The sequence below is a fragment of the Tenrec ecaudatus genome, chromosome 10, assembly GCF_050624435.1.
Source record: "Tenrec ecaudatus isolate mTenEca1 chromosome 10, mTenEca1.hap1, whole genome shotgun sequence".
Taxonomy (NCBI): domain Eukaryota; kingdom Metazoa; phylum Chordata; class Mammalia; order Afrosoricida; family Tenrecidae; genus Tenrec; species Tenrec ecaudatus.
Window position 1 is genome coordinate 76,499,790 of NC_134539.1, and position 143,570 is coordinate 76,643,359.

The 143,570-nt window shown below is 49.7% G+C and overlaps 1 protein-coding gene and 1 pseudogene across 3 annotated transcripts; one reads left to right on the forward strand and one right to left on the reverse strand.

Moving 5' to 3' along the window:
- Positions 1-21,901: 21,901 nt before the first annotated feature.
- Positions 21,902-74,949, reverse strand: FUBP3 (far upstream element binding protein 3). 3 transcript variants are annotated; one of them, XM_075560629.1, is made up of 19 exons: positions 74,772-74,949; positions 59,695-59,800; positions 48,405-48,435; positions 45,691-45,740; positions 45,301-45,372; positions 43,989-44,046; positions 41,715-41,877; positions 38,838-38,936; positions 36,733-36,837; positions 36,281-36,383; positions 35,854-35,954; positions 32,546-32,690; positions 29,122-29,282; positions 28,398-28,471; positions 28,089-28,169; positions 27,875-27,951; positions 25,504-25,575; positions 24,148-24,275; positions 21,902-23,248 (listed from the first exon to the last, which is right to left on the reverse strand). In XM_075560629.1, exons 1-19 carry the CDS (start codon positions 74,853-74,855, stop codon positions 23,240-23,242), a joined length of 1,719 nt encoding a protein of 572 aa, XP_075416744.1. In that variant the 5' UTR covers positions 74,856-74,949; the 3' UTR covers positions 21,902-23,239. The 3 variants fall into 3 exon arrangements, with proteins under 3 accessions (XP_075416744.1, XP_075416743.1, XP_075416745.1); XM_075560628.1 differs by having other exon boundaries at positions 48,405-48,438; positions 74,772-74,948; XM_075560630.1 differs by lacking the exon at positions 25,504-25,575 and having other exon boundaries at positions 48,405-48,438; positions 74,772-74,948.
- Positions 74,950-86,098: 11,149 nt separating this feature from the next.
- Positions 86,099-89,015, forward strand: LOC142458564 (CDK-activating kinase assembly factor MAT1 pseudogene; annotated as a pseudogene).
- The last annotated feature ends 54,555 nt before the right edge of the window (positions 89,016-143,570 follow it).

Sequence of the window (143,570 nt, forward strand, 5' to 3'; positions counted from 1 at the left end):
CTGGCAAGGCTCACTTCCTGCAAGACAACCCTGAGGAGAAACCACTTGGACCTACCCCAATGCAGCCCTGGGTGCTGGAGCAGCCGTGTGGAGACCCCTGCCAGCGCTGAAATGCTTACACGTTCACTGATTCAGTTTTCCTTCTGCAGTCACCATCATAGTGTGTGTTTTGTGAGATGGAGGAGGATTTTGTGGATTGGTGTCGGGCATATGGGTTAATGTTGGACTTGTGGGCTTGGGCAGCATTGGGTTGGGATGTTTTCTTGATGTACACTTAATCTTTATATAAAACTCTCTCTTATACATGCGTTTCTGTGGATTTGTTTCTCTAAAGTACCCAGATTAACACAGCCGCTCTGAGCAGGAAATGTCTTCTTGAGGCTTGGTGGACCAGGATGCAGTTCTCTCTCTCTCTCTCTCTCTCTCTCTCTCTCTCTGTCTCTCTCTCTCTGTCTCTCTCTCCCTCTTTGTTTGCTCCCTGAGCTATCTCCTCAGTGCTGTGCTCTGTAGTGCATTTTTCTGGGGAGGGGGTCAACGTAGCTGGGATGGGGCCGGCCCTGCAGTCCTCTCTGTTAGTTCGCTGCTTCATTCACTGTTTGAACTCCTGTCTCCATCTTCTACCACAGTCTGAGCCTCCAGGCATGGCTGTCCCCGCCCCGGGACCCCATGCCCTTCCCAGAGCACCTTCCTGTTGCTCTGGCCCTAACCCCAAACCTTCAGCAGCACCAAGGACAACGTGATGATGGCTCGGGCTTCTGAGGGTGTCTTCTGCTTGGCTCCCTGTGGACTCTGGTCAAGCACGCACACAGGTGACTTTATTGGCGAGTCCCAGCACGTCTGTGCCCATCGTGCTTCACAGCCGGGCCACTGCCGCGCTGCCAGGCTAACAAAGACTCTTTCCTCTCTGCTGGCACCAGTGCGCTGCTCTTTTTCCCTCCCAGAGCATAAGGCCCCTGAGGGCTGTAACTTCTTAGCACTGTGTCCCCATGCCATGCTCAGAATGACAGAGGTGTTTGACCAGGCATGTGGGTTCTCCTGGAGGAGATTCCTCTTTACCCATCCCCACCACTCCTCTGCTGTCTGTCCAGTCTCAGATGCCAGGTAATCAGGAAAGCCAATATCTTCGGGGGCCTGTTTTATCAGTGAGATCACAATGCATCTCCAAACACCCAGTCAGTCACCTGGTGTGCTTAGCCCAGCACCTTCCAGACACCCCAGACTCTTTGGGTCATTCATAGCTCGTCATCGGGGCCTGCGAGGGTCACGATTGCTCCTCTCTCCTAGGGCTGGAAGCCAATAGCGATCTCATCAGCTCGAGGCGTGCCTGGGAAAAGGCATTCAACATCTTCAAGTGGCTCCTTTGGAATTGTAGAGCAGAGGTGCTGCTCCTGTGTGAAATTGCTGTCTCCAAATCCAGGGTGAGGCGCCCCGGTGGCACAGTGCAGTCAGTGTTGGACTGCTAATGGAAAGCTCAGCGGTTCAAACCCACTGGCCACACCAAGGGAGAAAGATGAGGCTGTCTGCTCCCACAGAGTCTTTGGAAACCCTACGGAGCAGATGTACTCCTGGAGGAGAACTGTCGGTCAGAACTGAATCGATGGTGGTGGGCTTGGGCAGGGGGCTTGGATTTAGGTTGGCATTCCCCTAAAAATCCAAATCCAAACTTACTGTCCATTCTGACTCACGGCAACTCTCTAGAACAGAGAAGAACTGCCCCTGTGGGCTTCCAAGACTGTAACTCTTGACAGGAGTAGAAAGCCTCATCTTTCTCCCCTGGAGCGGCTGGTGGTATCAAACTGCTGACCGTGAGGTGAGCAGCCCACTTTGTAAGGTGCTGCAGCAGCAGGGCTCATGGAAGACCATATGTCTGTCTCATGACAGAAACAACCAGTCCCGCTCCTTCTCAGCTCACTCCTGCCTACAATATAAACTTGTTTGTTTCCTCTTTGAAGACTTGCTGCTTACCTTATCTAGATCGTGCGCATCCCATAGTCCAATGATGAATGTGTGTCTGCAGCGGTCTCTTCGCATTGTGAGTTGTGTCATAGCATCACATGAAGGTCTTTTCTCCACCCTTGTCATTCGGATGGCCTGCATGTGACTCCAACGTGGGTTGCTCATCTGTTATACTTTACGTTTTCACCGGCCAGTGTTTTCAGAAGTGAAATGCCACATTCTCCTTCCTAGTGTGCGTTCGTCTGGAAGTCCTGCTAGAACCTGCCCTCAACAGATGACCTCCTGTATATGGAATACATTGTGCCTGGCGTCGCAGCAGCGCACGAGCCACCAGCCTAGCAAATTGATAGAAAAGGGGTCTCTACTGTGGCTATTAGGTTGGGACGGCCAGATTGAAGAACAATATCTCAACATCTAGCCTGAAGTACAGTGCCGCCAGTGATGTGCTAATGTTCATACATCCTCGAGGAAAACCAGTTAATGATCCAATTTTACCAACCACGAGCGCCAACGATGGAAATTCTTACCATTGACTGCAGTCTGCAGTTGACCAAACCTGCCATCAAGATGCACCGATCATTGCTGGTTACTGGACCCTGAAAGTTGGAAACGAAGAAGGAAGATCAATACTTGGAAACCATGACCTTGGTGATAAAATGACACTGGAGATCTCACGCCAGGATTTTGCAAGACCAACAATGTACTGGTTGTAAGGATCTTTTGCCAAAATGCAAATGGCAACTCCACACGTGGACCTCACCAGATGGAATACACAGGAATCACATCGACTCCAGCCTAGGAGAGACCCACCAACCACCCGCTACCACGGAGTCAACGGGGGCAGAAAGAGAGGACTCTTCCTTAGGGGTTTGCAGGCTGTGGGAAAGGCGCCATCATTCTTCTGCAGAATGGCTGGTTTGTTTAAATGCTCAACCCTCTGGTTAGCCATCTAGCACCTCATCTGCAGAGCCACCGGGCCTTCTGGAAGCGTTGATAGAGAAATTCAGTAACACCAGGCAGAACAAGGGCAGCGGCCGACTGCGAGCAACCCATCATTTGTTCTTATGGACATCCCAGTGGAGGCTGAAAAAAAGCCCATGGAAATCAAGCCCATGAAAGCCAAAGTGTGCTCCTCTCTGGCCTCGAACCAGTGTGCGGTGAGGTGGCCAAACACACCAAGAAGGTCGGGATCATGGGCAAATATGGGTCCCTTTACTGTGCCTCCCTCAGGAAAATGGCGAAGAACACTGAAATCCGCCAGCATGCCAAATGCACTTGCTCCTTCTGCGGCAACACCAACATGAAGAGCCGCGCTGTGGGCATCCGGCAGTGTGGTGCCTGCAGGAGGACAGGAGCTGGTGGGGCCTGGACCTGCACAACCACCTCTGCTGTCACAGGTAAGTCCGCCATCAGAAGACCGAAGGAATTGAAAGACCAGTGAAGCTCCACTACCTGAAACCTCTCTGGCTTGTAATAAATGGGTTGATTTATGTTTAAAAAAAAAAGAAAGAAAGCCAAAGTATGACCTTAAGTATATCACATCTGAATTTAGGGATGGGTTCAAGTATAGGCTTGATGTATCCACACTAGTGACCAAAGACCAGACGAGTCATGTGATGAGTTCAAGGACATCATACACGAAGAGGGCAAAAACGTCATTAAAAAAAAAAACACACATCAACAACCAAAAAACCAGGAAAGAAAGAAAAGGCTAAGATGGATATCAGAAGGGACTATGAAATTGCTCTGAAATATACAATAGCTAAAGCAAAGGGAAGAAATGAAATAAAAGAGCTGAATCAATTACAAAGAGTGGCTCAAGAAGATAAAGTAGTAGACTAAAATGTGCAAAGGAAGAGCATGTTTGCTATCCCTCAAGCTGAAAGAACGGGGAAAAAATCCAAGCCTTGAGTTGTTATACTACAAGATTCCATAGACAAAATATTGAACGATGCTGAAGCATTGAAAGAAGGTAGAAGGAGTACACAGAATCACTGTACCCAAAAGAATTGGTCAATGTTCAATCCTTTCTCGAGGGAGCAAATGATCAAGAATTGAACCGAAGGAAGTAAAAAGTCCAAGCTCCATTGAAGGCGTTGGCAAAAAAAAAACAAACCAACAAAAAAACGAAACAAAACCAAGGCTCTAGGAATTTCAACAAACAGATGCAACGCTAAAAGCATTCACTAGTCCATGCCAAGAAACTTAGAGGACTGGCCAGCCGACGGGAAGAGATCCCTATTTGTGCCATGCCAAAAAGAAGTCATCCAACAGATTGCAGGAATTATTGGACGGTACGATTAATACTGCACACCAGTAAGTTTTTTCTGAAGATCACGTTTAACTGGTTGCAGCAGTACAGGAAACTGCCAGGCACTCCAGCCCGATTCCGAAAACACGGAATAAGGCATATCATTGTTGATGCCACATGGTGAAGGCAGGGAATACCAGAGAGAAGAGCGCTTCTTTGACTCTGCAAAGGCATCTGTGTGGATCCTAAAGCAAGTATGGCGAACATTACAAAGAATGAGAACTCCAGAGCACTTCATTGTGCTCCCGTGGATCTGGAACATAGGCCAAGAGGCAGTCATTTGACCGGAGCAAGGAAATACTGCGTACATCAGAGTCTAGAAAGCTGCGTGTCAGGGTTGCTCCTTCCACCACATTCCGTCAATCTATATGCTGAGCAAATCCTCCAAGGTGCTGGGCGATATGAAGAAGAACGTGGTAGTAGGATTGGCGGGAGATTCATTAAAAGCCTTCGATATGCAGATGCCACAATCTTGGTTGCTAAAAGTGAGGAGGACTTGAAGTTCTTGCTGATGAAGATCAAAGACTTCTACAGCCTTCAGAATGCGTTACACCCAACGTAAAGAGAGAACAATCTTCACAACCAAACCAATGGGCAGCATTATGACAAACGGCCAACGTAATGAACTTGTTGAGGTGTTTCTTGTACTTGAACCCACAATCAACTCTTGTGGGAGCAGCAGTAAAAAAAATCGCAGGATGTGGGTCCAGCCACGGTGGAAAGCAAGATGGCGACACCTCAAACACCTGGGAACAGAAATTCCATAAGATCCAGCAGTCCCCCTACTGGGCTAGAGGCTGAAGAACTAAGAGTCATAACTCCATGAACATGTGCACCCTCAAGTTCGGTGTAGCGCTCTTCCCAATAGCAAGGAGGTGGAAATGTTTACATTGAATTTATATTCAATACCATTTGTATTGAATGCCCATTAGTAAAAGAACGGGTAAGACAACGCTGGCACACACACATAATGGAATACTACACGCCCTTGAAAAACAGTGACGAAACCACTAGGCACTTCATGATATGAATGGATCCAGAGAACACCGTGCTGAGTGAAAAGACTCCATCAGAGAAGGACAAGCATATGAGGCCACCATTAGAAGCTCTGCCATTGTGTTGTGTTAAGCAGGGTTCTCGAGAGGAACAAAACCAGGACACTTAAGATTATATAAATATGAGCATAGGTTCACACAGCGAGAAGGAATATGACAGCTAATTAGTCCACACAGCAGCACAGAGGGCTCAGTTCAACTCACTTTCATGTAACAGTTAATATACTGGAAGCCCTTCGGCTCGTGGGCTGCAGGTCCGAGGTTAAGGAAGCAGACAGCAGAGTCTTCTCTCAGACAAGGCAGACAGAGTCTGTCCACAGGGAGCAGACAGGAGGGTGGTTCAGCAACAGTCTGTAGCTTGGGAGCTCAGCAAGGCTGATAGAATCTGGAACTCGCCTGGTGACAGAATCCACCAGCCTCAAGCTCAAGCACTGTAAGCACTACCATTGTGGTGAAGCAGGTCTCAGAAGCAGGTCTCAAAGGAGCCTCAATCTCTAGCAGCATGATTCAAGAGCTGGTTTGGCTCACAGGTAGTGTAGCTCACAGGTTGAAGCAGAGAACTAGCAGAGAAGCAGCATGCTGGTCTGATCACCAGGGAGCAAGAGACAGGCTGGGCCTTGTAGAGTCATTTATCTCCTTGCCCTCCAATCAAGTTGGGACCTGATAAACTCCACCCCCATGTTCCTATTGGCCTAGTTGGCATGATAAACCTAACCATCATAGACATCTTCCCAGTGACTTGGAGCCCTCACTGCCCCCACTGGCTTGTGATCTCCCTGCTCCCTGCTTCACCTTACCTCGCCATCAACCTGCCGTTACATATTATGGAAATCAGCACAGTGGCAGGGGGATTTGTAGCAATCACAGGGGTGGAGAGTGAATATTATCTTGTAGTGAACAAGGAAGGAGAACTCTACGCAAAGACAATATGCAATGAAGATTGCACCTTTAAAGAATTCACGGTGGAAAAGCATTACAACACATATGTATCAGCTACATGGACGCGCAGAGGAGGAGAAATGTTTGTTGCACTGAATCAAAGGAGGCCCAAGTCAAAGGGAAAACAACCACAACCACAACAGCAGAAAAGGAATAAGGAGTGGCCCACTTTCTGCCTATGGTAACAACCTAATTGTCTACGGCAGAGAAGAAGCCAGTTCCAACAGGGGGATTTCTTTAAATAGGCTGTTTGCTTCTCCCTTTTAGAAGCAACCAAGAAAGGCTTGGAAAAACCACTGAAAAATTGATCAAGCCAGACTCGTGCATTTAGTTTATTTTTAGAGCTGGCATGGAAGAAAGGTTTGAAAAATATAATACAAAAAAATCAGATTTAGTAACTAAAATGTGTAAAAAAACTGTAAGACTGGTTGTACAATGATGGTGTAAGTAATAGTAATGTTTTTTCTTTCAATTAATTTACCCTTCAGAGTACATTAGATTTGCTTATAGGTAGGATAATGATTATTTAAATCTCCCTATCTGCTTATAACATGGCTGCTGTAACAATAGGAAAGCATGTGTAAGGTGACCTTATGCAAGATTTCTGAGACCTGGAGGTGCTGGAAGGATTTGTCAGAGGATCAAGTCATCACTGACTATAGAAGATGAGCAGTATTTGAATTGTTTGCACACAAAAAATAATAATCCACAGAAATGATCAAAAGTGGAATATTCTAAAACATTTTATTATGAAATCGAATTGTATAATTTTTAAAAGAAGTATAGGAGTAAAATGTGCTCATGTTACTCAAATGGAAAGAGTATTGCTAAAAGGATCTTCTGAAATTTTGTATATAAAATAGCAATAATGATACTGTACTTCATCTCACTTGCCACAAAAATGATACTTTATGAACCCTAAAAGTAAAATTCAGAAGTCTCCAAGTTTTGTCCAAGTAACATAATCTATCTTTTGTATAATTTATATTTGAGATGCTAGCTTTTAATAATGTTCTTCCCACAAATAATCATATCCCCCATCCCACCCTACCACAATGTGGTTATAGCATTCAACTCTATTTTAAGTTGTATTTGAACTTATTCTTTTGTTATTTAAGTTTATGCTGTTTTAGAAAGAAATTATCTTTAGAAACTAAGTGAAAATTATATTAAAAATGAGAGTGTTATTCATACCAAAGAGAAACAGGCTTTGGAGACTGTGGAGGGAGGGAGGACGGAGGAGGGGAGAGACATGAACAGATTATATGGAGGTGGGGGGGGTTGTTTACTTTGCTGTAAACCACAAGAGGGAGATTAGTCGAGGAAGGGGAGATGGACAAGCTTGGTGGAGTGTGGATTGGGAATTTAAACTGTTGAATAAGGAGTTGATGATTCAAAATGTAACCCCCGTCCTAATTTATAAGAACAACTCCCCGCCCCCCAAAACAAAACAAAACAAAACAAAAACCAGATGGTGTATTGCATTGGGCAAATCTACTGCAGAGGGCTTCATAAAAATGTTAAAAAGTCAACCTGTCACTTTGAGAAGCAAGGTTTACCTGACCCCAAACAGGGCATTCTCAAATAGCCTTGTACGCACTGGAACGCTGGGTACGTCTGAATTGGGGTGTGGGTGGGAACACGGAGTACACGGTGGACGGCCAGAGCGCACACGCCTGTCTGAGAAGGTGCAACTTCATCGTCCGCACTTGGCACTGATCACGCGGAGGAAGGAAATCATGCAGGGTGAAAAGAAGCAGGCCCTCAGGAGACAGATGAGCCCAGGTGTGCAGCCGTGGCCTCAAACCCTGTAGCGGTGGGGAAGATGGGCAGGACTAGACTGGCTTTTGTCCCACTCACTGTACAGGGGGTGGTCAGGAACGGTAACCGGCTTTATGGCGCCAACCAACAACAGCAAGGCATTAAAGCTCTTTAGGACCTAGCCAAGGTCAAGACCCCTTAGGACATACACCCGGCTGTTCTCAGTGGGTTCTGACTCTCGGCTACCCCAGTGTGTCCCAGTGGAGCTGGGCTTCGTGGGGTTTCCAAGGGCTCGACACAGACAGCTAGGTCTTTCTTTCAACCTCTCAGGTAGCAGTTGAACACAGGCACTAATGGCTTGCCTCCCAAAGGGCTCCCCAGCACAGAGTCAGTGTTGTTAGAGGCCGTGGGGCTGATTCTGACTCCTAGCAGCCCCGTGTGGCAGAGAGAATGACCTTGCAGGATGCTTAAGGCTCTCACCTTTCCTGGGGCAGTGGTTCTGCTCTTGGAGGCTAACCAAAGGGTCAGTGGTTCGAACCCAGCAGCGACTCCCCTTCCGGGGAGAAAGATGTGGCATTCTGTTCCTCTGAAGTTTCCACCTGGGAAACCCCATGGGGCAGTTGGACGCTATCCTCTGGAATCACCGTGAGGCTGAATAGCAATGGGTTTAAAGAGAAACCAACCTCATAGGAGAAGATTACCAGGTTGGTCTCTTGTGGAGACACACACACACACACACACACACACACACACACACACACACACACACACACTGGCGTGTGCTTCTCTCCAGAAATCACAAGGTTTCCACGGAGAAGATCCCAGACAGATCCCCTCGTGTGCGTGGCTCTGGCACAGCGAGGGGAAGAGTAATCACCGCAGGACCTTCTCGACAAGGCCCATTCTTCAGGGCAAAGACTTGACTGGACTGCATTCATCCTGAGAGAAGAGCATCCCTCCCGGCCTAGTCCCCTGTAGCCTTGACCTTCTGTCTCAATTAAGGTTAAAAAGAAATCATAGTCAACTGCATTTGCAGTTGGAGTGCTGCCTGGGGGAAGGGAGTGGGGAGCGAGCTGCCGAGAAAAGTTTGTAAAAGTTCCCCCTCCATCCCCCCGCCCCAGTGTGGACACAGGCCTCCTGAAAGAAGGGCATTTACCTAAGAGTCTTGAGTGCTCCCTTCCCGCACACCTTCTCACCACACCCACAGGGCTCCACGGTGACGGTGTCTTAGTGGCAAAACAGCTACAAGACACCAAATGTCCCCAAGGGGGAATCCTTAAGGACACCCAAAGTCAAGAGGGAGGACAGGGAAAAATGGACACTACAAGAATTCGGAGCTTCTGGACCCTGTAGCCAAAGCAAACAGTACATAGAGCTCAAGTCCTAGTCAAATGAACATATTGGGTGGGGGTGTGGGGTGGGGTGGGGGCAGGGGGTGGGGTGGGGGCAGGGGGAGCTTTTAAAAATCCAAGGAAAAATTCCATTCTCTTTGACGTCTATTTCCCACGGGCTACTTGAAGCCCCTCTCATAAACCCTCGCACTAAAGGCATACTGACTTCAGTTGCTCTGACCTGACACCGTCTGGCCAGCTGTTAGCAACAGAATGACAAGGCCGGTCAAAAGGGAAGGGGCAAAACCCAACAATGAGAATCTGCCGAGAAAAAGCAAGAGTCAGAACCAGACTCAGAGACGACCTCGATGTCGGGGCAATCAGAGGACTTGAAAAGAACTGAGGTTCGTATGGAGAGAGAGAACTCCAGAGAGGAAGAGGGCCAGTGGCTTGGGTTGATTCCAGGCCTGCAATAGGCTCCCTGCCCCTGTGAGGACGGCCCGGGACCAGGCAATGCTTGTCTGCTACGCACGGGCTGCTCTGACTTGGAGCCTGGTCAATGCCATCTAAGAACAGCCACACATGATGAATATTCCAAGCACTGGAGCAGGAAGAGCAGATAACACGTCCGAACAGAGGGTAAACTACGGAGAGAGGGAGGCCCTAAGACAAAAAGGGAAATAAAACATTAGAAATGAAAACACAACAAGACATCAAGAATGCCTTTGATGGGTTCATCGATAGACGGGTCAGCGCTAAGGGATCAGGGAGCCATGTTAAACAAAGAAGGAGAGAAAAAGAGGAAACAGAACATTCGAGAACTGTGAGGCATTTTCAAAGGTATATTCCAGAAGGAGCAGAAGCAGAGAAGGGAGCAGAATAAATATTTTAAACGTTAATGGCTGAGGACCTTCCCAAGCACAGATCTAAGAAGGAACACCAAGTAGGATAAACACCGGAAAACAAAAACCACCACCAACAGTAATAACAAGCAAAACAAAACATCGCCTAGGCGTGTCATACTGAAACTGTAAAAGGGAAAGAAAGCAGACAACTGGCATTTAAGTCGTAATAGATGGATAAGTTCATCTTTACATTCATTCCATGCTATAAAGCCAGAGAACCAGTGCTAACAAGGAGGCTGTTCTGCTGATGACAGATTCAAAAGAGGAGTTTTGAGGTTTACCATGAGCCTCCGTGTGTTAATCTGGGTACTTTAGAGAAACAAATCCACAGAAACTCATGTATAAGAGAGAGTTTTATATAAAGAGTAAGTGCACGCCAAGAAAACATCCCACCCAGTGCTCCCCAAGCCCCCAAGTCCAACACCAATCCACAAAGTCCTCCTCCATCTTACAAAACTCACGCAATGACACCGACTGCAGGAGGAAAGCCGAATCAGTGAATGTGTAAGCATCTCAGTGCTGGCAGGGGTCTCCACACGGCTGCTCCAGCACCCAGGGCTGCATCAGGGTAGGTCCATGTGGCTTCTCCTCGGGGATGTCTTGCAGGAAGTGAGCCTTGCCAGCTGAAGCAGGAACTGGCTAAGGCAGGTATACCCTGATCCGACCATCAGAAAGCAAGAGACCCGCGAACTGGAAAGGCGAGGCTCACTGAGCCATTTATCCGTTGGCCCTTCAATTAACCCCACATGAGTTTATCAGCCAGGTTGGCACAATAAACTAACTACCTCACTCAGCAGCCAAGTTGTTCATTAATTGATTAAACAAAATAAAACAACACAGAAACAAGCAGTTATCAATCATAACAGTTTTTGAACTGGTTCCTTATTACCTTAGACACTGTTTGTGATGGCTAAGGCTGTGTGTTAACTTGGCTGGCCAGTGATTCTCAGTAGTTCGGCACTTGTGTAAAGACGTAGTCATCCTTCATAATGAGAGCTGATATAATGTAATTAGCCTTCATGATTAAATCAGATGTGAGCAGCCAATTAGTTGAAAAAGAGTGTCTTTGGAGGTATGGCCTGTATCCACTATAGACGGATGTTCTGGAAAGTTCTCTGGCTGTTTACTAATTTTGGGTCCTGCACCTTGCTTGCTGTTACCTGACCTCCGGCTCATGGACTTGAACCTGTCTCTCTTGGGGGATATGTTAGCCCCCACAGCCTGTCATCCAGAAGCCTGCCCTCTAGCCTGCCCATCTTGACTCACAGCTATGTGAGTCGGGGGCTCCAGCCTGACATCTGACCCACAGGCTTGTGACCCATGAACCATTTCCTTGAGATCGTCAATCAATCAACCTCTCTCCTTATCTATATCAAAAGTACATCTACATCTATGTCTACACACACACACACACACACACACACACAAGTCTCACTGGTTTTGTTTCTCTAGACAGCCCCGTCAAAGACACAGTTCAATAAAACTGACTCAGAAAACTCTAAGGGAAAGCATAGGAGGAGCTGTGTCTTTCAAAGTTCCCTTGCTAACACACGAACGGCCACCAACAGGTCCTACTACACGGCAGGCTAATGTGTTTCACTGGCAAACAATTCTGCTCCTTGGAAACAACGATGGGGAGACTTCATCCCACGTACTTTGGGAATGTAACCAGGAGAGAGCTGGGTAAAGTAGACGGGCAGTGAAAGAAAGGGCGACCCTCGCCAAGACGAGCTGGGACAGTGGTGGCCACAAGGGCTCACAGGTCACAAGAGTTATGCCGACGGCCCAGGGCTGGGCGGCGTCCATGCCGTGTGCACAGTGCTCTGAGTTGGACCCGCCTTGATGGGACCTGCCAGTGGCACCCTGGCACCGCGCGCTCCTGAGGGTGACACACGGCTTTGCACGGCCCCTGTGGACTGAGCACAGTCTCTTGAATGTAAGAGGTGCTGAAGCAACACTGTGGGGTGTGACCGCCCAGTGACCACGGGCCAAGGGAACACAATCTGTCCCACAGCTGAGCATGGAACTGGGGCGCTGAGACACAAACTTGGTTGGGTGTGCTTTTGCCGAAGCAGATGTTTGAAGTCCTGAATTTTAGTAAAAGACTAGTGCAGAGTTAAAGTACTCCTCATCCGGGAGGTAGGTGTGCTCAGCGACGACCTCCCTGCACAGAACTGAGCGAAGCTCGTGGCACTAGCTGATGCGTTGTGTGGGGGCCTCTGATGACTTAAACCATGACACACAGCTTCCTTTCGGCCATCATTCAGTGACCCACCCGTCCAAATGACGGCCACCAAGGGACAAGAGGAGGGGCCCCCTGACCCACGTTCTCCAGGCCCTGCAGGAAGCATGCGTGGTTCCGCTGGCCACGTACGTGCCAATCTACAAGAAAGGTGACATCGTGGACAATAAGAGCATGGCATCATGTAGAAGGGGATGCCGCACAAACGCCACCACGGCAAAATCAGCCGCGCCTACACCGTGGCCCAGCAGGCCGTTGGCATCATTGTTGTGAACGAGCAAGTTAAGGGCAAGATCCTCGCCCAGAGAAGGACCGCGCGTGGCAGGATTTAGAGCTCTCCAAGGTCCCGGACAGCTCAGGACGAGCGGAAGAATGGCAGCGGGGGAGCAGGAGGCCACGGGAAAGCTGAAGCGCCAGCCTGACCCCCACTCCAAAGCGAGGCCCACTTTGTGGGGACCCATGGGAAGGAGCCCGAGCTGCTGGACCCCATCCCCTCAGGGTTCAGGGTCTAGTCTGTGTGAGCTAAAGCTGTCCCGGGCTGGGGGTAAAAAGATATATGTGTGTGTGTGTGTGTGTGTATCTATGCACACAACCACATATATGTATGTGTGTGGTAGTTTTATAATTGTCCATTTGAGAGGATTAAGAGTGAAGAGGTGGAGTCTAGTCTGTCAATCGGATCATAGCCAAAGAGGCTTCTGTGTGGGCATGGCCTTTTCCTGAGAATTCTGGGAAATCTGGGATTTTCCTCCTTGGAGGTGGAAGACTGCTCACACCCTGGGAGAGAGAACAGCTGACAAGACACATGGACCCACCCTGAAGCAGAGAGCCCTGCCAGCGCTGAGATGTTTCCAATACCACTGGATCCAAAGACTTTCGACCCACTGGCCTGTGATCTTCTACATTTGGCATCATTGCATGTGTTTTGTGAATCTGAAGAGGACTTTATAGATTGGTATCGGAAATATGGGCTCATATTGGACTTATGGACTTGATCTGGACTGGGCTGGGATGTTTTCTCAATGTTCAATTGCTCTTGTATATAAATTTGTTTCTTATACGCATGTGTGTGTCCATGGATTTGTTTCTCTAGTCTACCCAGACTAACACAATGTGTGTATGTGTGTATGTATGTATATATGGCATACAAATTTAGAGACCAATTATTTTCATGAATATAGGCTCAAAAATCCCACCCAAATATCAGCTAATCAAGCCAAGGATATCTAAAATGGGGAGCAAAGACACGATGACCAAATGAGGCTTAGTCTAGGAATGCCAGACTGGTTGAAAATGTGAAAATCCATCCGTTTCGAGCAGAACAAGGGACTCTGGCATGGTAGACAGCCAGGAAGGCTGTGTGTGTCCGGGTTACACCCTTTCACCGCGTTCAGTCAAGCTGCAGGCTGAGCGAACGCCTCCAGGAGGAAGAAGGGGTCCTTGGGATCAGAGGGAGCCTTGCGAACAACCCGCTGCGATACCCGGATGGCACGACCTTGGGGCTAGCAGTGACAAGGACTTGCAGCTCGTACCACTGACGCAGAGCGAAGACCACGCCTTCAGTATGGATTTCACATTGAAAATAAAATGCTCCTAATCGGACCGGTAGACAGCAGCAGGATCAATGAAGGACGTACGAACGTCGTCAAGGATCGCATTTTACTTGGATCCACAGTCAAGGCCCATGGAAACAGCAGCCATGAGTTGAACGTTGCATTGCGCTGTGCAGATGGGGTGCAAAAGACCTCTGAAGTGGGTTGAAAGCAGCGGTTCTCAACCTGTGGGTCGTGACCCCTTGGAGGGTGGGGGTGGGGTGTTGAAAGACCCTTTCACAGGGGTCGCCCAGTTCATCACAATAGCAAAATGACAGTCATGAAGCAGCAACGACAATAATATTACGGTTGGGGGTCTGCATGAAAGGGTGGCGGCCTCAGGAAGGCTGAGAGCCGCTGACTAAAAGGCAAAGATGTCACTCTGAGGACTAAGATGCCCCGGACTCAAGCCATGGTGCTTCCAGTGGGCTGGTATGCATGCCAAAGAACAGGCCAATGAATAGGGAAGCCGGGGGAAGAATCGATGTTGGTGAAGGATGCTGAAGATGCCGTGGACGACTGGGAAAAGGCACAAGTGTGTCTTGGGAGAAGTGCAGCCAGAATGAGCCCTAGAAGTGAAGCTGGCGAGGCCTCACCGCTCTTCTCTGGACAGACTGCCAGGAAGGATTTGTCCCCGCAGAAGGACATCCCATCTGCTGTCGCAACGACACACCACACTCAGCAACGCTCCAGAGGATTTCTGAAATGACATTTTACAGAAACAGTCTCATCTTTCTTCTTCGGAACAGCTGTTGGGTTTGAACCACAAACCTTGCGGTCACATGTTTGGTAAAACTGAACGTCAATGAAAAAGAGGAAGATGCTCAAGGAGATGGATTGACACAAGATCTGCAAACAGTGGTCTCAAACCCAGCAAAGATCGTGAGCCTGGAGCGGACCTCGCAATGCTTCATCCCAGTCTACTAGCATTGTTACGAGTCAGGCGGATTCGAGGGCGCCTCACTAACAAATGGGTTAGAGAAAAGGCATTTGAAAAACTCAACAGCTTTCATGATAGAAACTCATTCCTGGTAAATTAGAAATAGAAGAGCACTCCCTTTATCTGAAAAAATAGTGTGTAAACCAACTTACATCAAGCACGATAAATGGTGAGTTATTGAAAGTGTTCCCTCCGTGACAGGAGACAAGACAGGGATGCTCGTCTGGTTACCATTGTACGGGCGGCCTTGAGCAGTGCAGTGGGCAATAAAAAGAAACAAGCGGTGTGTGGATTGAAGAGGAAAGCATAAAAGCAACTTTATTTGTAAATGACATGATTGTGACTATGGAGAATCCAAAAGAATCTACAATTAGAATTAACCAGTGGCTTTAGTAGGATCCTTGGAATCAAGGGGCTATTGGTGCTGTGATCAAGCAAGCGCCCAGCTGCTAGCCAAAAGGCGTTTGAACCCACCAACTCATTCTCGGGAGGAAGACATGAGCCAGTTATCATCTCAGAAACCCACGGGAACCGTTCTACGCTGGCCTATAGGGTCGTTATGGAGCTAGAATTGAGCTGACAACAGTGGGCTTTACTGGAATCAAGGTCAGTATATAAAAACTAATCCCACTTCTGTAGCTAGCAAAAGACATGCAAATCTAAAAATACCATTTTCAGAAACAGCAAGGCACAGAAACTCAGGGATAAACGGAATGGAAGACGTGTAAGCCCGCCATGCAGAAAACCAGTCAGATTAACGAGAGAAATCAAAGGGCCAAGCAAACGAAGGGAAATTTTAATATCCTGGAACATTCACTATTGTCAGGCTGTCAACTCTTTACACAGTGAGCTGGACATTAAATGCAATCTCAGAGCTCCAGCAATGATATGCTCAAGTTCATGCGCGTGTGTGTGCGTGTGTGTGTCTGTCTGTCTGCTTGTGCGCATGGGAAGGGAAGGATAAGGGGTTCTAAAGCTTGTATGGAAATCTAAATGGCTTAGGATCGCCAAGGCAGTTTTGAAGGAAAGCAAAGCTGAAGGACGTACAATGACCAAGACGTACAATAAAGACCCACTGATTATAGAGTGTTGTCCCATTGGTACAAAAATAAACACATTAAAATGAAAATGCAGCATATGACGGTAAGATGAACAGTATCACTACAGAACCATAGAACCCTTTATCGAGCCAAATGATCCAAAAGGTGAAGCAATTGTTTCTCAGCATGTCCTCCTCCCAGGCCCTCACTTCTGACGGTGGGATTTCCATCTCTTAAACTTGTTAAACCCTGAAGAATTCTGTGCTCTACGGTTGACACCGGGTCAAAGCAGCACTTTGGGAAGCCTCAAAAGTCTCAAGCCATAATCGGTTTTTAAAGGTGTTCTTTGAGGCTTGGGAAGAAAGAGCCTCAAGGGGCAAAAACCAAGGTTGTAGGGTGAATGGAGGGAGGTTTGCCAATGATGCTCTCAATGGACAGCCCTTCTGTTCTTGAAGAATGAGCGCGTGCAGTGGGGTGGAAGCAGATTCCTCGGTGCGACATTCCTGGACATTTTCTCACGAATTTTCTTCAATTTTCCTAAAACTTCATCATCAGCTCCTGCGGTTGTCTTGTGTCCTTCAAGAAACTCTCAAGATGACACCCCTTCGGGATTCAAAACAACAGCCACCATAACAGCCTGAGTTGACCTCTCTGCTCAGCAGATCCCCTTAAAAGCTACTGGTTTTGAGTGGACCTGGTGGTGCTTACACAATACCATGTCAACTTAATAAAAGAATGAAGGGGTGGAGTCTAGCTTGCCAATCGGATCACAGCCTGATGACCCCTCCCTGTGGGCGTGGCCTTCTCATGAGTATTCTGGGAACTTCTTCTCTTCCCCCCTGGAGGCAGGACACGCTCCCTCTCTACTTCACATTCCTGTTGACAAGCCACATGGCCACGCAGATGGCAGCCAGAGCCCTGGAGATAAATTCACTGCCATGGGATCCACAGGACTTTCCACCCACCAGCCTGGGATCTTCCTGCATTTTGCATCATCGCATGTGCTGTGTGAGTCTGGAGAGGAAGTCATGGGCTAATATCAGACTTATGAAGGACTTGATCTGGACTGGGTTGGGATGTTTTATAGATGCATAATTACTTCTTGATATAAAATTCTCTCTTGTGCATATATGAGTGTCAATGAATTTGTTTCTGTAGTCTACCCTTAATGTTTGGAATGTAATCAAAATAGGTTAAATGTGGTGCACTAAAACATATTTCCCCTATTTGCTCAAGTAGATTTAATACATTTTATTGAAATGTAAACCAAGCCACTGGAACCAGTTGGGCAACCAATTTTGTGTGATCCCATCCCAAGGAAGAGAAACTGAGGTGGAGAAAAGTGATCTCTTAGTCATGCAAACTGGAACTAAAAGCCAAGTCACTAGCTTGTTCTCTCCCCTTGGCTGTGAGGAGACCAGGTTGGTAAATCACCTTTGAAGCACCTACTTCAACAGGTGACCTCACCCAGTCTTTATTGCCCTTTTTCTTTTAAAAGCAGCTGCAACCCAGAAGAAGCTTGCTACTCTCCAGTGACTGCCACGTACGTGCATTTCTGAGAACTGGTGTGAACTTGACAGCGAGGCTGGCAGTGAGGGAGAGTGGAGTCTGCTTGGTGGTCAAGGCACAAGCTTCCCGGGGACATAGCGACGAGAGACTGCCGCAAGAGGGTGGGTTCAGTATACGTTTTCGTTGCCAACACCGTCATTCGAAGCGCATCGATTCTTCTCCAGTGGTCCTAATTCACGGTCCAGCTCTCACCTGCATAGGAGGCCACTGAAAAGAGGATGGCTTGAGTCAGGTGCGCCTCAGTCCTCAAAGCGTCACCTTTGCCTTGGTGGCAAAAGGTCTTTGCAGCCGACTGGCCCTGTGTAATGCACCGTTTGAGTCGTGACTGCCGCCTCCATGGGCATTGATTGTGGAAGGAAGTACAATACAATCCTTGCCAGCGTCACTCTGTCCCCCGCTGAGCCTGCTGTTGTTCCCGGTTCAGTTGGGAGGACTTTGCTTTAGTTTGAGGTGAAATCCATACCGGAGGCGTGGTCTTCGCTCTGCGTCAGTGGTACGAGCTGCAAGTCCTCGTCACGGCTAGCCCCAAGGTCGTGCCATCCGGGTATCGCGGCGGGTTGTTCGCGAGGCTCCCTCTGATCCCGAGGACCCCTTCTTCCTCCTGGAGGCGTTCGCTCAGCCTGCAGCTTGACTGAACGCGGTGAAAGGGTGTAACCCGGACACACACAGCCTTCCTGGCTGTCTACCATGCCAGAGTCCCTTGTTCTGCTCAAAGGACTGCCTCTTAGCCGATGTACGGGCCCACTAGAGCACACTGAAAGGTTCTGGAGTTCCCATTTGTTGGAATCCACAGCCAGGCACATTCAGAGTTCATGAGACACAGCGTTCATCTTGGTGCTCTCCAAGATCCGGGTGACATCAAGCCACGATATGCCTCGTTCCATGTTTCCTTCCGAACCGGGCTCGGATTTCTGGCAGTCCGTGCACGACTGCAACCATTTAAAATGATCTTCAGCCAGACTTTGCTTGTGCGTGACAGTAATGATATTACTTGATAGAAAATTGCATCCTGTTGTTGTTACTTTTCTACAGCCGGGAACAAATATGGATCTCTTCCCGTTGGTTGGCCAGCTGTTCTTTCCCAAAGTTCTTGGCATGGAGGAGTGAGTGCTGCCAGTCTTGCGTCTGGTTGTTGAGACTTCTCAGTGGGTGCTCCCTCCATTCCTGAAGCCTGCATTCCATCCATGCCTTCAGTGCGGTTTGGACTTCCTCCTTCAATCCCATCAGTTCTTGATCAAATGCTTGAACATCGGTCACTTCTTTGGGGGGTGGTGACTGGCTATTCCTTCCACCTCCTCTTGCGGCTTCCTGCGCCCTTCACTGTGACGGAGTAGGAAAAGCGACCATGGCACTCAGAAGGCCTAGGTTCCATGATTGCGGCTAACGCCATTGCTTACGTGATCACTACACACAAGGGGCAGGTAGATGTAGTGGCCACACGGTAGACCAGAAAGCCAGGGCCCACCATGTGCATTTGCCTTAGGCCACACTGCAGCTGAGGGTGGAGAGAGGATTCAAAGGCAAGTTTGAGCTTACAAACAGGAATACTTTACACTCTTGTCTTAGGTAGGGTGAGAAACAAGGGTACCTTTTCAGGTTCCTGTTTCTGCCCATGGGAGAGACCAAGAGGGCAAGTGTTGTCCTCAGACTAATGTTTGAGCCCTGGCTCTGCCGCTTAGCTACCTGGTGTGACTGGGAGGATCGCTGGGTTCCTGGAGGAGGAGTTGATGCAGTGAAGAAAAGGCGCACTCAGAGCCTGGCACTCAGTGGGGGCTGACCACTGACCTGCGGTACCATTTCTCCACGGCGTCAACTGCCTCCCTTGGCGGTGGCTACACTTTCACTAGATGGTGACCTTTCTGCGGGCAGTGGTCATGCTCTCCTGGTTGCCACAGATGGAGACTGGCCCCAGGTCTTTGTGCCAATAGGGGCTGGCCACTCAGCCTACCTCAGCCCTCACTGGTAAAATGGGCGACCGAGTCCTGTCACCTCCCTGGGTGTGAAGACCATCGAAGGAGAAGTCCGGAAGGGTCCGAATTCCCTTGGTAGATGCTATCAAAACCCCCTGCCCCAGACAAAGGGCAGCAAAGATGCCCATCGCTTCAAGTTTGATGAGGGTTTGTCCTTCTGTCCCTGTCTACCCCACACAAGGCACAGAGCCGGGGGCCAGGAAGCCCTGTGGAATTGAGTGTCAAGCCACTTTCTGGCCATTAATCTCTAAGAGTCTATCAGGACTATTTGCATTAGGCCATCTTCAGAAGCCCCAGCTGGTCCCCGGTGGACCACAAGTGGGGCTTGGGAAATGGCAGTGCTGACCGTAGCCAGCTGGAAGCTCAAGCCCTGTGGTGTCCAAACACCCTCTTGGACCAGACTCTTCAACATGCCAATTGTGCCCCAGCCAACCCTCCTCTGGGGCTATGGGTCATCTGTGGATGGCCACCACTTGAGAGGGCAAGTGGGAAGCAGCACCCCCTGATGGTTGTGGAGTCCAGGGGTATCAAGATCAGGGTGCTTTAACTAGAGAAGGCCCTTCCTACGACCCCAAGTCTTAAGGTGGGGTTGGGCAAAGCTCAGCAGAGGCTAAGTGTGCATGTGTGGCAGAGGGTGGGGGCAGGGTAAGCATTCGAGAGGCAGCAGGCACTGCCCCGCCTGTCGCCTCCCACACACAGACCGTCCTCGGTGATGACCACGCAGCTTTCTTAATGGAGCAAATCGCTGAACTTGGTACATTTCAAGCACTTTAGCCTTCCAGGACACCAGACTGCTGATGAAAAGCCATCTTCCACGGGCGCCATCTTAATGAGGCCAAATTTCATATGCTTGCAAACTTGCCCCCCTGCCTCCTCCTGGACCGCCCCCCCCTCAATAAAAGGTTGCATCAGAAGGAGAGAGATTTCCATAATTTATAGTATGGGCATTTCACTGGGGACAAGCGTTAATCTGTACTTACCGATACATTTAAGAAAATGCATCCTCCCGCAAGCCGGTACCATTTATGACTCTTGGCACAAACCGCAATGCTCAGTCTTCAATTAGGGGACACCTTAGGACTCATTATCACACAATCGCTCCCTGTGAACCATGCCAAATGCTGTTTTGGCACAGAGCTTGGAAGATGAATTAGAAGGAAGTCTTCTCTGTAATGCCCTCTCCCCAATTCCCACTCCCATCATCAGCGTTTATGCCCTCCTCTTGGTCGGCTCCCTCCCCAGCCCCCTCTTTCCAAGTGGCTTTTACTATTCAATTTCTCAATGTCAAACTCGATTCTCTAGAGGTGTAGTTAAAGATGCCACAGCTCCTTGTTGTCTTCCGGCTCTCAACAGGCAGAGGCAGGGCTGCAGATGGGCTGCTCCCCACACCCCTTTTTTTCCGGCCTAAAGGAACCACAGATGCTGTCCCCTCACCCCACCCCCCCTCTCAAAGCTTGTGGTAGGGCATTCAACAAGGGAACCAGAATGGGGGTGCAGGGGCGCGTGCACACACACACGAAGTGGGAGCCAGGAGGCTGGTCCTAAAGAGGGCGGAACCAGAACCATGCACAGAAATTATGAGATGACTTGGTGTGTGGCATTACCAGCTGAGAGCGGAAGTGACACAGTGTGGTCACGCCAGTTGCGTCAGTCAATGGGCTGTGAGGTCAGTGGCTGAAGGCTGAGCTTTCTTAATCCAGAGAGAACTCGACCTGCAATTGTGGGACCTACCAGAGCTTACACCTACGGGTGAGGACATCCTTTGTCTTGAGTGAAAACAACAAACCCAAACACTGCCCTCTCCAGCTCTCCGGGCCACAAGCTGCCCCTGCATGGTGGGTGACAAGGTGCACGGGAAGGGAGCAGGGTACTGGGCAACGACAACTGGTGATACCCAGTCCAGACCGTTTTGCCAAGATCTTCGTTTCTTGGGTGGGGGTGGGTGGTAGGAGTGTGAAGGAAGAGGGGCGCTGTGCTGAGTGAGCCACAGAAAAGGGTGCTCCTGCATCTGCAGCGGCTCTGTGCACGTGAGCCAGGAACGCTTGTCCTGAGTTCCCTGCGTCCCTCCACTCTGAGAGATGCTTAGCTGTGACAGGTAAGTGCTTTAGAACCGGGCTACGTTATAGAAACTATTCAATGAGCCTGACGAAGGAGCTAGAGGTCCAGGCAGCGCACTGACTCGGCGCGGTGGCGCAGTCCAAGTCAAGTGGCTCCGGGCTGCGAGAACGCGCTCCCCTGTCATCTCAGGGCAGTGGAAGGAACAAGCGTAGGCAAAAGTACAGACTACAAATACTTGGCCCACAAGAGGTCTTGTGGAGATTTTATTATATCGAGTGTAAAATAAATTGTCAGTCAAATAAAAAGAACACTTTTTTTTAAAAACATCATGCAGAACATCGTCCAAATGCCTTTTTTTTAATAGTTAGACATTTCAAGCATTATACAGAAAATCAGGAGAGAAAACCAGACACTGTAACTTCAGTACATTTCAAACGGAATGTCTCTCAGGTCAATTGAAAATGCAAGAAAAAATAGCTTCAATTCCGTTTTTTTTTCCTTTAAAAATACATGTTATCTGTACAAGATACACTACAGTAAACATTGAAAATCATAGTATCCCTTTTATTAAATCAAAATTATTTCATCCATACTGTGGTTAATACTAGATTTATTTATTCATCTAGTTAATTTGACAAATATTAAGAAAATATTTAAAAGAAAAAAGCAAAAAACACCTTGGAATTAAAAAATAGTTACTACGTTTTTATACGGTTTAATGTTCCACAGTGTTTGTTAAAAGTTATATCGAATTTCTTTTTAATATTAAAAATAACAGTATTTATATTTCTGAGATAATAGAGAGAAGTTTTTTGTTTTGTTTTTAAAACAAGCTTGGAGGTCTTAGATACACAATTGCAACGGGTGATGGAGACATGGAAAAAAATGTATGCTAAAAACATGAACACATTTTTATATTACGCCTCTTGAACTCTAGAAATTATACAAACCCTATAAAATGCCCCTCCCAATTCCTGTTGGACAGCAATACAATTATCTGTCTCAATTCACATAATTAATTACAATACATAATAGTTCAGTTTTTAAAAAAATGCAATAAAACCAGACAGCCAAGATACAAGAAATTAGAAGGAAAACATTTAATGAATTTACACATTTAAGAATATTTAAATACTGTTTAAATTTTTTTTAAAAAGGATTTGTTACATACCACCTAAGACTTCCAAGCCACTTTCTGTTGCAACAGAAAACAAAAACCAAAACTGTAAATAAAGACACGTCCAAAAAACCCCAAGCAAAACAAAACCACCATGTTGAAATGTCACTGCTCCGAGATACGTTCTGGTGCCTGAATCTGCACAGGTTTTGCTCCAAAAGGAATCCCGGAGCTCACACACATTTGAAATAGCCACAAAAGTGATGAAAACAAAAATTATCAGCAATTTTAGTAACTAATTTTTCCCGATTTTTAGAAAAATTCTGTTAATCTAAATATAGTGTTTCACAGAACAAAGGTTCTTCATCAAAAGGTTTGCAAATCTAAAAACCTCTGTTACAAATAGGTTTTCTTTCACAATGATTCAGGGGGAGCTGCCAGGAGGCCCGCGCTCTACTGCTCCTGTGAACAAAGTGCAGGGAGAGAAGTCAGTGTGCGGTGGCAACTCTCGGGTGCCCGTTGGTGGGAGGTGACAGGTCAGCCTCGCCCCCTCTGGCTCCACGACAAGCACCGACCCACACAGACATGCCGTTGATGTCTGAGCACCTTGCCCCGGGGCTTGTGTCATGGGATCCCGACCAGACAAAATCTCTCACGAGCACGGGGCCCCGAGCTCCTCATTCTCTGGGGAGACGTGTGCGAGCGGCACCGCCGGCCCCCATGGGTCTCCAGCACAGACTGTCCGAGTGACAGATATCCAAGCAGCCCCTCAGGCCCTGGACCGGGGTTGCATCAGGGCCCTCTGCAAGCCGCCGACCAGGTGCCTGTTTCCTGCTGGTACCGAGCACACCTTGCTTTCTGGTTGTTACTGGCAAGCTTCTGGGTTTATGTGGGGACAACGCAGACGTGGCTCTGCTCAACAGGTAGAGGGTGTGAACTCACCCCTGTCCTGCTGCTAGCCAGGGCAAAGGCGACAGCCTGGCCACCACACTCTCAAGGAAGGGTGGTGGTGGTGATGTGTGCGTGTCCACACCCCCCTGCGCTCTCTCTGCAGTCCCTCTAAACATCACCTGGGGTCCGACTGAGCCACTCGTCTGGGGTCCTAATTTATAGCCAGAAAAACCAAGACCCAGACGTCTACTTAGTCTTCTGGGAGCATCCAGGGGATGCCAAACCCATTTCCTCTCCCACTCGGGCCCAACTGTCCCTCGTGAGACTGCAGCAGTGCTAGAGCAGCGCCGGGCCTGGGCTTCCCCTCCGTCTTCCAGAGCTCAGGTCAGAATAACCCAGAGGCCCCAGAGAAGGGCCCTTGGTGAGGGGTGATCTGGATGTAGTTGGAGTGTTGGGAATGGGCTACAGACCTGGCTGTGGGCCTGGGCTTGCCCTAGTGTCTGCCCGTAGAAAGCAACCTGCTGCCGGTAATACTCCGCCCACGCCATTGTGTAGTCCGGTGGGGAGCTGGTCTGCGGAGCAGCACCGGCTGCGTGACCTGATTGACAAAGAAAGAAACACAGGTTAGCAGAGGCAGGGATGAAAGTGTGGAGGGGCGAAGGACACCGTCCGTCCGTCCGATTGGCAGGACCCTTCCCAAAGGGTTCTGGGTACCTGGAAGATAATGGCACTGGTGAGGCAGATGACAATGGGCCCTGGGCTCTTTGGCACTGCAAAAGTGCCGTTGTGCCTGCCACTCGATCCCTGCTACGGCCCTAGGAAAACGGCCCATTCCTCGGTCACATAGCTGCATCTGCCTGCCTGTGCCCGCCAGCTCCCAGTGCTGCTGCCGATGGAGAACGGAGAAAGAAGGGGGACTCCTAGCCTGCCTGGGTGTGTGCCTGCCTGGGTGCAGGCCGAAAGCGCACATCCACCCGTATCGAGAGACTCTGGAGAGCATGAAATAAAGGGAGGCCCAGGCGAGGCTGGAACCTGGATCTGGGAGGTAGGGACGGTGAGCATCTGGCCCGCCCCCCACAGGGCCCCTCCTGTTGGCCGGCTGCCCAGCTCGGGATCCTGCCCAGCAAACAATATACTCCAACAAGCCATCTCTTTCGAGACTCTGAGTACGCTGGGTTTGGTTTTTGAACAGAAAGAGTAAAATCAAGTACTGATTCTAAATCATCCATCAGTTATTTTTCTATGAGACGGCGGAGGTCACCCTGTCCCACCCCCTTGCCTTTCCTCCAAGACCGGGTTAGTTTATGAAATCAAACAAATACCGAAGAAGCAAAACCACACAGCCAGCGCCTACTCTGACCACAGGTCTGTCCCTCCACTGTCTCCTTCCCCCATCACCGCTCTGAGACGGCCACCAAGAGTCTGGGCGGAACGTAACAAACCAGCCAATCGGACACCAGGAGCCCTCAGCCCTGGCCAGGGCCACACAGGCAGCATGCTGCTCGGAAGAGGAACCAGCTGGGTGAACTCCGATGCACGCTGGCTGCCACCCACCTGTTAGGTCTGAGGATCTAATGGGGTGAGAGCGGAGGGGAGACCCAGAGGGCAAGCTTGGCCAGGCGGTGTATATGCAGCCCCGGTGGCCAGCAATACACTTGGCTTCTCTGACAGAAGGTGGGCAGGGAGGAGAGGGAGACAAAGTGAGGTCCTGAGATCAGGTCACCAAGGTTAAAAAAAGAGGGGGAACAGGACAGACAAGGCAAATCTACAGGAGCGAGGAGACCCTGTTTCTGGGGAGCTGCTTGTTAGCGAGGCCCGGCACTCACTCTGTTTTTTGTAATAGTCTTCCCAGGCCTTGCTGTAGTCAGGCTGGCTGCTCTGCGGCTGGCTCTGCTGGCCTGTGCGAAGAACACAAAAGCAGTCAGGCCTTCCCGGCTTCCTCACAGCCACAGCCTCAGCCCCAGCCCGGTGTGGCCTCGCCCTGCCTCCAGTGCTGACCTTCCACACGCTGTCCCAGGCAGGCCCTGTGGCCTGGGAAGGGAGCAGCAGGCTGCCTCAGAGAAGGGGACACCGCAAGACTCACAAAGAGGTCTCCACCAGGCAGAGGATGATGGGGTGGGGGAAGGCTGCCAGGAAGATCCTGGGAGAGCCCCGCCAGGCTGGGGCTGAGGCTGGGGCTAGGCAGCCTGGCTGCCGCTGTCTAGAAGGAGGCTTTCCAATGGGAAACAGGGCTTAGACCCCGTTGCATGCTGGCCTCTCTGTCCCAAGGCTGTGGGATCTCCCTGGACAAGCAAAACTGTTGGAGGCTGCTGGGAGCCGGCAATGAAACAGTGAAAGAAGACAGGATCAAGAGCATGGCCAGCCCGACTGTGACGGGGCCCCAAGCCTTTCTGGGGGGGTGGGAGGGAGAAGAGGATGGGGAGGGCTTCTCCAGGCCTTCTCTTCCTGGAGGCGTCCAGGCGCATTCTCTAGGGTGCGTGGCTTGAGGTGGGAGAGATCGGGGTTGGAGTGGGGTTTCATCCCGTGTGGGGGCCCCAAGCAGTAAGAGAGGGTTGAGAGATTTGACCGTAACAAGAAGTCAGGAGCGCTGTCTGCAGGTCAGGGCCCATAAGAAGCCCCTCACTGCCCTTTCTTCCATTAGCATTCTACCAACAGCACATGCCACTGCAGATGCTGGCCAACAAGTTTTCCCTGCGAGCTAATTTACTGAAGACCCAGAGGGCACCTGTTACACTTATATGCATGAGTGGGGGTGGAGTTGGGTACGCAACAGGGGAGAAAACACCCTGTGTCCACCCCAAAAACCCTACCCTATTGTGGCCCGGCATGAGGGACGGGGCAGTCAAACTTCCAGCTGACACAGAGGGCCATGGAGGGGCAAGCAAACAGGACTTTTCTGCCCCTCACGAACCAAGTCCAACACTGCGAACCATGCTGAGATCAGCCAACCGTGCTGACGGAGCTGTCCCCGGCCTGCTGTGCTGCTGCCAGCTCCTCCTATCTGCCCGGGACCTCTCACCCAGGGCCCTGCCAACCACACTCCTAGAGCGCAGCTCCCCTAAGGGGCGAAGGAGATGGGCGTGGCCCCTGACCTCAACAGAGGCACCTGTCCCTCCCTGCTGGTGCAGGGCTCCTCCCAGGCCTTCCTCTGTCCTGGCCCAATTGGGGCAGATGTGACGGACCCTGGCCACCTCAATCTTTGGGGCGCTCCTTTAAATTGGCACCCTCCCTGTGAGGGACTGAGACAGAGGTGCAGAGGGAGGAAGGAGGCGATGGCGGAAGCAGAGTGAGCGTGGGCTGCGCTTCAAGCCGTGCCCAGCACAGCGTCCCGGTGGAAACTAAGCAGGAGCTCTCGAACTCTCTCCGACGGCTGCAAGCCTGCACAGCTCTTAAGTGACCGGTGCGCGTGACAAGAGAAAAACAACTGTGTGATGTCAGAGCCCGAAGACACTTTAGGAGCAAAACCCAATCCTTCGTTTCACAGCTGGCCAATCTGGAGTCCAGAGAATGGGTGGAGCTGCCTGAGGCTGGAAGTCCAGCTGCCAGACAGCCCAAGCCTTCTGACAGCTGTGGCCTGGGCACAGACTGGGGAACCCAGGATCGTACTTCTGCTCAAGGACAGAGTGGTCAGACCCTGGGGACCTGGGAGAAGTGAGCCTGAGTGCTTGGTCCTATAGCCCACGCGATCCGTCAACAGTTATTGCTATAGATGGTGGGAGTGGGGTTCCTCAACACCAGCAGGCTGGGGTGGCAGGTGGGTTGGCCGGCCCTGTCCAGCCAGGCTACCTAACCACTTTCCTTGTGAGCAGTGCACCAGCCAGGAAAAGCCCCCTTCTGAGTGCGAGCAGGGAGGTCTGGGGAGCAGAGCATGCTGGGGTAGAGCGGGGCTGTCGGATCCTCAGTCCGGCCCAGTGGCTTCTCACCCACCCGTAAAGAGCACAATGGCAGCAGCCCAGAGCCCAGCGAGGCAGGGGTCCTGGGATGCTGGGAAAGATCGGAGAGCCACTTCTCTCTAGCCGTCCTCGGCTCCTCCAGGGTCAGGCTGCCTGCTCCAGCGGCATCATGGGGGGGACTTCCCGACAGCTCGGGGAGGGGATCCTGGACCTGTCAGCCAAGGACGACGGGCCTTTCGGGTCCCTCCCCCAGGCCTCTGCGGGACTGGGCTTTTCTGTTAGGAAGCACGCGCAGGTCACTTACTTGGGAGCTGCTGTGCGGGCTGCGGCCACGTCTGGTAGGCGCTGCCCCAGCCCTGGGTCAGGAAGGCCGGAGGCCCACTGTGGATGAGAGAGCCACATCATTCCAGCCTGGGTCCCGGCCACTCCTCTCCCTCACCTGGCCCACCCCCACCCCATCTCTAGTGGCCCGTGTGTCCACGCACAGGAACGATATGCAGAGGGCCGCAGACACGTACCTCACCGGGGTGCTATGGGGGTTCCCGTTCACTTTAGCAGCAATGTTTGGGAAGCACCCTGAGCTCCTGGGAGGAAAGGTGCTATAAGAGGAGAAACACCAATTACAAAAACAAACGAAAGGCCCGAGAAGAAGAAACAGTCACCCCTAGAGCTTCACGGTGGCCAGCTGAAACCCCCTGCCCTCCAGGAGGGCTTGCGGCTCCTGATGAGACAGGGCTGGGCCATCCTCGGGAGCCATGCTCTCGTGGCCGCCGGGAGCCAGGCAGGGGAGGTGGTGACTTCTTCCAGCCACGGCCGGGGAGACTCACTTCTGATGAGGAGCAGTAGGTGGCTGGCTGAAGGGGCTCTGTCCAAAGGCTCCTGGGGCCCCCAGGCTGGTACCCTGTGAGGGACACAGAGAAAAGTCTCCTTTCCTGTTGGCTGGGCCCGGGCCCTCTCCCTCTGGTCAGGTGCACCCCGAGGTAAAGCTGAGCTTTTGGGGAACGGAGTCCAGTGACAATGAGTTGATGGCACTCACACTAGCCTTCCATCCCCTGGCGCAGCTCCTCACCCAGGAGAGAGCAACAGCACCACACCGCCCTGTGGGACTCTCTGTCAATGTGAGTGGGCCCAGGGCTCTTCCTGCCATTTTACGGCCCCTCTGAGGTGAGCAGTGGCCAATTAGTCCTCCATCAACACTCCCTTTATCTGCTTTGAGGTGCCTGAAACTAAAGCCAGAATCGTGAAAGCTGCCTTAGGGCCTGGCTGCGAGGGCAACGCCACCAAGAGGCCAGGGCAATGCTCCCTTCGCTCATCTAAGCCTCAAGGGGACACAGCTCTGCAGCCTCAGCCTTGGAGGGTTCTGCCAGGAAGCTTCCTTCCTGGCTTTCGGGGCTGGCCCAGCCAACCGTGGGACCTCGACCTTTCCCTTCTGAGAGGTAAGGGGGCACAGGTGGATGAAAAGGCACAGGAGGCAGGACTCTGGGGGAACTGGTACCTTGGCCATCCAAAAGAACAGCCAGCTATCAGAGGAGGGGAGAGGCCCCTACATACCCCAACTTTCTCATCGATGAGCTGCCTCGCCACCTCAATCTGCTGAGGGACGCCCCTGATGGTGAATATCCGCAGGTTGGGGTCCGTGTTGGGAGGGGGGTTCCGCTGCAGCTCCACGTGGGCCCCTGACTGCTGGTTTATATTTTTGATGTTTTCACCTCCTGCGGCAGATAAACACAGGGCATGGGAAGTGGCAAGTGCGACATACTCTAGAGTGCTCCTCCTTAGCTGAGGAGGGAGGGGCCGTCTGTGCGCTACCTGGGTTCAGATAGCCGGCCAGAGGCGCTAGAATGGAGGCCTGGAGGCCTGTGCCCCTGAGGAAAGGAGGCTACCCTAGCACCTGGCTGAGGATCTGGACAAGTTGGTAGAAGCCAGCTTACGGTGGCTCATCCCCTATCCTAGGCTCTCCATGGTGGCAGCACAAGGAGATTTTTTTGTTGGCTCGGCTCCTGCAGGGTACAATGGGGTTCTCTAGCCCCACCGCACCTCAGCTTTACCCCGTCTACCCTCAGGCCCAAACAATGCCCTTACCATCCCACCCTGCCACTTCTCAGCCCCAGCCTGGGAGTGGGGTGGGGGCAGGGACAAGCAGAGTCAGCCAGAGGGTGGGGGTCACCAAGGCCTGGCTGGACAGGCTAATGAAAATGTAGCTGGACTCTGACAACCTGTGAGAGTCCCAGCCTCTTAATGAAATCTGCCTAACAAAAGAGCCACCAGAGGAACAATGGTTTGATTCTTCTTGTGTAATTTCACAGAATTTACAGAGCAGTCTCCCTCAGCTGGGGAGGGGCAGGAGGAAGAGCCTGGGCTGGAGGAAAACTTAGAGCACAGAGCCCTGCACACCCCAAGACAAAGCAGGGTATCGGCAGCTCTCTGTGTCCCTCGCTGGCCCCCCAAAGTCAGCACAAGTTTAAGACACTGGCCATTTAATTTCACTATTCATTCACCATCCACCCTTCCCTCCCCGCTCTGGGTGAGAAGCACCATCAGGTGAGTAAGGAAGGAAGGGGGCAGCAAGGTGGCACATGATGCTTTTTATATGAGCCTCTGGGAAGGCAGGGACAACAGGAAGGCAGCAAGGGGCCTGGTTCAGACACCTTCCAGTGGGCAGCGACCAGGAGACTCTCCCAGGTGTCGTGTAGGACACTGGCTGGCTCAGGGTAGGTTGGTTTAGTTCGGAAGGCTTGTCAGTATAAAACCAAACAAATGAGCAAACAACCAACCACACAATCTCCCACACTCCTGCTTGAGTGCAGAAAAGCCCCCCTGTCCCCGTCATTCCAGACCCCGCAGTACCACATCTCTTGCAACACTGCCTTGCCTCCTGGTCCTGCTGCAACACCCCCCCCCTCCCCCCCCCCCCCCCCCCCCCCGCCAGGGAACAGTGAGGAGCTGGGCTCCTGGGTGGGAGTGCGCTGGAGGGCAGCGACCAGCAAAGACTAAATGAATGGAGACCAGCTCTATTCACACTCAGCCAACCACCATTCGGCTCCAAGGTACTGACCTGGAGGAGAGCTAACAGGGTGGTGTGTCTGCGGCTGAGAACACAGGCCAGTCAAGCCCCCAGGCCCTCCCCAGCAGCCCCAGTTCCCTTTCCCTGGGCCTTGTGAGCATGCTCAAGGAGGAGGCAGGCCCACAGAACGGCATGGGGCCGGAAGGAGTTAATTTAAGTTCATCTTCCTTCAGAATGCAGTCACCAGCTTGGCACATGGTGGCTGTCTATAGACTCATTCAGCAGCCTGCTCTATTCTTTCACCTGATGGGGGGCAGGAGCCACCCACCAGTGGCCTCCGGCTGGACGTGAAATCGTAAAGCAATTAATCAAACCCACTAAAAGGCCTGGCTGACAAGAGCAGGGCTGGCTACACTATCTGTCAATATTGCTGTGTTTATCATGGAAATCCAGCCGGGGCCTGCGGAGGGTGCCGAGGCCGTCTGGGCAGGCCGAAGCCACAGCCAAGCCCAGCCCGAAGACAGGGGAAGCAGGGCCTGGCTTGGCACAGGCTCCCCTCCCCCACTTCAGCCTCACCCAGGCACCTTTCCCAAGAGGAAGATATAGAGCATGCCTGGAGATCCCAACCCCCACCCCACTCAACAAACTTCTGGTCTTTGGCGTCTGCCACCAGCAGACTGCTCAGGACAGACACCACCCCTCTCCGCCCCCTCCCCAACCCCTCTGTCCCTTTCCTCTCAGTGCTCGTTCCGGCCATGAAGGGCCGATTCTGAGATCGTGAAGATTTTACCCGCCACAAGGATGGGCACAGTGATGGCCGCAAGGCCCAGCCAGTGTCTACGGAAGTCTCCCACCCAACAAAAATCTCAGGGACAAAATAAGGGAGCCTAGACCACCTGGTTCTCACGTAGCGATTTAAACTCAGGGTAGTCAAGTTGCCACAGTCCTCAGCAGGTCACTGTATCCGAACCATCCACTGCACCTGGTGCTGCGTTGACAAACACACACATGCCCCCCCTTTCTCAACCGCCTGCCCAAGAGGTGAATAACCCCAAAGGGCACACAGGCAGGCGTGCAACGGCCTGGCCAGCTCCTTCAGTTTAGGTCAGGCGGGGCAGCACTACGTCTCTCCCGCTGGTACAGGTGCTTCTGCCTGGAACACGGCCATGTTTGGTGAGCGGCTCTGGGGAGAAGCCTCTCTGGCCACCATATGTTGTCAAGCACACAATGAAGGCACACGCAAAACAAAACCACAGCCCACGGCGGCTCCCGCGGCCAGCAAGGCGCCTTCTGGGGAGGCCTTTGATATTGCACGGAGAAGCTGAGCCCCACCAGCCATGGCCAGGCCTCAAGGCTGACCTAGCAGCATCACTGTCACAGTCTAAAGCTCTCTCCCCCTTGCTTTCTCCCGGACCAAGGACTGGAAGGAGCGACACTGGCCATTACGGGGGGGCTTTTACCTAACGTGCTCTAGAGTGCTGGGAAGCGGCGAGCAAATCCACACTTTCGTCCCTCGCTGGGTGTCTGTCCCCACGTACATGTGCCGAAGGGGCAAATATCCTTTTCACGGGCATGTGTGTCAATAAGACCCAAGACCCCTGAGCCAGCGAGGCAGAGAAAGAACCTGCTGCTCAGAAGGAGTCTTCACTGAGGACATGTTCCCAGGGGCTCCGTTCAGTTATGGGAGTGGGTGAATTAGGGATTTATTGATCAGCAAATATTCAGCGGCCCCTCACTAGGGGCAGGGCAACTCTTCAACGCGAGATGCTGCAACAGGCAGCGGCTTGCACCGAGTGTGCGTTTGTGTAAAAAGACAACGAAGCATTCCCTTTGTCCCCCTCAGAACAGGTCAGATCCAGGTCTTAGAAAAGACCCACACAGAACTCGGTTCTGGAGGTACACGTGACCTATGTCCTCCAGATGAAAGAACTGGAAGGGAAAACCAAGCCCCCCTACTGCACTCCCCCTTACCTTTGCCTATGACGAGTCCACACTTATCTGCCGGCACAGAGTATGTGATCTCCTGCACGCCACCAGGGGTTCCCAGGCTCCAGTCGCCTCGGCCACCGCGGCCTCTTCCTCTGGCGACCGCGAGGCCACCAAAGCCATCTCTTTCCTGCAAAGGAAGCACGGCTCTTGTGACCATTTCTGCCACAACTCCCGGCACTCCCTTTCTTCCTCCAGGAGAGTGAGTGATAGAACGCAGCCACTACTGTCCTCTAGAAGCCAGGAAGCCAGGCACCGCTCCGCACTTCGGACTCTGATGGGCTGTCACGGGCAGAAGGCACGCAAAGCCCAGGCACGTGGAGGATGCACACAGCTACACAGCCAGCACGCACATCCCACGAAACCAGTCAGCTGGCTAGAAAACCCCCCACCGCCCTTGCCCCTGAGCTCTAGTCCCAGACCCTAACCTGCAGGCACCCAGAGGCCGAGGGCATTCTTTCTGGGGGCTCTGATGTGCAGGGTCAGAGCCGGCCACCAGAGGCTACCGAGCCGCACATGTCAAGGTGACACATGTGGCTGGTTGAGTGGTGTTACTCCTGGTCCTCCCTGCCACCTGACCAGGTTATTGTGAATAAGATGAAAGGTTGTTTTTTTTTAACGTTTTATTAGGGGCTCATATAACTCTTATCACAATCCATACATACATCAATTGTATAAAGCACATCTGTACATTCTTTGCCCTCATCATTTTCAAAGCATTTGCTCTCCACTTAAGCCCTTTGCATCAAGTCCTCTTTTTCCCCTCCCTCCCCACTCCCTCATGAACCCTTAATAATTTATAAATTATTTTGTCATATCTTGCCCTGTCCGATGTCTCCCCTTCACCCTTTTCTGTTGTCCGTCCCCCAGGGAGGTGGTCACATGTAGCTCCTTGTAATCGGTTCCCTCTTTCCAACCCACTCTCCCTCTACCCTCCCAGTATCGCCCCTCACACCCCTGGTCCTGAAGGTATCATTTGCCCTGAATTCCCTGTGCCTCCAGCTCCTATCTGCACCAGTGTACATCCTCTGCTCTATCCAGACTTGCAAGGCAGAATTCGGATCATGATAGTGGGGATGGGGAGGGGGAAGGAAGCATTTAGGAACTGGAGGAAAGCTGTATTCTTCATTGGTGCTACATTGCACCCTGACTGACACATCTCCTCCCCTAGACCCTTCTGCAAGGGGATCTCCAGTGGCCGACAAATGGGCTTTGGGTCTCCACTCTGCACTTCCCCCACTCAGTCACTATGGTAAGATTTTTTTTTCTGATGATGCCTTATACCTGATCCCTTCAACACCTTGAGATCGCACAGGCTGGTGTGCTTCTTCCATGTGGGCTTTTGTTACTTCTGAGCTAGATGGCCGCTTGTTTACCTTCAAGCCTTTAAGACCCCAGACGCTATACCTTTTGATAGCTGGGCACCATCAGCTTCCTTTGCCACATTTGCTTATGCATCTGTTTGTCCTCAGCGATCGTATCATGGAGGTGTGCACCCAATGATATGATTTTTTTTCTTTGATGCCTGATAACAGATCCTTTCGGAACCTCGTGATCACACAGGCTGGTGTGTTCTTCCATGTGGGCTTTGTTGCTTCTGAGCTAGAGGGACGCTTGTTTATCTTCAAGTCTTTAAGACCCCAGACGCTATAGCTTTTGATAGGCGGGCATCATCAGCTTTCTTCACCACATTTGCTTATTCACCTGCTTTGTCTTCAGGAGGGTGAGCATCACAGAATGCCAATTTAATAGAAGAAAGTGTTCTTGCATTGAGGGAGTACTTGAGTGGAGGCCCAATGTCCTTCCGCCACTAAAGGTTGTTTTTATAAAGAACAATACTAGCTGTTTTATTGCTAAGAAAATGCAGGAATGTATATAAAAAAGGGGCCTCAAAAAGTTAGCTCAGAAAAGAGGAGGCAAGGAAATGAGTCCGGCTCTTTGGCTCATGATCTGGGGACTGGAGCAGTCCCCCTGGTCGCTTGGGTGGCACCGAGTGAGCCTGAATCCAAGGCCTCAGAGAGGACGATTCCGTTAATGCGGAGAGGGGAACGCTCAGCCCAGCCTATGCCTGCCCTTTGTGTCCACTCTGGTGCTGTCGCATGTAGACCTTTTTAATCACTGAGGGCAAATCTAGACGTGTTGAGGGTTCCTTCACAGTTCACCCCAGTGAAGAACCCCCTGGCAGAACCTGCTCATGCTGATTAAGAAACTCTGTTATCCAGAGTCTCAGCCAGGAGAGAGAACTTGGGACCTTTTCCCTGCCCCCTGCTTTCCTAAGACACGAGGGAATCTCAGGGGTGTTAAGTTAAAATGCACACACACACACACACACACACACAGCCAAGTTTCAGGTCTGTCACAGATCCTCTGGGACAATATTCTCCCCCGACATCTTGGATTCTTTATTGTTCTACAGTTCTTAACATGTCAACAGCTACACAGATGTTAGGACATTTCTGTTTCCCAAGCGTGTCAAATCATTAACATTTCTTGGAAGGCTAGTTAAAATTCAAGCCCTCGATGTTGTGTTAGTAAGCACTGGCAGGCGGCTCTCGGGGATCCTGTACCGAGCACTGTTCAGGTACACAACCCTCAGAGGGGTCCAAAGGCCACAGAGCAAAGGGAAATCTGGACAATTTCCCCTCCCCATCACCAGTCTCGCTGCTCCAGTCTTTCCTCAGCCTGCACCTGAGGGACCGCCGCCACCATGGTTCATCAGAATGACTCTTAGGGGAGGCAGGCTGAGTTTGGGGTGTTCATACCAGGAGATACTGACATCACAAAATTCACACCTGCCCACGCTGGGCACAGAGAGAAAGCCACATCTGGGGATGGTTTAAGGTGTGGAGTGCCCTGGCGTTCTCCCCTCCACCGCACAGGCGAGCTGTCCTCTCGCCGAGTGTCACGTTATGTAAGTCCCTTGGGTTTCTGAAACTTGGCAACCTGCCTATTTCCCATAATGGCTTAGAGCAGTGGTTCTCAACTTTCCTAATGCTGTGGCCCTTTAATACAGTTCCTCATGTGGTGGCGACCACCCCAAACATAAAATTAGTTTCGTTGCTACTTTATAACTGTCATTTTGCTACTGATATGAATTGGGGGACCCCTGTGAAAGGGTCGTTTGGCCCCCAAAGGGGTCGTGACCCATAGGTTGAGACCCGCTGGCTTAGGTGCTCAGAAATCTTCTATCTGGGAGTGAAAAAGGCATGATGGTGATGAACCAGGCAGAGATGAAGGCCGCAGAGAGGCAGGTGTGGAGCCGGTGTTGGCTATAAACCTGGAGGCAGACCCACCTGGGCTGTGAGGATGAGCTCGTTGATGACGTGCGCTGCGTGCTGACACCGGTCTGGAGGCCCCATGACTTGTGCGGCTCTTTCTGGACTAATCCCATCGTCTGCAGAATAGGGTGTGAGGGGGGTTTAGGAAAGGCCGACTAACAGGAAAACAGGTCAAGTTGCTTTGCAATCAATGCTCTTATCAGCGTCACAAGCTGAACCACCTCCAGTGTGGCTTTGCCGACAGGGAAACCAACCAGTGGCTATATCTCTTTGAAACTACACGTCGACCTACATTTCTTAAACAGAAAAGGTTTAGGAAAGGAAACAAGATTTTAAAACGGCCAGAAGTCGAGCTGCGGCTGTGACTGTGGCCAGTACGCAAACCCACACCGGGCACGACCCTCCACACAGCAAAGGGATTTTGAACATCACCAAAACCCACCTGGCTTGAACTGAATCCGCACACCAGCATCGTTCTGTATTTTTTTGATCATTTCTCCATTTCTTCCTATTACAATGCCAACAGCAAACCTAGGCACAGATACCTAGGCCCAGAGAAAGGGAACCTCATTAGAGCGCTCACACAGGTGAGATTTTTATCTCACTTCACATCACCAACAAAACTGATTTCCAAATGTGATCCTATCACAACACAGGCCCCAGGAGACCCCAGTGAGCATGGCTCCTGCCCGGGCTCCCCTTACTAGAGGTCAACTCTGTCCTGGACCCAGCAGCCACTGCCCCAGTGCGTCCTTACAATCATCCGGGGAGGTGGCGCAGGCTTGCGGGTTTGAAGCAGGTGAAAGAGTTAAACAGCGTACTCTAGGTTCAGAGCGAACCTAAGTGTGACCTACACCTTTCCGAGCTTCTCGGCACCCTGCTGTTAAAGCATACCTCTATACTGCCTCCTCCCATCCGGGAGCTGAAGTCATTGCGAACGCCCCGAAAGTCAGCTTGGTCTTTTTCTCGAATGATCTCTAGTACCATTTCTCTAGCTTGCTGCATAAACAGAAAACAAAAGGCATTAAGAAAACAAGCATCAAACAAAAAACAAGATAACAAGCACCCTGAAACAGGCATGATACCAGGCAAAATTCCAGTAACACTTTCTATTTGGGTTTAAAGATCCAATTATGGAACATTCACCTGCTCTAACCTATTAGACTGCGGTACACGGGTGGCAAGGAATACATATACTGAATCTTACATGCAGTGTCCTTGTTCAAAAATTGTTCAGACAGCTAAGGGCCCACCCTTCTTTAAGTGACAGTTGGGCCAAACACACTGTGCTGGTCATATTTTGACTAGCAGGACTCATCTAGGACTCGTGCAGTTTCAGGGCAGAGCAGGGTTCCAGCCCACAAGGCGGCGGAGCTGAGCACAGGGAGGGAAGGCTGATGCCATCGAATTCCAAGCCCAGCCTTGTCTGTCAGGAGGTGGGGCAGACCCTTGGATACCACAATGATTTGCATGAAGGACCTGCAAGGTCTCTAGCGGAGCTCCCTGCACTTCCCACCCTCCGGAATGTACATTCGGAATTGAGTGAAGGTTTACAGAGCCGATCAGTTTTCCATTCAGCATCTCACCAACCTTGTGGGTCATGTCACTGACTGCAGTCCCCACAATGTTACATTGCTCACCTCACTTCCTTCCTGTGTCCATTCTTTACTGTTTTCAATCCTTCTGAACTTTGTCCTTCTAGGTAAACGTTGCCCTCTAGAGCTCAAATGCTTTGTGACTCTAAGGTGTGTATATTTCCCTGGTGTTACTGGTTTTCGTAGAGATCTATTGTTGGGCTAGAAATCAAGCCATGGGAGGGAGTTCATTTCCAGAACTGAAGAGGGACGAAGAGCCGTTGTCTCAGGGGTTCCACAGGCTCCATCTGACCACTAGACCTGGTGGCTCTGGTTTCTGGCCCAGCTTTTCTCCTCATCTACTCAGGGCCTTCTAACATGCCCCTTTCAGAACAGCTAGGGATCATCTACTCAGGGCCTTCTAACATGCCCCTTTCAGAACACCTAGGGATCAACTACTCAGGGCCTTCTACCATGCCCCTTTCAGAACAGCTAGGGAAGCAGCCGCTTCCTCTGTCGAAGCGTTGTGGAGACTGATTCTCCTGTGGGCCATCAGTCCACTGGGCTAATTGTAGAAATGATTGTTATCATGGCTCTTTGGTCCACTTTAAAGTCATTGTTTTACCTGTGGACCTTGATAAAACAAAAACAAACAGTGGAAGTCCCATCAATTTGTTTACCTAATGCCAGGGCTGAGAAGTGGGAAATATTTTGCCCTTGATCAATAATCTTCACTGGACCAAACCCCAGGGCTCTCAAAGAGGATCAGCTGTCAATGACAGACTGGCTTACCTCGGTGCCCCATCCTGAGTGGCTCTGAAGGCAGGATGGCAGGGCAGACATGTCATCACAGACATGGTAGAGAGTGCATGCATCTCTCACTGGGAACAGAGCCCACTCACGTTCCTGCTAACAAGACCCAGCTGGAACCAGTGCAGGTGACTTCAAACTAAGCACCTTACTGCTCCCAGCAAGTGGGGCTTCCTTTTCCAGCAGGAAACTTAGGACACAACACACACACTACAAGGCACACACAGGCCTTGCGTGGCTCTGACACCGCTGCTTCCTTTGGACCCCAGAAGAAAGTCCTATAAAAACGGGCCACTGGACGAGTGACAGACAAGCACAAAGAAGTCCACAAGAGCCAGCACCCCAGCTCAACAAATCTGAAACTGCACAAGCAAGCTGCGGTGAGGACGGAAATGTGCTCGTGAACCACCCGAGACAAGAGCCACTACCTGCACGTGGCTACTGAGCACCTGAAATATGGGCCCTTGCAAACAAGGGCCTGCATTTCAATGCATTGGCTCCTGCATTCCTTTGATCATCAGAGCTGCTTTGGGAAACTCATGTCTTAAACAGAAACATTTCTGAGTTTTCTGATCACTGGAGTGGGCCACTGCTGGAATCCCCGTTCTCTCCTACCTGGACTTTAAATGGGTCTCCAGTGATGCGGAGGGGCTTGTCTGCTCCCGTGGGCAAGGGGCCATCCTGGATCATGACCATTTTCACACCGGCCCGCTCCTGTGGGGGAACACACACCAACACCGTCTTCACTGTTACAAAGCAGTGGGCAGAGGAAGGCACCAGGAACTGGGCCAGCTCAGGTAATGGCCACAAAAGACCCACTTTCCACCCACCGTAAAACACTGACCCCCGGACCTGGACAGAGCTCGACTCTTGTCAGTGGCAGGCATCGTGGCCAAGAACTCCCAAGAGTGAAGATTAACACCACACCCCAAACGATCCTCTCACTTTCCTCTGGTTTACAGAGTATCTACTAGGAACACCCTGGCTTTAGGAACTACCAGGTGTAACCCGAGGAGCAGGCTGGCATGGCCATGAGGGGGGCACTGCCATCTTGCCACTCCTCACCCAAGCAGGGATCGGAGAGCAAGCTGCCGAGGGTGTAGAGCTAAACAATGGTGGCCCGGAATCTGGATTCGGGAGATGTGAAGAGCTTAGACAGGACCCCATGATGCCTTCCACACTCTGGGAACGCGCTTGTGAGAACACCTGGCAGGCCAAGCTGGCACCCTGTATGGGAACTTCAAAGTCAGAAAAGTCCTGCGTTTACAACTGACCTGGCAGCAAAAGTAACAGAATGCATGCACGCAGGGCTCTGTCTCGCTCTTCTCTCATCTCTCATGTTCAACCTGTTTCCAAACCAAGCTCACTGCCACGGAGCTGACTGCAACTCAGAGGGACCCTACAGGATAGAGTGGAACTGCCCCTGTGGCCTTCTGAGACTGTCCCTCTTTGCAGAGAGCCATATGTTTAGCTATGGGAATACAAGGGGGTCACACCCCTAACACCAACCTATGTAGTAAAATTGAAAAAAAAAAAAAAACAGCAACAAGCAAACAAAAAAACCACAAAAACTAAAATCTTATCACCTTCAAAGTAGTCTCCATTACACTCGATACATTTGTCAAATCTACAATTCCACTCTTGGAAACGTTTATTCAAACCAATCTTTTGGACGGCTAACAGCACTGCCCTCATTTTTTTCTTCACCTCTTCTACGTCATCCAATCGCAGTCCTTTTGTGTCACTCTTCATTTGCAGAAACAAAAAGAAACGGATGGAGCAAGGGCAGATGAGTAAGGTGCGTGGGGCGAGAAGCATGCTGGCTTTTGTCAAAGAGTGGCACACTGAGAGGGCTGCGTGAGGAGGTGCACTGTCGTGGCAAAACCAGTCTCCTGTCTGCCACCCACCAGGCTTTTTTGTCGCACACTGTGACTCAATCTGTTCAGAATCTCTAAATAGAAAGCTTGATTAACAGTGTGACCCACTGGAATGAACTCCAAATGCATGATCCCCCTCACATTAAAAAAACCCAAATGCGCATCATCTTCATCTTTGGGTGAGGTGATGATGGCGTCTTCCACGGGCTTGACTGATGTTTGGTTTTGGGGTTGGAAGAATAGCACCAAGTCTCGTCACCAGTAATGACCTTGGGGAAAAAGTCTGGGTGACTTCAGAGCTGTTCTTTCGAAGCACGGCACGTTTCCACTCGATGCTGTTTTTCCTGGTCGGTCAGACCCAAGGCACACATTTTGCAGCGACCCTTCTCATTCCCAAACCTTCTGTTAAAATCCACTGAATGGACTCTACGACAGTCCAGATAACCCCCCATCTCTTCAATGGCCCCTAGTTGGTCTTTGAGCACAAGTACATGGATTTTGTCAACACTTTCATCTGGGAAGTTGATATCCAGAAGGAGGTTTGTCATCAATCGACACTTTACCTTGAAACAAGAAAACCACTCATAATGCTTGAGTTTCCCCCATAGCGCTGTCCTTGTGAGCTGGGTTCAACATCACAACAGTTCTGCGGCAGTTTTCCCAAGCAGGAAACAAAATTCACAGCTGCACGCTGTTCTCTTAAATTGGTCATCACAAAAAAATGAGGTTCAAGCAAAAGTGCTTTTAGGAAAACATTCACTGTGACCAGAGAGAGCCTTCCCAGGCAATGCCACTGGGTGCACTAACTCAGAGTGAGTGGCTGGATGCTCGCCTGGCAGGGGAGAAACGTGTACCACGAGAGCTCCGTGCAGCGGGGTTTTACAGTTTTAGGGGGTACCCACCCCTATGTATTAGATGGCAGGGCGCACCTGGGGCCTTGTTAAATTCTGCCCCAGGTGTCTGAGCTGGATCATTTGGGAGCTAGTTCCACTAGCACTGAGTGCTTTTGGCGAGTTTATAAAGCCAGACTGTGGGAGGGCTGCCACTCCCATTCTTCTAGCCTTAACGCTGGCACGGCTCCCCTCTCACAGTGAAGGCTGAGGAACTTTCGGAGAGAAGTTAAATTATTTAAGATTACACTGCTAATGAGGGGCACTTGACTTGGGACACTGTGCTTTTATGAGATGCCGTCACTGGATGGTGTATACTCATGTGGCACCAAAGCAATCCCAGTAGCTTCCTGGCTCATAGGTACGTCTGAATGGTAGTCAGCATGAAGCCTGACTGTCCCTGCTGATGTGGGACCCCCTTGGCTGAGGTTCTGAGAGGGCGCGTGTGCACCATTGGGTGCACCATCAGCTTGCTGGGGAAGGTGAGAGTTTGGAGAGACCTTCAAACCTACCCGAGGAGGAGGAGGAGGAGGAGGAGGAGGAGGAGGAGGAGGAAGATCCCTTTGTGGGCAGCTGCTCTGTGGTCAAGGCCTGCTGCCACCGTGGGTCACTTGGTAGGTGGCCATAGACTCCCAGCCTCAGAAACCCAAAGGAACAGTCTGGCTCTAGTCAGTGGGGTTGCTGAAGGGTGACGTTTTGCTCGGCTCTGGTCCAGGCTCACATACCTGCAACTGCTTTATTGTTTCCCCTCCTTTGCCGATGACCAGCCCCACTTTAGATGCCGGGATGAGAATCTCCTGGATTGTGCTGTTGCCATCGATGTCATTATGAAAGCCGGGGCCGTTCCGACAGCGGTCCACAATCTGCCCCAGAAGCCGTTTGGCTTGTCTTTGGGAGGGAAAAGAACCACAAGAAGAGCAACATTAACGGACTGGCCTGGGGAGCACGACAGGGAAACTGCGCCGGGACAACTCGAGGAGTCAAGGCAGCCCTCCATCCAGCGCCAGCTCCTTCCCTGTGACCTGGGAGGTCTCTTTGCCATCCACCACGCCACTACGAGGCTGGGACTTAAAAGCAAAGCACACCGAAACACCGACATTCCACCAGGCCAGCTTGTCTGAGTGGGGCTTAGGGTTTGGACTCGTTCCGCTAACGTGTGCTGTTTGCCACGAGCTGGTTCACTCCTCTGAGGCCCAGCCCACCTATGCGACCTCCGAGGGCTGACCCTCTGCTCCCCCACGGGGTCCCCGCAACACGTGTTTGTTAGGTAGGGACAAGAGAGAGCACTGAGAGTGGAAGAAAGAAAGCAAGGGTTAGTAGTCGTCATCTGAACTCAGACATGTCTTCTCTCCAGCCAACCCACACTGCCCTGTCATGTTGAAGGCTAAGCTCCGGACCACCAGTTTGGTTTAAAGGGCTGGGCGAAGGAGGTGGCAGTGCTCAGAGGAAGCAGTCTACTTTGGGCCAGCAAATTCAGGACCCTGTATTTTAGAGGGAATGTGATTTCCAACTGGCTTGTGTGGTGTTGACTTATTTTCGGGGAGAGGGTCGGGGGGCCGGGGGCCGGACAGCAGTGTTGCCAGGGTGCGATCCAGCCTGCCAACATCATCTGTCGGCCAGTTTCCTTTTCTGCACCAGAATCTTCCCTGGCTGTTACTTGCTGTATTTATTCTTCCCGTGACCACACACAATCTATGCTGTTTCCCCTTTAATAGGGGTGCCCTCAGCCCCTAAGCAGGGTGGCTGTGTGGCTCACAGAAACAGGGGTTCCTTGAGTCCAAAGCCTCAACAGGAACAGGAAGCAGGAGTGGTTAGAGTACAGAGAGGAAAAAGAGCAGGAGGAGAAAGACGTTGCCCTCTGTAGTCCTGCGCCTTTGTGTACAGACTCAGCCGCGGGCCTCTTCTCAGTTACAGCAGCTTTTTAATATTTTGCTTGTGTACGAGATTAACCTGTGTTGGAAGAAAAATGCCTCGACCCTAGCAAGAACCATCCAGCTTGCCCTATAATGCACACCTGCCAGGGATGTTTATTCTGGTTCACTGCTTGCAATGTTACAGCAGAAAAAGAGAATTTAAACTCAACTGGACTCCCTGCGAAATGGAAACAATAAAACAGCCCTACCAATTGAGCCAGACATAATCTTAGCCCCTCTGTCCCTAAACGCGCCACCACTCAGGAGACTAGACAAGGAAAGCCAGCAGACTGAGTTAGTACACGCCGGTGCCCAGGGCTTCGTGGACCTGCGAGGCCTGCCTCCGGTCCACGACGGAGGTGCGTGCCCCAGGGTGGGCAGGCAACGCCAGTCTCACGGCTGCTGCAGGGTCCTCCAAAGTCCAGGCACTTGGGAGGAGGCAAGAGGCACGCAGAAGCCACGGAGTCTGGTTCTCAAATTTGGAAGGAGCGAGGTCCAGGCACAAACCCTGATGTCAGGACAAAGAGCGGCTTCCAGAGCCCGGGGGCAGGCTTTCCAATCCAACCTGCTCAGCTCCAGAAGGGGCTCACAAGAAAGAAGGGGCAGTTGATTCCCGTAGGGTAGATGGCCACTCGGGACCCTGGTTCATGAAGCAGATATAGTAACTGCTGATACGAAGGTAAGCACAGGCTTATGAGTGTGTACTTACTAATGTGCAGCGAACAGGTTCACAGGTTTTCAAGCCAAAGCTGTTCACTGCAGATTAGTAAGCAAGCACAAGTAAGTTGCTGCTTACCTTGCTTGGCGGGTAACCCGCCCCTGAGTAGATGTTACGACAGCTGTGGGAAATTAGGCAGGGCTTGGGGGAGGAAGAAAAAAAAGCGATAGCCTTTGTATGCTTAAGGTAACACAAAAACTCCCCTGGCGAGGCCACCTCCCCATCTCCTCCAAGGTGAGCGCCGGCCTCTGTGCTCCTGGCTGTGGCGTAGGTCCACAGTGTCTCATGGCAGCGCTGCCCTGCCACTTCTCCCCACTGGGGGGAGGGGGAGGAAGAGTGAAAGGAGAAAGTAAATAAAATAAACTTACTCAATACTTTCTGGGGTTCCGGTAAGTACACAGGGCCTCTCTGGAATCCCAGAGCTCTCTATAAGAAGAATCAAGAAGATGAGGTGTGTTGGTGGGCCTCAGGCCACCGTGTGTCTCGGCCTCTGTGGGCACACTGCCCTCTCGGTGGCTGGGTTCTGAACCGGGCCCACAGAGGCCCAGGCTCCCAGAAAAAAGGCCATTTGCTTGCGTTTGTGGAGAGGCTCTTAAGCTGGGACCGCCACCCTGGACTCTCAAAGTAGAAACAAGGCCAACCGGGGAGGCAGGGAGAACCAGCAGAGGTTTGGGAGTTGGTGGGCCCTGACAAACCTGCCTTAGCAGCCTTTCTGACTCACTCAATCTTTGTTAGATTCACTTCACCTGGCTCTTGTTACTTTCTCCATTTGTAGGTGGGTTTAATGTCCATTTGTTTGCAAATGGCTCAAAGGCATACTGGTACAGAATTTCCTGACATGTGCAGTCGGGTTATTACCAGTTCCGGCAGTGATAGCCCAAGAGATCTGTGACATCTATGCAGAACCGGCTCTGGACCATTTTGCAAGAGTGGAAGAACCTCAAGTTCCAACACCCTCAAAGGTGCTCTTATAATTCTTCCTCCAAAAAATGGGGGTGGGGTGGCGTTTACTAGCTAATAGGAATTACTGCCTTTAAGACACGATAGTGTCTTTTTATATGTCAAACCACTTCTGTAGTCAAATGTTCTCCAGACACCTTCCTCTACCAGAGAAAGAGGCAGAAATGCAAATTAGGTGATAAAACTTTAAATAAATTGAAATTATTGTTCTTTAATCCGTTTTCTTTTCACATAGCCTGGTCCAAACAGATCCAGCTGGGAAAAGCCCTATGTATGTGTAGTTGGTGCTAAGTCAGCCGAAACCCCTCCAGCTGGCCCCTTTCCACAAAGGGAAAGGCTGACCTATCCCAGGGGAGCCTGTGTGCAGTCCCCGGTGGACACCCCCAAGGCCCCCACAGGGTTCCAGCAGACACTACTCTTTCTGTGCAACATTCTGGTGCAGAAAAAAGAGGTCCTAGCACAGAGGACCTGGGGGAGGGCTGTGCCTGGTCGTGGAACTGTGAGCGCACCTGCCTCGTTTCTGGGCCTGAGCCTGCACTGGCGTGCCTGGTTCTCACCTGGGAATCCAGCCCCGGGCGCGCAAGGAAAACATCGACTGCATATACTTACCCAAGCCCCTCAACTGCTAAGCAACAAGCAAAGAAAGGCTTTACATCTGGAAAATGTTGCAAAATCCAGATTTCGACCAAACCCAAGATGTATGAAAAAAGAAGCCCTTACCTGAGGCAATCTGAATTTTGCAACCAGATTCTGCTTGAATCCGTGATATCTGCTCACCTCCCCTGCCGATGACTGAAACAAATGGAGCCAGGTCAGAGAGTGAACCCTCGCCCCGTCCCCACGCCGGCACATATAAACCACACTGGCCTCGGCGAGCCCATCTCAACTCTTTGGGTCTTAGAGTGAAAGAAATTTTATGCAAAACAGCAGCACCGTAAGGTACTCTGGCTAAAATGGGTCCAGGGTCTCCTTCAGCGTGCTGCAGCTTAGTGCTTGGGGCTCTTGGGAACAAGGTGGAAGGGCATTCTATCCCAGGCAACCCTCAGATGAGATGAACACAAAGGATAAAACAGATGGGGGGGGGGGGGAACAGATAATGTGGATACTCACTAAATCCAACCATCTTGTCAGGCACTTTGAACTCTTCTGTTATTACGGCCCTAAAAACAGAGAATATTGGGGAGGGAGATAAATTTGCAGCCATTTTAGGTCCCCACATTTCCCACTTAATAATGTTGGAAGTTAAAGGCTTAAAACCAATGCCAATTTGGCTCATCTAGAAGAGAGTGTCAGGTAGTGAATCCTTTGGTTCATCAGGTTTGGAAAGATCCACCTCTTCTACTTCCTCTAGCTTGTCCTTACAAGATCAACTCTAGTGGCAATTGTTTTCCAGACAGCCAGTCTTAACACTGCTTACGTTATACCTTGTTCCAGAACAAACGAGTCAGAGTGACTCTATATAGGGTCTCTAAGGCGGTAAACCTTTCATCTTTCTCCCATGGATTTGAACTTTTGGGTTAGCAGTTCAATGTTTACCTGACAGGACCACCAGGGTGTTAAGCCGAAAAGAAACCAAAAGCACTGCCATCAAGTTGAAGGTGATTATGATGCATAGCGACCCTTCAGGACAGCGTAAAACATACCCAGGTGTGTTTCTGAGACAAAATCTCTAGGGGGGAGCAGGCAGCTTTTTCTTTTTCCTGAGGAGTGGCTGGGGGTTTTGAACCGCTCGCTTTTTGGTTAGCAGCCCCAGCTTGTAACCCATTATGCCGCCAGAGCTCCTGATACCACGGTGTTCGGCCCGCTCTAATGAATGGGCCTTCAGAGCCCGGGCCCTTCAAAGACTCTCTTGGGGAGAGTCTAGATTTGGATTATGGTGCTCTCTACTAGATGAAGCGATTCAGCTTCTCTTCTCAACTCCCTGCTTCCCTGTCTTTCTGGACTCCTCCTAATTTGTCTACCTTTGAAAGACGAGACACTCCGAACGGAACCACTATCCAATGGGGGCCTAATCAGTGTTGACCAGGAGAGTAATCCCCTCACTTACGCTGCAAGGAACTCCTGTAAATGCTGGCCCTCCACTGTGTGCTGCTGCTGCAGCTTGCTTTAAACAACCACCGGACTGACTACTGCCTCTCAAACCAGCCTTCCAATCTCCCATACAGTGCACTGTGGACAATATCCAATTTGCCCAACACTCCAGAAAGCAATTAAATCTAAACATTTACCTTGGGAGGAAGCAAAATGCAAGTAGTTTAAAAAAAAAAGAAGAAGAAAAGAGAAAAGCAGGCATTTTAAACCTCTCTCTCACACAGCTGGATTTTTACCCATCACGGAAAGGGTTGAACAAAGCGCATGTTTTAAGGAAGGGGCAGCATTTAGAAGACACGCAACAGCATAAATAGCACTTGCCGCGGTGTCATTTTGACGGGAGCGCACAGACGCGTCCCTGTGTGCAGTTTACATCCTCTGGCTCCTGGATGTGACGGGATTCTTGCTCACCCTTGAGATACCCACGCTCCCTCTAAAGTCACGGAGCATCAAGTGTCCTAATCAGTCACAGGCGACACCAGCCCCCTGTCTCAGACAGTCTATCAGACACTGGGGATAGCACCTTCTCCTGCTGACAGGAAATAATACTCTGGGATGAGGTGCTCTGTGAGGTTGTTGCTCACGTCACTTGGAGGCCAAGCTGCCAACTGGCACAGAATCTGACCAAGGGCTTTACTAGAAGGGGCCTGGGCAGCTCCCGGGCCTTGGGAACAATTTCATCAGGCTCCCTTTGAGGAAGAAACTACCCAGATGAATGGTTTTGGCTTCACGGAAGACGGGGCACAGTATAGATGTAGGGTTAAAACGCACCTAAGGCACAAAGTCTAGGCATTTTGGAAAGGCAAATCCCAACTAATTATAGCCTTAGGATGATACTTAGAATAGCCTCAAGCTCAAATTATTTTAACTCATTAAGTGACCTCCCCCACCCCACCCCCACCACCCCGGCCAAAAAAAAAAAGAAGAAGCGAAAGAGAAGAAAACGACCACCAACAAAGACCTTTTGGCTAATGAATACTTGGGGAGATTTCTAGACACCCTCTCCCCTAACTGTAACACAGAACACATGTAGCTAAGAGCTACATGTCACAGTAAGGAGACCTCATCCACCACGGACAGAAGCTCTGGCACAAACAGTCGCCTGCATCCTTTTGGAAGAACAACACTGTGATCGTACATTTCCTATGTTACAGAATTTCTAAAACTCAGAGGTCTTTCTAGCTCCTTAAATCTCCAATGTTTAACACCAGGCTGCCAGGGAGCACGGAGACAAGGGTAGACTCAATTGGAGACTTTCCCAGGGCATGACCGGATCACTACAGCGGGGTGGGGGTGGGGAGACCTGGGCTGCTGGCCTCCCAGCCATGGCCCTGTGTGCCTAACGCCTTGGAAAAGGATGACAACGCAGATACTGCTGGGCTGCTTCATTTGCCACCAATGAAGAACCAAGTGTTCACAAGACACTAACTGGAAAGTCATAAACCAGGAAGGGCAATTCCATAGTCTCTCCTTTAAAAATAAATGGAGGTTGGGAGAAGGCACAACCCCAACCTTCCCAGCCTGTCCTAAGTTTACATATAGTAATGGCAGGTTTTTAATACCGAGCTCCTACTGCCTGGGAAAGGACTAGCAAACACCGTGAGTCTTACAGGAAAAAAGCCTATGGCTTTCCACCCGCTCAACCTCTGACTTTGTAACACTCTAGTACAGATGGTGGATCAATAAACAATTAGAAATGATCAATAAATAATAAAACATAACCCACTGCTTACCTTTGATGTACCAAGGCCCCTAACTGGTTACCTACTGTGGCAAAGAGAAAGAGAAAAGAAAAATCAAAGCATTAGTACGGATAAACTAACTTCACTCTTATACGAGTTCTTACCACTTTTTTTGGGGGGGGGGGGGGAAGAGACAGAAAGAAAGCAAACAGTAATTTAGGCTCAGTGGCTGAAATGAATGCATTATATGATATGAAACAGGAGGGGACATCTTGATCAGCACAGTCTCTAACCCAGTGTCCAGCTGAACGCAGGATAAGAAATTGATCTGTGTGTCCACATGCTGGGCGGCCTGGGAGAAAATCCTGCTTGCCTAAATCCTCCAACTTCCCACCTCCCTCCGCTGGCCAGCCAGACTCACTGGGAGGACAGAGAGGGTTCCTTCTTTCTCTTTTCAAAAACAAATGAGAAGATTGAACCTCCTCAGATGCATTGTTAAGGACAGCTCCCAGGCAGCTGTAGTCCCTAAGAACGTGCCCATATGCTCCACCAGCCCTGGGGGAGACCTGTCCCCCAGCGTAAGTACCTTAAGGAGAGACTCTGGGGTCCTCTTAACCCACCCACCACAGCAGTCTGTGTGCAGTGACCGCTAAGAACAAGTGGCAGGCTTTCAAGCCCATTTCACGGGAAAGATGGCGCCCACCAGCTCTCTATTCTTAACACCAACTCCGTCATCACGCTCCCTCAAAGCCCTGTAGTGGGGTCTTCTGTTTCAATTTCCCCACTTTCCACTGTTGCTAAGAGCGGCTCCTTCACCAGCCACCAGTAGGAATGGTCTCTTTCGGAAAATGCGGCCCAGGAGAGAGAGTCGCAGACAAAGAAAAATACAAACTCAACCCGGACCAGGGAAATAAATGAGCCTTAAAAATGCACCAAAGCGCCTTCACAAATAGGTCTTTGCGGCAAGTTATAAGGAGATTTGAGGTTAAAGTGGAAACCAACGGCATCAACTTCAAGACAAGGAGCCGGTGTGTGATACAAGTACACTTCATCTCACCGCGGCTCCCGAGACTGCGTGTTTTTGTCCCCACACAACCAGACGGGTCATGGCAATCCCGCTTTCAGAAAGCCCACGGACGTAGCTTTTCCAACAGCAGGGGCTCACTTTGCGTGTCTGAGTCACACGTTGAGAAACCTCATAATACAAGTTTTTTCAAACGTTTTTGTAGTGCTACTAAGTGCACACGCAAGACTATAGTGCAGTGTGAACATAACTTCTATCTGCACCCAGAAACCAAATACGCATGTCACTCGCTTTACCGCGGCAGTCACAGAAGCCACAAGAGCTGCCAACACAGGGTTTCCAATGGTTATTTCTTTCCATTTGAACTTAATCTTGTCCTTCTCTGGCTCTGAACGGACAAAGGAAAAGGAGAACTGATGCCGGCATGACAAGCATACAAAGCCCGGGGTCAATACCATCTCTCTAGGATCAATAATGGTCTGCAGCCCAAACATCGACACCGCATTCTATCAATCTGCTATTTTATTAATCTTGTTTTCTATTGACTCTTAAAATTGGCTTTGCATGTCTAGTGTGAATATGACTAACACTCTTGCTTAGGGAGTGTTCATGACTTCTTCTTGTTGTTCATGACTTCTCTTCCACAAGAAAACCGGACAATGAGCAGCTGAGGAAAGAAATCCTTGATCTATCCCCCAGACCATCATGGACATGAGCATACAGTCCCCCCTCTAAAGCAGAGGTATGGAAAAATGACACTCAGAGAGCACGTCAAGGGCAGAGGGGCCTTTTGTTTGGTTAGATGGTCCTCGAGGGAGTGAACTTAGCTTTCCTGAGTACGGTCCGCATCTCTCAGAGAGGACCAAGAACCCGTGGAAGACAGAAGAGACAGTGCAGAGAAATCCAGGGAGAGGTCCTCACCCTCAGAGAGGGCAATTGTGGCTGGGTTGGCTCCTGGCCCACTGCCCTGTTTGTTAAGAGATGTGAAAAGGCTGCTCATCTCCCACCCAGTCCAGTCTCACTCAGTCAGCAAAGCCCTGGGCAGAATAAACAAATAAAGGCAACCCTATTACATAGAATGTTATGGGAGTTACAAGGTCATGCAGAGGGCCTCTGTTCAAAGACCTGTGGGCAATCTCTGCTCGCCACCAAAAAGGAAATGCCTTTGGCTGGCAAAGCAGGTGTCACAGGTGCTGCACGGCAGTGTCACCGCAGACAGCCAGCTGCTTTGCTGACAAGTGGGGGTGCTTGCAAGACTCAGAAATGAAAGTGCAGGCGCCATCATCCCCCCACACCCAGCCCAAGTTCTGAGGGTGAAGTCACATTCCAGTCCAGATGCGCCTCTTGGAACTGGTGGGAGAAAGCACCCCAGGGCTGCATCAAATGGCTGACACCCAGCCCGGATGACCGGAAGTTTCTTTCCCTTCGGAAGCCATTTTCATTTGGGGCCCAAAATGCAGCCAGCAGTGAGATGGGGCGCACACAGTTCTGCACAGCAAACTGGTAACATTCAACTCCAGGGACAGGGCCTCCTCCTCAGCCTCGAGCCTGGAGAGGGGTCAAACGAGGGAGGTCACGGGACACCGATCAAGTTCCATTCATGCGAACTATAGTCATTTTACGGTAAAACAGGACGATGCTGAATACCGCCAGCCCTATTTCCCATGCTGGGTGACAATACTTCAACGGGCCTCCAGAGTTCACCTTCGCGGACTCCTAACCCGTGGGAGTGCACTAGCACGGAACAATGGAGTTCTCATGTCACTTCATTACTTTGCACACGGTAGAGTAGGAAGCTGCCTGGGTTAGGGAAGAATCAGCTTCCCATATATATAAAAGATCACCCTACAATCTATGAAATTCCTTCTGAGGAGCCATACCTGCCAATTTCAATAATAGGCTTCTGTTTTTAGGAAAAGAAAAAAAAAAACCAAGAAAGAAAAAGGAAGGTAACAGACACATTTTCTTTCTGCCAGTGAGGAAAGACATGTCTTCAGTTTTCTTCCCCCCCAAAATGCTAACAAAGTATCACTAGAAAACACACCACGCTGTGGAACACCATCCGTTTTAATAGTGACACTGCTCCCCACCGCCGCCTAACATGCAACAGCACCAACTACCCCCCCCCCGCCCCCCGCAGCCCCAGTGCAGGTGGCATCAACCCAGAACCTGGGCCGTAGGTGTCACTGTGGATAGCGGCCGCAGTTTTACAAGACCGACAAAAACAAACACATAACCGACCCTTCCTCTTTGGACCCAGGCAACAGTTCTCCCCTCGGCTCCTCTCTTAAATCCAGTCTCTTTGGACACTCACCGATGTCTTTCCAAGCCCCGGCTAAGGACCGTAATACTGAGTTACAGAGATTTCTCATTTTCAAAGTCTTTCTTCCAGAAATGGCACAAAAGCTTCCAGTATTCCACAGAAGGTAGCAACGCTCACCTCATGGAAACAAAATGCTGATAAACTAGAGATGGACTTGAAAGGCTCTTGGTAAATAATCTGTCACTAATTTTACAATTATATTTCCAATATACTGGTATATATATTATATATGCATGTTTTAAAGTTTGAGTCTATTCAAATTGATCTTAACAATGTCACTCTCAATTATAGCTCAACATGCCTTTGCATGGACAAGAGCAATACTAGCTCGCTGATGCCGTAACGGCATGAACTCTCTTAGGCGGCAGGTGCAGCAACCCGTGCATCAGTTTCCTGGGGTGACAGGTGCAATTACATCTGAGGCTTCAGAGAGCCTGTACCCAGGTAGACCCCATACTCACTCACCTTCCTAAGAGTATAATTCTTTTGGTCATGCACCCCGCAAATCAGTGCCTTCCAGACGCTGAGAGTGGTACCAGGCTCTGGAGACACGACGCCGACTAAGGTAGTGTCCTCAAGGAACGTGGTGGGAAGCAGGAAAAACAGAAAGCTAAGCTAACTTACCATATATACTTGCCTATATGCCGACCCTCAGCCAAGGCACCCCACTTTACCACAAAAACTACATTAAAAATGTGCGGAAAAACTCGGCTTATTCACGAGTATATAGTCTCCAGGGATGGGGATGGGCCAAGAATCCCCACCTAGACCCCTTCTCCATTGAAATGCCTATCCAAGGCCTAAAGCCAGGAGTACTCCCGAGAACAGGCTAGGGCAGCACTTCCCAACCTGTGCGTCGCCCCTTTGGGCGTCCAACGACCCTTTCACAGGGGTCGCCTGATTCCTAACAGTAGCAGAATGCCAGTGATGAAGTAGCAATGGAAATAACTGTACGGCTGGGGGCTCCCCACCACACGAGGAGCTGCATGAAAGGGCCGTGCGTGCATTAGGAAGGCTGAGAACCGCTGTCTAGGAGAAGCACACACACTAATGTACTCCATGCTATGACTCTCATTTTGTCTGCGGATCATGAAGGCAGCTGCAGGGTCATGATCAGCTTTGTTCAGCAATCCAATGGAGAAAACAGGGGCACCACATAGCAGGACGATATATTTCACAGAATTTTAAAATTTCAGCACATTTACGTTATTTGTGTACTAGGGCCAATGGAAAGAGAAACTTTTGGAGCAGTATGAGATATTTTTTAAAATTTTCATGAGATGCTCATGAGGTAAAGTGCTTCTTGTCTCCAATTTCTAACTGAGGAAAAGATGTTTGGAGGCTCAGCGGGTTAAAGAACCTGCCCTAAATCACACATCAAACCAGGGCAGAGCGGGGAGGCCAACCCTGACCTGCCAGACTTCACGGTGTTCCGTTTTCCGTCCACGACACTTTCCTGGTATGAGAGTCCGAGCCAGGGCTCCAGTCTGCCTTCCGCCTCAGGTCTGGCACCTTGGCCAGGCATTCATTTACTTCTCCAGACTCCTCTCCTCGTGGATAGGTGAGGAGGGGCTTGGGTCAGAGGTCCCTTCTAGCTGTGGTCTTTTCTTATCTGACCCAGAGACTCCTCCAGCCGCCACGCCTAACTGCTCCAGGGACTCCATCTGAGAAACGTTTTCTCGATGGAACCCTACAGTCCAGAGCTTTTGGGGTCTCCTCTTTCTTTTTTTTGCACTCAGCCCAGCTCCTCGGAGCCTCATCTGGGGCCGTGTGCATCTTTATTGCCAGGTATATGTCTGTGGTTTGGCTGGACCGTCTAAGCACGCTCTTGCTGGTAAATGGATGGAAAGGCCATTTCTTTGGGGGTATTATGAAGAAAAGTACTCCAGCAACTCGCAGCAGGGTTGCATGCAAACCAAAGCTTCATTTCTTTGGGATACAAGCCCAGGAGTCTACGGGTGAGGAGAACCCAGTTTCAGAGGAAACTACCCAATTGCTTTCTGGGTGACAGGTCATCAAGATTTTTCTTTAAAGTGCCTCGGGGCACTCAGATCCCAGAGTAGGAAGCTGCTTTGGTGCCTAAATTCCCTAAAAGAACTTTGAAAAACTCTAATTCTCTTTTACTGGACATTGAATTTCTCCCGCAGAGGTTTAGTAGTTTCAAAGAATATAATAAATTATACTTTCCCAGGGAGAAAGTCTTAATTTCCTCTTTTTTTCAACTCACATGTATGTGCTTTATGTGCATTCCCGTGACTGCCACCTCACTTCTGAATTAAAGTCCCAGGGCGGATGAAGATGGGGACAGAGGAAGGGAGGCAGAGCTTTTGCCATGAGGTATCTGGGTAAAATGAGACCCTGTTTCCCTGCACCTTTCCGAAAGCTCTCTGATGCTCTGCTCCCTCGGGACTCTGCATCCCCCGCACTGCCGTGACTCAAAAGGCGCCCGCCACAGACCCGCTGCTCGGACAGAGGTGCTTTAGGGCAGAGACTTCCTATGGGGGCTGAAGAGCTGGAAAGGAATCCCTCAAGCCTCCAACCCCTGTCTCGAAGACCCCAATTTACTTGTCTACGCTGTAAAAGATAGCTCTGGGGAATAGAGTTATGCATGACCTTCACCCTGCAGCATCCTTCCCAGAAGGAGGGGAAGTAGCAATGATTATCCCTTTACAGAGCTGAGATGGGTGTTGCAGGCCTGAGGCGCTATGGCCAAAGGCAGTGGTCTAGACACTCAGGCCCACCATCCAAGGCAAGAATCTTAGCACTCATCACGCTCTACCTCCACTGGTACCTCTCCGTCCTTGAAAGCAGGTGCTTTTTCAGTTAGCCTGCCCACTCACTCCCATTTCCACCTTCCCACCTTTTCTTTGCTCTGTGCTGTATGGAAAAGGGACTGCGTCGATCAACCTTCCTAATGCCACACGTGCCCTTGAATACAGTTCCTCATGTTGTGGTGACCCCAACCATAAAATTATTTTCATTGCTACTTCATAACTGTCATTTTGCTACTGTGATGAATCAGGCAACCCCTGTGAAAAGGTCGTTGGACCCCCCCCCAAAGGGGTCGCGACCCACAGGTTGAGAACAGCTGCCGTAGATAGTCTATTCTTGTCTTCCATTCAAATACTCCATTTGACAGTACGCTCAAGAAGTCTTCCTCCACTCTACAGGAAAAGCTTCAAGCTCAGCCCAGATGAAAAAGTGTGGCACTGTACAATGGACAAGGGGAAAGATGGGGCGCTCAGCTCCCATAAAGAGTGACAGCCTTGGAAACCCACAGGGTAGTTCTGCCCTGTCCCATCGGGTCACCACCACACACAACAACCCAAGACTGTTTTCAAGGTCCCTTGTCCTGCCCTCCCGCAGCTCCCCGTCACACAGCGCAGTGCTTACGTCAACTTCCGGGCTCGTGCTGCTCCCTCCACAGCAGAGAGGAGCCTCAAGACCGAGCAGGGCCTGCCCGGGCCAATCACAAACAGCTCAAGGGGACCCGGTTCCTTTACCATCGCCAGGGTCCAGAGCGGAGGGCGGGAGAAGCCATTTACCCTACTGCACTAGACACAGAGGGCAAGGTGAGAAGGGACTTGGCAATCTGAGCACCAGCTCTCGATTACACATGGAGTCACTTGTTTTTTATGGCAGTTGGGGCAACGAGAACTCGCACGAGGCAGATGAAAGGAAATTAGGGCTATGTCGGGCACTCTCTGAACGAAGACTGACAGCGTGGCACAGTTTATCACTGGGAGAGACTGATCGGACCAGGGGTTAGCAAACTGGACCGCCTGAGGGCCGACAACCCGTTTTTGTAAACAAAGCCCTACTGGAGCATGGCCAGGCCTATTCACGTACATGTTCCTGTCTGTGCTATGGGTGGGACAGAGACCACCCAATGGCCAACAAACCTAAAATGCTTTTGGATCTTCTGAAAGTTTGCCAACTAGAGTTTAATTCAATTGGAATGCATATTTCTAAATAACTTAATCAGTTAATCAGACTCTCTGAAGTTTAAGACTTCCTTTAAAAAAATTCTCTCTCTATAGGCCAACTGTAGGGTGTCAAGGGGGAGGACGTACACGTGGAGACATCAAGCCTTCGCTATAGCAGCCTCACTTTACTGTACTTTGAGTTACTGTGCTTCTCAGATAGTGTAGGTTTCTTTTTATGTAACAAATTGAAGGTCTGGAGTGGCCTGTATGGAGCAGGCCTTATCAGTGCACAGTTTGAAGATTATGCACTTATTTTGTGTGTTGCTCAGCATTTTGGTCATTCTCTCAATATTAGGTTCTTTCACAGCATGCTACTGCCCGCTTAATAGAGTACAGTGCAAACGTTCATATGTACCAGGAAACAAAAAAAACCCATGGGACGGACTTTGTTCCAATCCTGGCTTTATTTACTGTGACCATCTGGAACTGAAACCGTCCTGTCTCCCAGCTAGGACTATGTATCAGGGAATGCAGGGAAATAAAGACCCGGCCTCCTATGTGACCACGGCGTGTACAATCTCGGGACACCATGCCATACTCTAGATAAGTAGAGTCACAAAGGTGACGGTGCCCCCGAGATGAAAAGACCTGCTGTAGAGGTTCAGAGGGGAATGTGCCCTACTATCTGCTGGTGAGGTGGTGTGAGGGAAAGGGGAAGGGCGGGGAAGGAGAAGAAAAGAGGCGTCATGGCAAGAGTGGCATCCGAGCTGGAGACTAAAGACGACGAGGAATGTACTGATGAGGAGCAACAGAAGTCAGGAGGTTGTCAACAGACCTGCAGCCTGAGCAGGAGCTGGCCAGGTAACGCTAGGGAGGGATGTGCTTCGGGCTGAGTAGAGAGAAACAACAGATGATGAGGTGGCTACTGGGGAGTACAGAACGAGGGGGAGCAAGTGAGGCCGGCGGGCAGGCTAGGGAGGTCCAGACTGACTGCCCTGGTTAACCAAAAGATGCTAAAGTCGTATGGGAGAATGGCTGCACTGAAGTTCCTGCCATCACAAGGGAAAAGGTGCCATGACCAAGCGAGACCAGTGGGGAGACCCCTCGGATGGTAGCGTGCCAAAGGTACAGTCAGCTCAAAGACGCTTAGAAAGCAGGGGTGTTGAGACTAAAAATGTTACTATTTAAAATGACCTGATCTGAAGTGGCTAAGATTGTCAAACAAGTGTTCTGCTCAGATAAGGACACAGCAGTAGGTTTTAAAAAACAAACCAAAATGGCCCCAAACCACCACCACCACCACCAAATGAATTAAAAAGATCCTTTGCGCAATGTTCTCCACACAACTTTGGGAGCGGTGCCTGGGACATTCGGAGCTCATCCGCGGCCATCGAAGGTGGAACTATTGGTGTCTCCCTGTGCAGAGGAAAGAGTGACGAACACTGAAAACACTGGTAGTCCCCTGAACTAATGGGCCAGGCAAACGTCGGTCTCCACCACCCTGACACCAGAACAAGGAGGGTGCTCAGCTACCACCAACGGCTCGGAAAGGGCTCCTGGATAGAGCAGGAAGAAAATGTGGACCGATGATCAGAACGGGGAGAGACCAGGTTTACTGGTTGCACAGAAGCTGGTGGACACCCAAGACTGTAGCCTTTGGTCAATTTCAGGTCTAGAACTGAACTCACTCCCATGGCTCCATTTTTACCCAAATGGCAGGCCTAGAAGGCGACCAGTAACACTAATAGTGCACAGATAAGACTTGCTCAATAGTGTGTGTTACATGCAGAAAAATGAACTGGAAAGATCCTGGAACTGCCCTCGAACTTGCTGAAGCCCCATTGTTAAAGACATATATGACAGGAGATCCATTCCAAATCACAGAGATTCATTCTTCGGTCCTTTCTACAATTAAACCAAAAAACCCAAACCCACGGCCACTGAGCTAATTCTGACTTATCATGACCCCCGTAAGGCAAAGTAGTACCGCCCATGGAACATCTGAGGCTGTAATCTTTAGGGAAGCAGATTGCCACATCTTCTTCCTGCAGAGCAGCTGGTGGGTTTGAACCACTGACCTTTTGGTTAGAAGCTGAGCACCAGGCCTCCTTTGCCTCTATAAGCAGATTTAACATTTAAAAGCAGTGGTTCTCAACCTTCCTAATGCCGTGACCCCTTAATATAGTTCCTCAGGTGGTGGTGACCCCTCAACCATAAAATTATTTTCCTTGCTGCTTCATAACTAATTTCGCTACTGCTATGAACCGGGAGACCCCTGTGAAAGAGTCATTGGACATCCCCCCCCCCCAAGGGGTTGCGACCCACAGGTTGAGAACCACTGTTTGAAAGGGAGGAAAAGAGGACACGTGTAGTTTCTGTTTATAAGAACTTCGCTCCCCAAAGGCAGACATGTACACACTATGGATAACAAAAAAAGAGCTGGAGCGTCAAGTGTTTCTGAGTAACACTGAATTTACTGGTGACTCACTGGGTGATCCTGGCTAGTCAGCTGTATTTTACTGCTCCCCAATTCTCTTTCTCAGTCAGTTGACTTTCACTAATTCCCTCCAAAGGTGTGTACAAAACACTCACAGAAGAAAAACCTGCAACATGCCTGTGGGTTCATCTGCAAATATCCAAAGAGGGCACATTTACAGACTTGATCACTTTGTGTACAAGTCTTAGCACACGCTTGGGAGTTGTGAAATGTATTGATCTAGATTTCTGGAAACAGTGGGCCAGAGAGACACATGGTTCATTAATGAGATATGTGCTCCTCGCCAGGCAGCATGTTTTTATTTTCACACAATCTGTTACTGCCTGAGAAAGTGGAAAGGTTCCTTACTCTGCAGTATAGTATTCTCTTCACAACGGCAAAAATTCACAAAATGTGATCAGTGACTCTTGGTTCAAGAAAAGGTTAGCACAAGTCAAAAGCAAAAAGATCAAAGGGAATCATTTTGGAGCTGCAGATTAAATTGTCACCTCAGTTCTAATAGCCCTGGGGTGGATTTTCTATGTGACCATAAATAGATTTTTGAACAGACAACAAAACTTTCACCTCCAAAGGAGATGTCTCTTTAAAATTTGTCCCAGTGCAAGGCTATACAATTCTTCCTAATAGGTTGACAGCTAAAAACAACGGGGAGACCTTCTCTTTCCAAATCCTCAAGGCAACAAGTCACACCAAATGAATTTTTGTGTACATAAAACGCACCTACTTTTCTTGGAAAAGGAGATCATACAAAATATATTACACCTCCTTGCCCCAACTGAAGACTCCGCAAAATGCTGTACCTGCTTGAGCGTGACCATAGTTCAGCATCAAGAGATGACACCAACCCCTGAATGCATGCACATCGGTGCATATGCACTCTGCTGTATCCAGAAGCCCTTGTAGAGCCATAGCTTGCAGGACCCCTAGCAAGGTAAAGGAAGCTCTTGGCTCTCTGCAGAAACACATAAGACACTAATTATCAAAGTAGGCTGGTGAGGGCACTTCCAAGTGGTAGCAATTCTTTTTAGGAGTGGGGTAGGGTGTAAAAACAAGCCGACAATGCATGCATGAATGAAAACAAACAAACAAACATGCTTTTAGAAAGAGCTGTTCATAAATGGGTACGGTGGGAAAAATAAACCCCCAAAACGGACATACTGACTACAGAACAGTCCCTGCCCGTCTCCCTTTCTCTAAGGCCAAGGCGTGGCTGTGGCTTCTGGAAAGCTGCGCACCAATGCCTAGCTTTCTTTGGAGTTCCGCTCCCCTGTTGGTACCCGCAGAACGGAAGCAAATCAAGCAGCAGGCTTTGAATCTGTTCAGTTACATCACAGCTGAGGCTCCGGGGCCAGGGCTTTCACCTTAGGGTCCGCCTAAGAAGACCCTGTGTTATCGAGGCAAAGAGGGACTCAAATGCCTGTGAATTGCTGAGAAAAATCAGCCTAAATATTTCCTCTCAACCACTCAAGTGTGACTTTTGCGAGAGCAGTTTAGGAAATGGCTGACACAGACTCACACTTAGCCGGCAGCTTCACTATCATCCAAAGGCCAAGATATTCACAGCGACTCACCTCCATCATCCAAGGGCCGTTTGGGTGCTCCGTATCCGTACACCGAGGGGTCCACTAGGGGAGTGGAATTATTCAAGTGAGGAATTGAATCAATCTTAGCAGCAATCTACAGAGAGAATCAGAGTTTAGAAATCAGTAACAAATCTGGCCTGTATCTGAAGGGAGAGACAAGTGGCCTCTTTGAAAGGTTGTTAGCCCATCTCTCCCTGGACCAAGAGCAATATAAGGCAATGGCATGGTAGGGCAAATGCTTTTCACTGCTAAGTGACTTTCCCTTGGGGCTTACTGAGTCTTTGGAAACAAAGTAACTGAAGAAGCATGCCTGCTACACGCATATCAGTATTTGAAGTCATCATTTAAAATACAGATATGCCACATTTTAAGAAAAAGGCTGGACAATAATGTGAAGAATTTTGTTCAAAACATTTATCTCAGGGTTCTCGTACGAAGCAAAAATGCCCATTCAACTAGCGGCAATATCACAAAGCAATGATATAGTCTAGAGATACATAACAAGAAGCTGCTCATGAGAATATCTGAACAGCAGGGGCATGTCATCTATCCATGTCATTTCAGAAGGATTCTTGCAATGAAAAATGAGCTAACCTCTGAGAACATTCCAACTTGAAAAATTTATTATCAGAAAACAGAACGCAGCTATTGAAAAATTTCCCGGAAACAAACGCTGTGTCTATGGGTGAACTTCAAAAGAACTCCTTATCTACTTTGTTCTCCAAGGAAATTAAATCTGATCGCTAGAATACATCAGCTCTTTCAATAAGCAAAAGAATGTTTACAGGCTGACGCCGAGTACCTTACATTTCACAAGCAGAGGTGGGTTGAGGACACTTAGCACAGCTGTCCCACACAGCAAAGTCTTCAGTTAAAGTTCTCCCGGGTTAGTCAATCTGAAGGGGTCTTAAAGTCTGAGACCTTCTGGGGCCAACAGAGATAAATTGCCTAAAGCAAGTAAAGACCGTTTGGATCCTGGAAAATGATGCCTGGATTTAAGCAACAGGCATCTTTGGGCAGGTCCTGCACTTTCTGTACTAGTTCTACGTTGCTGAGCACGTCGCTTTCCTCTGTGCACATGACCCCAGGGTAGACTATCGCTTGCTTCGTAGTTTTGGAGAGGATAACAGGTCTTATGAAGCTGAGCTTTGGATGCCAGAAAGCACTACACAAGTAGCAGCCCTAGGAAATGGGGCTACCATGTTGAACAAGAAAGCCCTTGCTCTGCCGAACATCTGGTAGTAAGTTAATCAACGTGATCATTTCAGCGGGCGATAAGCATTTGCTCTGCGGCCAAAAGGAGCTCACGTGTTCAGGAAAAGAGAGCAGCTTGGACAGAGGCGTAGGAAGCCAGCATGGGGGGGGGGGGGCACAGCTTGGAATAAAGCCAATGTTTTTAGAGTAGAAGAAACCAGATGTGTATCAAGAGACAGACAGACAAAAGCCAGTTCAGTGTGGGCTTGTCACCAGGAGACCCTAGTAAAGGGCTAGACACAGGAAGGATGATGGGAAGTTGCTAGAATGTCAGTTTGCAGTTTCAAAGATTCCCCTAGGCAGGGAAGTGATTGCCCTTAGTAGGCACAGAGGGTCTATTTGAGATGATGCAAAATCATTGGAAACAGTGCTGGAGGCTGCGCAACACTGAGAATCTGTGTATGCACGGCACATTCTGTCATATATGTGACCACTATGCATTAAAAACCTTTTTTTTAAAACAAAGAAAAAGCCCTTTTCCTGATATAAGAAAAATGGGCTTTGAGGAGGGAACTGGTAAGACGAACAGTTGCGAGAAACGGCTGCTGTCCTGACCAGAGGTTGGCAAACTACGGCAGAAGCCCCGTGCTCGGTAAGTCTGACTGGAACCCAGTCATTTGCGCGTCCTGTCGATGGCCGCCACAGCATTACCACAGCAAAACGGAGTCGGGCCAGAGGTGAGGTGAACCACCAAGACCGTAGACACGGGCACACGAGATAGTATTATCAGGGCTCCAGTTCATACACGTACCAGTTCATTCCCAACAAAATGGACTTAACCATGTCGCTGCGACCAGCAGGTGGCTGCAGGCAAGGTCTCTCAGTAACGCATATGCCTGAGTCTCATTAGGGGGCCCCTTAAAATTAAATGACAGAAAAACACAAAAAGGTCTGAGCAAAGCAGTGGCTTTGTCGTTAGGTGCCACTGAGTCGGTTCCGACCCACAGTCACTGCCGCACAATGACCCTCTGCACAGTCCACACCATCCTTACAGCTGGTCCTACATCTGGGTTCACTGCTGCTGCTCCAGGGTCAGTCCATCTCACCGAGGGCCTTCCTCTTTATTGCTGCCCCTGCACTTCACCAAACACAATGTCCTTCTCCACAGACTGGTTTCTCTTGACAACATGTCCGAAGTATGTGAGATGCAGTCTTGCTATCCTGGCCTCTAACTTAAGAGCACTCTGGCTGTACTTCTTCCAAGACAGATCTGTTTGTCCTTTTAGCAGTCCATAGTACTTTCAAGTAGTCTTCCCCAGAACAACTCAAATGCACTGACTCTTCTTCAGTCTCCCTTATTCAATGTCCAACGTTCACATGGCTATGAGGCAACTGAAAAACAAGGCTTGAGTCAGGTGCACCTTAGTCCTCAAAGCAACATCCTTGCTTTCCAATACTCTAAAGAGGTCTTGTGCAGATTCACCTAATGCAACACATATTTTGATCTGGACTGCTGCTTCCATGAGCACTGACAGGACCCAAGCAATACAAAAATCCCAGACAACTTCAATCTTTTCTCCATTTATCACGGTGCTATCTATTGGTCCCGTCACGAGGATTTCGGTTTTCTTGAGTAGTAATCCATATGGAGAGCTGCCGTCCTTGATCTTCCTCAGCAAGCACTTCAAGTCCTCCTCCCGTTCAGCCAGCAAGGTGTGTCCTCTGCACATCACAAGCAGTTGAAGCCTCTGCCAATCTTGATGCCACATTCTGCTTTATAATCTAGCTTTTCTGATGACCTGCTCATCACACAGATTGAACAAGTATGGTGAGAGGATACAACCGTGATACACACATCCCGAGTTTTAGACCAGGCAGCATGCCCTTGTTCTGTTTCTAGAATTGTCTCTTGATCTATGTACAAGTGCCATATAAGTACAATGACACATTCTGGAATTCTGATTCTTCCCAAAGTTATCCACAGTTTATTAAGGGGCCCACAGAGTCAAGTGACTTGGCACAATCATAAAACACGAGCAAACAGCTTTGCTCTGAGTCCAGGGATATCACTGTCAATGTCAGGTGGAGCTTGACTCGAAGCAGAGGGGAATGCTGGGCCAGTTAGATTCAAAGCAGGGAAGTCATTCAGGTCTTAGCCCCTGTTTGGGGATTCCCAGGGGAAATTGTGGTAGATTCTCTTTAAGGACACAAGACATTCAAAGGGGCTTTAAGAAAATGGAAAAGTGAGACAAGAGACAAGTGGACAGGGATCGTTTCCCACCACGACAATGCATCTCCTCATTCTTTGAGGGCAGAAAGGGTTATCCCACTAGACTTTGGTTGGGAAACCTTTCTCCATTCACCGGACAGCCCTGATCTTGCCCCTTCAGAGTTCTTTTTGTTCCCCAAACTCCAAACTCAATACACTGTTTAGGCCTTGCTAAGTAGCATTCCACTATCAATTTGCAATCATGCGGCTCCATATTGTATTGAACCCCCTGGTGGAGGCTGGTTACATACTTAAGCTGTAACCAGTACACCAGCTGGGAACGCCGTGGGTTGACAGGGAAGGAAACTACAGTGGCTTGTGTCCCAGGAAGACTTGCTCATCTACCCCAGTAAAAGGCTGCTTGGGGGTTTTCAAGATCACTGGGCTGGTAAGAGTACCCCAGGGGTTTTTTGATAATCACTGAGTTCTTCAATTGTGTTCAGATTCAGCTCTCTGCAAGGGGCATTCGCCCAGTTCTCTTCTGAAGAGGCTGCTCAGCTTCCGATGGCTTCTCCTTCCTTCCAAAGTAGCTACAATGTTACTCCAGAATCCTTGGCCTTCCTTACCATTTAGATAGTGTGTATCTTTTGCTGTTGGGGGATCCCCCCCTACCCCCAATCCCATGCATAACTAAATCAATACCCATTCTTCTAAAATGTGACTGTTAAGTGTTCAGATTTGTTCCTAATTCTTGCTTGCTGCGGTTATTTGCAGTTTGGGAACTTTTCATGAGAGTAGCAGTTTGGAACAGGTGCAGCTTCCAAGTCAGGCCCGCTGCATGGGAATCCTGAGAGTTACACCATTACAAGATCAATTACATTGTAACTTATATTTGGGTTACACTGTAACTTATAATTACAGCATACTGGAAAGAGACAATATACTCCGTTATTCATATAAACACAACCTTGTTCTAAGAAATGATTACAAATGTACAAGATCACCAGAGCTCAATTTTACCAAGTGCTTTTTGTTGTTGGGGACGGACGGATGTCAAGGAAGCCCCCAATCCAAGGCAACCCCAGGCCCTTTCAAAACGTTATCTCATGATCCTTCCTGGGGATTGTCTAGGACAGCGGTTCTCAACCTCCCTAATGCCGCAACCCTTTAATACAGTTCCTCATGCTGGGGTGATCCCCAACCATATCATTATTTTTGCTGCTACTTAACTGTAATTTTGTTGTTATGAATTGTCATGTAAATATCTGATATGCAGGATTTTCATTGCTACAAATTGAACCTAATTAAAGCATAGAGATTAATGACAAACCAGTATGTCATTGTATATTGTGAAATGTTTATTTCTAATTACAAATAAATGAAATGTTGTCTCGAAGCATGGGTAACAGTCATCAGGCCAGGTACTCATATGTGGGCATATCTGCAAGTGGGCAGACCTGCCTGGAGATGGACAGAGGAGCGGTGTCTCGGTTCCTAAGACCATCAGAAATAAGTGTTTTCTGATGGTCTTAAGCGACCCCTGTGAAAAGGTCGTAGGACACCCAAAGGGGTTGTGACCCACCTGTTGAGAACCGCTGGTCTAGGAGGTTAAGCATTATTGTTTCCATTTGAATACAAGCAAAACTGACTGACCTGCCCAAACATAAACCATACTTAAGCTACTAGTCTACGCTCTTAACCACTACACACAAGACCTCCCTTTCTTCCACCTGGTCTTTTCTTAAATTTCCTTCCCAAGGACTGGATTTCCAGTGTACAAAGCTCCAACCAACCATCCCTCATATCTTGGCTGAGAATCCGGAACAGCCACGGCTGCAGAAGAAGCCGGCAGAGCCCTCAGTTAGCAACGGCACGTGGCAGAAGGTAAGAAAGTCTGTCTGGGCAGCCAGGGCATTCCAAGAAGACCAAGGCCACTGCCCTTATCTGCATGCACCACCTCCAGGAGAGGCTGTACCAATATGCTCTGCCATGAGTCACTTTTCCCACCCACCCTTTTTTGAGGGGGAAGGGCAAGAGGAGAAGGGGTTATCTCACTACCTGGACTATTTTCAGCACAGCGATAGATAGAAAGGAAGTCAATGTCATAGACACTTAACTTCCCCTAGTAGTAGCTAGTGCCCCTGGGGGGAGGGCAGCACTGGACTAGCAGTCCATCAAAAAAATCTGGCTTTCCAGTGAGTCCTTTAAGGGTGTGACCTTGGGCACCTGTACAATGTGGAGGCCAATTAACTGTTTTCTAGAGATTTGTAACACAATGACTTGGGTAAGTACATGTATGAACATACCTACTTATGTACCCCTGATGCATGAAAAGGTTTCTAGTTATGATAATGGTTTCATTATCTTTAAAAAATATTAAATAAACAGTGTATTGGGGCCCCACCAAAATGGCAAAAATCAGAAAGGTGCTACATTGAAGTTCAAAATTACAGTAAGAAATTATTCTCAGGGTTCAATTTCAGGAGTATTTTCTGACAACAGGTTTCAGCACCAGTTATAAATTAGAATACTACACTGTGAATATTTCCATGATGCCTTACTTATTAGTTACTTCGTACAAAATAGAGATAGGAGAGACCAACTGAATGCCGAGTCAACCACATACTGTGTCCTACCACTGCCAATTCTCACAGATCTAGCAAGCAGCGGGATACAACTCACATCCCCATCCAGGGAGCAAGATTCAAACTTGCTTACTCAGCACCTCCATCCTACTGTGACCAGAGTGGAACTGCCTGGACCTTGGAGAATACATGGGGGGGACAGGCAGTCTCTTCACCCCCAACTCCAAGGCAGGAGTAAACAGTATGTATCTCAGAGGGCAGTCTGTGGAACCATAGTGTGTGGGGGGGGGTGGGGGGGGTGTTGTTGTGCACCGGGGAAGTGGAGCGAAGCCCCAGCTCTGCATTCTACTAGTTCCTACTGCATCCTACAGTACAGACAGCAGTCTAGAAGATTCACTGACCGTGCCCTTAGTCTCCACAATGACCTTATGAAGTTGCTACTATTCTCATTACATTCTGTGGAAGTTGAAGCCAGTTTGCATGGAACTGTATCCATGGGTATAAGGGGTTAAGAAGTGCAAACTACCCAGAACAATGCTGGGCACACAGTAAGGAACAAAAAAATGCTTGCTAGTACTTAAAACTCTTTTACTGATGGATAATTATAACAATAATAATAATATATACAAGTCCATCAATTACAAGTTTATAGCTTGGTTATGTCAGGTAAGCATTGGACTTATAGCCTTGAGGTTGGCAGTTCAAACACACCAGACACTCCAAGGGAGAAAGATAGGGCTGGCTGCTTCTGTAAAGATTTAAGGTCTCCAACACCCTACCTACCCTAGGGCTGCTATGAATCAGAATTGACTTGATCGTTAGCAATGGTTTTATTTTGGTTTCCTCAACATATCAAAGGAGAAACAGCTCCCTAAAAATCTATTTCATGTCCCCTTCAACCACTACCATCTACTTCTCCAGAAGAATAGTCTCCCAATGTCTACGATTAGTTTTTGTTACAAAAGTTATTACTACTACCAAACATCTCCATTTTACAAATGACAAAACAGAGACTCAGGAGAGTTAAATAACTTGCCCAAAGTCACCAAGGTAATAAATGATAATAAGGAGAACTGGGATTCCTGCCCTCGGACCCTGAAGTCTGTCTCTAACCACTTCACTCTAGCACACCCTGGGGACTTTGTGACCCCAGGGAACATACTGGTCTATCAAAGTGCTTGCCCAGCACATGGGCTCCATGAATGGCAGCTATTGTTGTCATTAAGCGATGAGGCCCCTGCTTATCCTGCCCTATTTACTGGCCTTAAGGAAACAAGTGATTTTGAATGACAATCAAGCATGATGACAACTTTTCTCAGTAGCTTTCTCTGACATGCATCCCACTCACATTTGGACAGAATCAAACCCACCCACACTTGTTTGCAAAGCCCTTTATATGCTGCCTCTAAATGGCACGACTTAACAAGGCCATTATTAGGTCACTGTCTCCCTGCTATGAAGAGTGGCCTCCCCTAGGACAAACAGTCACAACCTGGGAGCTCTAGAGCAGTGGTTCTCAATCTTCCTAATGCCGCCACCCTGTAATACACTTCCTCATGTTGTGGTGACCCCCAACCATAAAATTAATTGTTACTTCATCACGGTCATTTTGCTACTGCTATGAATCGGGCGACCCCTGTGAAAGGGTTGTTCGAGCCCCAAGGGGGTCAAGACCCACAGGTTGAGAACCGCTGCTCTAGAGTGAAGCTTCCTCCAGAATTCATCAATTTCCTGACATCATCTAGCTGCAGAACGTCTAGATCACCTGTATCTGAATCATGGCTCTGACACGCCCACGGGCAAGGCAACATATCAGTTTGCTCTTCTACGTTCCACCTAATTTTCACTAGCAACCTTTGAATGTTGTGCTCGAGTTCTGGTGCAGTGACCTCAAACCACAGTATCTCTGCTTTAAAACCAAGTTCTTTTGAAAAGTGCCGAAGGGATGGGTTCAGGAACTACTGAATGTATTAGCTAGTGTGTGCCCCGGGAGAGGAGCCCCAGTGGCACAGTGGGTTATGTGTTGGGCGACTAACTGCAAGGTCAGCAGTTAAAACCACCAGATGCTCCTTAAGAAAAAGATGAGGTCTTCCACTCCCACAAAGATCTATGTGTGATCCAAGGATTGTCAACAAAATCCAAATCCAGAACAGGGAAAGGCATCAGAGCTTAAATTCTGAACATTCAGTTTCCACAGTAACAGTGGAAGCTTAAAGTTTATTTGCAGGGTCTACACACAGACTAAGCCTTCAGTGAATCCCTTGTAAGTAGAGACCGGGATGTAAACAGCTTGGCTACAGACAGAGAGCATGATGAAGGTGATTATGACAGAGGCACTTAGGCTAAAACGTAACACCTTATCAACGTGATCATTTCCTTCAGTTTTTAATATTTTCAGCTTTCTTTTTGAGATTTTTTTCTGGTTGTCATTTTTGTTTATTGTTTTATTATGCATGATTTTCTGTGTATAAAATCTAGGACAGTAACTGAATTAATAATTACCTAGGGCATGGCAAGGGGGGGTGGTTGAGGGAGAGTACAAGAAAGAAAAAGTCCCAACTATCATGATCCGAATTCTACCTTGCAAGTCTGGATAGAGCAGAGGATGTACACTGGTGCAGATAGGAGCTGAAGGCACAGGGAATCCAGGGCAGATGATACCTTCAGGATCAGGGATGTGAGGGGCGATACTGGGAGGGTAGAGGGAGAGTGGGGTTGAAAAGAGGGAACCGAGTACAAGGATCTACATGTGACCTCCTCCCTGGGGGACAGACAACAGAAAAGGGGGTGAAGGGAGACGTCAGACAGGGCAAGATATGACAAAATAATAATTTATAAATTATCAAGGATTCATGAGGGAGGGGGGAGTGGGGAGGGAGGGGAAAAAAAGAGGACCTGATGCAAAGGGCTTAAGGGGAGAGCAAATGCTTTGAAAATGATGAGGGCAAAGAATGTACAGATGTGCTTTATACAATTGATATATGTATGGATTGTGATGAGTTGTATGAGTCCCTAATAAAATGTTTTAAAAATAAATAAAAAGAAAAATTTAAAAAAAGAAAGAAAATGTTCTGAAATAGATTGTGATGATTACATAACTCTTCTTAATATGAATGGGCTAATTAAATTGTGTAAGTGAATTAAATGCCAATAAGATTAAACACACACACACACACACACACACATGCACATACACACACGATTTGCAGTCTCAGAAACCCACTGGGGCAGTTCTACTCTGTCCTATAGTGTCACCATGAGCAGGAATCACCTGGATGACAGTAAACTTTGTTTTTTGGTGCCTCTGGGAAAACAGCTATATTTCCCTTTGGCTCAAAGTTTTCAAACATGCAATGTCTTAATTGTGAGATTCTAATTTCATGATGAGATGAGCCAGCTGTAACCTTGTCTTATCTATCTTTGCGTTGGCCCAGTATCTAGCAAAAGAAGCCATGGACTCAGCAGATCCTCAAATGAAGATAGGTAATCTGAATGAAATCACTACTTCCATTAACAGTATTAACTCTTGCAAATGATTTACCACCTGGCACTACAATGAAACTGTAATTCATGTCTCCAAGAGACGCTACTGGCCATACTCTGTCAAGTGTCTCTATCCCAAACTCTGGATGCACAATATTGTGAAGAGGGAGCATTCTAAGGCAAAGTAGCACAAGAAAAGGATTGCACAGAAAAACTGGGGCCAGGAGAGGAGCAGCTCACATGTCTCAGTGAGCAGAAAGGACAGAGGAGACTTGCCTCAGAGTGTTTCCAAGGCTGTAAATCTTTCTGGGAGCAGAATGCCACATCTTTCTCCCCAAGAGCAGCTGGTAGGTTTGAACTTACAACCACTCAGACAGCTGTGAATCGGAACTGTTGTCACTGAGTGGGTAGGGAAGGTCGCAGTGGCTACTCAATTGAAAAATTAGAAAGTAGAACCACCAAAATAATCCTATCAACGCCTTTCCCTGATATACCGAGACGGAAGCTTTGACTGTGAAGTGCTGACCTTACAGTTAGCAGCCCGTCACATCACCACCGGGCCACCAGAGTCCCTATGAAGTGATATAACCTCGGGTTATTTGCACGTGTGCACACACGCGGCTTCTGAAAAGTGCTGAAGACACCAACTCACTTAATCACCTGTAGAAAAATGGACTCTTGGCAGGATGGCGGGCTCCATGTGGGCTGCCACCTGCAAGGTGCTCTTCTGGAGATGAAGTTTCCTGCTTCCATAAAGATGTGCAGTCTTGGACACCTACGGGGCAGTTCTACTCTGTCCTACAGGGCTGCTGGAGTTAGAATCAACTCGATGGCAGTGGGTTTGGAGAAAGAGGAGCGTAGCCCAAGGTCAGGCAGCTACTTGCAGGGAGTTCAGATCTCCCAATTCTCCACCCAGAATGTTTTCCATTAGAAATCACAAATAAAAACTGCAGACACTGGGCTCACAACTTGGAAAAGGACTCAGTAATAGAAAGCTGTCCACTAAGCACTGCAACGGGCAGTGTGAAACAGCAGCAAGAATGAAGGCACAGCGGAATCTCATTGTAGCACGTGCACACTATGTGGTGGTGCAGCTGCAGCTCAGCTCCTGCCAGGGTGATTGTCGGGCAGACCTTGGCAGCAGTGCGGCCCCATGCTCTTTTCAGAGGTGCTAGAGCTTGATTTTTACATGGAATCACTCTGATTTCCAAATGTTGGTACTGTGGTGCTCAAACAACACGGCTGCCTGCAGGCCCACTGTGCCCCATCCTCCAGCCTTGCAGCTACAAAGTAACCGGGGCTGAAGAAACCGAAGTTTGATAATCCACCTAGGCTTCCAGATTTTAAAAGACAGAAACTGGGAAAAGCCTCCAAGGCATTCAGGGGCTTGCAGTGTCCATTTACCAGCTAGCTCAATGCCAGGCGTGGAGTTCCAGGCTTCCATAAATGTGGGCGCTGAGCCACCCTTTCACTGAGGTCCCACCAAAGCAGTGACACAGGCAAAGCCTGTGGATTCCCTGGAGGCACTGGGTTTCCTCGGCATTTGAGAAAGCTAAGGTGAGCGTGGCGCCTGCAGGAGTTAACCCCTCTATCATCGCTGACACGATAGGCAGTCAACCAGTGGGCAAGCACGTCTTCTGCGTAGCACCACTGATACCTACTGAGCAATTAGCATACTGGTCTCTGCCAGGAGTTAGATACCTCAGCTATAAAGTGAGCAAAGGCCTCTCACAATGAGTAAAGAGTGAAATGGCCAACAAATGGGGGTTACACCCCACTCCCCTGCCCCAGCATCTTCTGGAAGACCATGAACTTCTGTGGCACCACATTAATCCCCCAAAGATGTCAGTAAAGAATAGCTTCCAGGCCTAAAATCAGTCAAAAGGTTACCTTTTATGGCTCTACAATGGACAACAATCTTGCTCACAATTAACTGGACAAAGGGCCACCACAATGCCCAACTGCAGGAAGTACCATTTACTTTGTAGTGGAGACTCCTCTGGAGTGAGTTGTGCAATGCAGAGGCAGTGACCGGGACAGGATCAAAACAGGAGCTTACAAGTCATAAAAAGCATCAGCAATTTGGCAAGAGAGCCTCTGCTATTTAGGAGACGACCAGCAGACAGCTGGTCTCTCATGGCAGGATGCTGGGAATCTGTGATGCACTGTGCGATCAGACCCTGCTAACATGCAAGTGTGTGTCCTCGATGAGGGCTTTCCTGGAACATTTCTATATTTAGAAAGAGGACAATAAAATAAATCTGCATCTATAATACTATAAATTTGCCTCCATCATCTCCTCACTGCTGTAGCCTAAACAATCAACGAGGAGAGAGGTGCAGAATGTAGTCAAGGAATAAGGTGATCTAGCCTGTGCTGGAGTCTACATCCTGCCTGAATTGGGAAGCTGTCCTCTCTAAGCAATTAAGAAGATCTGCTTTGTGCTAACCTGCCAATGCCTTGGGAGTACGAAACATGTTACTACCCAAGTTCAAGGAAACCAAATCAGAAGACAGTTCCAAACATGTGTACTACTCGTACTTGCCTACAGCGTGTATATAAATTCCCCACCTGTGCCAAACATATGAATGAACTGGGGTTCACACTGTTACAGAAAAAAGTTAATTTTCTGTGATATCTTCAGATTGTTTTTTTGGACCGATGAACATCATGTTCATAATGAACTACAGTAACAATGGGTTCATTTTGTCCCAAAGAATCCAAAGGCTTTATGTGGTTTCAAGAAGCCAGAAGGAAAGCTGGGTGGATTAGGTGGTAGACGCTACACCTTCAATTTAGTACAAACTATAGGTTCAAATCCTAGCAGGGTCAACTCACATTCTATTTTGCTCCACTAGATAAGCAAGCACAAAATACCTTCCAGTTCTTAGATAAGGCAACCTTGAAGATTAAGTGCCCTGTGTGACAAGCACGGGAGGAGCTTCGCAAATACTAGCTTAGTGATAGCACCCAGAGCTCTGCAGTCAGTTGACTAAAATAGACTCAACAAAAACCAAACTCTTCCATCTATCTAGTCAATGTCAACTCAGTAACCTGTAGGTCCAGGTCCAACTGCCGGGTGAGTAGCTGAGGCTGTAACTCTTTACGGAAGTAGAAAGTCCCATCTCTTCGAACTGTTGATGTTACACACAGCCCAACCCTGCCTTTTATTCCCACTTTTACTGGGAGGGGACTTTTTTTTAATCCCGACAGCTGTGTATGCAGTGGAGCAGCAGAACCACTACCATCCAGCTGTCTGTTATAAACGATGCTTCCACGTACACTTTGCTAGAAGCACCCTAAGGAGTCCTAGTGGCGTAGTGGATTGTGTGTTGGGCTGCTACCTACCCTGGAAGTTAGCAGTTTGAAACCACCAGCTGTTTCACAGGAGAAATAAAGAAGCTTTTACTCCTGAAAAGTTAGCCTCGGGAACTCACAAGAGCAGCTCCCCGCAGCCCTACAGGGTCACTATGAGTTTGAATGACCTCGATGGCAGAGTTTGGTTTGGGTGGTCGAGTGGATTACGTGTTGGGCGGCTAACTGCAAGGTCAGCAGTTTGAGCCCTCCAGTGTTCTGTGGGAGAAAGATGTGCAGTCTTAGGAACCCAAAGGGCACAACTCCACTGTCCTAGATAGTTGCCATGAGACTCCGTGGCAGTGGGGGGAGGGAGTGAATGTGTTGAGTTTTTGGGTTTCTTTTTTTTTTTTGGTATAGCACACATTATATATTTCTAAAATTTCATTTTGGCCAATGCAAATCTTTACAATAAGCCTAAGCGTATCCAGAAATCTCGCTGATGCTTTGTCTTTAAACGACTATGATGTCTACGGCGACAGTATTGACCTCCAGCAGTAAACATTCGGAAGCAATGCACCGATGGCACTGTCTGCATCGGGCGCCAGTCAGTGGTGCATTTCAGAGCTGGGAACGCTTCCGTGAGGTTCAAGGTGGGGGTGAACACCACTGCTGCAGCACTCCTCGGTGAGGCGGCACTGGGCAGAGGCGCTCCCTTGCTCCTGAGTAGGCTGTCCAATACAAGCTCAACCACTGGCTCAAGAAGCGTGGAGAAGGCTTCCTAATGGGTCAAAATCCATTACATGTTCAACTACAGGCTTTCTGCAAAGGAGAAAGAAGAAGTTCTCTGCTCCCGAGAAGATCTACAGCCTTGGACACCCTATAGAGGGTTGCAATGAGCTGGAATCGCGTCCACAGCAGTGGGTTCAGGCTTTCTGCCAACTGAGGTCAATGACACCAATTCTTCCAGGACACAGAAGGCCCAACAGGGGGATCGCCACTCATCAGCGCATGTGAAAGCCATTTCATGTTAGTAGCCAAGGAGAAACAAGGTCCAGGGCCTATGCCAACTAGCAGAGCGGTGGAAGGGGTGCTGGAAGGCAGGATCACTGATTATAGTCACTGGTTGGCTCTGGCATCTTACTAGATGAATAATACTGCACTGGTTGGGAGTTAGACGTTAAGTAACAAAGCATCAGATTAAAAAAAAAACTGGGTGGCATGGTAAATTCTGGGGCTCTGCCATCATGCCTATAGGAACATCCGCATTTGGAAGCAAAGTCAGTATCTGAGAAAGCCAGGGGCCTCTCCCTTGGAAAACGGAAAAGAGATGTAAAAACTGTATCTTCAAAGTATCCCAAATGGAGACTTTCTTCTACAATGAGTCCTGGGGGCCCTTTCTGTTGGAAACCAAGCAGTAATGGCTGTAGCCCAGCTTTTTTAAAGAGTCAGTTAGTGCACCTGCGAATCAAACAGGGAGAGGTGAGGAACTAAACGAACCCAGCTGAGGACGTTTAAACGTAATGGTCAACTTGTTCGAAATTTACACCCCACCCCCGTCCGTTCTCGGCACCAGGCCAGAGCAGTTTCTAGCAGTTCCCACATCCAGTCTCAAGGAAAGCTTGCAACCTCGTAGAAACGGGTCTCAATCTGACGAACCGCCTCAGATGGCAAAGTTTCACTGCTGGAACGAATCCCTATCACTCACATTCTCCCCCACGGAAAGGTATAACCATTGTCACCGGCACTTCTCTCTCTTGGGGACCACCCACGCCCATTTAGCACTCTCCCCCCAGCTCCAATAAAGTAGCCCAAAATACCCTCGCGTGTCTCCCACTCCACCTTCAAAATACAGAGTTCAAGAAAGATGGGGGTTTGTGTGTGTGTCTTCCATCTTCCCACCCCCAAGTTTTACGGGGCTACCGGGCCTGGGGCAGCTGCCCTCTATGTTTACACCCAGGTCCTCACCATGTTCTCGCCAGCATCCTCCCTAGGCGAACTTCAGAACCCCACGGAGACTGCCAGCCCCATGGGTCCTGGGACGTGCCAGGGGCCAAGCACCCTGGGCAAAGCTCTCAGCGGCTGCAGGCAGCTGGGACAGTCGCCCGACAGGCTAGGCCTGGGCCTCGCGGTGGCGGTTCATCCCCCCCGACTCCTCCCGGCCGCTAGAGTCCCAAGGAGGCGCCGGGGCCAGCTGAGGCGTCGGCCCTGACTGCCTGCCGGCCCCAGGGCCGACCCCCTCCTCGTCGCCGGGCCCCGCCTCGGCCTCTCGTGCTCCTTCCAGCTGGCCGAGCTCGTACCTGCCGGACCCGGTGCAGAGCGTCCACGAAGCCCTCGGCCTTCATTCCCACCGGAGCGCTCGGCCCCTGCACCAGCTCCGCCATTACCGCCCCCGCCGCCGCCGCCGCTGCTCGGCTCCCCGGTCCGGTATCCCGCTCCGCTTGGGGACCCGTAGCCGGAAAGGGAAAGTCGCCGTACTTCCGGCGGAAGCGAAGCGGGGACGCTCGACGCGAGGGGAGCCGCGTCTGCGGGGCGGGGTCAGGGCACGTGACGGCGAGTCTGTCGGAAGTTGGGGGCGGAGCTAAGGGCGTGAGAGGCGGGCCCAACGCGATAGGTTGCCTTCGAATCCAGATGGCGAGCCCAGCGCTCAGCCTTTCTCGGACTCGATGTAAACTAGGACCATCGGAAATATCGTGGCAGAACCTTTAGACTCGGATGAGCCCCCTAGGTGCCCACTTGTTGACTGTTTGGAATCTCACGTGGCTTGCCCATGAAAACACCCCAGCAAGTAAGGTTCACTTAAAAACCTGCGGCAGCCTCTACTGAAAACGGCCATTGGTTTGGAATTTGGGCGCAGAGCATTTGTAATGGCACCCTGAGGATCCAGAATGAGGCATGGAGGAGAAAGGGGCAAGACCCCAAAATACCAGTGTTGCACATTTGTAGGGAGTCCCCAGCCTACGTTTAGTTTGCACCAGGGTGGACCAATACCATTTCCCCGGGATTGCCTGGTGACAGTGCTCAGGAGGATGCACTCAATGGAAAGTCATCGTGGAGACTCTTGCCCATTACTTTACCAACGCTGAGGCTCGGGACATGAAAGATCACAGGATTGTAACTGCTTCCGTTTCTGCTGAATCAAAGCCATTTGCAAGAGGGCTTCTGGGAATGCTTAAGTCATGCTTCCCTCCCCTGGTAGGGACTAGGAGGGATAACGTTTCCAAAGCAAGTCAAGGAAGCTTGGTGCTGGAATACACTTGAGCCTTTGAGGCAGCCCCTGTAGGACAGAACAGAACTGCCCCCTGTGGGTCTCTGAGGCTGTTACTATTTAAGGAAGTAGAAAATGTCACATTGCTCTTGAAGATCAACAGTGGGTTCTCAACTGCTGACTTTGTGATCAGCAGCCCAACTGAGAACCCACTGCATTCTCCAAAAGTAAGAGGCGAGAGGCTTCCACACACAGCTTGTTAATGGCGGATTCCAATTGGGTCCTAACATGTGGGTTAGGTTCCTTAAGTGGTGGAAAGAGTTGCTCTCAAAGAATAACCAAAAGCTGACAGTTAAAATCCACCCAGTGGCATCCAGTAGAAGAAATGCCTAGTGATCTACTTCCATAAAGATTCAAATCAAACCAACCCCACTGCCATCCAATCAAATCCAACCCATAGAGACCCTATAGGACAGGGTAGATTTGCCCTGTGGGTCTCTGGGACTATTGCTCTTTATAGGAGTGGAAAACCTCATCTTTCTGCCTCAGAGCAGCTAATGTTTTCAAACTGATGACCTTGTAGTTAGCAGCCTAACACTTAACCACCATGCCACCAGGGTTCCTCCTAGAAATATTACAGTCAAGAAAATTGCATGAAGCAATTCTAGTCTGTAACACATGGGGTTGCCAAGTTGAGTCAGAATCAGCTCAAAGGCAAAGGATTAGTCCTTTGGATTAACAGGTCACCGTATGTTCAATAGTTCTCAAGCGCTTTGGTGTCATGTAGTTGGGTTTTCATGGGGAGCCATATTTTCCATCTTGAGGTTATGGAAGAAGGTGAATGCTAATGAAGGCAACTTCAATGTGACTTCTCTTCATGAGCCTATGTCCCAACAACTAGGAGAGTCTGGGATGGGAAATAATTGGCCAATAATAGAAGAAGAGTTCTTTGTGACTCACTTTACTACTAGACGATTGACCATTCGCATACTTGAATTCTCTTTAGAGAGGAGGCTGCGTCTTCCCCCCCTCCCCCTGTATCCCTAGAATTTGACGCAGATGGAGTGAATACACAGTCACTGTACCAACAAGAATGGGTCCACAGTTCACTATTTCAGGAGTAAGCATGTGAGCAAGAACCAATGGTCCTGAAGGAAGAAATTCAAGCTGCACTAAAAGCATTAGCCAAAAACAAGTCTCCAGGAATTGATGGAATACACATTGAAATGTTTCAACAAGCTGAGGACTCCTTGTCTATGCCAATAAATTTGGAAGACAACTGATTGGAAGAGCTCCATATATGTACCCATTTCAAAGACAGGTGACCCAACAAAATACTCAAATTAGAGAACAATATCATTGATGTCACATGCAAGTAAAATTTTGTTGGAGATCATCCAACAATGGCTGCAGCAGTTCAGTGACAGGGAGCTGCCAGAGGTTCAGGCCAGATTCAGAAGAGGACTTGGAACAAGGGCTATCTTTGCTGATGTCAGATGGATCTTGGCTGAAAGCGGAGAATACCATAAAGGTGGTTAGTTATGTTTTATTGACTATGTGTGGATCCTAGCAACTATAGATATCCTTGAGAAGAATGGGAATTCCAGAACACTTCATTGTGCTCATGCGGAACTTGTACGTGGATCAAGAGACAGTTGTGTAAATGGAACAAGGGAATATTGCATGGTTTAAAATCAGGAAAGGTGTGTGTCAGGGTTGTATCCTTGTTCAATCTATATGCTGAGAAAATCACCAAAGAAGCTGGCTTATATAAAGAAGAATGAGGCTTAAAGGAAGGCTTATTAACAACTTGTGACATGCAGATGACAAAACCTTGCTTGCTAATAGCGAAGAGGACATGAACCACTTGCTGATGAAGGTCAAGGAGTGCAGCCTTCAGTACGGATTGCAACTCAATGTAAAGACAACCTAAATCCTCTCAAGTGGACCAATAGGTAGCATCACGATAATGGAGAAAAAAGATTGAAGCTGACAAGGATTTTGTCTTACGTGGATTCACAATCAATGCTCAAGGAAGCAGCAGTCAAAAACAATCAAAAGACGAGTTGAATTAGGTAAATCTGCTGCGTAAGACCTCCTCCGAGTACTGAGGAGAAGGATGCTACTTTGAGGACTAAGTTGTGCCTGACCCAAGCCACGGTGTTTTCAATGGCCTCATTTGCATGTTGAAGTTGGACATTTACTGAGGAAGACCGAAGAAGAGTCAATGCATTTGAGTGGTGCTGGAGAAAGAAGACTATTGAAAGTTCCATGGGCTGCTTGAAGAACAACCTGATCTGTCTTGGTAGAAGTAGGGCCAGAGTGTTCCTTAGAAGCAAGGATAGCAAAACTTGGTCTTACACGCTTTGGACATGTTGTCAGGGGAGACCAGTTTCTGAAGAAGAACATCATATGTGGTGAAGTAGAGAGGCAGTGACAAAGAGAAAGGCCCTCAAGGAGATGGATTGACTCAGTGTCTGCGCCAATCGCTCAAGAACAGGCACAGGGCCAGGCAGTATCTTTGTTCTGTTGTGCACGGGGTCGCTATGGGTTGGAACCAACTCGATGGCATCTAACAATGACAATTTGACATACAATAGTTGCTTAAGAAATTTCTTCTGAATTCAATAAACTAAATTGGAATAATTTAAAGATCATCAAAGAATTTGACCATCTTGAAAAACTGAAGACAATCACTTTTGGACAGAGTATTTCACCCCAAGTAGGAAAGCGCCGATGGGCTCAGACATACAATTTCAAGGATAGTGTGAGAGTGAGCAGTGTTTCGTTCTCTTGTACACAGGGTTGTTGTGGATTCAAACTCACCCGATAGCACCGAATACTATGTAGGAAAGCCCATAGTTGGGTGTGTGGTTGAAGTGCTTCCGTGAGGCACACCCATGACAGCACATCTATCTGTTGCCCAGCCTGGGTGTGCTGAGGATTTTAATTTGCTATTTTTAAAATCTGTATCACACACATTGGATACGCCATCAGGAGAGAACAGTCCCTGGGAAAGAGCATCATGCTTCGTTTCCAAAAAGAGGAAGATGCTTAGCAAGATGGATTGACAATAACTTTAACAATGGACTGAAACATAAGAACAACTGTAAGGGTGGCCCTGTACGTAAGGTGGTTGTGAGTTAGAACTGATTTGATGGCACCTAAGAACACCAAAAACCCAAACCGAAACCCCACCCCCACAAAGCAACAAATAAACAAACCCCGAAACTAACTGCCATCCAGTCAAAGCTGACTCATAGTGACCCTATAGGACAGGGAAGAACTGCCCAGTGAGTTTCAGAGGCTGTATATCAACAAGGGTGGAGAGCCCTGTCTTTGGCCCAAGGAGTGGCTGCCGGCTTTGCAGTTAGCAGCCCAAGGAACAACCAATGTGTAACATCACCAGGGCTCCAACAACACAAACTTATTTCTAAAGGGGGAAAAAGGTCGTGATGAGTCAGAATTGATTCTGCGGCCGTAAGTTTTATGTGTATACAAATTGAAGATAAGGTGTCAACTTTCATGAACAGGAATGGATGGTCTACTGAACCAATATCAGTTAATTTTTCACTTTGCATATTTAGAAAATATTTCTTATGTGAGCAGGTTGATTCATCCATATTCCATGGGACTCTTCCTATAGGCATAGATAGTGGAAACAGGGATATTAGCTAAAATATAACATATTCCAAAGTGTGACCCAAAGACTATGGAATGCGCAAGTCAGAAATGGGGTTCTGATTTCACCACTGTTAGAGATTGAGTAACTTTGGGACAGAGAAGAGGAAGATGATTAGGTTCAGGCAGGTTCTCATCATCTTAGTACTTAACCACTTGTCTATCTCTTCTCCTGAAATAAAACTCCCCGATGAGCCTGGGACCACCTGAGGGGTACCCCCTCCCCCAAATGGATTTTTTTTCTAAAGGTTTTTTTTTTAAACTTAACAGTCTTATCACCTTTAAAATATTATTCATTACACTGAATACATTTGTCAAATCTGTGGTTCCATTCTTGGAAACATTTTTCAAACTCATCTGGATGGTTGACTGCACCTCCCTCATTTTTTTTCCCTTCACCTCTTCTAAGTTGTCAAATCTCTATCCTTTATGCCCCTCTTCATTTGAGGAAACAAAAAGAAGTCGCATGGAGCGAGGTCAGGCGAGTAAGGTACATGGGGCAAGAGAGGCATGCTTTTTTTTTTTTTTTTGCCAAAATCTGGCCCACTGAGATGGCTGCGTGGCGAGGTGCATTGTCATGGTAACAAAACCAGTCCCCTGTCTGCCACAAATCAGGCCTTTTTTTGTCGGACATTAATATGAAATCTTTCCAGAACCTCTAAATAGAAAGCTTGATTAACAGTTTGATCTGGTGGAATGAACTCCAAATGCACTAGGAGTTGACATTTTTGTCCATTCAGGAAGTTGACGGATGTCCAGAATGAGGTTTGTCATCAATCAGCATTTCACCTTTTTTGAAACGAGAAAACCACTTGTACAATTGCGTTTTCCCCTGGCGCTGTCATTCTAAGCTGTGTTCAATATCACAAGAGTTTCTAGGGCATTTTTCCGGTGCAGGACAATTTTACAGCCACACACAGTTCTCTTAAATCAGCCATCGTAAAAGTCGAAACTGCTTTCATGAAAAAATTCACTGTGATCAGAGATCACCTTCCCAGGTGACCACCACTGGATGCTCTCAGAGCAAGTGGCTCTCTGCTTGCCTAGTGGGAACAATGCATACTGCAAAAGCTCCGCCCAACCCAGTTCCAGTATTTTTGAGGGGTACCCCTGTCCAGCCCTGAGTACAATGCCTACCATCTCATTTGGGATAAGTATTTGTGACGTGACAGAAAATGATTTTAGTCCAAGAAGAATACGGAAAGTGTCCCAGAGGTCAGATTGTGACACATTCTGGTTTCGACAAGCTTTGCATATGAGACTGTTACCTAAGGAAGCCATCCACTCTGTGATTTGAAACGACAATTCATTATTGATCCAGAGAAAATAACTTCTCTTCCATCTAGAAGCTACCCTAAAGCGACATTGTATCAGTAAGGGGAGTCAAGATGCTGCTGCAGTAACAACCTCCAAAATCTCCTTGATCTACGACAGGAAGGTCATCTCTCACTTGGACTACTTGGCTTTGCTACCCGCTGCCTTCACTTTTCAGTCAAGGTTGATAGGGAAGTATCCATCTGGAGCACCAAAGGACAGGAAGGCAGAGGGTGATAAGAGGGGGACAAAGCATGAGTTAGCCTTTTGAGCTTCTGCCTGTAAGTGACATGTGATGCTGCCCCTCAGATGTTGACCGAGTGGCAGAGAAATAGAACCCACCTCCAGGGAGAAACGGCAATACTAGAACGTTGCAAGGAAAATGAGGGAGGGATGGATGGAGGGAGGGAGGGAGAGAGAGAGAGAGAGAGAAGACAAGATGAATTCTGGGCTGCAGATTGCATGGGTGATTTCCAGTATGCACGAATGCGTCTAAAGACACTTGCATTTGTAATCTGGGGAGTCTTGCCCACCCATGCTAGGATCTGCGCTCCCTTTGTCTCGGAGACAGCAATAGCAAAAGCAGTCACTTGGCAGTTGGGCTAGCCTCCGTTTAGAGTTTGCTCAGGTCCCCATACAAGTCCATCTCAAGGTCCCGCTGGGAGTGCAAGAGCAGACGAAAGACCGTGTCAGCATGAAATCTATAAGTTTAAAAATAAAGGCGTGCCTGGCCAGTAAACCTTCTGGAATTGGGCTTATCCCAAAAGATCTTTATTCACACTAGATTAACAATTTGGCTCATTCTAGAACTCTGGATGGTATGTAAATATTTTAGAACTTTGAAGCCAGCATTCACGATCTTTTAAAAGTTGTTTTTTTTAAATACAGCTTTACTATGAACAGTTTGAAAAACTGTACCTGTGTAAGGGCTAGAATTTGATGTCATTTACATATCTAATTAGCCAGCTAGTTAGCTATCACCAGCTTCTCACTTTTTCTGTCCACAGGCAACCAGGATCGGCCATAGTAGATGAGGTAAAGTTTATTGTGCCAACCTGGCCGATAAACACATGTGGGGGTAATTGAAGGTGGAGAGATAAATGTCTCAGTGAGCCTCACCTTTCTAGTTCTCAGGTCTCTTGCTTTGTGATGGTCAGACTAGGGTGCAGCTGCCTTAACCAGTTCCCTGCTTCAGCTGGCAATGCTCACTTCCTGGAAGATATCCCCGAGGAGAAGCTATATGAACCTACCCAGATGCAGCCTTGGGTGCTGGAGAAGCCATGTGGATACGTTCACTGATTCGGCTTTCCTCCTGCATTCAGTGTCATTGCCTGTGTTTTGTGAGATGGAGGAGGACTTTGTGGATTGGTGTCGAACATATGGGCTAATGTTGGATTTGTGGGCTTGGGCAGCACTGGGTTGGGATATTTTCTTGATGTGCACTCACCCTTTATATAAAACTCTCATACATATGAGTTTCTGTGGATTTGTTTCTCTAAAGTACCCAGACTAATGCAGTAAATTAGTTGGCATTTTCTAAAATCTCCTATAAATGGAAGCATATACTCTTGTTGTCTGAATTCTTGTTCCACCCAGTACAATCGTTTTGAGATTAAATCTGTCACGGTGCTAGAAATAGCTCATTCTTTTTTTCCTACTGCATAGGATCCCATTGCAATACCCATTTTCTTGTTGATGAGAATTTGGATAGATTCCAACTCTTGGTTATTGCAAATAAAGTTGCAATGAATGTATGTGTTTGGTCTTTGCATGAACAAGACTGGGATTTCTCTTGGATAAATACCTAGGAGTGGAATGTCAGGATCACATAGTAGGTACATACAACTTTTGGGAAAAATCTCGAGACCTGTGACTCTATTTCCCCAAGTGGTTGTCCCATTTTGCATTCCTACCAGCAGCGTATGTCAGCTCTATTTGGTCCATCTACTTTGCCAATATTTGACTTGGTCCACCTTTCTAACGTTAGCTATTCTAAGGGGGTCATAGGAGTCCTGGTGGCACAGTGGTTGGTTGTTGGGCTGCTAATGGCAAGGTCAGCAAACCCACCAGCTGCCCTGCCAAAGAAAGACAGGGCTTTCGACTCCTGTAAAGACTTACAGGCTCAGAAACCCACAGCGGTACTTTCACCCAACCCTATAGGTTCTCTGTGAGTCGGCATCAGCTGGATGGCAGTCAGTGAGTAGAATAGGGTCATAAAACAAAACGTAGGAGCCTGGTAGCACAGTGACTAAGTGCTTGGCTGCTATCTGGGAAGGTCAGAAGTTCGAACCCACCAGCCAGTGACTCAGGAGGAGAAAGAAGTACTTGCATGGAGAATTCAGCCTTGGAAACCCTGTGGGTTGTTTCTGCTCTGTCTTGTTAGGGTTGCTAAGAGTCAGAATTGACTTGATGGCAATGGCTTTAAAACATTTGTATCTCATTTGGTTTGCATTGATGTAATAACTAACAATGTTGAATATTTTGTCATCTGCTTATTTGCCATTCATATCTCCTCTTGTTCAGAACTTTGGCCTATTAAAATTTTCTTCTTCTTTTTTTAAGAGAACTTTTGAGCTTTAGGAAAGGGGGAATCGATTACAAGGATCAAACTAGAACCCCCTCCCAGGTGTATGAATAACAGAAAAGTGGGTGAGGGGCGATGGAGGATGATGTAAGATATGGAAAAAATAATCTATAACTTATCAAGGGTTCCTGAGGGAGGGTGGGCGGAGAGGGAGGGGGAAGAAATGGGGAGCTGAAATCAGGGCTCAAGTGGGAAGAGAATGCTTTGAAAATGATGATGGCAGTGTATGTGCTTGACACACTGGAGGAATGTATAGTTTGTGATAAGAGATGTAAGAGCCCCCAATAAAAGTATTTAAAAATATTTCAATATATTCTGAATACAAGTCTTTTACAAGACATGTGATTTGCCACCAGCTTCCCTTCAGTTGAGATAGATGGTGACATTAACACATGTGCACTTTCTGAATAATGTCACATGCCAACATTTGGAAGTAATGCGCAATGCATTACTTGGTTAATCGACATCTTCCAAAGTTGTTACTAAAAATCCATTATACGTGAAAAGGGGTCCCATTGATTTTAACATAGTAGTATTGAAAAAGTATTGATGAAACTACCATTTGTCAAGTTTGAGTGTGGTAGCAAAGAAGTATTCTCAGTTATCTGGAATGATACTAAAATCCTTTTTCTGTTTCACCCCCAAATATCTCCTGCAATCTTAAAATCAGCCTGCCTGCCTGCACATGGTGCTCAGTTAACACCAGTCTACAATGGGATCATATTTACAAAACGTGTTTGAAAGAGTGGACAGAGGCCTTATGGGCAATGAGTTTGTTACTGAGAGAAGTTGAAAATGGTGGTATATAGCTTGCAGCATGCAACCAGCATCTCTAAATTGTATATGCAGAAACTATGGGGTTTTTAAAATCATTTTATTGGGGGCTTAGAAACTATGTTTTCTTATGTATGCTCTCAATGAATTAAAACAAGAAAAACCTTTCCCTCACCCCGCCCCCCAAAAGATGTATGATTTGCAAATAAATCCTTTCAATCTGTGGCCCGTCTTAATTCTTTTGAAAAGCACCAGTTAGTTTTGATCAAGTCCAATTGCAAATTTCTGTCTTTCGTGAATCATACTTTTAGTGTTGCATCTGAGAACACTGCCAAACCCAGGGTCACATGAACTTTCTCTAGAAGTTTTATATTAAGGGGTATGCTCAATTTCAATAGCACTGGTAGAATCATGGGTTAAGCATTGGGCTGCTAACTGCCAGGTTAGAGGCTCACACACATTAGCTGCTCCTCAGGAAGTCTTGCCATTCTTGTCTCTAAGGAGCATTCTGGCTATTCTTTTTCCAAGACAGAGTTTTTGTTCATTTGTCAGTCGAGGGTGCTTTCAATATCTTCACCAGCACCATAATGCAAATGCATCAGTTCTCTTCAATCTGTCTTATTCAATATCCAGCTTTCACATGCATATGAGGTGATTGAAAATGACTTGGGGCAGGTGCACCTCAGTCCACAAAGCAACATCCCGGCTTCCCTTTGAACACCTTAAAAAGGTCTTGTACAGATTTAGCCCGGCAATGCATCATTTGATCTCTTGACTGCTTCTTCCAGGAGCAGTGATTGTGGAGCCAAGCAAGACATTTGAATCATACATGCTAACTCTGGAAATCGGAGCCTCTTCAGGATTTGCTGGCATCTCTCATTTATCCCTTCTTTCTTCTTCTTCTCTTTTATCCCTTCTTTCTTCTTCTTCAAGCCGTAGCAGTCCATTGTTTTGGTGACTTCTCCAAACTATTCTTGAATAGACTACTTGATGCGTGCTCACTGAGGCTCCCGCTCCTTCAGCTGGTGCTTTGATGCTGTTCTGGAAGAGATCTTAAATGCCAGGGGATACAGAGAATGGAAAGCAAGTAACCAAGAAAACTGAAAGACCAACACCCCCCCTGCCCCCCAAGTCCCCTTTGCAGTCTTTGCAGCTTGACTGTCCTGGGGCCCTGCTTCAGCCTTTACGTACACAATGAGTTTAGTGATCAACTCCAGGTGAAAACTTAGGCTATATTTTTCAGGTATTTTCTGGGCATACGTCTTGTTTTGATTGTGTCCATCACTTTTAAAATTCCTCCACCTGAATAGGTGCTTTTGAATGCAAAATTTCCCAGAGAAATGACCTTCTCCCCTTCTTGACCTTATCCACATGTGCTCTCTCTGTGTCCTCTCGCTGTAGAAAGCCACAGGCTTTTCAGTCCGACCCAACGTGATCTGGACTAGGCCTGCTAATCCTCCACTCTGGACTGCTTCCAAGGGGGATGAAGCAGACACACTCTTTGCCTTGGTTCTGTAGGCAACCACCCAACAAGTTCAAGAGGACAAGCTCAGTCATTTGTGCATAAGGCGTAGTCAGCTGTTTTAGGGATTCAGGATCAAGGTCTCAGTTGGAAAGGAGGGCTGCCACTCCAAGCCAGATGTCCAGGCAAGGCAGGGCATACAAACCACAGAGCTTTCCTACCTATTTTTTGTTTGTTTACTTTTGCCTTTTTCTTACTTGGCATTTGCTTGGCTGCTAGGATTCTCTGACTGCTTGGCCGCGTCCTGTCAAGGCTAGTCCTCACTGCCTTTCCTTGCTTTTTGGCATTTCTTTGGGGACAGTTTCTAACTTTCCCATTATCTTCTTTTCCCACAGCTGAAGCGACTCTATCTCTGATCCTTTTACCTTTTCAACCACAGAAAGGGGACATCAGATGCATTTTATAGTGGAGAGAGTGAGGTACAGTGCAGTCGAGTGACAGGTTCAGATTTCGAATGACAGTCCAAGGAGTTCAGTGGTTAAGCTCCCAGAGGCTAACAGAAAGTTTGGTGATTCCAACCCACCGCCTGCTCTGCGGGAGTAAGATGGAACAACTGGCTTCCGTAAGGATTCCCAAACCAAACACTACCATTGAGTTGATGCCGAATCATGGCAACCCTAAAGGATAGGGTTGAACTGCCCCTGTGACTTTCTGAGACTATAGCTGTTAACTGGAGAAAGTCTCCTATGGAGTGGCTGATGGTTTTAAACTTCTGACCTTGTGGATTACAGCCCAACGTGTAACCACTCCACCCCCAAATTCCAATGGGGGCAGTTCTACTCTGTCCTATAGGGTTGCTATGAATCAGAATAGTCTTGTTGGCAATGGGTGAGAGTAATTAGACTAATGTGTATCCACATCCCCATCGTCACCCATCTGGCCCACAACTGACACGAAAGAGTAGCCAGTGGATGAATTCTAACCTATCAGGTCCTAGAAGATGATTTGGGTTGTATTTCTACTCTATTAAATTAAAATGTTGGCATCTAAGGCCATTCCATTCTTTGCTGACAAAGTAACGTTTACTTAGCTCACCACTGTACTGTCAAAGTTGCTTAAGAGTTTGGCTTGGGTTCCGATTTCAGATTAGGATAACCATTTCCAAGATATCCCTCCTTCTCTTCCAGCAGCATTGTTGCTACTGAGTCGCCTGATGCTATTCCGTTATGTACATAACTTTGTCAGTCTCTTCCTCTTGTAATTTTTAGGAGCTTCATTTAGTCTCTACTGTTCTGAGATTACATGGTGTGCTAGTCCGGGTTAACTCGAGAAACAAATTCACAGACACTCATGTGCATAAGAAAGAGCTTTATAGAAAGAGTGATTGTACATTAAGAAACATCCCAGCCCAGTCCAGGTCAAGTCTGTAAGTCCTATACCAGTCTCTAAGTTGTTCTTCAGACTCACGCAACACATGCAATGGTGCCAAATGCAGAAAGATCACAGGCCAGTGGGTGGAAAGTCTTGTGGATCCAGTGACTGTGGAAGCATCTCAGCGCTGGCGTGGGTCTCGCATGACTCCTCCAGCTCCAGGGCTCTGGCTGCATCAGCATAGCATTTCTTTTCTTTTTTAATGTTGTGAATGCGATAAGTTCTGAAGATGCTGACTTTGGACAAAGCGGCGTCTTCTTTCATCATTTGTGACGTCCTTAGGCTACTTCTCTCATTGTATTGTATGTGCGGATGCAGGCGGTCTGTAAGCAGGCACTTGGGACCTCTATCTTTCCTGCTCCAGCCTTTCTTCAGATACCTGGGCTTCTTTGATCCTCTGCGTCTGTGTAGGTGTGTTCGGTTGGGTGGTCTAGAGAAACAAAGTATGTTAGACAGGTTCTCTAGAGAAACAAAACCAGGAAACTCATAATTATATATATATATTTATATAGATAGACAACATAATAACTAAATAGCTAGTTCATCTATAAAGCAGGACAAATGGCTCAGTGCAGCTCACTTCCGTGAGACCGCTAATACACAGGCAGTCCTTCAAGTCTTGAGGGCCGCCAGGCAGTCCTCTGTAGAACAATTCAGGTTATCCAGCCACAGGCAGCAAACAGCAAGGCAGGTCACCAACTGTCAGCCAGATGACAGGGTCCAACAGTCCCCAGCTTAAGTGATGTATATTCCAGTAGTGTGATGAAGCAGGTCTTAAAGAAACCTCACATTACAGTGACACAGTCCACAAATTAGGTGTCCCACAGGTAGTGTAGCATGCAAATTGAGGCAGAGAACAAGCTAAGGCAGCCGCACACTGGTCTGATCATCAAAGAGCAAGAGACAAAAAAAGGCGAGGCTCGCCGAGCCATTTATCACTCTGCCCTTCAATTAACCCCACATGTGTTTATTGGCCCGGTTGGCACAATAAACCTACCTGTCACACAAAGCCAGTGACACTCACATGGGTACAAGGAAGCAATGTATCAAGAAATAATCATATCAAGAAGGCAGCCCAGCCCTGTCCAACTCAAGTCTAAAAATCCAATGCAAGCTAGGACCCTCTTCAGACTCACGTAGTTCCAGAAGATGCAGAAAACTGCTGTGCCCCCTCACCCCAGTTGAGGAAAGAGCTGGGGGTCTGGAGAGAGGTGGAGCTGGAGAGGGGTGGGCAGCCAGCCCAGGCAGGTGGGGGAGATGTGAGCGCTGTTGTGTGAGAGAAGCAGGAAATGGGCCTCAGCGGGGCACTCCACGTGGAAAGGACAACTCTGAAGAGCCTCCTGTTGACAGAGAGGTTGAACTTGGCGGGAGAGGTGCTAAAGACGTGCAACAAGGGAAGAAGGGGTTACTAGTCTACGAGACCATACTGGCTGCCTGGAAGCAGTGGAAGAAAGGATTTTCGACTCGACCGACAGTGTGGATTTGGACCAACACCAGAAAGAAAATGGAGCTAGATGGAAAGTCAAACAAAGGCATCATTCAGAAAAATGAGCTAAAGCTGACACGGGACCAGGAAGTGCTGGGAAAAGCCTCAGAAGTGGAACGACAGGAACATGAACAAAGAGGACTGTTTGTACAAGAAGAAGAGCCATTGCAGTAGATGCTAGAAAGGAAGCAGCAGCAGGCGTTGAGCTCCCCGTTGCTCTGCTTCAGACTCAGCTTAAAGATGGAGCTACCCATTTGGAAAGGCAACTAGAGAAACCCACACCTGTACAGCCACTGACGTTCTCTACAGGCACCAAAACGGGCCAATAGATTTCACCAGCACCGATTCCAAAGCTCGAGGAAGCTCTCTGTGAATGGCGGCCACTGTACACACAGTCCTGGGGACCGTACGTTCCTGAGCGTGAGATGTTAGGAAGGCTTGAGCATTGAAACCATGCCAGTTGCCTCTCCACAGGACCTTGTTGGAGGCGACACTTGTCCCCCGGCTTGTCACCGGGAAGTACAGTGGGCTTTTCTGGCAGCCCTGTGAACCTTTCCTGCCCAGTTTACAAGATTTGGATTTTGGAGAAGAACCAGCCAAGTAACAGTCAAGCCAACCTGTAAAACTATAGCCGCCTGGCCACAGAATGGCGACACGCAACTCCAAGAAAGTGTTTATAGAGAGAAAACTTCAGAATCAAGCTGGGTGTGACAGGGGATGAGCGTTGTTAAAAAAGAGAAAAGATTCATATGCTTACTTATCTTCTTTGGAGGGACTAAGGCCACGACCCATCTAATGGAAGATATGGTTCCTTCACCTATGTAAGTTTGAGGTGAACTGACAGACTTGTAAAATCATTTTAAAAATAAAACTAAACTTTGTATTTTTTAAAAAGTGACATGGAATGCAGAGAGATCACAGGCCAGTGGGTGCAGAGTTACATGGTGGGAACATGTCAGGGGTCTGACAGCTCTTAGGGTCAGGCTGCCCACATGGGGTCAACCCTGGAGGCAGAGTCCCAGCAAGCAGGAAGATGAAGTAACAGAAAAATAGATAGATAGATAGAGGTTTGAGTTAATTCTTATTAGAAAACCCCGCCCCAAGGTGGCATCATCAGCATGTAACCTGATTGACAGGTTGGACTCCACCCCTATTGTTTCTTAAAAATTCAAGTTGACGTCATCTACCACGGGGAGTGATTAGAAATGGCCTGTGGGTGAGAAGTGCTGACCCTGAACTTTGCTGTGGAGTGGTCCTGTGGGCTGTTTGCTGGGCATTTCCCTGAGATCAGCATTTAAAAGTCTTCCTTTTGGGCAACTCGGGTTCCCTAGAGGACGCTCTTCCAGTCTCCTACGGTAGACCAGAGCACTTGGTTTAGTTTAAATTATACTTCCAGTCACATGGGTATTTGGCCAATGACGCTCATGAAGTAACTGGATGTGCATTTGCTACTCTCTCCCACAAGATCATAAACTTCTGAAGGTGCAGGACTGTGGCCATTTCATTTGGCATGGCCTTTCCAACACCAAGCACGTAATACGTGTTCAGTGAACAGTTATTTCTGTCATGCTAAATCAGTGGTTCTCAAGGGTCCTAATGTCTTGATCCTTTCATATAGTTCCTCATGTTGTGGTGAACCCGCCGCCCCCCCTTCAACCATAACATAATTTTAGTTGCTACTTCATCACTGTCATTTTGTTACTGTTAGGAATAGGGCAACCCCTGTGAAAGGGTCATTCGACCCCCAAAGGGGTAGCGACCCACAGGTTCAGAACCACTGCTCTAAATGAACAAAAAAGGGCCTCTTTGGGTGATGTCCCATCACATTCTTATAATCCCCGCTTGTTATTGTTATGAAGTATTACAGTTATGAGGGGCTCTGGTGGTGTAGTGGTTATGCATTGGGCTGCTAAGCACAAGGTCAGCAGTTCAAAACCATTAGCCACTCCACAGGAGCAAGATGAGGCTTTCTACTCAGGTAAAGAATTACAGTCCCGGAACCCCCCAGGAGCAGTTCCACACTGCCTTCTAGGGTCGCTATGGGTTGATATAGACTCAATGGCAGTGAGTCTGGTCTTGTTTTTCTCACAGTTATAGATAGAGATGCACACACATACTATAATGAGCAGCCATGTACCCAATGCCCTGTGTTTTACTTTCCTAGGGAGGCCATAACAAAGTAGCCCAAGTTTGGGGACGCATATAAAGAAAACAAAGATTGTGCCAAGAGTCTGTGGTCAGGATGTTGGCTGCGCTGGTTCCTTCTGTGCCGTTGAGGGAAGATTTGTTTTATGCTTCTATCTTAGCTTCTGGAAGCTTCAGGCATCCCTTGGCTTACAGCTACGGTGTCACATGGTATTCTTGCCCAAGTCTCTCTGAGTCCCCCTTTGTAGGACATCACTCAGATTGGATTAGGCTCTACCCTACACTGGTGCTGCCTCATGGTACTGAGCGAGGAAGCTATATTCTGGAAAGTGCTGTCAACTGCTATCGAATCATCTCTGACTCACAGAGCAAAATGCCCAACTACGCGTCGCCCTCATGGTTGCCAGGATTCCGAGGGTCATCACTGCGATTGTTGTGCCAATCCAGCCCGCTGACGGCCGTCCACACTCTGATGCGCCTTCTACTTCACCAAGCATGATGTCCTTTTCTAGCCGGTAACCCCTCCTGATGAGGTGCTCAAAGCAAATGAGCCACATGGTGCTCTGTTGTCATCTATAAAGTTTTCATAGGCACATTTTGGGGATATATACTCAGGCGTTTATTCCTAGTGTATCTTAGTGAATTTTCTCACAAACCTCTTGACACCTCTTCCCATCCCCCACCCCCGGTATATATAAACTCTTACAAGTCTATGACAGAAAGACAAAAAACTCAATAAAATGAGCAGAAATTTTGCAGAGACATTTTACAAAGGAAGGTAGTCAATAGTATAAGAAAATACGCTCAGCATTATTAGTCATCAGCAAATGCAAAACAAAATTACAAGGAGATGCCACTATACACTCAACCGAGTGTTTAAAATTAAAGCACACATCAACATTGCTAAAACAAAAAATTCAGACAGCATCAAATATTGGCCAAGTTAAGGAGCAACGGGAACTCTCTCACACTGCTCATGGGGCTGCAGAATGCACAACGACTTAGAGAGAACATGATCGGCAGTGTCCCCATAAACACACTCAAACTAAAAGTGCACTCACTCAGTCAAATGCACTGCCGTTGGGTCTATTCTGACTCACAGCGACCCCTGAAGGCCAGAATAGGACAGCCTTGGTGGGTTTCTGAAGTTCTAAATCTGCATGAGAGAAGAAAGCCTTGACTTTCTCCCACAGAGATTTGAGCTCCTGACCTTGCAATTAGTGGCTCAGTGAATACCCCACTACCCTACCAGGGCCCCTTATGCCCCACCTTATAACCCAGCAGTTCCACTCCTAAGTATTTATCCAAGGGAAATGACACTCTGTGTCCAGAAGAATGATACAACCATTTTCACAGATGCTTTATTTAAATTGGAAATGACTCAAGTGGAAGAAGTCAGAACAATAGCTGCCTCTGGAGAAGGGAGTATGTAGCCCCTTAGGGCGGTAAAGGTCTTAGTACAGGAGTTTGAGTGACACGGACCTATACAAATCTCAGCAAATGCCTAAAATTGTGTATTTTATTGTATTTTAATTGTATAATAAAAGATGAAAACAAATATTAGAATCTAGTCAATGATATATGATAGGTAGGTTTATTGTGCCAACCTGGCCAATAGGAACATGTAGGATTAATCAGGTCACACTTTGTTTGGAGGGCAAAGAGAAATGGCTCATCAAGGCCCATCCCTCTCTCTCTTGCTTTCTGGTCATCAGACAGTATGTGGCTGCTTTAGCTAGTTCTCTGCCTCAACTTGTGAACTACACTACCTGTGGGACAGCCAACCCATGGATCCTGTCACTAGAGCTTGAGGTTCCTTGAAACCCATTTCACCATGCTGCTGGTGCACACATCACTTGAGCTTGAGGCTGATGGATCCTATCGTCAGTCTTGCATTGCTTGAGTTTGATGACCCATTGGGGCCTGCTTTGCTAAACTCCGAGCTGCTGTTGGAAACCTGCCCTGTTGTTTGCTGCCTGTGAGCAGAGTCTGCCTGCATTGCCTGAGGGAAGAATCAGCAGTCTGCTTCCTTGACCTTGGATACTCCCCCACTTCTGAGTTGAAGGACTTCCAGTATATTAACTGTTTCACAGAAGTGAGTTGAACGGAGCCCTCTGTACTGCTGTGTGGACTAATTAGCTGTTACATTCCTTTGCTCTGTATAAACTTGTTTATATATGTATGTATATTATATATCATAAGTGCTCTGGTTTTGTTTTTCTAGAGAATACTGCCTAACACAATATATATTGAGTAGAAAAATGTCTTGAGGTCAGCAATTTACTTTGAAATGTACCAACCATACAATAAGATAGATTGGTGACTTGATAGCGGGTGGATAGATGGACAGACATGTGATAAAGTATAGTACACTAATGATAGTGGAATCTCCTGCCCATTCAGGGTTATTACTAAATAGTTCTTTCAGTCGCACACAGAGAGTATAATCAATGGCACTGAATTCTACATTCAGAAGTTGGTTGAACTGGATACGGTTTTGTTCCGTATATTTTTGCCAAAATTGAAAAAAAAATTATATGAATAGCAATGAGTATGGGGAAAAGGAAAATGTTCTGAAATTGATTGTGGTAAAGCTTGTACAATCTTCTTGATAGGGTTGAACTATGAATGGTATGCTTTGTGGATGAAGTGCCAATAAAACTGCCTGTTTTCCTTTTTTTAAAGACACCCAAGAATAACATTCTAATAGATAAGTAAATAAATATTTCTTTACCTTTACTGTGTGTTTGAAAAATGTCATACTATATGGGGGAAAAGATTACATGTTACAGCCTTAGAGCAGGAGATTAACCATGAACCTGAGGCTGAGGATGGGTGGAGGATCAATTGCCCTCGACCATGTAGCTGCGACCAGAAGGAAAATGGATGAAATGGAACGAGTGTCTCTTGTGCTTGACACTGGTGACACCACGGCAGACTAAGGACATGGGGGTGGGAAAGCAGATGTGGGGAAAGGGGAAATTCAAATTCAATCATGTTGATATGGCATTCAGGAGGATGTGCAGTTCCCCCTTTGGACCCAAACATCCTCTTTTGTTCCTGACCATGTATCTTCTTCCTTGGCCAGACCAGCACAGAATCCGTCTGTTAGCCTCAAAACGGCTTCCTTTTCTTCTTCAGAGAAAGAGAAAAATGACTAGTTGTAGAACTAAATGTCCATCGATCCATTAATCGATCCAGTCATCCATCCATCCACCCATCCATCCATCCATTTATCCATCCATTTATCCACCCCATGAAGTCTCTTCTTGTGAATGGGTTATTATGATCAGGAACTCAGAAGGACCCTTATCAATAATCCATCAATAATGCATACTTAGGAGGAGGACATATTATCAGGAAAAAGACATCTAGGACAAGGACTGGGAAGGAAACAAGATAATAACCAAATAATAAAGAAAGCCTACATTTGATGCCTGTGACTAGGAAAACTCACATCAGCAGCCAGAAATTGGCTGGGGTGGGTAGGCGGCAGCCATGAATGAATGCTAAACTGAAGTGTCTTATGAGCGTGTTGCTAGTTATGAAGAAGGACATGCCAATGACTCTAGAGTTGTGACCTGGGAACCTATGTTCTATTTAGTATTACCAGAGAGTATAGAATCCCTATAGATCCAAAAATGTCCCACCTCGAAAGGACCTTGGGCCTCTACCCAAGCACTCCCTCAATGCATGAATACTTTCTTCTATTAAATTGCTATTCTATGATGCTCACCCTCCCGACACAAGCGCTGAAGCCAAAGCGGGTGAACAAGCAAATGTGGTGAAGAAAGCTGATGATGCCCGGCTATCAAAAGAGATAGCGTCTGGGGTCTTAAAGGCTTGAAGATAAACAAGCGGCCATCTAGCTCAGAAGCAACAAAGCCCACATGGAAGAACACACCAGTCTGTGTGATCACGTGGCTCCAAAGGGATCAGTTATCAGGCATCAAAGAACAAAAAATCATATCATTGGGTGCACACCTCCACGATACAATCGCCGAGGACAAATGGGTACATAAGCAAATGTGGCAAAGAAAGCTGATGGTGCACGGCTATCAAAAGAGATAGTGTCTGGGGTCTTAAAGGCTTGAAGGTAAACAAGCAGCCATCTAGCTCAGAAGCAACAAAGCCCACATGGAAGAAGCACACCAGCCTGTGCGATCACGAGGTGTTGAAGGGATCAGGTATAAGGCATCATCAGAAAAAAAATATCTTACCATAGTGAATGAAGGGGGAAGTGCAGAGTGGAGACCCAAAGCCCATTTGATGGCCACTGGAGATCCCCTCACAGAGGGGTCTAGGGGAGGAGATGAGTCAGTCAGGGTGCGATGTAGCACCGATGAAGAATGCAGCTTTCCTCCAGTTCCTAAATGCTTCCTCCCCTACAACTACCATGATCTGAATCCGACCTTGCAAGTCTGGATAGAGCAGAGGTTGTACACTGGTGCAGATAGGAGCTGGAGGCACAGGGAATCCAGGGCGGGTGATACCTTCAGGGCCAGGAGTGTGAAGGGCGATACTGGGAGGGTAGAGGGTGAGTAGGTTGAAAAGAGGGAACCGATTACAAGGATCTACATGTGACCTCCTCCCTGGGGGACGGAACAATAGAAAAGGTGGTGAAGGGAGACGTTGGATAGGGCAAGATATGACAAAATAATAATTTATAAATTATCAAGGGCTCATAAGGGAGAGGGGAGCGGGGAGGGAGGGGAAAAAGAGGACTTGATGCAAAGGGCTTAAGTGGAGAGCAAATGCTTTGAAAGTAATTAGGGCAAAGAATGTACAAATGTGCTTTATACAATTGATGTATGTATGGATGTGATAAGAGTTGTATGAGTCCCTAATAAAACGTTAAAAAAAGAGAGAGAAAAACAAACAAACAAAGATGTCCCACCTTTTGGTCTCCAAATGGAGGGAAGGCATTGGCTCATGTAGTTGAGATTGGATGTATAAGGCTTTGGTCATATAATATCCATAAGCTCTGCTCTACCAGAGCCCTACAGGTAGACTTCTGTCTAGTTCTCAATACAGGATGGGAAGCATTGGATTCTCACAGTGACCCAAGGAACTAGCTCCCTCTTATCTCCATTTCACAGATGCTGACGTGGAAGCTTCTAGAAGTCCAGGCACTTGCCCAGAACCACAGCCAGCACACAGTCAAGGAAGGATCTGGAACATTGCGTAGGCTTGTAACCTCAGCCTTGACTTCCACCCTGCATGGAGTTTAGGGCCACAGCTATCAGTGCACCTGCGTGTGTTTCATGTTCACAGGTATCTCTGTGCATATGGCCAAACAGGGGTCTACGTGTACACATGCACAATACATGTGTGTATCTCTGTGGCACTGGATCAGATTGAGGCTACAAGTATCTGGAGCAGGAGAGAGGCATGCAGACTCCCCTCCCCCAGTCATCCACGGGTCCTATGTTGGCTCCAGGCTCAACTTAGGAATAATCCATTTTCGGCCTCATGGCTTGGCTGTTGTGCTTGGCTCGGTTCTAGACCTGGAGGCCGGGGAGAGAAACACTGCCTAATTCTCTAGAACAAAGCTCTCACGAACCAGGACAAAAGTGAAGCTTCCAAAGACAACTCCACCTCAAGGGAGAGCAGGAAGTAACCTGGCTGCGCTAACAAAATGTCACTCTTGGTTAAGGGCATTTCCTTTCTACGGCAGTCACAAATCCATCAGGGGTCAGTTCTGCGGTGCATCTACTGTCAGCCCACATCCAGGCCCGCATCTGACTCCAGGACTGAATCACAGGCCACCCCTGTGATGCTTGGGTATGCCCTCCACCCAGCAGGGTGACGTGTGGGTTTCTCTCATTGTTCTTGTTGTTTCTCACTCCTTCCAAAGGACACGGGCTCAGGAATAGAGTCCTTGACAACCAGCTGGTGCCTGGGGACAGGCTGGCAATAGTCATTTCTAGCCTCTTAAAGAAGGAAAAAACATGCCTTGTAGGGCAATGGGTAGCCACCCCCCTACTTAGCAAGGCCCAGGTGAGTGGGAGGCAAGAGTGCTTTCGTGTTTTAGAACCGGACTCTGTCAGAGCCCCAGTTGTGGCTTGTTTGCTGAGATAAAGTAGATAAGCCAGAGGGAGAGCAAAGGTGAGCAGACAGAAGTCAGGCATCCCAGTGGCTGAACAAGTACCGGAGTTTGAATCGTGGCAGGCATTCGCTCCTGAAGTTTGTCTGTCCAGCTTCTAGACCCATGAGCCCCCTCCTCTTTCCACTTGCCCCGACATTGGTCAATCTTAAGACTGGATTGAGTAAAGAAAAGCAAGTCATAGAATCTGCTCAGTCTGAGTGCTTTATGTCAGAGCGAATCAGATGCATCTGCACAGACACACGGGCCCACAAATCCTTTAGTCTATTTCAAAAGATAAAGATCTATGCAAACAAGTGCACAAAAAATGCTTGGGGGCAGAAGCACCAGGAAGAAGGGGAGGAAGGGAGGAGGAGTTGGCTACGGCACAGGACAGGAAGTCAAAAGAGGCTGACCGCTAACATTCATATCTCCTCAGTTAGTGAGTATCTTGGCGCATGCACCGCTTCAAAGAAGGTCTTGTTCATTAGTCCGTGGTGAAGATAGCAAAATGGAATGAAAACAAAAATATGACAGGTCAAATAAAAGATTAGGAATGAACATTGGCGGAGTGCCTATCATTTTGCCCTGCCCCCTCCGTGTCCTGACAGATAACACTGGTGGTGGTGACAGGATGCTAGTTAGGATTTATGGAGCCAGGGCAGTCTTGGCCTAAGCCCTTTACCTGTATGGTCTGGTTTCACTTGGGCAGCCAACCTCTGAGGTGAGTATTATTCATGGTTCCCATTTTACAGGTAAGGAGCTCCAGGCTCAGAGAGAGAAAGACAGGGAACTAAGGTACAGAGGGGATTCAAGGTCACGGTTGGAGGACGCTCTAGGCTCCACTTGGACCCGTGATGCCAGAGGGCCCTTGCGAAGGTGTCTTGGAATTGAGGAACTAATGGGAGGATGCAGGCGGAAGGAAGGGAGGCAGAGGGAGGGTGTAGGCAGTGGAAAGGAGACAGGGCAGAGGGAACAGTGGCTGGAGGGCTGTGGGGGTGAGGGGGCAGGACCTTGAGAGCCCAAACCTCTAGCTGATGGCCCACCTAGTGGATGTGGTACCTAGGAACTAGGAACATAGCCCCTGACGTCATCTCTGCCCCCAAGTCTAGCTCTGCCACTTAGTGACCGAGCCACCTTGGGTCCCTGCCTGATGCCAGTGTCCTCTTCTGTCAGGGACGCTCTAGGACACTGGTTCTCAACCTTCCTCATGCCACGACCCTTTTATACAGGTCCTCATGCGGTGGGGACCGACCCCCCCACCATGACATCATTTGCGTTGCTGCTTCATCACTGTCATTTTGCTACTGTTCTGAATTGTCATGTGAATATCTGATATGCAGGATGGACTTTCATTGTTACAGGTTGAACATAATTAAACGTAATTAAAGCATCGTGATTAATCACAAAACCATATGTCATTATATAGTGTGAGCTATTTATGTGTTTTCTGATGGTCTTAGGCGACCCCTGTGAAAGGGTCATTTGACCCCAAAGGAGTCATGACCCACCAGTTGAGAACTGCTTCTCTAAAGCCTCTGTACCCACTGGGTGTGAAGCGCTCAGGCAAATGGCCAGAGGATGCTCAGAAGTACTGTTCTGAGAACTGTCCTCACCAACCAGCCGGGCTTGGGTTCAACAAGATAGGGCCCCAAGGACCGAGCTGCCAAGCTGTAAGGTTTCCACTTTGTGGCAGAGGTGAGACGGGCAGCTCCGGTCCCATCTCCTCCCTTCCCTCTGGCTGTGGAAAGGCGGCAGACACCAGGATGGACCGGTAGCCCCCATCCCTCGGAGGAGACAAGGTGCCTTCTGTGACTGCCTGGCTCCACAACAGCTTTCCCATGGATCATGCAGAGGCTTTAAACGGACAATGGAAACTGGGAAGCTTAGACAGGAAATTTAGCGGGGGTCTGGGTCGGGCGTGGTGAGCTTATGTTACCATGGGAAGAGCGACTGGGAAAAGAACGAGAAGGGTGGCAGCCCTTGAAGACTGCCCCCTATGCCGCCGAACGGTCCCTGCCACAGTGCGGCAACCCTCTACGTTCCATCGTGCACGTCCTCCACAACAGCACCGATTCAAATCCTCAAACACCAAACCCAAAGGAAACGCACGTGGAAGAACCCAGGGGGAAGGTGCTTCCTTTCACAAGGTCTGGGTGGAGGCAGCGCAGATTGCTGACTCCCCTGTCTGACTCTTACGTGACCTTGAAAACTGGTAGACTTTTAACCTTTCAAGGTCAAGTCAGCGTCCAGTCACCGCTGGGTGGCGTATGTCGTTTCTGGCAGGGGCAGTCAGGTCAGTTGGGTCTCATAGTAAATCCACATGCACGGTGCACCCCCACACCGCCCAGGCCGGCACCTCCTTCCAATCGTTCCTAAGTTGGAACCCCTGTTGCAGCCACCGTGTTCCTCCATCTCCTTGCGGGTCTTTCTTCCTCTTCTTCACCCATCCTCCCCTTAACCAGGGGCTCGGTGGCATCGTGAGCTACATCTAGTTGTTAACCACAAGGTCAGCAGTTTGAAGCCCTCAGTTGTTTTCTGGACAAACTGTCAAAGCTGTCTGCTCCCATAAAAGTCCCAGGATCCCAAAGGGGGCTGCTCTACCCTGTCCTATGGGGTCGCTCTGAGTCCAAATCAAGCTGATGGTAATGAGTTTGGCTTTTAAATTTCTACTTTATCCAGCATTTGTCAGGGACTGGTTCCTACTTATGATATGTCCGAAGTATGTGAGATGGGGTTTTCTATTCTCACTTCTAAGGAGCATTCAGGCTGTACTTCGTCTAAGACAGATTTGTTGTGTCTTATGACAGTGTCTGTACATGCAATTTTCTCATTAGCCCCATAATTTAGAGGCGTGAGCACTTCTTTGGCCTATTTTACTCACTGTGCAGATTTGTCATGTATATGAAGGGACTGAAAATACCATGGCTTGGGTCATTAGTCTTTAAAGTGACATCTTTTTAGCACTTTGAAGGATTTTAAAAATACGCATTTGGGGAGCAGCAGATTTGCCACATGTAATACACTGTTTGTTGCTCTCATTGCCGATGCAAGCAAAATGAATCCCTTGACAATTTCTGTATTTTCTCCATTTATCGTGATGTTGCTTATTGGTCCAGTCATGAGGAAATTTCCTTTCTGGATGCTGATGGGTCATCTATACGGAAAGCTATAGCCTTTGATCTTCATCAGCCATGGCTTCAGGTTCCCTTCACTTTTCACAAGCAAGGCTGTCATCTGCACATTGCGGGATGTTCATCAGTTTTCCTCTAATCCTGATGTCGCCTTCTTCTTCACACAGTTCAGCGTCTGGGATTAGTTGCTCAGCATTCAGGTTGAATAAATACCTTTGCCTTTTCAACCGGGCAGTATTTCCATGCTCGGCTCCAACAACTGCTTCTTGGTTTATGCGCAGGCTCTGTGTGGACACCATTAAACCTTCTCATTCTTTGTAATGTTATCCATAATATGTTATTATCTACACCATTGAATGTCTTTGCATAGTCAATAAAACATGGGGACTCTCTGCTTTCAGCCATGATGCACTGGCTGGTACCGTTCCACATCTTCTTCTGAATTTGGCTTGTATTTCTGACAGCTGTGTGTCTATGTACTGCTGCAACTATGTTTGAAATAGCTTCAGAAAAATTTCATTTGTATGTGATATTAATAGTATGATTGGATACAATCTCTATTATGGATTTGTTGTTATTGTTTTTTGTTTTGGAATGGGCACGGATGAGATTCTCTTCTGGTTGATTGGCCAGGCAGCTGTCTTCCAAACGTCTTGAATGAATTCTTCTAGCCTTGTGTCCATGTGCTGAAACCTCTCCGTTACGGGAGCCTCATTTTCCACCAATGCCTCTAGTGCAGCCGTGACGTCTTTCTTAAAAAGGTTGCCCGCTGACCGATTCTTTTTGGAATAATCACTGTGTGCATACCTTCCATCTTTTGTTGTCTCCTGCATCGTTCAGTAGCTCGTCCATCAAACTCTTCACTATTGCAATGCAAAGGCTTGGATATTTTTGTTCAGTTCTTTCTGTTTTCACAATTCCATGTTCAAGAGCAAGTGTCAGAGTCTCTCTGACCCCCACGTTGTCCTTTGCTTTCTTTCTTGTCTTTTGTCATGACCTTTTGCTTTCTTCCTGTGTGATGCTCATGATATCCTCCCCTAACTCTTCGGTCTTTGGTCATTCGTGTTCACCCTGCCCAGGCTGTTCTTGAGACGGTCTCTGAATGCAGAGGCGGGGGGCGGGGGGTAGACTCAAGGTTGTGCATTAGCTCTTGTGGACTTATGTTCATGTCCTTCATCTTCAGCTTGAATGTGCATATGACCGACTAACAGATGGCCTGGCCTGCCGTTGGCCCTGGTCTCATCCTGACTGGGAATATTGTGCTTCTACATCGTCTCTTGTCTCAAATGTAGTCAATCCAATTAATGTGTGGCTTATAAGAAGAAATTTGTTGTCTCCCAGTTCTGGAATCTTGGAGTCCAACTTCAGGAGGCCATGATCCCTCCGTCTCTTCCTTCCTTCTTCCGGCGTCTGTTAATCTCCCCAGGCATTTCTTGATGTTCCTTGGCTTGTAGATGCATCTTCCCATGGCTGTTCCCACCCCCAACTGGCCCGGTGCCTGTTCTTGTCTATTATAAGACACCGCTCAGCTTGGATGAGAGCCACCTCGGCCCCAGTATGTTAGTAGTATGGTAACTGATAGCAACTTCAAAGCCCCTGTTTCCAACCAGGACCAGACTCCACAGTCCCAGGGGTTAGGACTTCAACCTGTTTTTTGGGAGAACCTAATTCAGCTCAGAACAACATCCAAAGGTCCACGGCCTGGAAGCAGAGAAGTCTGGATTTGAACTGAGGACGGCTCTAAGATTGGCTGCATCCTAACCACTTGCCCAATCTGCTCCTCCCTTGTCTGGCTGGGTGGCAGAAGCCTCTGAGCATCCTGGTCACTACTACGTGACGGTTGGTGCCCGAGATCTCCTGGACACAACTGCTCTCGGCTCTGGCAAGCCGGCCTTGGGAGTCGGAAGCCCATTTTGTTCATTACCAATGAAAAGCAGATGTGGTTATAAATACGGCGCTTTGGCTGCCAGTGCTGGGCCGAGCGGGGCCCCGGTGAGCAGTCACACCAAATAAAACATATTATTTAGCAGTGATTTGAAGGCAGACAAGCTGAAAACATTGTGCACAGAAAGGCTACAGTCATCCGCTCATGAGCATCAAAATCACTTTCCCTGGCTCCGAGGTGGATTCACATTTAGGGCAATTTCCCTCACGGTAGCTCAGCTCCAGGAGTGGGCTCCAGCCTGTGGACAAGTGATTTCCCAACTGAGTGACTCCCAGTCCGAGCACAAAGGACAGGCCTCCCAGGAAGATGCCAGCCCATCTCCCAGAAGCAGCTCCCAGCCCTCCCCCTTCCAGGTTCGGGTTTGATGAGAGGGATGGGGAGAGCGCTGTCCCCCACCTTGTGTGGAGATTCCGAGCAGGACGCAGAGGCTCAGAGAATGTGTTTGTTCCCTTGGGCTGCTGCATTGAAGGGCCACAGAGCAGAACAGGAACGATGGGAGCCCCCATCAGGGCACGGTGGTGTTGCTGCATTCAAGGACCCCAGAGCAACTGCTCTAGGACCCTCTCTGAGCCCCTAGTGGCGCAGAAATCCTTGACTTGCACCCACCTCTGTCACTGCATCCTGTCTCTATGTCTGACCACCTTACTTGTTTACCATCCAGTCAATTCGGACCCACACCAATCTTATAGGACAGAGCGGAACTGTTCCCCGGGGTCTCCTTGCCTTACATCTTTATTCGGGCAGGCAACCCAGCCTTTTCTCCAGCAGCAGGGCTGGTGGATTTGAACCCTCGACCTTTTGGTTCACAATCAAGCACTTAACTATGGGGCCACCAGGCCTCCAATGTAGCCTCATGTGAACTTAACTGATACCATCTTCAAAGACCCGATTTCCAAGCAGAGTCTTGTTCACAGGGACCAGGGCTTAGGACCTCAACATAGTTTTTGGGAGACACAGTGTTTAATCCTTAACAGAGAGGTTAAGGAGCATACCCCAAGGCACACAGTTCTTTCTCTGAGGGGGTCCCAGATGCTAGGACAGGGAGGCACTGTGTCACTGGCCTTGGTAATTCAAGGGAGGAGGCAGTGCAGCACCCTCATCTGGGGTCATGGAGAATAAGGGAAGGGAGGGACAATTTCCAGAGATCCAGCAGGGTTACATGAGGATACAAGAGATGGTGACATACCTTGGGGCCAGCTGCAGCACAAAGCTGCCACTCAGCAGCTGGCCTGGCCTTAAATCCTTTGCAGGTTAGTAGGCATGTGATCCTAACATCCTAAACCACCTAATTTTTCCTGGCCTTAGTTCCCCTAACTTGACAATGAGGGTAGAAAATGAGGGTAGCTAACTCCCGGAACCCAATGTCACTGGAACATAAACCAGATGGTGAGATTCAACAATGGTCAGCTACTGTCAGTGTGAATCATGTTCTCTGCTTACAATCTCACTGGTCTGCCCTGCAGCCCTAGCAGGGAGGTCCTGCCAGGACCCCCATCTTACTAAGGTGAAGCAGCTTGCCCGAGATCACCCCATTAGTCAGTGGGGGAGGCAGAATTCAAACCCAGGTCAGTTAGCTCCCAGGCTCCTGGGTAGTCTCTTGACCACTGTGTTCCCCTGGCTCTCGGGAAGCTGACTGTGGTACAGGGAATGACACCACCTGGCTCTTCCAGTCATGGTCCTTGTAGCTCCCACCCAGAGACTTTTCCTGATGGATCAGGGCAAACGACAGTGGGAAGGATACTGATAGAATTGTATGATTCCATTGTGAGTGACTGGTAACACTGGCATCAAGAAAGAACAGCCAGGAGGGGAGTTGATACAGTTAAAGTTCATTGTGCCAACCTGGCCAATAAACACATGTGGGGTTAATTGAAGGGCGGAGAGATAAATGGCTCAGTGAGCCTCGCCTTTCGGATTCTCTTGTTTTCTGATGATCGGACCAGGGTGCAGCTGCCTTAGCCAGTTCCCTGTTTCAGCTTGCAAGGCTCACTTCCTGCAAGACATCCCTGAGGAGAAGCCGCATGGACCCAACCTGATGCAGCCCTGGGTGCTGGAGTAGCCGTGTAGAGACCCCTGCCAGTGCTGAGATGCTTACACACTCACTGACTCGGCTTTCCTCCTGCAGTCAGCGTCATTGCATGTGTTTTGTGAGATGGAGGAGGACTTTGTGGATTGGTGTCGGACATATGGGTTAATGTTGGACTTGTGGGCTTGGGCAGCACTGGGTTGGGATGTTTTCTTGATGTGCACTTCCGCTTTATATAAAACTCTCTCTTATACATGTGAGTTTCTGTGGATTTGTTTCTTTAATGTACCCAGACTAACAGGAGTACATCCTTTGAACCCTGAGCTTCCTGGACCCAGGAAAAGAAAGCTGTGGTACCAGAGAAGTGGCAGGGGAGTGCCAGAGCAGCAGCAGCCGCAGAATCGAAGCCAACGCACAAGACAGTGTGGTGGACTTCCTAGCCCACAGAGCAAGGAAAATTGAGTGCCTTGAGGCAGGAGACTTGGCTTTCAGAGTGAGATGACTCCAAGCCCTGAATTTGGAAGCTGGTCCACTGAGCTAGAACTGAACACCTTCAAGCTGAGGCTATGGCGCAGTGCTGTGCCCTTTGATTAAGCTCTGGAGAAGGAGACCATGCATTGAGGGGCAGCGCAAAAGAGAAAGCCCCTCCAGGAGATGGATTGACACAGGGGCTGCAACAGTGGTACCCAGGAAGAACTGTGAGGATGTTTCGCTCTGTTGGATATGGGGTCACTGTGAATGAGGCTCCCCACAACAGCGCCACCTGCAGGTTCAGAGCCTGGTATTCCCAGAGTTCTCCAAAGGCTAGAACCCTCCATTTGGACATCTTTCCTAAGCGATGCAGTGAGTACTGGGCTCTGAGGGACTGGCAGGGGATCACCCAACGTGGCCTTCTCCTTTCGATGCACAAGGTTGAGGGTAAAAATACCAGATTGCATGTGTGAGTGGGCAGAGGTGGGGAGAGGGAAACTTTTCGCTCTAAAGAGGTAGTCATGCTAGAAATAATTATGCCGTGCTTATATCCCAAGCCTCGTTTAAGCCAGAGGTCAGCACGTCTTCCCTGTGCAGTCCTGGACAGTGAGTATCGCAGGCAGGTTTGGCTATACATGGTGCTGTGCATATGAAGACAGAAGGGCATACAGGGGTATTGTTATGAAGCTTCTCAAGCCATAATCAAACATCTTGATGGAATGATTGGCTGGGCCTAATAATTCGGGACGGTAGTCTTGAGGGATGGCATAGCAGAGCCCACAAAGACTCATCTAGAGCAAAGAAAAGTGAAGGAAACGGAGGACACATGGAGACAATTAGTCCAGTGGACTCAAGGGGCCGCATGAACTTCAGCCTTCATGACCCTGAGACCAGAGAAAGTAGGTGGTGCCCGGCTGTCTGACTACTGACTTCTCCGAGAGGGATCAAGTGGTGAAAAGTATGGAACAAAACTTAAAATGCTAAAAACCAAACAACAAACACCGCAGGCTTCCTGGTCTGCTGGAGACACTCGGGCCCTTAGTCATCCTTCCAGCCTGAAGCTCAAGTCGCCCCCAGGGCCCACCTTCAGCCAGACTGTTGTTGTCTTGTTCTTGTGCAGTGCTGTCAGGTTGGTTCTGGCTACTGTCAACCCTGCCTGCAACAGAACAGAGCTCTGCTGGTCCGGGGCCATTGTTGTAACTGTTGCTATGTTTGAGTTCTTGTTGCAGCCACTGTATCAATCCAACTCCTTGAGCTTCCCGTGGGATCAGTCCCTCCTGATGACATGTCCAAAGCATGAGACAACAGCTCATCAGCCTCCCTTCTCAGGAGCATGCTGGCTGCCATTCTTCCCAAGCAGACTGGTTCTTTCTTCTGGAAGTTCCCGGCCCATAGTTACTCTTTCTTGCCAACCCCATCATTCATGATCTTCCTTATTCACGGTGTGGCTTTCACATGCATATGAGGCTATTGAAAAATACCAGGCTCAGATCAGGTGCGCCTTAGTCTTCAAAATCACCCCTTTGCTGTCGACATACTTTAAAGAGATCTTTTTGCAGCAGGTCTGCCCCACAGCAATACCGTGTCTGAGTTCCTGATTGCTGCTTCCAAGAGCCTCGCCTCTGAGTGAAAGCAAAGTGAAACCGCTGAAAGCCTTCTTCTTTCCTCGGCTGATCGTGTGATGCTGCTGATGGGCCTCCTTGGGAGGGATTTTGTTTTCTTTGTGTCGGCATGGGATCCTTTCCAAAGGCTTTGACCTTCATCCCGGAAAGCTCCGAGCCCTCTTCACTTTCAGTCAACCAGGACACCTGCAGACTGCAGGTTGCGAAGGCGACTTCCCCCAGAGTGATGTGCTCTAGCTCACGCAGTCAGTCCAGTGCTCGGATGATGCGTTTAGCACCAGCGTTTGAATAAATCTGGTGCAAAGCGACACCCGGACACGCCCCTTTCCTGGTTTGAAACGAGGCAGAATCTTTGCTTTGTTCCAGTGATGGCCTCTTGGTCCAGGTACTGGCTCGGTAGGAGCATATGAAGCTCAACAGCACACAGGCTAGGAAGATGAAAAGCAACTCCAGGGACATGTACACGCTTTAGAGCAGTGGTTCTCAACCTGTGGGTCGCGACCCCTTTGGGGGTGGTCGAGCCACCCTTTCACAGGAGTTGCCCGATTCATGACAGGAGCAAAATGACAGTGATGAAGTAGCAACGAAAATAATGTTATGGCTGGAGGGGTCACCACCACATGGGGAACTGTAGGAAAGGGTGGAGGCATGAGGAAGGTTGAGAACCACTGCCTTAAAACAACCAGCCACATGAGACCAAATGGGCAGGGTTGCCCAGGGACCAAGGTCAGAAGGCAGGAAGCAATTGGAAAGAATGATGAATGGCGATGCTGACCACAGGGAGCCGGCAGCCGCTGTCACACAACAAACTGCATGTGAATGGTGACAGGGGAGACCCGACTGCTCTGTACACCCCCACCCGAATCACAATCAAAAGTAGAAAATTATACGTATATGTATATATAGTACCTTCTCAAGGGCAAAGTGCGACATCTCTGGCTGCACTGACACACTCCCAGGTCTCCTGGGGTCTTCCGGGAACCAACAGAGGAAGAGGGTGAGACACCCAGAGCTCTGTGTCCTGTCACTCAGTCACTGATCGCTGATTGAGGGGCACCAGTGGTGCCGGCCCCCCTGCGGAGCTCCGCTGCATGAGGAAGGGGAGGAAAGGGGTGGGCGGAGTGAGACCTTAGTCCTTCTCTTATGAGTGTTGCACTGTCACCAGGACCCACCTCTAGCAAAGCACACCCTTGTCTGTCACCTTGCTCCCAGAGTCCCCTCTAGCTCCCCTCCAGGTAAGATTCCCAGTTCTTCAGGGGCTTCCTCACACGGGCACACCAGCTACATCCCTTTCAAACGCTAAACATCCACCTTACTGAATGGCATTCACACCCCTCTCAGAACACGCTGGCATGGGCTCCAGACTTGACCCCGGCTGCCCCTCTGCCTGGAACTCCCTTTCCCAAGTGGACTGCCAGACAAGGACTCATTTGCCTTCAAAAGTCAACTCAGGGTCCACCCCTCGGCCAGGGCTTCTCAGGAGCCCAGCTGGAAGGAAGAGCCTCCTTCCTTTGTGCTCAAGGTCCTTGCCCACCACCAGCCGGCTCGGCAACCAACACTGCTTGGCATCATCTGCCTGCTTCTTTGTTCCCCGACTCTGCCGCATTGTCGTCTTGGCGCGCCCAGCACCTTGGCAGGCCCTCAGGTGGTCGCCCTCTGTCCGCACAGTGGATCCAGGAACAGAGGAAAAGGACAGATGAGGGGAAAGAAGAAGAGAGGAAGGTGGAGAGATAAGGGAGTGGGGCCCAATAAACGCTACTTGTCCCCTCTGTCCCCACTGCACCTGGGATCCCCCCTTGGTGGGGAGACACACGTGGCTCCCCACGGTGCTGATGGAAGCTCCCGAGTCCATCTGGCATCTGACCTCTGGGTGTCCCCTGGTCGGTGGTCACTGAGGCTGGCAGTGGGGGTGGGGGCATGTAGGTAAGCCTTGCAGTTGGAGGGAGAAACTGCAAACCATGGGCCTGGCCCAGCCTTCCCGGCGGGGCGGTGGGGGGGTGGGGGGAGCACAGCGCCGTCCTTAAACACTCCCAAACAGATTCGCGACGTAAGTCTGGTTTTGAAAGAATAACAATAATGATAAATAAAACGAGCGAGCGGATGGGAGAGGGACCCGACCAGCCAGGCCCCTCCTTGGTACGCCAAGGGGGAAACCACATGAACAAAATTGAAATTAGTTGTGACAGCTGAAATTCTCTGCTCTACAGACGACATTTGACAGGGTACTTAAAAAAAATACGAAGAAAAGGGAAAGTGGTTTGGGTCGTCCACGGAAGGGGGGGCACGGGGGATTTCAAGTGACACAAGAGGCATAATTCAAGCTTCTTAGATTGCAAAAGCTCTTCTTACCTAAGGGGCCTGCTGCCTTTATTTTTATCCAAATGGCTCAATTACCGCAAAGCCCCACAGAGAAAATTACGGATGTTTGCCTCTATTTTTCCCCTCTTGTCTCGACAACTGTAGATATTTTGTTTCCTTCTTTTTCTCTCTCTCTCTCTCCCTCTCTCTCTCTTTTTGGTGGGGGTGGGGTGGAGAGAGAACGGGGGTGGGGCGCTCGGATGGGCAGAGGGGGCCAGGGGCTTTTGAATTGCTCCTCAAAGCCCAGAACACACACACACACACACACACACACACACACACTCTCTCTCTCTCTCTCTCTCTCTCTCTCTCTCTCTCTCTCTCTCTCTCTCTCTCTCTCTCTCTCTCCTAGGCTACACACCCACAACTGGTCTTTCTGTGTGTGTCCATTTTGATGTTTGTCCTTTGCAGTTTCTGAGTCTGTCCTTGCTGGTCCCCAACTTAGCCTCGCTCCTCTCCTGGGGTCTCCTTCCCCCCGACCTCCTTGACCCTCTGGTCTCACCCCTTCTCCCCCTCGGCCCTCCTGTTCCAGCAGCCTCTTCTTGGGGCCTCCCATCTGCCCAGCGAGCACCCCTCCTTGCCGCTCGCCTCTCATCTCAGCCATTTCCAAACCCTGCAATAGACGCAGGGAGGCGCCCACTTTCCAACCTCCTCATTGGGCTTCTGCTGGTTATTTTCGGAATTGGCGCTCTAGGGAGCCAGGCCCGGGGGCTGCTGCTCTCGTGCGTGCCCACTCTGCCAGGCAAAGGGCCCTGTCTTGGAAACTACAGCAGGTTCTGGGAAGCTCTCCTGGGGAGAGAGGCCTGGGAGTCCAAGAAATGGAGGCTGAGCATCAGGCCTGAGGACCCTGATGAGCGAGGCTGGGGCTCCTGCCAATTCTGTTTACCTCCTACTTATTTGAAGGGGGAGCCTCAGTTCCCCCACACTCCCCAAGCTTGATCAGGACCATCACTGCCGACCTCGGCCCTGGATGAAGCAACAGCCCCTCTTGTCATCCCTCTCCTGCCCTCCCCACACTCTTCCCTCTCACCCTCCTACCAGGCCAAGTCCCTCTGACTTAAAACACCAGGGAGTGATGGAGTCAACACTGACTCAGTGGCCCTGTGTGGGTCCCAGGAGAGCTGGGTTTCACAAGGTTTTCAGTGGATGATTTTCAGAAACTAGATGACCAGGCCTTTCTTCTGTGGTGCTTCTGGGAGGACTTGAGCCTCCAAACCTTTTCATTATACCATTTACAGCACCCAGCGACCTCCACCCCCACCCCCACCCCTGGGATGTCTTCATTAATTTTCCCTATATTAATCGCAGGGTTCTAATATCCATTGCAATGGCTACACAGAACTCCCAGACAGAATTCGTGATTCAAGGGTTTGTTAAGGATCTTAACAAGTAATAATGCCACTGAGAAGTGCTCAGGGTGGAGTTGTTTATCCGGACAGGTTACAAAGTTCAGGGCTGCTAACAGATGCCCAACGGGCATACCATTCTTCTGTCAGCCTTCAGCTTAAGCTCTGTGGGTCACCAAACCCCAGAGGCACCCCACTCCAGTAAGCCTCAGCCCAAAGCTCCACTTCCCATGGGTCAGCAAGTTCAACTTCCCCAATTAAGTGCCCAGAGGCGCCCAACTCTGCAAGCCAGCCGCCTGCCCAAAGCACTCAGCTTTCTTTGCTCCGTGGCTTGGGAAGCCCACCACAGTCCCATGTTCTGCTGCTGCTCCTCTGATGTTGTAGCTGTCATCTGGATCCAGGGGGTTCACTGCACAGAGATGTCCGGTTCAGGGGACTCACTCCACTCCTGGCTCTTGCTGGAAATGAGAGACCACCGCCCCCCCCTCCCCCCAGCTTCTCAGAGGGCTCGTTTTTTACACACAGCAGGATGGCATTGTATTGTAGGGAATCCTGTTCACAATGACTCACAGTTCAGTACTAACAGTATCTTCCTGTGCTTTCTTACCAGATCCACGCAGGAAAAGATCATTCGGTGGAGCTAGAGACTTTGGCTAGAAGAACTCTGAAAACCAACCTCACTGCTATTGAGTTGATGCCAACTCATAGTGACCCTCTAGGGCAGGGTGGAATTCTCTCTGGGGGTTCCTGCAATTCTTTACCAAGGTAGAAAGCCCTGCCTTTCTCCTGCAAAGTGGCTGGTGGTTTTGAACTGATGACTTTATGATTACCAGCCCAACTTGTAACCACTATGCCAGAGCTCCTTTGGCGAGAGCAATCACATTAAATAATCCACTGTTCCTGTATATCCCTTTCCCCATGGGCTCCATACTGGTTTGGGGATACAAAGCAAAGCTCTCTCCCTGGCCTTCGGGCCCTGCAGACCTGCTCCACCCTCTCCCCGTCTTCCTCTGGCTTGCTCGTCCCCCTCACAGCTCTGTGCTGTCCACGCTGTCTCCTCTTGATCCCACCTCTCTTCCTCTCACTGCCCACTCACCTCTTCCTCGGCATGCCCGTCACTCAAATGCCTCCCTTCAAGGACGCTTCCTAGCTTACTGCCTCCGGCCAGTTCCCCTTCCAGGCTCTTGTAGCTCCTGCACAGGAGGTCACACCCAAGCTACGACAGCTACCTGGCATTGGTGCCCTCCCCCCCCAAACACACACAGAGTAAACACTGGCTACAGCTCTCCAGAGCCCCCAGTCTGGGCCAAGCTTTAACCCCTGTGAATTCTGAACAGAGGCTCATGGGAGATAGTCAAGGAGAGTAGTGTACCCATAACTGTTCCAGTATTTTCATCACCGGTGCTGCCAGCAGCCATCAACTTGCCTACGAGGGCTGCCACTTCCACTAGACTCTAAGCTCCATGCAGACAGTGTGCCTGACTGTAATGCTACCGGGGGATGTGTACATAGTAGGTGCTCAATAAGTAGTTGTGGACAGACTGAAAGGCTCTTAGGATCAAGCCCTTTCTGGAACCTGCTGGATTTCTATGTCCACCAGTCCCCTCCTGTCGTTTATCGGCATGGCGACAAGAATCACTTTGGCACATGGCATGGTAGGGTGCTTGGCATTTGGCGTGGCTCCCAGCGTCTGTGTACAAATTCCAGCCTCAGTGCTTGATAGCTGGGCGAGCCTGGTGCTGCCCTGGCCTCGCTGACCGGGTGTCCTCTCTGGGACACAAAGGCAAGGATCAGGTAAGGTCCTATACTCTGGGCCTCATTGCTGCATATCAGCATTTTTAGGATCTCCCAGCCTTCCAAGCTCCCAAGAGAGGAAGAGAGAGGGGAAGGAGCAAGAGGGACAAGGAAAGAGAAAACAGGAGCTGGTAAGCGAGACAGAGAGGTGGAGAGAGAAGGCAGGGCCAGCGTCCTGTGGACATTGGTTCGATGTTCCACAGTGGGACAGGCAGGCGAGAGGTGCCCACACCCTGCTTTCCAGCACTTCCAAGAGCCTCAGTGCTACCTGCATCTTCCCCTTCCTCCAGCCCATGCGGGCCCCAAGAAGCCCTTTCTCTGTCTTCCCTGGATTCCCAATCCCTCCACCCCTTCCTCACGTGATTCAGTTGCTGCCCTCTCTTTGACCACTGTAACCAGATCAGTCTCCCTCATTGGTCTTGAACCCTTGGAGACAAAGAATTAAGGTGTCCCCAGCTTCGGACACCATTAGGACTTGGACAATTCCGTTGGCTGGAAATGGGAACCTTCTGACTCTGGCCTTTGGAGCCACTGGCTTTGGGGGGAAGGTCCCTGGACTTTCACCTCATGAATCCCTTGAAGTCCCCTGCTCCTCGAGGCCGACTGAGCTGCCTCCTCCAACCCTTACCTTCCCAGGGATCCTCTCTAGGTCTTCCTGGGGTGGGGAGGCACCTGGGCACTCCTCTGGCCCTCCCCCAGCTTATGTCCCCCTAACTCTCACACACCACTTCTCTAACACACTCTTCTTTCCAGTTGGGATTCGCCCATCATGAGGCTGCTGTGTTCACCTCAACCGACTGACTATGCCCACTGCCCTCTCTTGGACAAGGACCCTGGTCCAGGGCCTTTGTTTCAGGGTGGGGAAGAGCTCAACTGACCATCAAACGATTCATTTGAGCCCACTTAGTGGCTTTGCCGGAGAAAGGCCCGGTGATTACAGCCCAGAACCGATTAAACAGACAACGCTGTGCACATCAAAAGAGTAAACGGGAGCCCATAGGTTGGGACACACACCTTTAGCAATGCCACAATGGACAAGCACCTAATGACGAAAATGCACAGAACTCTGCAATACCTCAATAAGAAGCAAACACCAATGCTCTAACAAAGCGGCGAGCAAAGGGCATGGAGAGACAATTCCCCAGGGACCACCCTGGAGTGGCTAGCGAACACACGAGGAAATGCTCGTGCTCTCTAGCCATGCAGAAGATGCAAGTAGACAATCACGAGATAGCGCCTTATGCGAACAACAAAGGCTCGAATAAAAACAAAAACTGAGAACATCACACGCTGGAGGGGTTGTGGAGAGATTGGAACTCTCGTCCACTGCTGGTGGACTTGTAAACATACACAAGTATGGGGGAAGCGATAGGGTACTACTAAAACAATTGGGGATAGAAGTACCATGTGGTGGCGGTGTCAGGCGCTGTGGACCTGGTTCTGATTCATAGCGGCCCTGCAGACAACAGAATGAAACCCTGCCCGCTCCTGTGCCGACCTCACAATTATTCGTATGCCTGAGCCCATCGATGCAGCCACTGGGCTAATCCATCTCGTTGCAGCGCTTCCTCTTTCTCGCTGCCCTGTTACATTCCCAAGAAATGCCATAAACCAGCAGTGCCTCTCTGGGCATGCACGCCACAGAAGCAAGCACAGAACACAAACAGACATCGGGCTCGTTTGTGTTCACTGCAGAATAGTTCACACAGCAGGAAGCTAGACACAGCCCAAGCGCCCATCAGTAGGAGGACGGATAAAGAAACTGGTCCACAGACACTCTGGAATCCTCTGCATCCCTTAACAACATCCAAGCCTCTGCGGAGCACTTCGTGGCATGGATGGCCCTGGGCCTCTATGCGGAGTGAAGTTAGTCAACCACGGAAGGACAAACGAATGTCGTTTGAGTCCCCTGCTACCAGGGTGAACACCAAGACAAAGCCAGCCGTCTTCTCCTAGGTCCCTGTAACCTAATGCGGTCTACCAAGCAATGAGGTAGTAGTGTCCCTGGACCAGATCTCACCGCTTTGTTTGTTCATCTTAAAACCCACTGTGACTCCACCGCAGCTGGGGCCTGTTCATCAAGATGCAGGAAGAGGGAGAGGCCGAATTAGTTGCTGCTGCACAACATGGTTCTAAGGTCGGCCCTGGGCAACGGACACTCCTACAAGAATGATTAGTGATCCTGCCTGGAAACTCAAGTCAAGATGTGGTGGGAGGTGGGGGGTGAGTAAGGATGTTTGTCTCAGAAAAAGCGATTACACTTCTCTTGGTGGGTAAACCCGTGGGGCAACCTGCCAATGGGGGCTGGGGGGCGGCAGGGGGAAATCCTTACCTATACCTATATAGAACCCAAGGGGATAATATGCCCAGTGTGATGTTCCTGACTGGACACTTTTGACCTAGTTTCTGTCCAGCCCTTGGGGACCCAGGCCGAGTGCAATAGGCATCTATGACCTTGGGCTCTCGAAAGTTTTGTCCTGTTTCCAACCCTCACTGTTTGTGTGAATCAAGTCCAGTCACGTAAGCTTTTAATCTGTACAAGTCAACAATCCATGTATTGCAGTCTGAAACGCTGGACGACACAGGTATAATTTCTCAGCGGTGTTTTGAATTCTATACCACTGGCCACATTAATGATGCTATCAGCAGAATTACCTTATGCCCCATGGGGATGATTTATAATGTTCTCTTATAAAATGCCATATATATATATATATATGCTGTCGATATATGAATGGATTTTGGCCTTGAACTTAATCCTAGCTCTAGCCTAAGAGCAATTAGTTCTTACGATGTGACTCTTCTGGATACTCACCCTCATGAAGAGATCGCTGCTGAAACGGGTGCTGTAGCAAAGTGTGATGAAGAAACTAGATGATGCGCGCTTCTCCGAAAGAACAGTGTGTGGGGTCTTAAAGGCTTAACTGAAAACAAGCAGCCATCTAAGTGAAGCATCAGCAAAGTTTGCATCCAAGAGGCACACCAGCCGGTGTGATCCAAGAATGTTAAACAATAAAATCCAAATTGGGAGGAGGGAACGGAATCAGAGCTTAAATTGTGAACACCCAATTTTAGAAGGCTCTAGATGACAGTAGAAGCCCACCATCCACTTGCAGGGGTCCCACGTAAACTAAGCCTCTGGGGAATTCCCTCTGAGCGCCGTCCAGGGAGGAGAGCAGGCGTGCTATCAGACAGCATTGTACAGCCGATTGTGGCAGCGATAGCTAGGTCAAAATGTAACGCCTTATTAGGTTGTCGCCCTCTCAACTCATTTGAAGGTTTTTCATTTTGAATATTTCCTGCTTTCTTTTCAGGTGAGATTTTCCTGGTTTTGTTTTTGTTTTCATTTCCTTGGTTTGGTTTTGTATGAGTCTCTGCATATGAAATCCAGGGTCGCTGACTCTATCGAGCCAGTGACTGGGTGAACCATGAGCTAGGGGCGTGGCGGGGGGAGTGGGGGAGGGGCGATGGGGAGCTAACAACATTGAGCATGAGAAAGTAGAAACTCTCCTGAAACTGACTGTGGTGATGACGGCCCAACTCTTCTGAATGTGCTTGAACTGTTAAATTGTGGGATGCGTGAATTATATGCCGATAAAATGGTTTTTAAAAAGAACAGTGACCCAGAAACTCCTGAGGGCCATTCTGCTCTGTGAGCTGGGACGGACTAGACGGGACCCGACGACGACAGGGCCTCCTTCACAGCTGTGCTTGGTACACACAGCTCAACAAATAGTTAACACACAAATGAAAATGGTACGGGCTCCTCATGCTGCCACGCTGAGGCACAGCCACTCAGACACAGGTGCATCTTTTCCCAGACAAGTGGAAATGGCTGTTTTTAACAGAACGACTGCCTTTATGTCAATGTGTGGCATCTGGGAAACTCCCCCAAATGAGCCTTCCCTGTGCTGCTGTGGGGTCAGCACTGGTTCAACACCCCCCAGCTGCTCCAGGGCAGAAAGAGGAGGTGGCTGCTCCTATCAAGATGCCCAGGCTCAGTCATTGATCGCCTTGAGCCGCCATGAGCTGGGATTGATAAAATGGCCGTAGGTTTGGCTTGTGGGTGAACAGGCAGAGGAGAAGGGCCCAGAAGAGGTCAATGGACTCCTTGTTGGTGGAGAACATTCCGTAGGAGGGACCCTGGCGTGCATTTCCATAGAAGAAGTGGAGCCGGGACCACCCTCTATGTTTGCTGTGTGCTGATGGGACCACCTGCAGACCAACCAGCAGCCCTCTCTGGTTCCTGCTCTTTCCTTGAACGTGGTGCTGGGGTCGAGTCAGCGGGAGTGAGTGTCAGCCGTGGCCAACAGAGGCCTGGGCCGGGCGGGGAGAGCGCGTCGTTCAGAGGATGTGGTTCTAAGCAGGGCGAGAAGAATAAGGAGGTCCTCTGGGGGTGTTGGTAGGACCCTGTGAGGGGTGGGTTGGCAGACTCGATGTCACAACCGCTTCTAGGAAAGGCCGCACACCCCTAGCCGTGGGTGTGAGTGACACTTAGTAGTAGGAGCGAAGGAAGGGGCTGAGCCACCTTCACAGAGAAGACGGCCCCGCTTGGACCAGGGCTCTCCGCCTCTGGATCCATGAGACCTATAAATAGGCCTCAGGGCACCAACTTTCTGCTCTATGTTATGGCTGCCCCTGAAATGAGTTCCTTGGTTCTCAACCCAGCCACCGCCAATTGTGGGGCAAGCTTTCTAACCCATCTTCTCTCAGTTCTGCAAACCAGAGTACCCACATCACCTACCTTCTACCGGCCAGGCGAGACGACACACGCAGAGGTCTTGGCATGGTGCCTTCTTGAAGCTGCCACTCCAGGACGATAACAAACAGGGGCGGGCACACAGAGGGACCAAAGCTGTGGGTCCAGCCTCCAAGAGCGGACAGTGCAGACGCCTAGATGCAGACAGTGAAAGCAGGCCCCATGCTTGAAGCGCAGGCAGGAGAAGGCGAGTCCGAAGGGCCAGGTTGTGTGTCTTGGTCTGAAGCCGGTGGCTGTCAAGTACTTGTGGGGATGAGAATAATCCAGCTCAGTGGAGGGCGAGTGTGCACTGGGCTTCAGGGGCCTTTGGGGGGAGCCAGACTTGAGCCACGGCTTAAAGGATGGGGAGGGTTTGGGTGGGGAGGGCACTGCAGGGGTTGGGGACCGGGAGCTGGGGATTCAGGCAGGGCTGAGACAGGTGGGGAGGGCTCTAAGCCGCATAAAGAGTAAGCCTGCTCCCCACTCTCTGCCACAGAGATCCTCAAGGCTGCTTAGACAGCATCTTGTCCCGGCTCTCTTTTCTGCCTACCTTTCGGGGTGTCTGGGTGGGCGTTCCCCTCTTCTTTTCTTTACAATGAGCACGTGCTACTTCGAACACTGGAAAAGCAATTAAGCTATTTTCATCTGGAAGGTTTTTGGACACACACACACACACACACACACACACACGACAGTTCAAATAAAGTTTCAAAAGCAAGGGAGGAAAAAACCAAACAAGCAAACAAACTTCTGCGCGGCCGGAGAGAGCCGAGATGAAGGAATGGGCGGTCATTACCCCAGGAGCCTGGGAACAGTGAGCTATTTTGATGAATGGTTTCACTTTGACTTTGAGCTGCTGCAGAGGGGGTTGAGGGGGTAATAAAAATAACACGGGCTTGCCGGGAGAGTGGGAGGGGCGGAATTATGACAGTCCCTTGGATTGCATGGTGTGCTGGCCGCTTACCCTGGCCTCAGTGTCTGGGGTGGGGGACCTCTCCGTGCCCTTCTGGGCTGGGTGAGGATGAAGGACTAGGCTTTAAGGGCTCGAGCCTGGCATCTGAGGCCCAGGAGCTGGTGAGTGGCAGAGGCAGGGCCTCAAACACAGACCCTCCCACCCCCAACCCAGGAGTGCCCGGCTGTGCCTGCGGCCAGTGGGAGGCTGCACCTGGACCATGAGCTAGAGCTGTCCTCAAGACGGTCACAGGAGGTGGGAGGTGAGGACGTGCTGGGGAGGGAGGGCGGGGGGGGGGGGGGAGGCCCATTGACAGCTGTGTGCCGCTGCCCAGGCCTCCCTAATGGAGTCCTGATACAGTGTGCGGGCGGTGACAGTTGAGTCCGGAGATAGCAGGGTGCGTCGTGCCTGTGTGACAGAGGGGACAGGCGGCTGGCAAACCTGTAATCCTCTGATTTCTGTGGGGCTGCGGTACTTAACCCCTGCCTCTCCAGGCTGGGCAGTGGCTGCCCCAGTGGGGCCAGTGAGCATGGGTCGTGAAGAACCAGCAAGGGGAACCGGCTCTGAGTGGGAGATGAGTCAAGTCTGCTACTCAGCCAGCCACCCGCCCTGCCTATCGGAGAAGTCGCTGTTTCACCTCTCCTCCTCATCCTCCTCCTCCTCCTCCAGGAATCTGAGGGCTCTTTGCAAAGAGAATCTGGTAAAGGGAAGGCACCTCACTGCTGACACCCCTCCATGACCCTAAGAAGCTAAGCTCCCCCACTGGGGCTGGCAGCACCCGCCCACTCCTCCAGCCCTTCTCTGGGCCTGCCAGCCTGGCAGAACCTCTTTCTTTTCTTCTGTTTTAGCCCAGCCCCAGGGCCTTTGCACATACTGCACCTGTCCTCTGTGGTTCTTCCTCCAGCCCTCCCACTTGCCCTTCACAGACCCTGTGCTGGCTGAGTTTTAGGTCTCAATAGAACTATGCCCCACCCCACCCCTAGCTCCTGAGTTAGCCTATCCTCACCTTGCTGGTGAATGAGAATTGGTGGGTCTGTTTGCTCAGGCCAGCCTCCTCCCCCACATGGTGAGCTCCCAAGGGCCGGAGGGCTTGTGCAGCACCCTGAAACAGCTTTCAGACCAGGATCCAGGATCCTGGATCTAGAGGACCCCCTCTGTGAATTCTCCTAGTGCCCAATGAACAGAAGAGAGCTTACCCTGTTTTTCTGGTGAGAAAACGTTTGCTAGAGAGGATGAGTCCCTGGCTACAGGGCACATGGCCGGCGGTAGCACAGTCAGGACCGGCACCCAGGTCTGTGTGAGGCTCCTGGGGCGCCATTCCCTGCAGGCTGTGGCAGCTGGAAGAGCCCTAAGAGGCTGAGGATCCATGTGTGTGGGGCAGATGGGGAAACAAGGGCCTAAAGATGGGCACTGACTCTCCAGGGTCCTGCAGCTGAGCTGGTGTGGAACTGGGATAGAATCACACCTCTTGCCCCCAGGCCAGAGGAGCCCTGGGGTGTAGTGGTTATGAACTGGGCAACTAACCTCGAGGTCAGCAGTTTGAAACCACTAGCCGCTCGGAGCCTGCCTCGTCGTATAGGGCTGAGTCTGTATGGACTCGATGGTGGTGAGTAGCAGTCTAGGGTTACAGTCTCCGAAATCCACCGCAGCGGATCTACCCTGTCCCATAGGGTCGCCAGGAGTCAGAACAGACTCAAGGGCAGTGAGCTTGTTTCTGGTTTTGCCCCCAGGCCCAGTTCTTCCCTCCCCTGCACCATCGGGCAGGACAGTTGCCCCCTCAACTCCTGCTTGAGCCTCTGGCCGCTGAGGTGGTAGAGAGGGACAGGAGGCCCAGCTCTGGGCCGGGGGAGCAGCGAGGCTGCTCCCTAAGGACCCAGCCTGAAGCCCCCTCCCCCAGGCTTGCTGCAGCTGCTCAGCACAATTAGCCAACAAGTGGCTGTTTTGTGGAGCTGCTGCTGATGTGTTTTAAGTGGCTTTCTGAGTGGGAATGTTTGGGTGGAGAGTCAGACAGACAAAAGGGAGCGGGCGCATTAGGTTTTATCGGTCTGTGGTGCACACATCTGACGTCACTCTTTTAAGCTCGTTCTGTTCAGCTCGGGGAGAATGATAAAGAGACAAGAGGCAGAGAGTGCGGGCGGGCAGGCTGACACACACACATAGGCACACGCGCACACACACGCACACGTGCACACACACAGATGCGCACCAGACTGAGCTCCCAGCAAAGCATAATGGCCGGAGACATTGGAATAAACTGCCCGACAGATGGGGTCCACCTCGTTCTGAAGGCAGGCTCCGGCTGGGGCGGCGTCTTCAGGTGAACTAGACTAACTGAATGAGCCAACTATTGTGCGGTGAGGGCGTAATGCGCCCGCCGCCTCCTAATGGCTGCCCAGTTGTTGGAGAACGGAGGCTCTCTGATTACAGATCCTCCAAGGACAAAAGTCAGGGTGGGCTGGGGAGGGAGGGGAGGGGAGGACAGGACTGGAGAGAGGGACTCCCTGCCCCCCACCCCTACCACCGACTCCCACCACTACCGAGGCTGAGGGTTGGACAAAGGGTTTTCCTTTGGGTTTGGTCAAAAGTGGCAAGCAAGGAAGTAGCTGCCTGTGGCACGGGGCCGGCCGGGCAGAGACTAGGTGCACAGGGGCTGAGGAGCGGGGAGGAGGGTCTCAGATGGGAGATGGTGGCCCAAGAGCTGCCAGGGGAATGGTCTGAAGCTACAAGCAGCCGTCCTTTGGCCTCGGTTCCAAGCAGCCATCTTTAGGGTCTTCTCTCTGGGCTCACTAGCTGCTTCTGGAAAAAGGCAAGTGGCTCCCCTCTGCTGGTCTGTCACCCATCCACCCAGCCCTTTATGTCCTGTGTATCTTTTGAGTGCCGATGATGGATTCCTGAGAATGCCGAGTGGAAGGAGAAGGTCACACTCTTGACAAGTGACAGCTCTCCCAGTTTCACTAGTGAGAGGGGTGGCACGTGCTCTGAAGGGACCCAAGGGTGGTCCTTGAGCCTGTCTGTGGCCAGGGCTCTTCCTGGAGGAGGGGACCCTGATCGGGATGCTAGGGAGAGGGCAGGGGTAAGGGGCAACGAATACTGGGGAGCCTGAGCACCACAGGAGGGACAGCCTCCCAGGGGCAGAACAGCGCTCCAGGGCCGAGGACAGGGTGGGTCCCTGCCCGGGTGGGTCCCTGCCCCCTGCCCTGCGAATCATGATCAGAAACCAGGTCAGCTCCAGAGGCTCAGGTGAGGGGTCAGGCCAAGGACAGTGCATGCCTGGGTGGAACGGGCCCTGTGCTGAGCACCCAGTTAGCTGGGAGAAAGATGCTATTTTTATCCAAAGCAAGACTTTCCTTCAACTCCCAAAGCCGCCTCGCTAGTCCCATGTTCCCAGTGCCTCCAACCACCCAGCCTCTAGGCTGGCCCGGGTTCAAATGATTGAAGTGTGGTTTTCTTTAGCAGGGGGGGGGGGGCTGAGTGGTTGTGAGTTGGCCTGTAAGAGTTACAGCCTCGGAAACTCACCAGGGGCAATTCTACCCTGTCCTATAGGGTCGCTAAGAGTCAGCATCGACTCCATGGCAGGGTGGTGGTGGTGGTGGTGTGTGTGTTTGTGTGTGTGTGGAGGCAGTGCCACAGGAGCGATTTAGAACAACAGCGATAGCAACAGAGGTTGGGCTTGAATTCAGGTCACCTTCTCCACCTCGAGGGAGCTACGTGAGGTGTCAGAGAGGACTGTCCCTCTGAGTCTGCCTCTTCCTCCTCTTGTTGGAAAGGCAAGGGCGAGCGTGTGCAGAGCAGGCTACAGAGTATTGATCTCCCCATGTAGTCAGCATCCAAGTGGGCTCACGCGTGGGGGAAACAGACTGGATTGGGATCGGTGGTTCCTTTCTCTGAACACCCCAGGCGGATGAATGAATGCTTAGAGTAAAACAAACAGAAATGCCACTCCTGAATCTGTACCCCTGGAAGAATCTGTATCCCCTGAAAGTCCCGAACACGGACGTTCATAGCAGCTTCACCCTTGCACTGGTAGTCTTTGTGGGTTGTACACGGGACGCATCGTAAAGACGTGCGGTGGGGGCGCTGTCTGTATTCCGTTACTTTCCTGGGGAGACGGCTTTCCTTGTAGCCAGTGGCTTCGTTACTAATGAACGTGCTGGAACGACCCTGTGCCTGGTTTTACATTTCGTTTGGGCAGATCTGCGGTGAGCCCAAGTATGAAGCCTCCTAGGGTGAACTCCGGGACTTAAAATTCCACATGGCTTCTCCCAGATGGACCATTTTGTTAGGGCTTCGTCTGAGGCAGGTGGGGCTTACACCAGAGCAGGGGTTGGCAAACTTTTGACGATTTAAAAAGTATTTGAGCCCTAATAAAATGTAAAAGAAGAAAAGAGAAAAAAATGATTAAGGCAAAGACTGTACAGATGTGCTTTATATACAATTGATGTATGTATATATATGAACTGTGAAAAGAATTGTATGAGCCCCAATAAATTGTTAAAATTAAAAAAAAAAAAAAGTATTTGAGAGCCACAAGTGTATTTTTACAAACAAATGACATCACTGTTACCTGAATAAGATCCTTTAAGGCAGGGGTCCTCAAACTACGGCCCGCGGGCCACATGGGGCCCGCTGAGGACATTTATCCAGCCCACCTGTTTTGTCTTTTTACTTCAAAATAAGATCTGTGCAGTGTGCATAGGAATTTGTTCATAGTTTTTTTTTTTTAACTATAGCCCGGCCCTCCAACGGTCTGAGGGACAGTGAACTGGCCCCCTGTTTAAAAAGTTTGAGGACCTCTGGTCTAGGGCATGAGCCAGAGGTGTTAGGGAGACCTGCCCTCCCTGTGTGGGTCAGAGCACCAACCTTCCCCAGCACTGCTGGACTTGCAGTGTCGACTCTTCTGTTTCCCATGTAGTTTCGTCCTGTGATGTGCAGCCCAGCCCTGGGCCAAGGGCTTGCTTAGAGCCCCACTCCTGGGCCACTTTCTCTCTTCCTGCTGCTCAGAGGCCAGTTGCTTCAGCAGCCCTGAATTCTGAGCGGCCTCTTCGGCTCAGAGGGACCCCTGGCTCTGAGCTGTGATTGGGAGACGGGGTGCAGGCGAAGTGATCGTGGGTCTCACCTCACCAATTTCCCACCTCTCAGAGCCCAGCATCTTTCTGCCTGTTGTCTACTGCCTGCACACGGCTGCCGCGTGCCCTTTGTTCAGTTTTGTGGATGATGCTGTTAGAAGATGCAGGGGTTGGTGTTATGTGTTACTTGGACTAGGTTATGGTTCTTGGTGATGTGGCCACATGGTCCAGGGCCATCGTGGAGTCCTTGCATGTGATCACCATCAGCTGGCCTTGAGCATGGCCAATGACCTTCCACGCTGGGGCTGTTCTGTGCCGTTGATTATGCGATGAAATGATGGAACGAGATGAACTGATCGTGCTAGTACGGATCTTCTGAAGGAGACCCAAGGGCACGCGTGGCTGAGTTCTTGAGAGGTATCTGAACAGTGAGCAATTCAAACTCCTTCCCACCCCTCCTCGGGGGACATGTGGGAGGAAGAACTGGAGGTGCTTCCGTAAAGATTACAGTGCAGGCAGTTCTGTGGGGGCAAGTCCCCTCTGGCACATGGAGCCACTGTGAATCCCCAGCAGGGCTGGACAGGCAGGAGGACCAGGGCCTGTGTAATGTACCAGAGATGGCAGCAAGTACCCCCGGCCCTTTGTGCCAAACATCAGAGATGTTCCTCTGTGGAAGCCTCAGCCCTCTTGCGAGGCCTCCTTGATGTCAGGATACCACTGAGCTGATAAATGATTCACAGTGACCCCAAGTGACAGAGGAGGATGGCCCCACAGGACTGGACTGCCCAGGCTGTAATCTTAGCAGGAGCCGGGTCGTGGGGTCTCTTCTCACCCTGAGGACTCACAGCCACCCTGGTAGAACAGAGCGGGTGACCCATAGGGCCCCCAGGCTGTGCGCTCTAGGGAAGCAAGTGCCACCGCTTTCTTCCAAAGTCCTGATGGTGGGTGCTAAGCGTTGACCTTCCGGGGAGCGCTTGAACCATCGAGCCACCAGGGCTCATTTCCCTGAGGTGGCGGCTGGTGTGAGGTGTGATCCAGTCGACTCTGACTACAGCGAGCCCCTGTGCCGCAGAAGGAAACATTGCCTGGTCCTGCGCCTTATTTTCTTCTTGTGTTTGAGTCCATTCTTGCAGCCAGGGTGTCAGTCCATCTTGGGCCTTCCTCTTTCTGTGCTGCCCTTCCACATGACTGAGCATGATGTCCATCTCTAGGCACTAGTCTCTCCCGACAGCGCAAAAGTACATGAGCCAAAGTCTCACCTTCCCTGCCTCTAAGGGGCGTTCCGGCTGTACTTCTACCAAGACAGACTTGTTCATTCACCCGGCAGTATTCTTCGCCAGCCCATCCGTCCACCTTACTCCAGGTCCAACTTTCCCAAGTATGTGTGGTGGACAGTACCAGGGCCTGGGTCGCGTGCACCTTCGTCGTCAAAGGAGCATCCTTGCTTTTCAACACTGTACAAGAGGACATGTGCAGCAGATTGCCGCAATGTATTTTTGTTTGCTCCATTGACCGCTGCTTCCACGAGCCCTGGTTGTGGATTCAAGCAAGATGAAGTCCCCACCAGCTTCAGTTCCTCTCTGTTTATTGCGACGGTACCTGAGACAGGTACTCACTATCTACAGCTATGTATTATCTAACTCTATACTTCCAGTCTCCAGATAAGAAAAGCAGGTTCAGCCAAGAGGAGGCCATCATGCTCGGTCAAGCAGAGGGACCGCAGAGGAGAGGAAGGCCCTCAGGAGGTGGATGGACATGGTGGCTGCGACAGTGGGCTCAGCGTAGGCACGGTGGGGAGGATGGGCAGGACCGGGTGGTGCTGCTGCCTTTTGCGCATCAGGTCGCTATGGGTTGGAACAGGTTCAACGGCCCTTAACAATAGCAACTACGAGTGCTTTGCTACCAGAAAGACGGAGGAACCAGATTTGAACTGAGGCGTGAGTGGCTTGTGGGAGTCTTGGGGTCAGCCTAGGACCACAGAGGAGGAAGCAGAGACTCTGGAAGAGACTGACCAGGGGCTTCTGCTGCTCCCGCATTACAATGCTGAGAGCCCCTGCCCACTGAGTCCCAGGACAGCGGGGTCCTGGGTGAGTTGGAAGCTTCCCGGTCCCACCAGAGGGGCGGTGGGGTTGCTTAAAGACAAAGCCCTGGCCTTGGTAGGAAGAGCGCCCTATCCTCGGTCTGGGGACCTCTACACCTCTGTCTTTATTCTGGGGGTCCTGTCATCTTGGATTTTCTTCAGTCTCCATGGCCCGTTCCAAAGCTATCTTAAACACGTTGTGGACACAGGCACGCTACCCTTTCTTCCCTTCCTTCCCACCCTCCCCTTCTCTTCTTGGTTCGTTTCTAGGCTCTTTAGTGTGAAGGAGGACCTCTGGTGGTTTTAGTGTAGTGGTTACTCATTGGGCTGCTAACAGCAAGGTCAGCAGTTCGAAGCCACCAGCTGATCCTTGGGAGCAAGATGGGGTTTTCTATTCCTGTAAAGAGTTATAGTCTCAGAAACCCCAAGGGGGCGGGTCTACCGTATCCTGTAGGATTGCAATGAGTCGGCATCGGCTCGATGGGAGTGTGTTTGTTATTTCCGGAGGCTCTTCAAGTACGTGCGCAAGCAGTCACACGCAACACATTCAAAAACAAAAAAGCAACTCACTGCCACAGAGTCAGTGCTGACGCAGTGACCTCCCGTGGGTCCCCAAGTCTGTAGTTGTTTCCCAGTCTTCTTCCCTCAGACATGCTGGTGGTTGGGAATTGCCGACTGTGGGATCACAGCCCAATTCCTAACCACAACACCCACGCCCCCCCCCCCCCTGTCGCCTCAATTAGTTCCCTTTTTGTTGATGATCGTTCAGTCGGCTCTCACCCACGGGGGCCAGCCACAGCAGAAGGAAGCGTCTGCAGGAGCGTTCTTATGTCTGAAGCTGTGAGGGAAACACTGTGAAGCTGGAGGGCCTTCCGACCCAGTGCTCTCATGCCGAGTGCTTCATCGGATGTGATGTGCCGTGTGGCGCTGCTAGCCACAGGGTCAGCAGATCAAAATGGCCAGGCTCTCTGAGGGACAAAGATGAGGCTTTCTACCCTGGAAAGAGTCTCAGAAATCCCCAGGGGCCACTTCAATTCGGGCCTATAGGTCCTATGAGTCGGAAGTTACTCGATGGCAGTGTGTTTGGTTTGGTCTTATTCTGTGGTGGTCTCTAAAGTTCTCATTGGCTCATTTTTGGAAGCAGGTCCCCAGGCCTCTCTGTCCAGTCTAGTGCAGTCCGGATGCTCCCCTGATACCTGTTCACCATGGGTGACCCTGCTGGTGCTGTAAATACCAATGGCATCATTTCTACTGCTGTTGTGACAATACGAGAAGAGACCAGTGATGGCACCTAGCTCTGGGCAGTCTTATAGATCAGCACTCTCAAACCGTGACGTGCCTATCGATCAGCTCAGGATCTGGTTAAAATGAAGACCCAGTGTCCTGTCTGATAAGCATTGGGCTTCAGCAAGGTCCGTGGTTCAAACCCACCAGCCACACGGTAGGAAAGAGACGAGGCCGTCTGTCCCTATGAAGATTCACAGTCTCCGAAGCCCCCTGTAGGATGGCTAGGAACCGGCCCTGGCTTGATGAGGGTGAGTTCGTTTGGGGTTTGTTGTGTTTTCTGTGGGAGGCATAATGGTCCCAGGTGAAGTGTTGATCCAGGAACCAGCTACGAGCAGAGAGCTCATAGCACTAAGCACTGCTCCTGCTGATCCACAGTGTGTGTGTGTGTGTGAGTGTGCATGTGCGGGTGTGCGTGCCTGTGTGTGTGTGAGTGTGCATGTGCGTGAGTGTGTGTGTGTGAGTGTGCGTGCGTGCGTGTGTGCGCGCATGTGCGTGCGTGTGAGTGTATGTGAGTATGTGTGTGTGTGCGCGTGTGTGCGCGCGCGTGTGAGTGCGCACGCGCGTGTGAGCGTGCGTGAGCGTGCATGTGTGCGTGCATGTGCATGTGTGCGTGCGTGTGCGTGTGCGAGTGTGCGTGTGAGTGTGCGTGTGTGAGTGTACGTGAGTGTGTGTGTGTGTGTGTGTGAGTGTGTGTGCGTGCACACATGTTCCCATGAAAACTGAAGACACTGTGGACCCAGGAACCCCTAGCTCTTGTGAACCTCTCTCCCTCAAGAGAAAGGATAATGTCCTTTTGGGGGACAGACTGGGGTGTCAGCACAGGCAGCCATTAGGACAGGGCGAGAAGACGGCCCACGAGGTCTGTTTCCTGCCACTGGGGAGCGCCCTCCCCAACCGGGTGGTGTGATGGGCCTGCTGGGCTCCACCCTAAGGCTGTGGGATTGACAAGCTTGGGCTTCAGAGGTGCCCCTGGCACCCAAATGCCCTCCCGGCCTACAGGCTTGGCCTCTGCCACCTTTACCCACAGGAGAAGGCAGGGTGCTGAGCATGAGAGCACCCCACGGGAACCCCAGAGACCTCCCTGAACCTCCCTGGTGACTTTGACGCTCCCGCCACATGAAAGCTACATGGCTGGACTCAGTGAACCCTGCTCTCGCAGGTGTGTGCCTGAGACTTGAAGCTGGAACGAAAGCCCAGTCTTTCTCCGGGACAAGCTGACCATGTCCCCGAGCCTGTGTGTACCCACAGACCAGCTCCGGGTGGGATTTCTGCCGTCCTCACTGAGCCACATGGGGCTGGTTTTCGCAGCGCTATCGATCCAGCTAAACCAGGGAGGTGCATTCCATGGCCTCTGGAGGTCAGGGGTTTGGCAGCCCAGCTGGTAAATGGCCTGGTGGCTGTGGTTGAAAGCCCTGTGCTGTGGTTTGACTCCTCAGGGTTGGTCAGGGAGCAGGGAGGCTCAGGGAAGCTGTTGAAGTTTGATACCTCTGGGGGCTGCTGGGGGCAAAGGGCTCCAGCTCAGGGAGGGACAAATAGATCGATGGGAAACTGCCCTGACCTGGTGACCTCAGAGATGGCTTCAAAACATGTCCTTAACATGTCTCAGTACACGGGGTGTGGGGGGAGTGGGTTTGCTCTCCTGGGACAATGAGGACGGGGAGGCATGTGTGGCACGGAGGTGAGAGGCGATGGCCCAGGCGGCGAGGTGCCCAGGGGACAGTGGCCACACTGAGTCTGCTCTGCCCCCCTTCGCTTCATGCCACGGAGGCACTGCTGTTGATAGTGTGCCTGCCCCCTCTGCCCCTGTCCTTGCTGGAGGGGACTCGTATGAACAGCGTTCTCTGCCCACCCCTGACCCGACTGTGTGCTGATGGCAGAGCATTGGAAGAATTGTAGGTGGATTGGTCTGGCTGGGGAGGACAAGACAGGAGGAGGGCACCCATGGTGGGCAGGCTCAGCTTCCCTCCTTAAAGGCAATGGACTTTCAAGACAGCGACAGGAGAGCTTAAGGTGGGGGGTGGGGGTGGGGATGGAGTGACCCGATGCAATTTGTGCTCCCGAAAGCTCACACTGGATTCTGGGTGGGAAGTGGTTTCTGTGGGCTGGCAGGGAGCCTTCTGTGGGCTTGCAGGGAGGCTTCGCTGCTGGCACGGCTCCCAGGGTCTCTCCCACAGACTCAAGGGTCTACAGACCCAGGTTCAAATGCCATCTCTTCCCCCGACTGGCTGCTGTGGGGATGTGGGCAAGGAGCTTCTCTCTCAGCTTCCGTGCCCACCCTCCAGTTGTTAGCTAGGGCTGCTGGGAAAAAGTGCCAGGGATAGGAGATATGTGTCGTCCCATAGCTCTAGTCCATAACCAAGGCCCATGGAAGCAGCAGTCAAGAAGTCCAGCGACGTACTGCATCAGGCACATCTGCTGACTGGCAGTGGCCTTCCGCACACCCTCCTGGACTGTGTGATGCATTGGGTGTTCATTGGCCAATTTTTGGAAATAGATTTCCAGGCCTTTCTCTCTAGTCTGTCTCCGTCTGCAAGTTCCACTGACACCGAGTAGCATCATAGCAACACGATCAGTGTCCACTGGCAGGCAGATGGTGGCTGGGCATGCGCTAGCTGCTTGGCATTGATGCCAAGGCTTCAGCCTGGACCTCAGGAATCCTATGACTTAGCCACCAGCATCCTTGGTTTCTCTTCAACGCTTTACAAATGCTCGCTAAACTCACTCTTTAACCAAGAAAAGGCAGCCTCCTGAAGGAAAAGAGTCACTGAGTAGAAGTCCGTTCCTGAAGGTAGCAGTTGGATGACTGGTGCTTCGGAAACCTGCAGCTCCAGGGCTTCAGATGGTCTGCCCATGCTTTACCCTCTGGGTGCCCACAGCCGAGGCAGAGCAGGCACGGGCTTCTGGAAACCCCTACTGCAGACATTCATGGCCTGGGTTTCAGAACCAGATGTGCTGGCTATCAATCCGCACTCTGCCTCTCTCTGGCTGTGTGGCTTTGGGCAAGTAGTTTAACTTCTCTGGGCCTCTGCCAACAAGCCTGTAAAACAGGGTGACCACTACCTGCCATAAGAGGTCAGCTATTCACAAACATCGCTGCTGTCATTGTCAGCATGAAGCAGGACTAAGCAAGGATGGTGGCGTAGTGGTTATGCAATGGGTTACTAGCCTCAAGTTCAGCAGTTTGAAACCACTAGCCACTCTGAAGGGGAAAGACAGACTTTCGCCTCTCATGAAGATTTACGGTCTTGGACCCTGAGGACAGTTCTGTCCTGTCTGAAAGGGTTGTTATGAGCCACGATGGCAGCAGGGAGTGTGTGAGAAGCAAGGAGGTCCTATGCTCCCACCCTGTGAGGCCTGGAAGTGCAACAACATCAGCTTCTCTTTCTTTTTAAAACAATTTCATTGGAATATAATTCATAGGTCACATAGTCCAGTAGTTCAATCATATTAAGGCTAGTTGTACAATCATCATCACAACCAAGGCTAGCACATTTTCTTCATTCTTATACCCATCGTTGTCAGTTCTCCATGATGGGAGTGGTCCTATGTAATCAACCTGCCTTCAGGTTGCTGGTTGATCTCCCGGAGAAATGGTCCCATATCTTGGACTCACTATTGGCTTCTGCTGCTGGCGGATGGGGCACTCAGCAGTGGCAGTGGCCAAGTCAGCCTGGGTGAGTGGAAGCCCATGCTGCTGTGCCCAAGCATAACCTCCATCCCTGCCGCCATGTCCACTTTGTTCATGTGCCCATTGGGCAATGACAGGAGTGGTGGAGGAAAGAGGAGGACCAGTCTCCACTGTACATGCCATCTTATCCACTCAATTGCTAAAATTCTCCTCTTCAGAGGTAACCCTTTGGTGAGCATTCACATGAAACACAATTATCTTCACTTTCCCGACCCATTCAGGGAGGTCTGTCCACATACCTCTTCCCCACACCTTCTTGTCATCAACTTTGTTCCTTCTAATTCCCTGACCATCTAACCAAACCATTAGCCACAGCCCATAAGTCAGTACACAGTCACACACTTGCCCATTTCTCCTTCCAGGCGAACTGAACGCCCAGGTGCACTGATTGACGTTCTGCCCATTGGGAAGATTTCCCTTCACCGCTGTCCTTCAGGGAGATCCCAGAAAGGGGCTGTAGTGCTGCTGCCGCCCATGTTGGATCATTGCCTGCCTCTCTGCAGAGCCAAGAGTAAACCGAGCACGAGTTTTCTGTTTCTCAGTCAACTTATCAGAAGGAACTCTCCAGGAGGCCATAGGTGCAGACTGGGAGAAGGAAGGCACTGTGACGGGCCTGTGGGCCACTTCTTCCTGCAACTTACTTTTCCCTTCAGGTCCTGCTCTAGCCCGACCTCGTATGCACCACTTCCATCTGACAATGGAGTGCTACCCTGCACGCCTGACTGTCCGACTCTGTGGCTCAGACCAGATCCAGTTCGTGATGGGCAGTTCAGGCTTTATGGTGACTGGTGACCCACGGTGAGGCATTCAGTCTCCACCAGGGCCTAGTAATGGGTCAGCGGCTGTTTGTCAAAAGGGGAGTAGTTGTCTGTAGAGGGTGGCAGGACCTGACTCCAAAATCCCAATGGTCTGCGCTGTGATTCCCCAATAGGGGTCCGCACTGCATCTCTATTTGCGACTGACACCTCAAACACCTTTGGGTCAGCTGCAGCACATGGTCCTAGTTGTTGGAGCGCCTGGCACGGCAGCCTGAACCTGCTGCAGAGCCTTTTCTTGGTCTGGGCCCCACTCCAAACTGGCAGCCTTTGGCGTCACTTGATACACAGGTCAGAGTGGCACACCCAAATAAGGAATAGGTGGCCTCCCAAATCCAAAGAGGCCCGCTAGGTATTGTGCCTCCTCTTTAGTTGTTGGGGGCCCGGGGGGGGGGAGGTGGTGCAGAAGCCATAGCTTATCCTTCACGTTATTAGGGATAGCTCAGTATGCCCCACATCTCTGGACCCCTAGAAATTTCACTGAAGTGGAGGGTGCCTGAATTTTGGTTGGGTGGATTTTCTACCCTCTTGCAGGCAGATGTTGTCCCGATGAATCTAGAGTCTTTGATATCTCTTCCTCAGTGGGTCCAGTCAGCATAATGTCATCAATGTAATGGACCAGCGTGGCATTCTGTGGAAGAGGCAGACCATCAAGGTCCCCTCGGACTAAATTATGACACAGGACAGAAGAATTGATGTACCCCTGGAGGAGAGTTGTGAAACTTGCCCCATCACCTGAAGTTAACTTGCTTCTGGTGGTCCTTAAAAACTGGTATTGAGAAGAAGGCATTGGCCAGGTCAATAGCTGCAAACCAAGAGAAGTATTAATTTGCTCAAGCAATGTAATCACATCTGGGACAGCTGCTGCACTAGGCGTCACCACCTGGTTAAGTTTACGAGAATCCACCGGCATTCTCCAGGATCCATCTGTTCTCGGCACAGACAAACAGACGAGTTAACCGGGGATGTGGTCGGAAGCACCACCCCTGCATCCTTCCAGTCTGTGATGGCGGCACTGAGCTCTGCAATCCCTCCAGGAATGCCGTACTGCTTTGGATTTACTGTTTTCCTAGGCAACGGCAGTTCTCATGGTGTCCGCTTGGCCTTTCCTGTCATGATAGCCCTTATTCCACATTACAGGGATCCAGAAATATGGGGGTTCTTCCAGTCACTAAGTATGTCTATTCCAATGATGCATTTAGGAACTGGAGAACTAATGACAGGATGGGTTCGGGGACCCACTGTGAGACACACCTGAGCTAAAACTCCATTAAGAACTTGGCCTCCATAAGCCCTCACTCTGACTGGTGGGTCTTCAAAACATTTTGGGACTCCTGGAATTAGTGTCAGTTCAGAGCCAGTGTCCAGTAATCCCCCCAAAGTTTGATTATTCCCTTTCCCCCAAGAACAGTCACTTTTGTGGAAGGCCACACAGGTCCCTTTGGGGAAGGCTAGAAGAAAGACTACCAGTACAAACCTTCGGTGATGTAGCAGGGTCCTTGTGGGTCTGTAAACTGGAATTGATTGAGGAGTCATGAATCTGTTCTGGTGAGTTGAGTTGAACAGCTGTTCATTCTTCTGCTTGTATCGATTAAGTCAATATGTAGTAGGTTTCCCATGTATTTCACTCCTAGAGACGTCGTGGCTAAACAGCCAATGCCATAAGTCCTCAGGAGACAGGTTGCTGTGATTACTACGAAGCCTTGCTGCCCCTTACACTAACCACACCCATCTCCTCTCTGTCTGTGCTGACACCCGCTCCCTACCACCATGGGGCCCAATCAGCCCCATTGTGGGCAAATGTCTCGTTCCCGCTGTTGAAATAGCCATCGCAGGAATCTGCAGAGGGACTGGGGCCCGTCACAAACTTGTTCTTTATGGCTGTGGTGAAAGGTGTGTCCTGGGGCAACCCTTTTCTGGGTGTCCGGGGTTATTCTGATGGATCCGTCCCAACATGCCAAATGAGTGAGTAGAGGGATCAAATGACAACATAGTAAACAACATCAGCTTGCCTGACATTTCTTCTCTCTGGCTCTCATTCTTCCTAGTATCTATCGGTCCAATGGTGGCTCAGGTTATCGATCTTTCTAGAAGCTGCATTCCTTTTGGAAAGGTGTCCTCCATAACAAGCCACTCCCACGCAGCCTCTGCTTCCCAGGACCAGAGGAGTGGAACTGGGAGCAGTTCCAGCCAGCCCCAGCCTTACCTGCTTCCTCCCCCAGAGCAAGGGCTGCCCAAAGGGCCAGCTCACTGATCATGGGGTCACCAGATTGCAGCGCAGGGAGGGTTGTGGGGATGCTTGTGTCATGCCCTTGTCTTCCTCTGAGGTGGAGAGGTGTGGCTGAGCTCCCCAGGGCACCTTGTGTCTGACCTCTCCCTGCGTCTCCAGCCCTAGAAATTAGGGCTGCCCTGCAGCCTGCGCTGTGCACCAGCCTGGCCGGAGGCAATCAGGCCAGGGCAGAGATAATGCCTGCTTTCAGAACTCTGTGTAGCACCGCAGGAGGCCTGGAGAGACTGCCACACAAAGCCACCTTGTTGTAAGGGTTCCCAGGTGGCAGAGACCCCACACCCCGGTGAGAGCCTTCCCCAAAGGGCTCTCCAAGCAGCAGGGGGCCAGCTGCCCCCAGGTCTGGGCTGTTAGCCTCAAAGAGGCTAGAAGACTGGAACTTGGGGTCCTGGGCTTCTGGCTCCTGGTGGGGTGTCCTTGGCTGCTTCTTGGCCCTGATCTTCTCAACCACAAGACCCCTGCGGTTTCTGATGTTCTCAGAACTCACCCAGTACCCATGAGCTCTAGGTTACCTGGCCATGCCCACCTCCCTAGCCTCATTCTGTCTTTCATCTCCCTGAGCACTCATTCTCTCTCTGCTGAGCCCATTCACAACTCCTTTCAGGGCTTTGAACCTCTGGCCTTTGAGTGTGGTGTGCTGTTCCTCTGGCCTGCAGTGCCCTTCCTTGCACTGTTCACATAGTTGCCCCTGCCCATCCTCCTTGTACCTGCCTACCCAAATGCCTCCCGTAGTCCCTGATTCATATCCTGTTTCCTCCCAGTCCCACCCCCTCTCCGGAGGGAGAACTTGTCTGTTGCCTCGGCCTCCACGTCATCAGCCCCTGGAGCAGCGCTGGGTGCATAGGTTGCGTGCAGTGGAAAGCAGTTGTTGACTGGATGAGAGATTCTCAGTTCCTGGAGAGGAGTTGAGCCCCTTCCTGGGTCCTTTAGCAAGTCGAAGGCAGGCCTGGGGCTTGTACTGGCATCTGGTTTTGCTCCAAAGCTTTTCTGTTGCTGTTGTTGTTAGGTGCCATTGAGTTGGTTCCGACCCATAGCCACCCAATGCACAACAGAAGGCAACCCTGCCCGGGGCTGCGCCATCCTCACAAAGAGTCCCATTGTACAGCCATTGTGTCAGTGCATCTTGTTGAGACCCGTCTTCTCTTTCGCCGCCCCTCCACTTTACTGAAATGATGCTCCTTCCTTCCAGCACAGGCCTGTCGGTCCTTTCAGCGTTCTCTGCTGGCTCCACGGTTCTAGGGCTTCATTTCTCATCCCAGAGCCAGCTCACGCCCAGAGGAAGGACGAAGAGGGCCACCCCCTGGTTTCCTCCCCACCCCTCCTGGGTAGTGAGTGGTAGTGGCCCAAGAGCTGGTAGCTGCCTCCACCAGAGGCCCCACCCAGACATCTGTCTTCCTGAAGAGGGTCGGGTGGGCCAGGGTGAGACCCCGGGGGAAGAGCTGGGAAGACAAATGGGAGAGGGGAGCAGAGGGTGAGTGTGGGCCCGTGGGTGTATAACTCGGACATAAATAAATGATCAACAGCAGGGATAACCAGCCGGCGGGGGCTGGGGGCCAAGCATTGATCTCATCCACCCTGGGCAGGAGTCGGTCAACCAGGTCCCCAGATGGGAAGGCCTCTTGTTTCACCGTCGCTTTATTACCGTCTTAACTTGAGTGGCCGGCTGGGTCCCCGTGAGCCCCACTGGGGGGAACTAATGTCGTGATTCATCACAATTGGTGGCTGACCCCAGCAGGGGTCAGGATGTGGGCGAAAGGCTGAAGGAGCCTGGCGGCGAGTTCTGGGAGCTGGTGGTTCGTTATTCCACAGCAACACGTCTCCTCTACTGATCGCTGACCGACTGCCAGCCGTGCTTTAAGCTTTTGATGTGCATCGTTGACTCCTGAGGACACGCATCTGTGACGAGTGTTATTGGACCCCTATGATGTGTATTATTGGGCTGTTTTTCTGATGAAGAAACTGAGACTCAGAGCCGTGAGGCCCCGGCAGCTTTGGAGGCGTCATCCCAGGAGGCCTGTGTCTGAGGAGACGGCCCAGGTGGGGCCCATGTCAGCATCAGCATCAGCATCAGGGATTCTGTTAAGCAAACGGTTAAGACCTCCTGGTCCAGCACAGTTCCTGGTGAGTCAGCATTGGGGAGGGAGATGAGACGCAAGGATGGGGCACATGATAATTGGGGATTATGTCGACTAGACACTTGTGGATAAGGCTGGGGTGGAATTGTCAATTGAGCTGCAGTCCGATGACACCTCCTTGGTGTCATAAGCCTGCTTGTATAGGAGAAAGCCACCAAGCCGAGTCGAATCCTCTTTGGCCCTTCACCCCCTGCTGGAGCTGGATCCTACATCTGGTTCCTCGGTCTCCTGTTGGGTCTCCTGATGATTGCAGGAGCCATCAGTAGACTAGTGACAGTGGATTCATTCGGCCGACTTCAGAACTTTGTATCCACCAGCCTGTGCCCTCCTCTTGTCCCTGCTTTGTCATCCTGTTTCCTGTTCACCGGCTTCCATGAGTCAGGAGAAGTCTGTCTTCCTGAAGTCTGAACTAGACCGAAATATCCTATTTCTACAACTGTGAAAGTTGTGTCTTGATATAAAGCTCTTTGGATATTGTGGTAGTTACATAATCTGGTGCCAACTTGAGAGTATTAGGGGTGGAGAGTAAAGGGGTGGAGTTTACCCTGTCAATCAGGTCGCTGCTGGATGACCTTATTTGGAGGCGTTATAGAGATAAATAGCTCACTGGAGGTGGGACAGACATACTCTCTGCTTTGTATTCCTGATGACAAGACACATGGAGCTACGCTAGAGTCCTGCATTTGGGGGAAGCCACATGGAGACCCACGCCAGCGCTGAGATGCTCACACCACCACTGGATCCACAAGACTTTCCACCCACTGGCCTGTGATTGTCCTGAATTCAGTGCATGTGTTTCGTGAGTTTGAAGAGGAATTTATAGATTAGTATCAGACATAGGTGGTTGTGTTAGTCTGGGTACTTTAGAGAAACAAATCCACAGCAACTTATGTACAAGAGAGAGTTTTATATAAAGGGTAAGTGCGCATCAAGAAAACATTCCTACCCAGTGGTGCCCAAGCCCACAAATTCAACATTAGCCCATATGTTCGACACCGATCCACAAAGTTCTTCTCCATCTCACAAAACATATGCAGTGATGTTGACTGCAGGAGGAAAGCTGAATCAGTGAACGTATAAGCATCTCAGCGCTGGCAGGGGTCTCCACACGGCTGCTCCAGCACCCAGGGCTGCATTGGGGTAGGTTCATGTAGTTTCTCCTCAGGGATGTCTTGCAGGAAGTGAGCCTTGCCAGCTGAAGCAGGGAACTGGCTAAGGCAGCTGCACCCTGGTCCCACCATCAGAAACAAGAGACCCGAGAACTAGAAAGGCGAGGCTCACTGAGCCATTTATCCCTCCGCCCTTCAATTAACCCCACATGTGTTTATTGGTCAGGATGGCACAATAAATTAACTACCTCAGGGGTTAATATTGGACTTATGGACTTGATCTGGGCTGGCTTGGATGGTTTCCCAATATATAATTGCTCTTGTCTATAAAGCGCTGTCTTATACACATTTGAGTGTCTATGAATTTGTTTCTCTAGTCCACCAGGAGCATGGGTCATACAGCTCTTGTTTCTCTAGAGAATCCAGACTAACAAATGACCCCTCTCTCAGGGCTTCCCTGCAGAGAATGCAATTGGCCTCTTTCCGTTGAGGTTTCCTTTTGAGGTCAACCACAGTGGACCTTGGCATCACCCACATGGCTTGTTCAATTGCTGGATCTCTGAGCCCCAGCCTCAGGGAATGGCGTCTCAAAAACGCAAACTCCCAGTGATCCGATCAATTCTGACATCTTGACTCATGGCGACCCTGTAGGCCAGGACAGGATGACCCTTGTGGGTTTCTGACACTGTGTATCTCAACGGGGGTAGTAATCCTCACCTTTCTCCCATGGAGCGGCTGGTGGGCTTGACCCACTGGCTTTGTGGTTATCAGCCCACCAAGTAACCCAGTATGCCCAACTCTTCCAAACCAAGCAAGAAATATCCTGCCTTCAACGGTGCTAACATCAAGTATTTGGACCCGTCTGGCAAGCTCTGCTCTACCACTTCTCCCAGAGTCCTTTGGTTTGGTCCACCCGAGCTCATCCTGAGCTTAGACAGGTGGGCTGGAACCACATCTAAAGTTCTCTGGCCTGCCCCTGTGGAGTCCCCCTCCCCCAGTCTTGCCGGTAGGGACCCCTGCAGTCTCATAGAGAAAGCTGCGGGGCTTGACACCAGCTGTAGAAAGGATGTTTGCCAAGAAAGGCAGCCGAGGGCTTGTGGCGGTTCAGCCCTGCACTGCACCTTTGGGGAAACTGAGACCCTCAAAGGTTAAGGACTTGCCCAAGATCAGATAGCAAGTTAGTGCGGAGCCAGGTCAGCCGCTTGCTATGGCATCTAGCTCCTTGGGGTAACAGGTGTTGACATGCCACCCCAGGACATCACTATGCACTGCCATGTTCCTGACGGGCTCCACAGAAGACAAGCACACGAAGACACTGAAATCAGGGGCTTCGTGGTTTTTAGCTGGGTGGTCGGGCCCGTGGGGCCTGGCTCGGTACCTGACATAGCAGCTGCTCAGTTAAGCTGTGTTGAAATATGCACTGAGTGCCCCCTCATAGTGAAGGAGACACAGCCGCCTGGGGGAGATTAGGTGGGCAAGACAGATGGAGCCTTGTTCTCAGAGGGGAACGGGGCTGAGTGGGTGTGGCTCACAGCTGGTCAGGCCTCTATGACCTGGAAGCCAAGAGAAGAAAGGTGGATTTGGGGTCTACTGTCCAGAGAAGAGGCTGGTTATCTTCCTCACCTCCCCTCCCCCCCAACACCAACACTTTGGTTTGGCCAATCTATGGAGAGCCCTTGGTGGGGAAACACTTCCATCTGGAGTGACCAAGCAGAAGCCTTCAAGGTCAGACAGGAGATGGAATAATGAAGCTGGAGGAGTGTAAGGCATATGGGTGTGGTGGGGACTGTGGCCAACATATCGAGCGGCTTTGCGTCAACCAAGAGTAAACTCTAGCTTATCTTGGGGCCAAGTTTGGCCCGGGCCCAAGGGGTGGCATGGCCAGTTCTCTCATTCTGCATAGCACTGGCCAGTGAGCTTGGAGGCCAGGACTTACCGCTGTCCCTCCTCTTAACGACTGGAGTAAGACCTGGGGGTAAATCTGTGGTCCCAGTCTCCTGATCTGCCTTAGACGGGGCTGGGTTGGGAAGCCAGGAAGCTGCTCTGCAGACTGAGTCAGACTCCACCCTGCAAGGAGGCTGCTGTGGTTTCAAAAGCGCCTCTGTAGGCTACCTCCCCCCACTGCCACCTCCCCACCCCCTGGTGGTGGCAGCGCTCCACGGCCACAGTGAGTGAGCTGGCAGAGCTGAGCCTGCTGCTCCGGCCACCTGCAGAGCCCTCCACAGCTGGGGAGATTAGTCTCTTCCACTAGACAACACCCATTACCATGTTCCAATAGCCATCACTTCCGCTAGGAGAGCCGCAGATGAGATATCGATTGTGCTGACCCCAGGCGAGCCCTTTCCCCAGCCTGAGAGGCGTGCAGATCAGCCCGCGCCTGGCCCGAGGCGGACAGCTGTCCTCACAGACGTCACAGGCTGGAGCCTGGCTCCAGATGAAGCTGCCAGAGCTCCCCCCACTCCTCCCAGCCCTGCCTATGCCCCCCTACCGCCCCCCCCCACCCCATCCTAGCGTTGCTCCCATCCCAGATGGGCTGGCTTGGCCCGGCCTTCCAATGGTTTGAAACCTACTCTCCCACCTGGACTCTGACCATTGTTCCATGTGCTCTGGCTTCAAGATGGGAGGATGCATCAAAGAGCGTGGGCACGTGTGTATAGGTGGCATGTGTGGAACAGCAAGTGGTCCAGCCTGTGGGGAGGGAGAAGTGGGGGCTGGGTCAGGGGAAGGGACTGGAGGCCAGTATGTTTGGGAGCTTTGGGGCAGGAAGTAGCATGATCTGACAAGTCCATCTTTGCCCTCTTGAGTCTCCTCCGCAGGCATCCTGGCCCCTGGAGCACTTGGGGTGAAAAGGGAGGCGCCCTCAGATCTGAATTGTGGGTGCTGGCAGACTCGGTGAGACCAGGGCTGTGCTCAGGAGATGCAGCCTGATGTGGACATGAAGACAGGGTCTAGAGTAGAGGGTGGGACCTTGCCCTTGGGTAGAGGGGCAGGCAACCTCCCTTCCTGTGTGACCTTGGGCCAGCTGCTTTGCTCTTCTGCACTTCAATTCCTCCTTACGAAAGAACTTTAAAGAAAAATTATGATGGAGAATTTTGAAAATACACACAATAATGAGAACATTATAATGCATGCCCTCTTATGCATCTACCTAGGCCAAAGTCAACCCATTCTCTCTCCACTGCATTATTCCAAAGCAAATATAGTATCTGTGATGTCATCTCTAAATATTTTAGTATGAATCTCTTAGAGATACGCTTATTAAAAAAAGACTAACCACAATATCACTTACACATGTAAAAAAATTTTCACTCCAATTCCCTCTCTGGTGGCTGGTATTTACATTATTAGTAACTCATAGCAACCCCGTAGGGCAGGGTGAAGCCTTCCCCATGGATTTCTGAGACGGTCACTCCTTATCGGAGTAGAAAGTCGCATCTTTATCCTGAGGCGTGGCTGGTGATTTTGAACTGCTGACTTTGTGGTTAGCAGGCCAAGATGCAACGAATATTACATATTGTAACAGTTTATTTGAATCAGGATGCAAATGAAAAGGCTGCACTGTGATTGGTTGGAGTTTCTTCCAAGAACCAAACCAAATCTGCTGCCATCACGTTGTTTCTGATGGGCCGGAGCAGCCATGCCCAGAGGGTTTCCAAGACTGGCGTCCTAGGGAAGCGTTCTTCAGCTTGTTGTGCTGTGGCTGTGCGCTGCTAAGATGCTATGCCGTTGCCATTTTAAGGACCAGCAGGGCCGTCCGTGGTGGAGAGGTTTCAGCAGAGCTTCTAGACTAAGGCAGACCAGGAAGCAGAAAGCGGTCCATTTCTGATGGCCGTGAGAGTGAGAAACCTTATAGATATCAGTGGACAGAGTCCGAGATGGTCTCAGGGGAGGATGTGCCCTCAGATTTGAAAAGCTCTTAACGTGCCCTTGGGGAGGAGCTGCCTTCTGAAAGTAGAGTTGATGTTAATGCCGTGCACGGAGCCAAGCTATGGGGTCTTCATTTGCTAATGTGGCATGACTGGAAATGAGAGGCAACAGGTGCAAACCTCCATTAATAATCAGAACAGGGAACATATGAGATACAAATTTAGGCAAATAGAAAGGCGTCAAAATGAAATGGATTGCATAAAGATCAGTCTCCCAGGCATCAGTGAGCGGAAATGAAATGGTATCGGCCATTTTGAATCAGACAAATTGGATGGTCCACTATGTTGGCATTGACAGATAGAAGAGGGAAGCCACAGTGTTCACTGTTGAACATTTCAAGGTCCACACTGATGCCTAAGGCTGTCAGGGAAAGGATACTTTCCACACCCCAACCAGGAAGACCATAAATAAGGCTATTATTTAAATATACATACCAACCACTAAGGCCCCACCCAACTTAGGAAATTGATTGAAGTTTTTTTTACCAATTTCTGCAGTCTGAAATGGGTCAAACATGTCATAGAGATGCATTGATGATCCTTGGCGATTGGAATACAAAAGTTGGACACAAAGAAGAAGCATCTGCAGTTGGAAAATACAGTTTGGGTGACGGAAACCAGGCTGGGATCCCATGACATAATTTTGCAAAATCAATGACTTCTTCATGGCAAATGTGAAGGCTAAACAGGCGGATGTCACCAGATGGAATAACCAGAAGCCCAAGAGGCTACACCTGTGGACAGCTATGATGTAGGCGCTAGGTGGCTTCAGTGCGGATAAGGTCAGGCTGTCGGTGGGACAGACCATCATCTGCTCGTATATGCAAGTCCCACTTGAAGCTGAAGGAAATGTAAACAAGTGCAACTGAAGCAGAGTGGCCTTGACTTTGGAGACCATCTCAAGCATAGAGCTGAGTCACTAAACCAGACCAGTCGAGTTGTGGGATGATCTCAGACATCCTATATGAAGAATGTAAACGATTATTTAAATGTGCTCAACACAACTGATGGATGTATGGATTGTGATAAGAGTTGTATGAGCCCCCAATAAATTTGTTTTTGAAAAAAAAGGAAGAAAGACAAAAACAAAACAGATGTCAGAAGAGACTTGGAAACCTTTTCTTGACTGTAAAATAGCTCCAACAAAAGGGGGAAAAATATAAAGTAAAGGAGACGAACTGATTTCTTTCAAAATAATTTTATTGGGGGCCCCTACAACTCTTATCACCATCCATCCATCCATCCATCCATCCATCCATCCATCCATCCATCCATCCATCGTGTCAAGCACATTCGAACAGAAGATTTCCAAGGGATATTTGAGGAGGCAAAGTGTCGCAGTGCAAAGGCCCGGAGTTAGAAAACCAAAAGACATTTTTCAAGCTAAAAGGATTGAAGGGAAAAAAGTATCTAACCCTCAAGCTGCAGCAGTGAAGGACTGTATGGGTAACGTAGCCCAGCAGTATGTCGGCCAGGAACTGCCAGAAATCGCAGGAGAGGACATGGAATGAGGGCTGTCCAGGCTGCTACCCGACGGGTCTTGGCGGAAAGCAGAGAGTACGAGAACGACGTTTACCTATATTTTTATTGGCGACGTGAAACCATCGACCACATCAGGAAAATCTGCTGCACACGATCTCTCTAAAGGGTTCAAAGGCAAAGCTGTCACTCTGAGGACTAAGGTGCCCCTGACCCCAGCCATGACGTTTCCAATCTATTCATATACAGGTGAAAGCTGGACAATGAATCAGTAAGGTGGAAGGATTGATACAGTTGAATTCTAACCCGGTCTTGTAAGAAGTCCAGCCAGGATGCGCCTGAGAAGCAAGGGGGCTGAGAGTTTGTCTCACATACTTTGGACATGTGGTCAGGAGGATGAGTGCCCAGTGGAGGACCTCTTATGTGGTAAAGTCATTGAAAAAGAAGAAGCCCTTTCGTGAGGTGGACGGACACCGTGGCCACAGCATCGGGCTCCTATGTGAGGATGGCGCGGGACCAGGCCAGGTTTCATTCTGGTCGCCGTAGGAACCTCTGCGTGGGAACCAACTCCATGGCATCCGACAACAGCCACCACACTTAGGAAAGTCCACTGACTGCCACACACTTCCCCATCAAGGGGCTGGAGGTTAGAACCGCTGGCCCTTTGCTGAGCATCAGAGTGCTTAGCTACTGTGCAGCAACATGCGGTTCTTCTGATGTCTTTTAAGTCCCTTTCCATCCATCCATTCCCATTCACGTCTTTCCTCCTTGCTCTGTTTGTTAAGAAACCGTGTTGGGGGCTATCAAAAGATATAGCATCTGGGGTCTCAAAGGCTTGTTAATAAACAAGCGGCCATCTAGCTCAGAAGCAACAAAGCCCACAGGGGAGAAGCACACCAGCCTGTGTGATCACAAGGTGGCGATAGGATCAGGTATCAGGCATCAAAGAACAAAAAATTATTATCGATGTTAATGAGGGGGGAGGCAGAGTGGAGACCCAAAGCTCATCTGTAGGCAACTGAGCCTTACAGAAAGTCACAAGGAATAGACGAGACAGGGTACAGTGTAGCACCGATGAAACATACAACTTTCCTCTAGTTATTTAATGCTTCCTCCCTTTCCACCACTATCATGATCCCAATTCTACTTCACAAATCCAGCTAGACCAGAGGATATACACTGGTACAGATCAGAGCTGGAAACAGGGAATCCAGGACAGATAAACCCCTCAGGATCAATAATGAGATTAGCGATACCAGGAGGGGAAGGGGAAGGTGGGGTAGAAAGGGGAAACCGATCACAATGATCTACATATAACTCCCTCTGTGTTAGTCTGGGTACATTAGAGTAACAAATCCACAGAAATTCAGATGTATAAGAGAGAATTTTATATAAAGGTCAAGTTTACATCAAGAAAACATCCCAACCCAGTGCTGCCCAAGCCCACAAGTCCAACATTAGCCCATATGTCGGACACCAATCGACAAAGTCCTCCTCCATCTCACAAAACACACACAATGACGCTGACTACAGGAGGAAAGCTGAATCAGTGAATGTGTAAGCATCTAAGCGTTGGCAGGGGTCTCCACATGGCTGCTCCAGCACACAGGGCTGCATTGGGGTACGTCCATGTGACTTCTCCTCAGGGATGTCTTGTAGGAAATGAGCTTTGCCAGCTGAAGCAGGGAACTGGCTAAGGTAGGTGCACGTGGTCTGACCGTCAGGGAGCAAGAGACCCGAGAACTAGAAAGGCGAGGTTCATTGAGCCATTTATCTCTCTGCCCTTCAATTACCCCCACATGTGTTTGTTGGCCATGTTGGTACAAAAACTTTTATCTCACCTTTCCTGGGGGATGGATAGCAGAAAAATAGGTGAAGGGAGACATCGGACAGTGTAAGACTTGACAAAATAACAATTTATAAATTATCATGTGTTTGTGAGGGGGAAAATGAGCTGATACCAAGGGCTCAAGTAGAAAGAAAATGTTTTGAGAATGATGATGGCAACAGATGTACAAATGTGCTTGACACAATGGATGGATGGATTGTGATAAGAGTTGTATGAGCCCCAATAAAATGACTTTTTTTTAAAAGGAAAAAGAAACCGGGTTGATCACTCCTGGAGAGTCCCCTGCAGTCTGGGTTTGATGACTGCATCTCTGTGGTGGAGTCCCACATGTCCCATTGGTACCATTTGGGGAAACAGCCTGGGCTGAGTGCTTACTCTGTTCGAGGTGCTTGCTCTGTATGCTGCTTCCTCCCACCCCTGTCTCAGCCCTGCTTGGTAGGTCTAAACTCGAGGCCATCCCCCAGGGGAGGAGATCTGATCTAGCCCGTTTTCTCCCACCTCACGCTGTCCTTCAAGGCTGGACATTCTTGGTTTTTGTTTTGTGTGTGTGTGTGTGTGTGTATATATATATATATATATATATATATATATATATATATATATATATATATATATAACCATATATATATCATACAACAAGATATACACCATCAATATTTGTACATTTTAAGTATAAACCCCAGTAAATTTTAGTTGTGGAACCATCACTATAATGTTCCTATATACTCGAATATAAGCCAACCTGAATATAAGCGGAGGCACCTAATTTTACACAAAACTGGGGAAACTTATTGACTCATGTCTAAGTCTAGGGTGGGAAAT

Coding starts and splice junctions, on each gene's coding strand:
- FUBP3 (XM_075560628.1), bottom strand. CDS start 74,855: ATGGCGGAGCTGGTGCAGGGGCCGAGCGCTCCGGTGGGAATGAAGGCC. Junction 59,801..74,771: donor CTCTGCACCGGGTCCGGCAG/GTACGAGCTCGG, acceptor TTCTCTCTGTAG/ATTGCTGCTAAGATTGATTC. Junction 35,955..36,280: donor GCGGATTCAGTTCAAGCCAG/GTGGGTTTTGGT, acceptor CCTATTCTGCAG/ACGATGGGATTAGTCCAGAA.